Source organism: Peromyscus eremicus, chromosome 5, assembly GCF_949786415.1.
Source record: "Peromyscus eremicus chromosome 5, PerEre_H2_v1, whole genome shotgun sequence".
NCBI lineage: Eukaryota > Metazoa > Chordata > Mammalia > Rodentia > Cricetidae > Peromyscus > Peromyscus eremicus.
In genome coordinates this window covers 123,982,621-124,126,799 of record NC_081420.1, presented here as the reverse complement: position 1 = coordinate 124,126,799, position 144,179 = coordinate 123,982,621, and the positions used below count along the sequence as shown (strand labels likewise).

At 43.9% G+C, this 144,179-nt stretch overlaps 1 protein-coding gene, 2 long non-coding RNA genes and 1 other non-coding gene across 4 annotated transcripts; 2 read left to right on the top strand and 2 right to left on the bottom strand.

Annotated features, from left to right (window-relative positions):
• The first annotated feature begins 23,508 nt into the window (after nt 1-23,508).
• Nucleotides 23,509-25,341, top strand: LOC131911933 (uncharacterized). Its single transcript, XR_009379480.1, has 3 exons — nt 23,509-23,825; nt 23,988-24,050; nt 24,287-25,341. It is a non-coding gene; the product is annotated as an uncharacterized LOC131911933 (long non-coding RNA).
• Nucleotides 25,342-33,543: 8,202 nt separating this feature from the next.
• Nucleotides 33,544-35,740, top strand: LOC131911934 (uncharacterized). The gene is made up of 3 exons (XR_009379481.1): nt 33,544-34,223; nt 34,386-34,448; nt 34,686-35,740. It is a non-coding gene; the product is annotated as an uncharacterized LOC131911934 (long non-coding RNA).
• A 9,051-nt stretch (nt 35,741-44,791) lies between these two features.
• Nucleotides 44,792-106,538, bottom strand: LOC131911149 (rho GTPase-activating protein 10-like; the record flags this gene model as incomplete). The annotated part of the gene is made up of 13 exons (XM_059263087.1): nt 44,792-44,875; nt 46,712-46,748; nt 46,837-46,967; nt 47,213-47,294; nt 64,805-64,850; nt 67,937-68,018; nt 79,483-79,577; nt 81,216-81,322; nt 83,484-83,613; nt 88,897-89,001; nt 90,681-90,791; nt 98,442-98,543; nt 106,446-106,538. Coding segments are annotated over 10 exons (951 nt in total), but the record flags the coding sequence as incomplete, so codon positions are not given.
• LOC131912195 (U6 spliceosomal RNA) lies at nt 56,192-56,298 on the bottom strand. Its single transcript, XR_009379591.1, has one exon. It is a non-coding gene; the product is annotated as a U6 spliceosomal RNA (small nuclear RNA).
• Nucleotides 106,539-144,179: the final 37,641 nt, after the last annotated feature.

Sequence of the window (144,179 nt, the reverse complement as noted above, 5' to 3'; positions counted from 1 at the left end):
TATTTTCTTCCAAAAAAGGGGGAAATGTGTGATATTTTGATTGTGTTCTGATAATAAAGTTGCTTGGAGTCAGAGGGTGGAACTAGCCACTAGCTGACCAAAATTAACCACAGATGTTTGGAGGACTTTGAACAGATAGGAGACAGGAAGTAGTAAGGTGGGACTGAGAGAGGATCTCGGTCCCTTTTGGAGGAAGGAATGGAGCTGGTAGGAGGTGACTGGTGGCTTCTCCATTCTTTGATCTTTCAGGTTCTTACCCTGATATCTGACTCCTGGTTTTTTATTGATAAAGAATAATTATACTAAATCTTCAAGCTAGGGGAAACTAACACAAAGAAGGAGTCACCAGGGAGTGGAATTGTGGTGGGAGAAGAGGCTCCTGCAAGAGGGATGCAGTAGGACAAAGAGTAAGTCTAGAGAGACAGGGAGGAGAGGACTAGGAACCCCGGGTCCTCACCAAAAAGTGGAGTCCCCAGTAGACAGAGTTAGGTGGGGATGAGGAGCTCCTGCAAGCAGGCTGTTATAGAACTGTGAGTCTGAACAGAGCATCTGGAGGACAGGAAGGATAAGGAAAATCTCAGACTGTGAGTCTGTGAGTCTGCAGAGCATCTGGAGGACAGGAAGGATAATGAGAATCTCTTACTAGAATACCAGCCCAGTGTGGCCTCTGGGGTCCCTGGTAGAAAGTGTTTCTGGGGATTGGCACCTGACACAGGGAACAGAAATGGCTTAGAAGGGAAGGCTGAGAGGATCTGCTGGAAAGTGCTAAGCTGGGTCTGCACCAAGAGGCAGAGCCCTCAGGGAAGCTAAGTATTCGTTATTGCTAAATTTTAGAGTGTTACAGGATTGAGGTTCATGCTTTTCATGCCTATTATTGTTGTCCTTGTTCAGCTTATGTTTAGGCAGTCAAGTTGGTGAGACTTTATCGGGGTAGCTTCTGACATTACTAGGAGACAGTTTCCCAGAAAACTCCCTGATCCTCTGGCTCTGCCCCCCTGCCCCTCCTCTGCAGTGTTCACTGAGCAGTAGGTACAGGAGTTATTTTGTAGGTGTATCTGTTGGGACTGGCCCCACGACTCTGCATTTTGATTGGTTGTGGTTTTTTGCAAAGAGAAGTTTGAGTACTGAAGACTACACTTATCTGTGGGTATTAGAACAAGTATTTAGATTGTAGTTAGTGTTAAGGTCCTGGAAAAGTCCCACAAAAGACCACCATCCACATATGCAATCAGCAAGAGTATTTTTTATTCCAGCATGCTGGGGCCAAGCATTCTACATAAAGGCAAAATGGTGATAACCCTGAGAGGAGCCTGCAGGCTCCTTTTAAGCACAGCCCAGGGGAGTTCCTAGGGTAGGTAGTTAGGTCACTTTAGATACGATTGGCTTAAGCAAGTGGCAATCATATTAGTACATTCTAATTGGCCAGGGATAGTCAGGGGCTGGTCAGGGCTACAGTTTTCCATTTTGGGGCAGGCCTGGCTGGCCTAGTATACACTGACTGTGGGGGCTGGCTCAGGCCTGGTACGTCCTGTCTTCCTTGTCCCCACTGTCAGGGGCATTAAAGATTGGTTGTCCTTTTGTTTCTGGCTCCCTCAGAAACTGCTTGTTCAGTCTCAGAAAACTGAAATTGAGGCCTGATCTCTGAGGGAAGACTGAGCAGCCTGTTATGGCGGCTGCTCGGTCCTCTCAGGAATTATGCTGGTTTAGTAAAGTGGTGGTTGTAGATTTTTTTTCCAAGATCCATGGCTTCCCTAGACCTGGGTAGTTGGCTAGGTTTCCAGTACCAGGAGTGATTTTCCACTTGTTGAGTGGGCTTGTGAGACCAAAATGAGCCATCTTAGAAATAAGACCAAAATGCTTTCACCCTAAAATTAAAGCCTAAGATTTCTCCTTTTGGGAATAGGCCATTAGTTATTGAAACCAGTCAGTTCAGATTCCAGAAACCAGGAAGTGTAAAAGTACAGAGTCACAAGATAGTCACGAGGTAATGCCTGCCGGACTATGGAATGTCCGCTCCCTGGTTTCCAGGGTAACTGACCATAAAAATGGCCCCCACCTGAGGGCAGCCAATGAGAAATGGTGGCGGGCAACCACTCCCTTAGAAGTAATTTCTAGAAGTCCCTAGAAGCGAGCCAATCAGAATTGTACCCATACTAGCACCCCTAAACGATGTAACCTTGTGATTTTTCCCTTTAAAAACTGAGCTTGCAGACAGGTGGGCACTTCCTCCAGCCTCCACTGTGTTGGATGTATTGGACAAAGTCCCTGCCTAGGCTTGTACTGCTTTTGGATATCCCAGAATTAAACCTTGCTTTTGCATTCCGGCATGCTCGTCTTTGGTGGTCTCTCTGGGGGTCACGATCTGGGCACAACAGGCTTTAAGTCCTATTAGAGAGCTATTGGTTACCACCAAGGTGTATGTACCACTACTGCAGCCTGAGGGTTGACATGCCATGCTGGTATTTGTTTACCTCCTTTGGAAGCTCTCATGGTGCTTTTTGGTGTCAGGAAAGGTAGTCCTAAGGGAGGAGGCTTTTGGGTCAGTTCCAGCTAAGGGACCCCTGAGCCCTGTGTCTGAAGTGCATGGTGTCTTCAGCAATAGGGACTTCTACCTCTGAGAGGCAATAGCAATAGCCTGCAATGTTTGGGAGTCATTTGGACATCCTTGACCAGTAACTCAAGAGAGAGTTTCTTATTCTTGGTGTTGAAGTTTTTGTTAGGTGGTCTTTGTTCTTGGAGAATCGTCAGCATAGATGACAAATTTTTACTTAGACTATATATGTAAATTTGTAATCACACATATATTACAGTATTTTTTAAGGTCACTAGTTAATAGTACGATTCCTTATGACTTTTTCAGATTTTATTCTTATTGTTATTTTGTCCTCTTCCTTCCTTCCTTCTGGATTTTTTGTTTTCCCTCATCCTAGTAAGAATCCACTTTTTGTTTCCCATTTTACCCATGGATCACTTGTACTCTGTTATTTCCCTCTCTATTGATAACCCTCCAGCCCACTTATTCTGGAAGGTTTGTGTTTACTCTCCTTGTATCTGCATTTGCTGAAGAATATGTACTCACATTTGAAGATTTGGTGCTAGGAGCCTCTGATAAGTGAGAACATGCAATGTTTGTCTTTCTGGGTCTGGGTTACCTCACGCAGTTTGATCTTTTCTAGGTCCATTTACTTACCTAAAAGTTTCATGATTTCATTATTCTTTATAGCTCAGTAGTATTCCATAGTGAATAAGTAACATATTTTCAATATTCACTCATTAGTTGAAGGGCAGTTAGGTTTTTTCCATTTCCTAGCTATTGAAAATAGAGTATGAATATGTCTGGGCAAGTATCTGTGGAGTGGGATGTTGAATGTTTCGGGCATATTACAAGAAGTGTTTTGGTTGGGTTATAAGGTAGACTTATTTATAGATTTTTGATAATTTTCCACACTGATCTCCAGAGTGACTAGATCAGTTTGCAATTCCACTAACAATGAATGAGGGTTTCCTTTCCACCACACTCCATCCAGCATCTGTTGTCAGAGGTTTTGTTGATCTCTGGTATTCTGAATGGGGTAATATGAAATGTCAAAATGGTTTTGATTTGTATTTTGCTAATTGCTAGGGAAAGTGAACATGTTTTTGAGATATTTCTCAGCCATTTTTTTCTTCTTTTGAGACCTCTCTGTTCAGGTTACAGGCTCATTTATTTCTTTCATTTTTGAGACTATACTATAATTACATTTCTCCCTTCCATTTCCTCCCTCCAAAACCCTCTTGTACATGTCCTTGCTCTCTTCTAAATCTGTGGCCCCTTTTTTTCATTAATTATACTTACATGTGTATATATACATACATACATATATATGTATTCCAAAATACAAACAACTCAGTCTGTAAAATGTTTTTTGTATGTATGTTTTCAGGCCTGGTCATTTGGTATTGGATACTAACTGGTGTGCTCTTCTTGGGGGAGGACTGTTTCTTCCACTGAGCATTCCTTAGTTGCTTATATTTCTTTGTGTAGGGTATGGGTCACCAGGGCTTCCTTCCATTTTCTTTAACATGCCTGCTGTCATTGTTCAGCTCATGTTTAGGCTGTAATGTTGAGGAGACTTTGTGGGTGTAGCTTCTGGCATTATTAGGGGACACAGTTTCACAGCAAACTCTGATCCTCTGCCTTTTATAGTCTTTTTGTCCCTCTTCTGCCATGTTCTCTGAGCCCTAGATGTGGGAGTAATTTTGTAGCTGTATCCGTTGGGACTGGGCTCCACAACTCTGCATTTTGATTGGTTGTGGTTTTCTGTAGTGGTCTCTGTCTGTTGCAGAGAAGTTTGCTTGATAAGGAGTGAGGACTTCACTTATCTGAGAGTATAAAGATAAATGTTTAGATTGTTGTTAGGGACTCTGCTGGTTTAGTAAAATGGTGGCTGTGTGTTCTCTGGCAAGATCCATGACTTCATTAGCCCTGGGTAGTTGGCTGGGTTTCCAGGACCAGGCACATTTTCCCTTTTGTTGAGTGGATTTTTTGTTATTATTTATTTTTTGTTTTTTTCAAGACAGGGTTTTTTTGTGTAGCCCTGGCTCTCCTGGAACTCACTTTTGTAGACTAGTCTAGCCTCGAACTCACAGAGGGGTGCCTGCCTCTCCTTCCCAAGTGCTGGAACTAAAGGTGTGCACCACCACTACCCAGCTGAGCAGATCTTAAATCCAATTAGAGACCTGTTTGTTTTTTAAGTTCTTTCAATGTTCTGGATATTTTCTGTCAAATGTGTAGTTGGCAAAGATTCTCTGAAATTCTGTGGGTTTTCTCTTTGCCTGGTTGATTTTTTTTTTTTAAGCTGTATAGAAGACTTTTAGTTTTATGAAGTCTCGCTGGTCAATTGTTGGCCTAAATTTGTAGGCAAGTGAAGTCTTCTTCAGAAAGTCCTTTCCTATACTTAGATCATGTAGGGTACTGAAATGGGATATCTTTCCATTTTCTAGTGTCTTTCTCAGTCTTTTTCTTCAGAGGTTTACAGTTTTCTTTTAGAGTTACTTCACTTCTTCGGTTTACTTGTCAATATTTTATTTTCTTTCAGGCTATTGTGAACAGAGAGTATCCATGATTCCCTTCTCTGTACATGTGTTGTTGCCATATAGAAAAGCTAGTGATTTGTGCAAATCAATTCTGTATCCTGCCACATTGATGAATTTTTAAAAAAATCATTTATAGAAATTTCCTGGAGAATTTTTGGGCTCTCTAATGTATAGTATTATGTCATCTGCAAATGACAGTCATTCTCCTCTTCCCTGTTGGTTTCCCTTGCATTTCTTCTCCTGCCCCACTGCTCCAGCTTGTACTCCAGGCACAATATGAAAAGGAGCAGGGATGGTGCAGAGCACTGCTGTGTTTCTGACTCCAAAAGTTTTCTCTGTTTAGGGTGATGTTGCCTGTTTGTTCTCATACTTCACTTTTTTACACTGAAGTATAGTCCTTCTAGCCCTACATTCTTCTAGGACTTTTATCATGAAGGCATGTTGGATTTTGTCAAAGGCTTTCTCTGCATCTATTGAGATGACCATGTGTTTTTGTCTTTATGTCCGTTTATGCGCTCTATTACATTTATTGGATTGTGTATGCTGAACCATCCTTGTATTTCAGGGATAAAGCCAACTTTGTCACAGTTTATAATCTTGATGTATGTCTGTATTCTGTATGTAAGTATTTTTTGAGCAGTTTTGAGTCTATGTTCATCAACTACAGGAAATTGGCCTGTAGTTTTCTTTCTGTGTTGTGTCTTTACCTGGTTTTGGTGTTAGAGTAATGCTAGCATCTTGGAAGGAGTTTGGGTGTGCTCCCTCCGGTTCTTGTGAAACCTCAGTAACCCCCCCCCATCCCCTACAGACAAAGAGAAGCTTAAACCAGGATTCCTAAGTGTAGATAAGAACTTAGACCCCTTTTTCCCAGGTGGCGGTATCAGCTACAGGGACTTTAAAAAACACAGAGTCAGAATATTCGACCAAAAGACTAAAAAAGGGAGGTGGGTTGTGGAAAATGAATTATATGGTCTGTGCCTTTAAGAACTAGCCTCACAAAGAAAGGGGAGCGCTCCTTCCAACTTCACTGCTGAGGCTTGTAAACTTAGAATACACCTTGCTTTTGCACTCTGTACCTAAAGTCTCCGGTGGCTTCTTTGGGGATGCGATCTGGGCATAACACAGGCCAGTTTGGGCTATAGAGATCCTGTCTCAAAACCAAATGGGATGGGAATATGGTGGCACACACCTTTAATCTCAGCACTGGAGATAAAAGACCCAGACACAGTTTCCCCAGAAACTCAAAAGAGCTGAGGAAAGAGATCTTAAAAATGAGTCAGTTCCCCCTTCCTGGAGAGGGTAAAGACAGGTGTTTTCAAAAGAACAAAGTTAGGATGTCTGGTGGTAACCAATTAACCACGAGATAACATGACCAGACCCCAGAGATGAGTTGTAAAACTCCTGACAGGGCAAACAGATAAGGTAAAATAAGACAAAGTCCAGGCCCGGGAAAAACTGGACCAATCAAGGATGGACCCGTACTAACCCCCTCCCCTCTAAGAAATTTTATGGGTTTTGCCTATAAAAACTAACTTCCCCAAGAAAGAGTAACTTCTCCCTGCCTCACTGTGCTGAGGCCAGTGAATGCTTGAGATGAGTTCCCTGTCGCACAACTTGTAACAAAGATAAACCTTGCTTTTGCATTCTGGTATGCTTGTCCTTGGTGGCCTCTCTGGGGGTCACGATCCGGGCACAACAGTTCTGTTTTTGAATAGTTTAAGAAGGGTTTGCTGCATGTCTTCTCTGAGTGTCTGGTAGAGTTCTGCTGTGAATTCATGTGGCCTTGGACCTCCTACAGTTGGGAGGCTTTTATAACTGCTTCGATCTCCTCATCCATCATCACTCTGATTAGGTTGCTGGCTTCTTCTTGGTTTCACTTTGGTGGTTTGGCTGAATCTGGAAACTCCTTCATTTCCTTTAGGATTTCCAGAATAGTGGAGCCCAGGATTGTAAATATCCCCTATAACACCCTGAGTGTCTTTGGTGTCTCTTGTGATGTTTCCCTGTTCCTTTCTGAGTCTGTTAACTTGAGTCCTCTCCTTCTTTCTTTTGGTTACTTGGATCAAGTGTCTTTCCATTTCTTTTATCTTCTCCAAGAACAAGCTCTTAGGTTTGTTGATTCTTTGTATTATTTTCTTTGTTTCTATTCTGTTGATTTCTACTCTGATTTTCATGATTTCTTGCCATCAACTGTGTTTGAATTTGGTTTGTTCTTGTTTTTCCAATTCTTGTATTGCATCATTAAGCCATTTATTTGTGCTCTTTCTGAATTCTAAATTTCTGATTTAGGCACTTAGAGTTATAACTTCCCTGGTAGGGCTTCTTTCTATGTGTCTCAGGGCTTTTATTGGGTTGTGTTTTGATTTTCGTTTAGTTCCAGGAAGTTTTTTTTTGTTTCTTGATTTCTTCTTTGACCTGTTCATTCAATTATGAGCTGTTTAATCTCTATGAGTTTGTATCTTTACTAGAGATTTGTTGCTGTTAGTTTTAAGTTTTATTGCATTGTGGTCAGATAAAATATGAGTGATTTTAATTTTTTTGAATTTGTAGGTATTTATTTTGGGGCCCAGGATGTTCTCTACATCAGAGAAGGTCCTTGCTGAGTAGATGTGTTTTCTTTGGGGTTAGGATATAATACTCTGCAGATATATATTAAGTACATTTGAAGTATGATGCCAATTAATTTTGATGTTTTTCTGTTTGTTTTTTTTTTGGTGGGGGCAGATGACCTGTCCATTGGAGAAAGTACGTATTGAAACCATCTATTATTAATGATTTAATGTTGATTTGTGTCTTAAAATCCAGGAGTAGATTTTTTTTTTTTTTTTTTTTTTTTTTTTTTTATGAAATTGGAGCCCGGTGGTGGTGGTGGTGCATGCCTTTAATCCCAGCACTTGGGAGGTAGAGGCAGGTGGATCTCTGTGGGTTCAAAGCTAGCTTGGTCTACAGAGTGAGTTCCAGGACAGGCTCCAAAGCTACACAGAGAAACCCTGTCTCAAAAAAAACCCCAAACTCAGCCGGGTGGTGGTGGCGGCGCACGCCTTTAATCCCAGCACTCAGGAGGCAGAGCCAGGCGGATCTCTGTGAGTTTGAGGCCAGCCTGGGCTACCAAGTGAGTCCCAGGAAAGGCTCAAAGCTACACAGAGAAACCCTGTCTCGAAAAACCAAAAAAAAAAAAAAAAAAAAACCCAAACCCAAACCCAAACCAAAAAAAAAAAAAAAGAAATTGAGTTCATCAGAGTTCTGTGCACATGAAATTGAGTTCCCCTGAGCTCTGTGCATGTGTTTAGGGAGTAATGTCTTCTTGTCTAACTGCTTCCCTGATTAGAATGTAATGCCCTTCTTTATCTCTCCAGATTAGTTTTAGTTCAAAGTCTATTTTTTCAAATATCAAATTAATGATGCCTGTTTGCTTCATGGTCCCATTTGATTGGAGTGCTTTGGTTCCTCCACAGGTGCTGCTGCTGTGGGACGTCATTCTGGATGCTGTGAATATGTGTTGCTCTGATTGACTGATAAATAAAATGTTGATTGGCCAGTAGCCAGGCAGGAAGTATAGGTGGGATAAGCAGACAAGGAGAATTCTGTGATGAGGAAGGCTGAGTTAGGAGTGGCTAGCCAGACATAGAGGAAGCAAGATGTGAAGGCAGAACTGAGAAAAGGTACCAAGCCACATGGCTAAGCATAGGTAAGACTTAAGGGTTAATTTAAGTGTAAGAGTTAATCAGTAATAAGCCTGAGAAAATGGCCATACAATTCCTAATTAATATAAGCTTCTGAATGATTGTTCTATAAGTGGGACACCAGACTGCCAGGGCTTGGCAGCACCGGAGAAACATTCCAACTTACAAGGTGCCTATTTGTAAAGATAAGATGTGTGTTGTAGACAACAGATAGATGGATTTTGCTTCTTGATCCATTCAGTGAACATGAGTCTTTTGATTGGAGAATTGAAGCCATTGATATTTAAAGTTATTGAAAAATATGTGCTGATTATGGCCATTGTATCATTGATTTTGGTGTTGTTTGTGTTCTCAGTGTTACTTTGTGTTTCAATAATTATGACTTTGTCTTTTTTCCCACAGTCTCACTGCTTCCTTCCTTCCTCTCTTCAGCTTGAAATATTGCTTCCTATTTTCCTACAGGTTTTATTTTTTCGGAAATTTTTTTTTTTTTTTTTTTTTTTTTTTTTTGTAGACAGGGTTTCTCTGTGTGTAGTTCTGGCTGTCCTGGAACTCACTCTCTAGAACAGGCAGGCCTCAAACTCACAGAGATCTGCCTTCCCCTGTCTCCCGAGTGCTGGGATTAAAGGTGTGTGCCACCACTGCCTGTGGCATATGATTTTCTATAGATTGTTATATAGTAGAAATATTTTCCTTCTCTCTCAGTTATGGTGTGTGGTTTTTGGGGTGTGTTGTACTAGGCTGATCTTGAACTCAGAAAGTGTATACTATGAAGTACCTGTGTTTTCCAAGTCTTGATGGTGGCCTATATCAGGAGGTTCCTGCTCTTCTGGGAAATCATTCACAGTGTCTTCACATAGCTTGGAAGCAGCAGCTGCATTCTGTGAAGTAATTATGTATTCAAAGCCCTGATATTGGCCATGGGGAGAGGATGGCATTGAACCTGTAGAAACTGCATCTTGTGTCAATGAAGAAAGCAGATTTCTGTGTTCATAATACCATGAGTCTTCAGTAAAACATTCTTTTTTTCAGAGACCTTCTTATCCCTTTAAGACAATATAAATTTATTAGCCAGGGAGCATATTCTGCTCTTCTGGGATATCAATCATGACATTTTCACAAAGTTGGCCTCATAAAGTGTATCATGTGAAGTAACTGTGTCTTCCAAGTCTTGATATTGTGAGGTTCCTGCTCTCAAGAACATCATTCAAAATGTACTGACATAGCTTGGATGCAGCAGCTGCATTCTGTGAAGTAATTGAGTTTCAAAGCCCAGATATTGGCTCTGGTGCCAGGATGGCTTTGAACCTGCAGAAACTGCATCTTGTGACGATGAGGAAAGCAGACCTGTGTGTTTGTGTGCTCTGGGTCTTCAGGAAAAAGTTGACTTTTTTTTTTTTTTTTTAAATCTTGATATCCTCGCATTGTTCTCCCTTTAAGACAATATAAATTTATTAGACAAAATTTATTTTTACCATTCTAAAAACAGTTTCCCTCTTTGTCCTCCCCAAATTTGTAGAGCCTGTATCATGATACTGCTTTAAATATGTTCTTATTTTTTAAATTACTAGAGTAAATCTTATGTATTTGGATTGGGGTGATACCTCTGTAAAGTGCTTGCCACACAAGAATGAAACCTGAGTTCCATCCTCAGCACAGGTCCCAAGTGGGCATGCTTGCAGTCCTGTGCTAGCGAGACAGAGTTGGATCCTGGGCCCTCTGGCCAGTGATCCTAGCTCAATCTGTGAGCCTCAGGACAGTGAGAGACCCTGTTCCAAAGCCCAAACTGAACAGCTCCTGAGGGACCACACCTGAGTTTCAACTCTGACCCTGTGCACACACACACACACACACACACACACACACACACACACACACACACCCTGCCCACTATACACACACTCACATTAACAAAAGTTAAACAGCTGTTACTTACCCAGGCGTCTTACTTTTCAGAAATATCATCTCTGACATCTGACACATCCCACATAGCCAGGAAAGAGCCAAAGCGTGAGACTTCCTCTGCCTCTTGCAGGTAGGGTTTATAGAAGAATGAATAATGATGCTCAATGGCTACAAGGAACATTTCAATGCAGACTATGAAATCCTACAACAGCCATGAAAATATCCAACATCTTTGTGCTTAAATGTAGTTTTTCAAACTGCTAACTTTTTCAAAGTTACTTTGGGTGTCAATAACTTAAAAATATAATCCAGATTATATTCATTTTTCAACATGCTTTTTTTTTTTTCCACTTCAAAACATGACAAGATGCCGGGTGGCAGTGGCACACACTTTGATCCCAGCACTCTGGAGACAGAGCCAGGTGGATCTCTGTGAGTTCGAGGCCAGCCTGGTCTACAGAGTGAGATCCAGGGCAGGAACCAAAACTACAGGAAGAAACCCTGTCTCGAAAAACAAAACAAAACAAAAAAACTAAAACATGACAAGCCAAGATTTACATCTTTCTGCTTTCCCTCAGTCAAGTATTTGTTAATTCATCACCTAAGTAGTGTAATGAAGATCTTCACACCCAAAACTCTTTTGAGAAAGAGACTTATTTGGGAAGGAGGAGTCCAGGAAAGTGACTGCCTCTGCCAGGGTGGAAAGAACAGCCACCAACTGACCAGGCAGGCTGGTTTGTATAGGATCTCTTGGGGGTGGAATCAATCAGGCAATGGTTAGTTTTTCTGCCCAGGGATTGATCAGTTTTGTGGGCTAGGGGCAGAGATGTCCCTGATTTCTTTAAAAGGCCCAAACTGTGTTTCTTTCACTGGCCTTTTTTTTCAAACACTAATTCTAAGGCCAGGGCACATTTCTTTCACTGACTCTGATTCTAGGGACCAAGAGTGTTTCTTTGGTACTGGTTTCAGAGTCAGGGCATATTTTCTTGTTTCTGGGTTTGGGGATAAAGTGTTCATTTCTCTGGTTCAGTTCCCAGACCCAGGCTGTGTTTCTTTTCCTGGTTCTGGGCTCTAGGGCCAGGGTTCTGCTGTCCTGCTCTGTGATTGGTTGGTTTCACAAGTCAGTTGGCCAGGGCCAGAGATGGCTCCGATCTGAGCCAAACTGTGTTTCTTTCACTGGCCTTACTTAGCTTTTTTTTTTTTTTTGGTTTTTCGAGACAGGGTTTCTCTGTGTAGCTTTGCGCCTTTCCTGGGACTCACTTGGTAGCCCAGGCTGGCCTCGAACTCACAGAGATCCGCCTGGCTCTGCCTCCCGAGTGCTGGGATTAAAGGCGTGCGCCACCACCGCCCGGCTTTACTTAGCTTTTTGACTCTCATTCTAAGGCCAGGGCACATTTCTTTCACTGGCTCTGATTCTAGGGACCAGCAGTGTTTCTTTGGTCCTGGTTTCAGAGTCAGGGCATGTTTCCTTGGTTCTGGGTTTGAGGATAAATTGTTCCTTTCTCTGGCTCAGGTCCCAGATTCAGGTTGTGCTCCTTTCCCTGGTTCTGGGCTCCAGAGCCAGGGTGGGTTTCTTTAGCCAGCCCTTTTTCTCTACACAGATATATGTGGACCAGGAATAAAACCATTACCAATCAGTACCTACGGGCCATTTCTCTAGGGTTCCCGCTCTTCACCGCGGAGTAAGCTAACAGTCTTGCCCATGGTTTGCACGATGGCAGGTTTAGGGCAACAGCAGGTCAAACAGCTTAAACAGTAAAAACCCCCGATTCACTGACAGCACTACTTACCTGCAGGCCCATGGCCACAGCTTCCACGCTCTGCCATTCCCATAAAGGCTTTTCAGAAATCACTCCTGCCTTCACCAACAGTGCTATAAGGCCTGCTTGCCTGTAAGTCAAGAAAAGGTAAATGTCAAATCTAGATCATGAAATGACCAACTGTTTATGGAATTAGGGGCTCGGGAGGGGGCTCGGTGTGTAAAGCACTTGCTGCACAAGTGTGAGGATCTGAGTTAGTCACAAGAAGCCAGGGAAGGCTGGCATGGTGGTGCACATCTGTAAACCCTGTGCTCCTGCAGTGAGCTGAGAGGTGGGGAAAGAGAATCCTGGGAAGACTGCAGGTCGGCGATCCTGTTGTGTGCAGAGTAACAGTTAAGAGACCCCATCTCAAATGAAAGTCGAGGACCGATACCCAAAGCTGTCCTCATTTCCACATGCACACATGGCGTGGACATGTCGCCACTCACACAATAAACACATACATATCATATACACAAAGAGATTAAAATGTGTACCTAAAAACAGTGAAGTCCTCAATGTACCCCAGGACTCCCCACTGTTCTGCCTTCAGGGCATATTTCCAAACAAGTTCTGCTTATATTAAATATACTCACCTTGCCTTGCAAATTTATTCTACTACCTTCATAAGATGAATTTCATTATGAATTCTCAGAACCTCATCATTTGGTTCGTACCTTTTTTTGCTTTGAAATCATGTACAGTTAATTAGATTCTAACAGCTTGTAAGTAAAGGCCTGATACTCAAGTGTGTTTACATGTGTATTCACTACTAGGATTTTATTTTATCATTCATTCATTTAGATACAGGGTCTACTAATGTAATAATCCTGATTGTTCTGGGACTTGCTGTGCTGACCACCTATCCTTGAACTCAGAGATCTGGCCGCCTCTGCCTCCCAAGTGCTGAGATTAAAGGTATGTGCCACCATGCCTGGATAATGACTAGGATAAAAAAATAATATTTATTGCTGGCTGTGTGTGTGTGCACACATGTAACATGTTGTGTGTGTGGAGGTCAGATGACAGCCTGCAGGAGTCATTTCTTTCCATCTACCTCGTGGGCTCTTTGATGGAACTCCAACTGTCAGGTTGGTGATGGCAAGCATCTTTTCCTGCTGATCCATTTCACTGGCCCTATTAATTTTGTTTTTTCTCCCTTTTAAGGCTTACTTCTTATGATTTGTGTGTCAGGGTGCCAGAGTTGGTTGTGGAGTTGGTTCTCTACTTCCACCTATACAGGGGTCCTGGGGATTAAACTCAGTTCATTAGGCATGCATAGCAAGTGCCTTTCCCCAGGGAGCTAGTCTGCCAGCCACAGCATATCTGCATTATAATACCATCGAGTCCCAGAAGTCTCTATAGCATATGATGTACGCCTTCAACTGCTAATGATTACTTCTGGCAGTGCAATTTCATGAATTCCTTCTCCTTTGCCCTACTGAATGGCTAAACTGGATCTGACTGTTTCTATAACTCTTAGCACCCATCCTGTCCTAACACATGCAGACGCTCCCCCCCCACCCCGCCCAATATACACACTCCCACTAACAGAAGTTAAACAGCTGTTACTTACCCAGGCGTCTTACTTGTTGAGAAATAATCATCTCTGACATCTGACACATGCCACATGGCCAGGAAACAGCCAAAGCAAGAGCCTTCCTCTGCCTCTTGCACGTAGGGTTTGTAGGAGAATACATGGCAATGTACATGGGCAATGGCCACAAGGAACATTTCGATGCAGATTATGAAATCCTACAACAGCCACAAAAATATTTATCATCTTTGGCTTTAAATCTAGTTTTTCAAAATGCTAACATTTTCAAAGTTATATAGCGTGTCAACTTTTAAAATATAATCCAGATTATATTCATATTTCAACATTTTTTCCACTTGAAAACATGACAAACCAAGGTTTACTGCTGTGGGATGTTCTGTATGGCAAATGTGTTGCTAATTAGTCAATAAATAAAACACTGATTGGCCATTGGCTAGGCAGGAAGTATAGGTGGGACAAGGAGGAGAATAAAGCTGGGAAGTGGAAGGCTGAGTCAGAGAGACACTGCCAGCTGCCACCATGACAAACAGCATGTGAAGATGCTAGTAAGCCACAAGCCACGTGGTAAGGTATAGATTTATAGAAATGGATTAATAAGCTGTAAGAACAGTTAGCAAGAAGCCTGCCACGGCCATACAGTTTGTAAGCAATATAAGTCTCTGTGTTTACTTGGTTGGGTCTGAACGGCTGTGGGACTGGCAGGTGAGAGAGATTTGTCCTGACTGTGGGCCAGGCAGGAAAACTCAAGCTACAGTTTACATCTCTTTTGCCCTCCCTCAGTCAAGTATTTCTTAATCTGTTCCCCAAGGACTGAAAGGAAACATGCAGATATATGTAGATCAGGAATAAAACCATTACCAATCAGTACCTATGGGCCATTTCTCTAGGGCTCCTGTTCCTCACCATAGAGCAAGCTAACAGTCTTGCTCACTGTTTGGATATTTGGGGCACCACTGTGTCAAACAGCTTAAACAGTAAAACCTCTTGAGTTCATTGACAGCACTACTTACCTGCAGGCCCATGGCCACAGCTTCCGCACTCTGCCATTCCCACGTATTCTTATCTGAAATCACTCCCACCTTAACCAACACAGCTATAAAGACTGATTGCCTATATGTCAAGAAAAAGGTAAATGTCAAATCTAGATCATGAAATGACCAACTGTTTATGCAATTAGGGGCTCGGGAGGGGGCTCGGTGTGTAAAGCACTTGCTGCACAAGTGTGAGGACCTGAGTTAGAGTCACAGAAGCCAGGGAAGGCTGGCATGGTGGTGCACATCTGTAAACCCCCGTGCTCCTGCAGTGAGCTGAGAGGTGGGTTAACAGAACCCTGGGAAGACTGCAGGCTGGTGATCCTGATGTGTGCAGAGTAACAGTTAAGAGACCCCATCTCAAATGAAAGGCGAGGACCGATACCCAAAGCTGTCCTCATTTCCACATGCACACATGGCATGGACATGTCGCCACTCACACAATAAACACATGCATATCATATACACAAAGAGATTAAAATGTGCACCTAAAAACAGTGAAGTCCTCAATGTACCCCAGGGCTTCCCACAGTTCTGCCTTCAGGGCATATTTCCAAACAAGTTCTGCTTATATTAAATATACTCACCCAGCATTACAAATTTATTCTACTAGTTTCATAAGATGAATTTCATTCATGAACTTCATCATTTGGCTTATATATCACTTTTGCTTTGAAACTATGTACAAACAATTAGATTCTAAGTTCTAACAGCTTGTAAGTAAAGGCTGATACTCAAGTGTATTTACATGTGTATTCATGACTAGAATTTGATTGTAGTATTCATTCATTCATTTAGATACAGGGTCTACCAATGGAACCCTCGTTGTCCTAGGACTTGTTACGCTGACCAACCTGTGCTTGAACTCAGAGATCTGGCAGCCTCTGCCTCCCAAATGCTGAGATTAAAGGTATGTGCCACCATGCCTGGATAATGACTAGGATAAAAAAATAATATTTATTGCTGTCTGTGTGTGTGTGTGTGTGCACACATGTAACATGTTGTGTGTGTGTGGAGGTCAGAGGACAGCCTGCAGGAGTCATTTCTTTCCATCTACCTCGTGGGCTATTTTATTGATGGAACTCCAACTGTCAGGTTGGTGATGGCGAGCATCTTCTCCTGCTGATCCATTTCACTGGCCCTATTAATTTCAGTTTTGTTTTAATCTTCCTTTTTAAGGCTTACTTCTTATGATTGGTGTGGCAGGGTGCCAGAGGACAGGTTTGTGGAGTTGGTTCTCTACTTCTACCTATATAGGGGTCCTGGGGATTAAACTAAGTTCATTAGGCATGCATAGCAAGTGCCTTTCCCCAGAGAGCTAGCCTGCAGGCCCACAGCATATCTGCATTATAATACCATCGAGTCCCAGAAGTCTCTATAGCATATGATGTATGCCTTCAACTGCTAATGATTACTTCTGGCAGTGCAATTTCATGAATTCCTTCTCCTTTGCCCTACTGAATTGCTAAACTGGATCTGACTGTTTCTATAACTCTTAGCACCTATCCTGTCCTAACACCATGACTAGTTTGCTGTTTGCTTTGTGACACTGAGGACAGACAGTAGGGCAGTGGATACATCAGGCAGACACTCTGATGGATGCTGTGGGATGTTCTGTATGGCAAATGTGTTGCTAATTAGTCAATAATTAAAACACTGATTGGCCATTGGCTAGGCAGGAAGTGTAGGCTGGACAAGGAGGAGAATAAAGCTGGGAAGTGGAAGGCTGAGTCAGAGAGACACTGCCAGCCACCACAATGAGAAACAGCATGTGAAGATGCCGGTAAGCCAAGAGCCATGTGGCAAGGTATAGGTTAATGGAAATGGATTAATTTAAGCTATAAGAACAATTAGCAAGAAGCCTGCCACGGCCATACAGTTTGAAAGCAATATAAGTCTCTGTGTTTACTTGGTTGGGTCTGAACGGCTGTGGGACTGGCAGGTGAGAGAGATTTGCCCTGACTGTGGGCCAGGCATGAAAACTTAAGCTACAAATGGCGTCCAACGTGGTGGCAAGAGTTTCCACCTAAAAACTGAGAAAAAAGATTCTAAAACGGAGCTAAAAACAGCTTCCTAATTGTCTCTCTCAAATGAGCGGCAGCTGCTGGTTTCAGCTACTGGTGGGTTCCTGGCGTGCGTGCTCAACCTGCAGTATGGCGGGAATCAGGCCTCTGCAAGTGGCACATTAAGCTGCATGGTGGATTTAGACTTGGACAGTACAAAACAAAAAAAGAGGTTTCTGGACTACATGCTGCTTGGATAAAAGCATAGACCCACGATAGCTCCCAGAGCTGGCGGTAAACATAGCCATGTTGGGAAGATGAGGTGGGCGGAGCCAGCAGCCACAGCTGCTGCAGTTTAAGGCAAGAGATTCACAATAAGACAGATTCAGATGTAATAGTTTACAATGTGTGTAGAAGATACATAGGCTTGAAAGAGACAAAAAAGGTGATATATAGAGTTATAGAAACAAATACATAGTTTTAAAAAATAAAGTCATTAAAGAGACAGGTAGTATAAAAAATAAGCCATGTAAAAATGGATATTACACAGAGAATCTGGATTGTGTTGTCTTTGGGATTTTTAACTGCAGAAAAACATTTGATTGTAAAAGCTGTTGAGTTATGCCAAAATGTATATTTTAAAGGTACCTTGACTTCAAAATTTGGATAAAAGGATATGTTACTTTGGAAAGGAGTCTCTGCTTTTGTTCCCACAGAAAGCCAAAGGCTATGGATTTGTTCCAGGTTAAGATACGTCAGGTTTGACCAGCCAAGACCCCCTGAAAGGTCTCCGATGACACCATGGCCCAGATGATCCAACATCCAGAACAGTTTGAAGGCATCTGGCTCAGACGATACAGCCTCACGGACTATTCCATAATCCTAAAATTTTCTTTGTATCCCCATAAGATACAGCGCCCCCCTCCAGCAGGAAGTAGTAAGAGATGCTACGCCCAAATTCCCAAATTACATGTAATTTTACTTTGTTAAGGTTAAAAACCTTCCTTTTTGAAAAAAAAAAGGGGGAAGTGCTGTGGGATGTTCTGTATGGCAAATGTGTTGCTAATTAGTCAATAATTAAAACACTGATTGGCCATTGGCTAGGCAGGAAGTGTAGGCGGGACAAGGAGGAGAATAAAGCTGGGAAGTGGAAGGCTGAGTCAGAGAGACACTGCCAGCCCCCACAATGAGAAACAGCATGTGAAGATGCCGGTAAGCCACGAGCCACATGGCAAGGTATAGATGAATGGAAATGGATTAATTTAAGCTATAAGAACAATTAGCAAGAAGCCTGCCACGGCCATACAGTTTGAAAGCAATATAAGTCTCTGTGTTTACTTGGTTGGGTCTGAGGCTGTGGGACTGGCAGGTGAGAGAGATTTGTCCTGACTCTGGGCCAGGCATGAAAACTTAAGCTACAGATGGATCTCCAGCCCTACCTTGTGTTTTAAAGGACACTCACTGATAAACATTCCCTGTCATTAAATATTTTCTCCCCAATTGATATTGTTTTATTTATGACAGATTTTAGGTAATTTATTCATTTTGAGACAGGGTCTCACTATGTAGCTGACTGGCCTCAAACTTGCTATGTAGACCCTGCTAGCCTTGAACTCATAGAGAGTCACCTGCTTCTGCCTCCCCGGGGAGTGCTGGGATTAAAGGTACACACCACCACACCCAGCATCAAGATATTTAGGCTATCTCAAATTATCTTCATCTTTTAAATGTCACAGTGGCCATCTGACTACTTCTTTGATTGTTCAGATACAAGATAACACAATGTGGCACAATAGGCTGGTCTACAACTTGCTTTATAGAACAGGCTGTCCTCAAACTCACAATGTGAGATTCTCTTGCCTCGCCCTGAATACTGGGATTACAGGTATGTACCACCACACATGACTAAGATTATTTGTTTTTTTTTATCTTTTAAAAACTATTTAATATTTATTTTAATGTGCATGCATTTTGCCTGCATGTATGTATATGATGCATGTGCAGTATCTGCAGATACTAGAAGAGGGCATTAGAACCACCTGGATCTGAAGTTACAGAAGGTTGTGAGCCACTAATCTTGTTAGTGTTGGGTCCTGAGCAAGAGCAGCAAAGCGCTCTTGTCTGCTGAGCCATCTCACCATCCCTGTTTTTGTAAATCTTACAATACCTGAAGGGATGGCTTTTTAAAAAAGACGTTCTTGTGTGTGTCTGACTGCAGGTATGTGCATATGCTCACAGAGGCCAGAAGAGGACTTCAGACCCCTTGGAGCTAGAGTTACATGAGGTTGTGAGCCGCCAGACATGGGTGCTGGGGACCAAACTGTGGTCCTCTGGATATGCAGCACACTCTCTTAACTGCCAAAGGCATCTTCCTAGTTCAGGTTGGCCTTGAATGGTAGTCCTGCCTCAGTCTTCCAAGAGCTGGGATTACAGACAGGCACCACTGAGCCTGGCATTGTATTCACATTATTTAAAAAACTCCTTAACCAACAGTTTTATTGGCATTTATAAAATGAGAATATTTAAGAGCAAGCAGTACTTACCAAAACAAGACAAAGGCTACCAGTTTGACACAAAGAAATTTGCCATCGGTTTTATAGGGCTAAGCTCTTCCTTCAGCACGTTGTAAAACAGCACGAGGCAGCACATGGCAATCTAGAAACAAAAGCAACATTCAACGTTCTGCATACATGCATTTTGCTTGTATGTGTGTATATGATACATGTGCAATATCTGCAGATACTAGAAGAGGCCATTAGAACCACTTGGATGTGAAGTTACAGAAGGTTGTGAGGAAGACAGTGACAGAACCTTTCCTTAAGGCCGAAATCAGATTCTACTGACGTTTTAGTGCTTTTTTTTTTTTTTTTTTTTGGTTTTTCGAGACAGGCTTTCTCTGTGTAGCTTTGCGCCTTTCCTGGAACTCACTTGGTAGGCCAGCCTCGAACTCACAAAGATCTGCCTGGCTCTGCCTCCTGAGTGCTGGGATTAAAGGCGTGCACCACCACCGCCCGGCTAGTGCTTTTAATATGTTGCTGAAGATGCATATATGTGAGATTTCTCAAGAGAGGTATGTAACATTTTTCCTGAATATGTTTCTAAGTGTTCACATACTGGAACTCAAAGCAATAAACAAATGATATGAATGAAAGTTTCCTTCAGTCAAAAAAAAAAAAAGGCAACACAAATTACCACCACTTTTATAAAAACTTGATTATTATTATTAGCTAGTCTCTCGTGTAACATTTACACAACACACACAGTTTATAAGGCAACACGTTAAATAAGTAGAGTTTCAGCAAAACTGTGATCATGAAATCTGCATCACACAAACCAATTTCCTTGAGAGCAGTGTGTAAGTCCAACTGGCCTTACTTCTTAAAATAAGTGCCCACGTCTTTAGAGTCAGTTATAATAACCAACCAGCATTTCAACAGCAAGAAGCATTTCTGGAAGCTTACTTTCCCCATTAAGACCAGGAGATACTTTATGCTCATTTAAAATACTTCAGGATATGAGAGCAGTAAAGCAAGAACCAAGTTCAGACCCTTGCACTGGAGCAGGACCACCCAGGGTGCATGTCACACACTCCCGGGCCCTGGGTTCTAGCTCTAGTACCATTAAAAACAGACTCTTAACACTGAGCCCTTTCTCTGTACATAGGAACTGTGACCCTCATGCTGGGATCTGACCCAGGGCTGTGTGATAGGCAAACACTCCAGGCACATTCCACAGTCATAACCCAATTTTCTAATATCTGTCATGAACTAAAATGAAATTTTGTTCCCCAATATCTTTTTCAACTGAAAGTAGCTAACTTTTGTGTATGTTTCATAAGGTTTACTTTTAGTATCTGTCTAAATGCCAATGGGAAGACCAAACTATGTCCACCGGGTTTAGAGTGTTTCCAGTCCTTTCTTATAATGGGCATTACATCCCAGAAGGCAAAAACACTTCTACCATTTCTTTAGAGTACATTCCCAGAAAAAAGACTGCTGGTCATGGAGATGAACATGAGAGAAAGCTCTGGAGACAGACCTCATTTATTTCCGTTATAAACTTCCTTCCTTCCTTCCCTCTCTCCCTCTTTCTCTTTTTTCTTTCTCCTCTCTCTCTTTCTCTCTCTCTCTCTGTCTCTCTCTCCCTCCTTCTTCCCTTCCTCCCTTCCTCCCTCCCTTCCTCTCCCTCTCTCTCTCTCCTCTCTCTCTCTCTCTCTCTCTCTCTCTCTCTCTCTCTCTCTCTCTCTCTCTGTCTCACTCTTTCTTTCGTGTTTTGAGACAAGGTTTCTCTGTATAGCCCTGGCTGTCCTGGAACTCACTTTGTAGACCAGGCTGGCCTCAAACTCAGAGATCTGCCTGCCTCTGCCTCCCATGCTGCGATTAAAGGTGTGTGCCACCACTGCCTGGTGAACTCTTCTGTTTTTATTTAAACTCTATTCTCTCATGCCAATTAGACTTTTTCCTCTCACTGAATAGGCCGATTGCATTATGTTTTGTTTGTTTAGAAGGCACACCATGCTTATCCCCACAAGGCTGTGTGGTCACAAGAGCAAACAGCTCTGCATGTAAGTCACCAAATCATTCATGAACATATTACTGTACTTCTATATTGTATAAAGGTATACATTAAAGCTGTTTCAAGTTCCATGTACAAAGTAAAAGGTAATTTTTTCTCAAGAAATAGTGTCTGATAATATTTAGCAACAGAAACAAATTTAGTACAATTAAGAAGAATGAAGATTTACTTACTAGTTGTGACAAATAATTTCTTATAACCAAGTAAGTCCTTGCACTGGAGAAACCAAATTTCCCTGTAGACACCAACCGTCTCACATACCCTTAAAAATGGCAAAAATCAACTTTATGACTGACCAAGTAAACCCGTATCTTAATACGTACCCTTTAGAGACTTATTTTATGCATATGAATGTTTTACCTGCATGTATACTGTGCACAATGTGCATGCAATGCCCTTGGTGACCAGAAAAGGGCACTGGATACTCTGGAACTAGATTTCACTAAACCTCTGCAAGAGTACCAAGTGCTGTTAACACTGAATGCTCTACTGAGTGTTCTCCAGCCCTGAACACGTTCTTAAGGTGTAGTGGTAGCAACACTTAAAATTTAGAGTCCGTTTACTTCAGCAAATCTATGGAAAATTACTTGACTTTGGTCACTAACAGAGAAACGTTTTTCTAGATATGTATGATATGATTATTCTTTTTTTTTTTTTTAAATGTATACAGTGTTCTGGCTGGATATATGCCTGCATTCCAGAAGAGGGCACCAGATCTCATTACAGATGGTTGTGAGCCACCAATGTGGGTGCTGAGAATTGAACTCAGAGCCTTTGGAAGAGCAGCCAGTGAGTGCTCTTAACCTCTGAGCCATCTCTCCAGCCCATGATTATTCCTTTTAACCTAAAGAAATTATAAACTGAGAACCATTAAGCTAGAGAATAATCATCAAGTTAAAAAAAAACAAGGCCTAATTTTGGAAAACTTGACTGATAATTATTCACTAAAGGTCATCTTTTCCTATAAATTGCAGGTAGGTATCTGAAGACCCAGACACCCCCACTCCGCATGTAAATTTTACCATAAGTATTAAGTTGTATGCTAACCCAGTTTCTAAGCAGCAAGGAAATAAAGCATAATTTCATAAATAATGAATTTATAAATTCTAGCTCAAAGGCTAGTAAAAAGTTAAACTCTTTTTTTTTTTTTTTTTTTAAACATGGCTTTCTTTTATAAATTGATTTATTTTGGATTTTTTAGGGGGCAGTTTCCCAGGTAGTTTATGTTTCATATTTTGACATCAAATGTTTTTTGTGTGTGTTTATTTGTTTTTTGTGTGTGTTTATTTTGAGTCTTGGTCTCTCTATGTAGACCAGGCTAGCCTCAAACTCACAGAGATCTGCTTCCCTCTACCTCTTCAGTGCTGAGATTAAAGGTGGCACCAGTTAAAGACAGGGTTCCTAATAAACTCTTAACAAGGTAGAAAATAAATCTGTGTGGTTAACTCAACTGAAGGAGTTTTTTGTTTTTCTGATATGTTGTACAGTCTGCTCTCAAAAGGATGTGAATCTCGTGGCAATCCTGTAGGGAAAAGGGGCTGGCTAAAGAAACCCACCATGACCCTAGAGCTCAGAACCAGGGAAAGAAACACAGCCTGGGTCTGGGAACTGAACCAGAGAAATGAACACTTTATCCCCAAACCCAGAAACAAGGAAATATGCCCTGACTCTGAAACCAGTACCAAAGAAACACTCTTGGTCCCTAGAATCAGAGTCAGTGAAAGAAATGTGCCCTGGCCTTAGAATTAGTGTTTGAAAAAAAAGGCCAGTGAAAGAAACACAGTTTGGCTCTGAAATCTGGGCCATGTCTGATCCTAGCCCACAAAACTGACCAATCCCTGGGTGACTCCCCCCTCCCCCAAGAGATCCTATATAAACTGTCCTGCCTGGTCAGTTGGTGGCCGTTATCTCCACTCTGGCGGAGGCAGTCACTCTCCTGGACTCCTCCTTCCCAAATCTCTTTCTCAAAAGAGCTTTGGGTGTGAAGATCTATTTTTCTCCACCCGGTCCCACCTCCACTTGTAGCGGCAAAGTGTTCAGAGATGAAATGTTTTTCTGACCCCCAAGCATTAAAGGCTAAGGGACTCTGTCAAACAGACTAAGAAAGGGTAGAGGTGCTGGACTCTCTTACCTTTTTCTTTTTGGTCAAACTTCCAAACACACAAGGTAACAAAGATCAGCAAGCTACTACATAAGTAAGTATGACCAGGGGTCGGATCCATCGCCTCCAGTTGCTCAGATTACACACGCTGGGCATTTTCATAAACAAATTAGCTTACGAAAGCCAAGAAAACAAACCAAACCGAGATTTTGGCACTTTCTCTTCTTTGATTGTTTTCTCTTCTGGCTCTCTACAGAGAAAAATGACCGGCTGCTGGCGCTGCGTCCTCGGGTCGCGCTGTGGTTGAGGCTCCTCGCAGGTATGGGCTGCATCCTAGTCCTGGGGCAAGTGAGGATGGCTTTGAACCTGCAGATACTACATCTTGTGATGATCAGGAAAGCCAACTTGTGTGTTCAGAATGTTCCGAGTCTTCAGGAAAACTTTTTTTTTTTTTTCTGGATAACATTTCATTGTTCTCCCTTTAAGATAATATATAAATTTATTAGGGGGCTCCTTCTGCTCTTCTGGGATATTAATCATTACATCTTCACACAGCTTGGCCTCAGAAAGTGCATCCTGTGAAGTATCTGTGTCTTCTAAGTCTCGATGTTGGCCTGTATCAGGAGGTTCCTGTTCTTCTGGGATATCAGTGACAATGTCTTCACATGACTTGGATTACAATAAAGTAATTGAGTGTCCAAAGGCCTGATGCCCCGGCCAGCGGGGTGTCAACGGGGGCGACCCACCTGCGGGAGAGAATGAGAGGGACGGGTGAGACACGAAAGGACGACAGCAAGACAGTGTGTTCTGATCAAGCTGCAAATTTTATTCTCCTCAGCAAGGGGTATATAGCAGGAGAGGGGGCAGGAAGGAGGGAAGGGGTGCATGACGTGCCACACGCGCAGGTGAAGGGGGACGTGCAGGTGAAGGGCTACGTGCAAGAAGTCGTGAGGCTGCAGGTGGTAAGGTCACTGGTCAGGGCTCATTTTTTTGTTGCTATGCCCTCTCATTGTTTTCCCTTTAAGACAATATACATTTATTAGCCAAAAGTTAATTTTACCATTCTAAAAATAGTAGTTTTGCTCTTTGTCCTCCCCAAATTTGAAGAGCCTGTATCATGGTACTGCTTTAAGTATGTTCTTATTTCTTAAATTACTAGAGTAAATCTTATGTATTTGGGTTGGGGTGATACCTCAATCTGCAAAGTGCTTGCCACACAAAATTGAGGACCTGAGTTCAGTCCTCAGCAGAGGTCCAAAGCTGGGCATGCTTGCAGTCCCTGTGCTAGCTAGACAGAGTTGGATCCCTGGGGCCCTCTGGACAGAGATCCTAGCTCAATCTGTGAGCCTCAAGACAGTGAGAGACCCTGTTCCAAAACCCAAACTGAACAGCTCCTGAGGGGCCACACCCGAGGTTCACCTCTGACCTTTCCTGCACATGCAGACGCTCCCCCTCCCCCAATATACACACTCACACTAACAGAAGTTACACAGCTGTTACCCAGGCATCTTACTTGTTGAGAAATAATCATCTCTTGACATCTGACACATGCCACATGGCCAGGAAACAGCCAAAGCAAGAGCCTTCCTCTGCCTCTTGCACGTAGGGTTTGTAGGATAATACATAGCAATGGCAATGTACGTGGGCAATGGCCACAAGGAACATTTCGATGCAGATGATGAAATCCTACAACAGCCACAAAAATATTTATCATCTTTGGCTTTAAATCTAGTTTTTCAAAATGCTAACATTTTCAAAGTTATATAGGGTGTCAACTTTGAAAATATAATCCAGATTATATTCATATTTCAACATTTTTTCTACTTCAAAACATGACAAACCAAGGTTTATATCTCTTTTGCCCTGCCTCAGTCAAGTATTTCTTAATCTGTTTCCCAAGGACTGAAAGGAAACATGCAGATATATGTAGACCAGGAATAAAACCATTACCAATCAGTACCTATGGGCCATTTCTCTAGGGCTCCTGTTCCTCACCATAGAGCAAGCTAACAGTCTTGCTTACTGTTTGAATATTTGGGGCACCACTGTGTCAAACAGTTTAAACAGTAAAACCTCTTGAGTTCATTGACAGCACTACTTACCTGCAGGCCCATGGCCACAGCTTCCGCACTCTGCCATTCCCACGTATTCTTATCTGAAATCACTCCCACCTTAACCAACACAGCCTCTGCCTCCCAAATGCTGAGATTAAAGGTATGTGCCACCATGCCTGGATAATGACTAGGATAAAAAAATAATATTTATTGCTGTCTCTGTGTGTGTGCACACATGTAATATGTTGTGTGTGTGTGGAGGTCAGAGGACAGCCTGCAGGAGTCATTTCTTTCCATCTACCTCGTGGGCTCTTTGATGGAACTCCAACTGTCTGTCAGGTTGGTGATGGCAAGCATCTTCTCCTGCTGATCCATTTCACTGGCCCTATTAATTTCAGTTTTGTTTTATCTTCCTTTTTAAGGCTTACTTCTTATGATTGGTGTGGCAGGGTGCCAGAGGACAGGTTTGTGGAGTTGGTTCTCTACTTCTACCTATACAGGGGTCCTGGGGATTAAACTAAGTTCATTAGGCATGCATAGCAAGTGCCTTTCCCCAGAGAGCTAGCCTGCAGGCCCACAGCATATCTGCATTATAATACCATCGAGTCCCAGAAGTCTCTATAGCATATGATGTATGCCTTCAACTGCTAATGATTACTTCTGGCAGTGCAATTTCATGAATTCCTTCTCCTTTGCCCTACTGAATTGCTAAACTGGATCTGACTGTTTCTATAACTCTTAGTACCCATCCTGTCCTAACACATGCAGACACTCCCCCACCCCCCCCACCCCGCCCAATATACACACTCACACTAACAGAAGTTAAACAGCTGTTACTTACCCAGGCATCTTACTTGTTGAGAAATAATCATCTCTGACATCTGACACATGCCACATGGCCAGGAAACAGCCAAAGCAAGAGCCTTCCTCTGCCTCTTGCATGTAGGGTTTGTAGGAGAATACATGGCAATGTACATGGGCAATGGCCACAAGGAACATTTCGATGCAGATGATGAAATCCTACAACAGCCACAAAAATATTTATCATCTTTGGCTTTAAATCTAGTTTTTCAAAATGCTAACATTTTCAAAGTTATATAGGGTGTCAACTTTGAAAATATAATCCAGATTATATTCATATTTCAACATTTTTTCCACTTCAAAACATGACAAACCAAGGTTTACTGCTGTGGGATGTTCTGTATGGCAAATGTGTTGCTAATTAGTCAATAAATAAAACACTGATTGGCCATTGGCTAGGCAGGAAGTATAGGTGGGACAAGGAGGAGAATAAAGCTGGGAAGTGGAAGGCTGAGTCAGAGAGACACTGCCAGCCGCCACCATGACAAACAGCATGTGAAGATGCTAGTAAGCCACAAGCCACATGGCAAGGTATAGATTTATAGAAATGGATTAATTTAAGCTGTAAGAACAGTTAGCAAGAAGCCTGCCACGGCCATACAGTTTGTAAGCAATATAAGTCTCTGTGTTTACTTGGTTGGGTCTGAGGCTGTGGGACTGGCAGGTGAGAGAGATTTGTCCTGACTGTGGGCCAGGCTGGAAAACTTAAGCTACAAATGGCGTCCAACATGGTGGCAAGAGTTTCCACCTAAAAACTGAGAAAAAAGATTCTAAAACGGAGCTAAAAACAGCTTCCTAATTGTCTCTCTCAAATGAGCGGCAGCTGCTGGTTTCAGCTACTGGTGGGTTCCTGGCGTGCGTGCTCAACCTGCAGTATGGCGGGAATCAGGCCTCTGCAAGTGGCACATTAAGCTGCATGGTGGATTTAGACTTGGACAGTACAAAACAAAAAAAGAGGTTTCTGGACTACATGCTGCTTGGATAAAAGCATAGACCCACGATAGCTCCCAGAGCTGGCGGTAAACATAGCCATGTTGGGAAGATGAGGTGGGCGGAGCCAGCAGCCACAGCTGCTGCAGTTTAAGGCAAGAGATTCACAATAAGACAGATTCAGATGTAATAGTTTACAATGTGTGTAAAAGATACGTAGGCTTGAAAGAGACAAAAAAGGTGATATATACAGTTATAGAAACAAATACATAGTTTTAAAAAATAAAGTCATTAAAGAGACAGTAAAGGTAGTATAAAAAATAAGCCATGTAAAAATGGATATTACACAGAGAATCTGGATTGTGTTGTCTTTGGGATTTTTAACTGCAGAAAAACATTTGATTGTAAAAGCTGTTGAGTTATGCCAAAATGTATATTTTAAAGGTACCTTGACTTCAAAATTTGGATAAAAGGATATGTTAGTTTGGAAAGGAGTCTCTGCTTTTGTTCCCACAGAAAGCCAAAGGCTATGGATTTGTTCCAGATTAAGATACGTCAGGTTTGACCAGCCAAGACCCCCTGAAAGGTCTCCGATGACACCATGGCCCAGATGATCCAACATCCAGAACAGTTTGAAGGCATCTGGCTCAGACGATACAGCCTCACGGACTATTCCATAATCCTAAAATTTTCTTTGTATCCCCATAAGATACAGCGCCCCCCTCCAGCAGGAAGTAGTAAGAGATGCTACGCCCAAATTCCCAAATTATATGTAATTTTACTTTGTTAAGGTTAAAACCTTCCTTTTTGAAAAAAAAAAAAAGGGGAAGTGCTGTGGGATGTTCTGTATGGCAAATGTGTTGCTAATTAGTCAATAAATAAAACACTGATTGGCCATTGGCTAGGCAGGAAGTGTAGGCGGGACAAGGAGGAGAATAAAGCTGGGAAGTGGAAGGCTGAGTCAGAGAGACACTGCCAGCCCCCACAATGAGAAACAGCATGTGAAGATGCCGGTAAGCCACGAGCCACATGGCAAGGTATAGATGAATGGAAATGGATTAATTTAAGCTATAAGAACAATTAGCAAGAAGCCTGCCACGGCCATACAGTTTGAAAGCAATATAAGTCTCTGTGTTTACTTGGTTGGGTCTGAGGCTGTGGGACTGGCAGGTGAGAGAGATTTGTCCTGACTCTGGGCCAGGCATGAAAACTTAAGCTACAGATGGATCTCCAGCCCTACCTTGTGTTTTAAAGGACACTCACTGATAAACATTCCCTGTCATTAAATATTTTCTCCCCAATTGATATTGTTTTATTTATGACAGATTTTAGGTAATTTATTCATTTTGAGACAGGGTCTCACTATGTAGCTGACTGGCCTCAAACTTGCTATGTAGACCCTGCTAGCCTTGAACTCATAGAGAGTCACCTGCTTCTGCCTCCCCGGGGAGTGCTGGGATTAAAGGTACACACCACCACACCCAGCATCAAGATATTTAGGCTATCTCAAATTATCTTCATCTTTTAAATGTCACAGTGGCCATCTGACTACTTCTTTGATTGTTCAGATACAAGATAACACAATGTGGCACAATAGGCTGGTCTACAACTTGCTTTATAGAACAGGCTGTCCTCAAACTCAAAATGTGAGATTCTCTTGCCTCGCCCTGAATACTGGGATTACAGGTATGTACCACCACACATGACTAAGATTATTTTTTTTTATCTTTTTAAAACTATTTAATATTTATTTTAATGTGCATGCATTTTGCCTGCATGTATGTATATGATGCATGTGCAGTATCTGCAGATACTAGAAGAGGGCATTAGAACCACCTGGATCTGAAGTTACAGAAGGTTGTGAGCCACTAATCTTGTTAGTGTTGGGTCCTGAGCAAGAGCAGCAAAGCGCTCTTGTCTGCTGAGCCATCTCACCATCCCTGTTTTTGTAAATCTTACAATACCTGAAGGGATGGCTTTTTAAAAAAGACGTTCTTGTGTGTGTCTGACTGCAGGTATGTGCATATGCTCACAGAGGCCAGAGGAGGACTTCAGACCCCTTGGAGCTAGAGTTACATGAGGTTGTGAGCCGCCAGACATGGGTGCTGGGGACCAAACTGCGGTCCTCTGGATATGCAGCACACTCTCTTAACTGCTGAGCCTCTCTCCAGCCCCAAAGGCATCTTCCTAGTTCAGGTTGGCCTTGAATGGTAGTCCTGCCTCAGTCTTCCAAGAGCTGGGATTACAGACAGGCACCACTGAGCCTGGCATTGTATTCACATTATTTAAAAAACTCCCTTAACCAACAGTTTTACTGGCATTTATAAAATGAGAATATTTAAGAGCAAGCAGTACTTACCAAAACAAGACAAAGGCTACCAGTTTGACACAAAGAAATTTGCCAATGGGTTTTATAGGGCTGAGCTCTTCCTTCAGCATGTTGTAAAACAGCAGGAGGCAGCACATGGCAATCTAGAAACAAAAGCAACATTCAACATTCTGCATACATGCATTTTGCCTGCATGTATGTATATGATACATGTGCAGTATCTGCAGATACTAGAAGAGGCCATTAGAACCACTTGGATGTGAAGTTACAGAAGGTTGTGAGGAAGACAGTGACAGAACCTTTCCTTAAGGCCGAAATCAGAGTCTACTGACGTTTTAGTGCTTTTTTTTTTTTTTTTTTTTTGGTTTTTCGAGACAGGCTTTCTCTGTGTAGCTTTGCGCCTTTCCTGGAACTCACTTGGTAGGCCAGCCTCGAACTCACAAAGATCTGCCTGGCTCTGCCTCCTGAGTGCTGGGATTAAAGGCGTGCACCACCACCACCACCACCACCACCACCACCACCACCACCGCCCGGCTAGTGCTTTTAATATGTTGCTGAAGATGCATATATGTGAGATTTCTCAAGAGAGGTATGTAACATTTTTCCTGAATATGTTTCTAAGTGTTCACATACTGGAACTCAAAGCAATAAACAAATGATATGAATGAAAGTTTCCTTCAGTCAAAAAAAAAAAAGGCAACACAAATTACCACCACTTTTATAAAAACTTGATTATTATTATTAGCTAGTCTCTCGTGTAACATTTACACAACACACACAGTTTATAAGGCAACACGTTAAATAAGTAGAGTTTCAGCAAAACTGTGATCATGAAATCTGCATCACACAAACCAATTTCCTTGAGAGCAGTGTGTAAGTCCAACTGGCCTTACTTCTTAAAATAAGTGCCCACGTCTTTAGAGTCAGTTATAATAACCAACCAGCATTTCAACAGCAAGAAGCATTTCTGGAAGCTTACTTTCCCCATTAAGACCAGGAGATACTTTATGCTCATTTAAAATACTTCAGGATATGAGAGCAGTAAAGCAAGAACCAAGTTCAGACCCTTGCACTGGAGCAGGACCACCCAGGGTGCATGTCACACACTCCCGGGCCCTGGGTTCTAGCTCTAGTACCATTAAAAACAGACTCTTAACACTGAGCCCTTTCTCTGTACATAGGAACTGTGACCCTCATGCTGGGATCTGACCCAGGGCTGTGTGATAGGCAAACACTCCAGGCACATTCCACAGTCATAACCCAATTTTCTAATATCTGTCATGAACTAAAATGAAATTTTGTTCCCCAATATCTTTTTCAACTGAAAGTAGCTAACTTTTGTGTATGTTTCATAAGGTTTACTTTTAGTATCTGTCTAAATGCCAATGGGAAGACCAAACTATGTCCACCGGGTTTAGAGTGTTTCCAGTCCTTTCTTATAATGGGCATTACATCCCAGAAGGCAAAACCACTTCTACCATTTCTTTAGAGTACATTCCCAGAAAAAAGACTGCTGGTCATGGAGATGAACATGAGAGAAAGCTCTGGAGACAGACCTCATTTATTTCCGTTATAAACTTCCTTCCTTCCTTCCTTCCTTCCTTCCTTCCTTCCTTCCTTCCTTCCTTCCTTCCTTCCTTCCCTCTCTCCCTCTTTCTCTTTTTTCTTTCTCCTCTCTCTCTTTCTCTCTCTCTCTCTGTCTCTCTCTCCCTCCTTCCTCCCTTCCTTCCTCCCTTCCTCCCTCCCTTCCTCTCTCTCTCTCTCTCTCTCTCTCTCTCTCTCTCTCTCTCTCTCTCTCTTCTTTCTTTCTTTCTTTCGTGTTTTGAGACAAGGTTTCTCTGTATAGCCCTGGCTGTCCTGGAACTCACTTTGTAGACCAGGCTGGCCTCAAACTCAGAGATCTGCCTGCCTCTGCCTCCCATGCTGCGATTAAAGGTGTGCACCACCACTGCCTGGTGAACTCTTGTGTTTTTATTTAAACTCTATTCTCTCATGCCAATTAGACTTTTTCCTCTCACTGAATCGGCCGATTGCATTATGTTTTGTTTGTTTAGAAGGCACACCATGCTTATCCCCACAAGGCTGTGTGGTCACAAGAGCAAACAGCTCTGCATGTAAGTCACCAAATCATTCATGAACATATTACTGTACTTCTATATTGTATAAAGGTATACATTAAAGCTGTTTCAAGTTCCATGTACAAAGTAAAAGGTAATTTTTTTCTCAAGAAATAGTGTCTGATAATATTTAGCAACAGAAACAAATTTAGTACAATTAAGAAGAATGAAGATTTACTTACCAGTTGTGACAAATAATTTCTTATAACCAAGTAAGTCCTTGCACTGGAGAAACCAAATTTCCCTTCATTGTAGACACCAACCGTCTCACATACCCTTAAAAATGGCAAAAATCAACTTTATGACTGACCAAGTAAACCCGTATCTTAATACGTACCCTTTAGAGACTTATTTTATGCATATGAATGTTTTACCTGCATGTATACTGTGCACAATGTGCATGCAATGCCCTTGGTGACCAGAAAAGGGCACTGGATACTCTGGAACTAGATTTCACTAAACCTCTGCAAGAGTACCAAGTGCTGTTAACACTGAATGCTCCACTGAGTGTTCTCCAGCCCTGAACACGTTCTTAAGGTGTAGTGGTAGCAACACTTAAAATTTAGAGTCCGTTTACTTCAGCAAATCTATGGAAAATTACTTGACTTTGGTCACTAACAGAGAAACGTTTTTCTAGATATGTATGATATGATTATTCTTTTTTTTTTTTTTAAATGTATACAGTGTTCTGGCTGGATATATGCCTGCATTCCAGAAGAGGGCACCAGATCTCATTACAGATGGTTGTGAGCCACCAATGTGGGTGCTGAGAATTGAACTCAGAGCCTTTGGAAGAGCAGCCAGTGAGTGCTCTTAACCTCTGAGCCATCTCTCCAGCCCATGATTATTCCTTTTAACTTAAAGAAATTATAAACTGAGAACCATTAAGCTAGAGAATAATCATCAAGTTAAAAAAAAAAACAAGGCCTAATTTTGGAAAACTTGACTGATAATTATTCACTAAAGGTCATCTTTTCCTATAAATTGCAGGTAGGTATCTGAAGACCCAGACACCCCCACTCCGCATGTAAATTTTACCATAAGTATTAAGTTGTATGCTAACCCAGTTTCTAAGCAGCAAGGAAATAAAGCATAATTTCATAAATAATGAATTTATAAATTCTAGCTCAAAGGCTAGTAAAAAGTTAAACTCTTTTTTTTTTTTTTTTTTAAACATGGCTTTCTTTTATAAATTGATTTATTTTGGATTTTTTAGGGGGCAGTTTCCCAGGTAGTTTATGTTTTATATTTTGACATCAAATTTGTGTGTGTTTGTTTTTTGTGTGTGTTTATATTGAGTCTTGGTCTCTCTATGTAGACCAGGCTAGCCTCAAACTCACAGAGATCTGCTTCCCTCTACCTCTTCAGTGCTGAGATTAAAGGTGGCACCAGTTAAAGACAGGGTTCCTAATAAACTCTTAACAAGGTAGAAAATAAATCTGTGTGGTTAACTCAACTGAAGGAGTTTTTTGTTTTTCTGATATGTTGTACAGTCTGCTCTCAAAAGGATGTGAATCTCATGGCAATCCTGTAGGGAAAAGGGGCTGGCTAAAGAAACCCACCCTGACCCTGGAGCTCAGAACCAGGGAAAGAAACACAGCCTGGGTCTGGGAACTGAACCAGAGAAATGAACACTTTATCCCCAAACCCAGAAACAAGGAAATATGCCCTGACTCTGAAACCAGTACCAAAGAAACACTCTTGGTCCCTAGAATCAGAGTCAGTGAAAGAAATGTGCCCTGGCCTTAGAATTAGTGTTTGAAAAAAAAGGCCAGTGAAAGAAACACAGTTTGGCTCTGAAATCTGGGCCATGTCTGATCCTAGCCCACAAAACTGACCAATCCCTGGGTGACTCCCCCCTCCCCCAAGAGATTCTATATAAACTGTCCTGCCTGGTCAGTTGGTGGCCGTTATCTCCACTCTGGCGGAGGCAGTCACTCTCCTGGACTCCTCCTTCCCAAATCTCTTTCTCAAAAGAGCTTTGGGTGTGAAGATCTATTTTTCTCCACCCGGTCCCACCTCCACTTGTAGCGGCAAAGTGTTCAGAGATGAAATGTTTTTCTGACCCCCAAGCATTAAAGGCTAAGGGACTCTGTCAAACAGACTAAGAAAGGGTAGAGGTGCTGGACTCTCTTACCTTTTTCTTTTTGGTCAAACTTCCAAACACACAAGGTAACAAAGATCAGCAAGCTACTACATAAGTAAGTATGACCAGGGGTCGGATCCATCGCCTCCAGTTGCTCAGATTACACACGCTGGGCATTTTCATAAACAAATTAGCTTACGAAAGCCAAGAAAACAAACCAAACCGAGATTTTGGCACTTTCTCTTCTTTGATTGTTTTCTCTTCTGGCTCTCTACAGAGAAAAATGACCGGCTGCTGGCGCTGCGTCCTCGGGTCGCGCTGTGGTTGAGGCTCCTCGCAGGTATGGGCTGCATCCTAGTCCTGGGGCAAGTGAGGATGGCTTTGAACCTGCAGATACTACATCTTGTGATGATCAGGAAAGCCAACTTGTGTGTTCAGAATGTTCCGAGTCTTCAGGAAAACTTTTTTTTTTTTTTTCTGGATAACATTTCATTGTTCTCCCTTTAAGATAATATATAAATTTATTAGGAGGCTCCTTCTGCTCTTCTGGGATATTAATCATTACATCTTCACACAGCTTGGCCTCAGAAAGTGCATCCTGTGAAGTATCTGTGTCTTCTAAGTCTCGATGTTGGCCTGTATCAGGAGGTTCCTGTTCTTCTGGGATATCAGTGACAATGTCTTCACATGACTTGGATTACAATAAAGTAATTGAGTGTCCAAAGGCCTGATGCCCCGGCCAGCGGGGTGTCAACGGGGGCGACCCACCTGCGGGAGAGAATGAGAGGGACGGGTGAGACACGAAAGGACGACAGCAAGACAGTGTGTTCTGATCAAGCTGCAAATTTTATTCTCCTCAGCAAGGCTTATATAGCAGGAGAGGGGGCAGGAAGGAGGGAAGGGGTGCATGATGTGCCATACGCGCAGGTGAAGGGGGACGTGCAGGTGAAGGGCTACGTGCAAGAAGTCGTGAGGCTGCAGGTGGTAAGGTCACTGGTCAGGGCTCATTTTTTTGTTGCTATGCCCTCTCATTGTTTTCCCTTTAAGACAATATACATTTATTAGCCAAAAGTTAATTTTACCATTCTAAAAATAGTAGTTTTGCTCTTTGTCCTCCCCAAATTTGAAGAGCCTGTATCATGGTACTGCTTTAAGTATGTTCTTATTTCTTAAATTACTAGAGTAAATCTTATGTATTTGGGTTGGGGTGATACCTCAATCTGCAAAGTGCTTGCCACACAAAATTGAGGACCTGAGTTCAGTCCTCAGCAGAGGTCCAAAGCTGGGCATGCTTGCAGTCCCTGTGCTAGCTAGACAGAGTTGGATCCCTGGGGCCCTCTGGACAGAGATCCTAGCTCAATCTGTGAGCCTCAAGACAGTGAGAGACCCTGTTCCAAAACCCAAACTGAACAGCTCCTGAGGGGCCACACCCGAGGTTCACCTCTGACCTTTCCTGCACATGCAGACGCTCCCCCTCCCCCAATATACACACTCACACTAACAGAAGTTACACAGCTGTTACCCAGGCATCTTACTTGTTGAGAAATAATCATCTCTTGACATCTGACACATGCCACATGGCCAGGAAACAGCCAAAGCAAGAGCCTTCCTCTGCCTCTTGCACGTAGGGTTTGTAGGATAATACATAGCAATGGCAATGTACGTGGGCAATGGCCACAAGGAACATTTCGATGCAGATGATGAAATCCTACAACAGCCACAAAAATATTTATCATCTTTGGCTTTAAATCTAGTTTTTCAAAATGCTAACATTTTCAAAGTTATATAGGGTGTCAACTTTGAAAATATAATCCAGATTATATTCATATTTCAACATTTTTTCTACTTCAAAACATGACAAACCAAGGTTTATATCTCTTTTGCCCTGCCTCAGTCAAGTATTTCTTAATCTGTTTCCCAAGGACTGAAAGGAAACATGCAGATATATGTAGACCAGGAATAAAACCATTACCAATCAGTACCTATGGGCCATTTCTCTAGGGCTCCTGTTCCTCACCATAGAGCAAGCTAACAGTCTTGCTTACTGTTTGAATATTTGGGGCACCACTGTGTCAAACAGTTTAAACAGTAAAACCTCTTGAGTTCATTGACAGCACTACTTACCTGCAGGCCCATGGCCACAGCTTCCGCACTCTGCCATTCCCACGTATTCTTATCTGAAATCACTCCCACCTTAACCAACACAGCCTCTGCCTCCCAAATGCTGAGATTAAAGGTATGTGCCACCATGCCTGGATAATGACTAGGATAAAAAAATAATATTTATTGCTGTCTCTGTGTGTGTGCACACATGTAATATGTTGTGTGTGTGTGGAGGTCAGAGGACAGCCTGCAGGAGTCATTTCTTTCCATCTACCTCGTGGGCTCTTTGATGGAACTCCAACTGTCTGTCAGGTTGGTGATGGCAAGCATCTTCTCCTGCTGATCCATTTCACTGGCCCTATTAATTTCAGTTTTGTTTTATCTTCCTTTTTAAGGCTTACTTCTTATGATTGGTGTGGCAGGGTGCCAGAGGACAGGTTTGTGGAGTTGGTTCTCTACTTCTACCTATACAGGGGTCCTGGGGATTAAACTAAGTTCATTAGGCATGCATAGCAAGTGCCTTTCCCCAGAGAGCTAGCCTGCAGGCCCACAGCATATCTGCATTATAATACCATCGAGTCCCAGAAGTCTCTATAGCATATGATGTATGCCTTCAACTGCTAATGATTACTTCTGGCAGTGCAATTTCATGAATTCCTTCTCCTTTGCCCTACTGAATTGCTAAACTGGATCTGACTGTTTCTATAACTCTTAGTACCCATCCTGTCCTAACACATGCAGACACTCCCCCCCCCCCACCCCGCCCAATATACACACTCACACTAACAGAAGTTAAACAGCTGTTACTTACCCAGGCATCTTACTTGTTGAGAAATAATCATCTCTGACATCTGACACATGCCACATGGCAGGAAACAGCCAAAGCAAGAGCCTTCCTCTGCCTCTTGCACGTAGGGTTTGTAGGAGAATACATGGCAATGTACATGGGCAATGGCCACAAGGAACATTTCGATGCAGATGATGAAATCCTACAACAGCCACAAAAATATTTATCATCTTTGGCTTTAAATCTAGTTTTTCAAAATGCTAACATTTTCAAAGTTATATAGGGTGTCAACTTTTAAAATATAATCCAGATTATATTCATATTTCAACATTTTTTCCACTTCAAAACATGACAAACCAAGGTTTACTGCTGTGGGATGTTCTGTATGGCAAATGTGTTGCTAATTAGTCAATAAATAAAACACTGATTGGCCATTGGCTAGGCAGGAAGTGTAGGTGGGACAAGGAGGAGAATAAAGCTGGGAAGTGGAAGGCTGGGTCAGAGAGACACTGCCAGCCGCCACCATGACAAACAGCATGTGAAGATGCTAGTAAGCCACAAGCCACATGGCAAGGTATAGATTTATAGAAATGGGTTAATTTAAGCTGTAAGAACAGTTAGCAAGAAGCCTGCCACGGCCATACAGTTTGTAAGCAATATAAGTCTCTGTGTTTACTTGGTTGGGTCTGAGGCTGTGGGACTGGCAGGTGAGAGAGATTTGTCCTGACTGTGGGCCAGGCCGGAAAACTTAAGCTACAAATGGCGTCCAACGTGGTGGCAAGAGTTTCCACCTAAAAACTGAGAAAAAAGATTCTAAAACGGAGCTAAAAACAGCTTCCTAATTGTCTTTCTCAAATGAGCGGCAGCTGCTGGTTTCAGCTACTGGTGGGTTCCTGGCGTGCGTGCTCAACCTGCAGTATGGCGGGAATCAGGCCTCTGCAAGTGGCACATTAAGCTGCATGGTGGATTTAGACTTGGACAGTACAAAACAAAAAAAAGAGGTTTCTGGACTACATGCTGCTTGGATAAAAGCATAGACCCACGATAGCTCCCAGAGCTGGCGGTAAACATAGCCATGTTTGGAAGCTGGGGTGGGCGGACCCAGCAGCCACAGCTGCTGCAGTTTAAGGCAAGAGATTCACAATAAGACAGATTCAGATGTAATAGTTTACAATGTGTGTAAAAGATACGTAGGCTTGAAAGAGACAAAAAAGGTGATATATAGAGTTATAGAAACAAATACATAGTTTTAAAAAATAAAGTCATTAAAGAGACAGAAAAGGTAGTATAAAAAATAAGCCATGTAAAAATGGATATTACACAGAGAATCTGGATTGTGTTGTCTTTGGGATTTTTAACTGCAGAAAAACATTTGATTGTAAAAGCTGTTGAGTTATGCCAAAATGTATATTTTAAAGGTACCTTGACTTCAAAATTTGGATAAAAGGATATGTTAGTTTGGAAAGGAGTCTCTGCTTTTGTTCCCACAGAAAGCCAAAGGCTATGGATTTGTTCCAGATTAAGATACGTCAGGTTTGACCAGCCAAGAGCCCCTGAAAGGTCTCCGATGACACCATGGCCCAGATGATCCAACATCCAGAACAGTTTGAAGGCATCTGGCTCAGACGATACAGCCTCACGGACTATTCCATAATCCTAAAATTTTCTTTGTATCCCCATAAGATACAGTGCCCCCCTCCAGCAGGAAGTAGTAAGAGATGCTACGCCCAAATTCCCAAATTATATGTAATTTTACTTTGTTAAGGTTAAAACCTTCCTTTTTGAAAAAAAAAAAAGGGGGAAGTGCTGTGGGATGTTCTGTATGGCAAATGTGTTGCTAATTAGTCAATAAATAAAACACTGATTGGCCATTGGCTAGGCAGGAAGTGTAGGCGGGACAAGGAGGAGAATAAAGCTGGGAAGTGGAAGGCTGAGTCAGAGAGACACTGCCAGCCCCCACAATGAGAAACAGCATGTGAAGATGCCGGTAAGCCACGAGCCACGTGGCAAGGTATAGATGAATGGAAATGGATTAATTTAAGCTATAAGAACAATTAGCAAGAAGCCTGCCACGGCCATACAGTTTGAAAGCAATATAAGTCTCTGTGTTTACTTGGTTGGGTCTGAGGCTGTGGGACTGGCAGGTGAGAGAGATTTGTCCTGACTCTGGGCCAGGCATGAAAACTTAAGCTACAGATGGATCTCCAGCCCTACCTTGTGTTTTAAAGGACACTCACTGATAAACATTCCCTGTCATTAAATATTTTCTCCCCAATTGATATTGTTTTATTTATGACAGATTTTAGGTAATTTATTCATTTTGAGACAGGGTCTCACTATGTAGCTGACTGGCCTCAAACTTGCTATGTAGACCCTGCTAGCCTTGAACTCATAGAGAGTCACCTGCTTCTGCCTCCCCGGGGAGTGCTGGGATTAAAGGTACACACCACCACACCCAGCATCAAGATATTTAGGCTATCTCAAATTATCTTCATCTTTTAAATGTCACAGTGGCCATCTGACTACTTCTTTGATTGTTCAGATACAAGATAACACAATGTGGCACAATAGGCTGGTCTACAACTTGCTTTATAGAACAGGCTGTCCTCAAACTCAAAATGTGAGATTCTCTTGCCTCTCCCTGAATACTGGGATTACAGGTATGTACCACCACACATGACTAAGATTATTTGTTTTTTTATCTTTTTAAAACTATTTAATATTTATTTTAATGTGCATGCATTTTGCCTGCATGTATGTATATGATGCATGTGCAGTATCTGCAGATACTAGAAGAGGGCATTAGAACCACCTGGATCTGAAGTTACAGAAGGTTGTGAGCCACTAATCTTGTTAGTGTTGGGTCCTGAGCAAGAGCAGCAAAGCGCTCTTGTCTGCTGAGCCATCTCACCATCCCTGTTTTTGTAAATCTTACAATACCTGAAGGGATGGCTTTTTTAAAAAGACGTTCTTGTGTGTGTCTGACTGCAGGTATGTGCATATGCTCACAGAGGCCAGAAGAGGACTTCAGACCCCTTGGAGCTAGAGTTACATGAGGTTGTGAGCCGCCAGACATGGGTGCTGGGGACCAAACTGCAGTCCTCTGGATATGCAGCACACTCTCTTAACTGCTGAGCCTCTCTCCAGCCCCAAAGACATCTTCCTAGTTCAGGTTGGCCTTGAATGGTAGTCCTGCCTCAGTCTTCCAAGAGCTGGGATTACAGACAGGCACCACTGAGCCTGGCATTGTATTCACATTATTTAAAAAACTCCCTTAACCAACAGTTTTACTGGCATTTATAAAATGAGAATATTTAAGAGCAAGCAGTACTTACCAAAACAAGACAAAGGCTACCAGTTTGACACAAAGAAATTTGCCAACGGGTTTTATAGGGCTGAGCTCTTCCTTCAGCATGTTGTAAAACAGCAGGAGGCAGCACATGGCAATCTAGAAACAAAAGCAACATTCAACATTCTGCATACATGCATTTTGCCTGCATGTATGTATATGATACATGTGCAGTATCTGCAGATACTAGAAGAGGCCATTAGAACCACTTGGATGTGAAGTTACAGAAGGTTGTGAGGAAGACAGTGACAGAACCTTTCCTTAAGGCCGAAATCAGAGTCTACTGACGTTTTAGTGCTTTTTTTTTTTTTTGGTTTTTCGAGACAGGCTTTCTCTGTGTAGCTTTGCGCCTTTCCTGGAACTCACTTGGTAGGCCAGCCTCGAACTCACAAAGATCTGCCTGGCTCTGCCTCCTGAGTGCTGGGATTAAAGGCGTGCACCACCACCACCACCACCACCACCACCACCACCACCACCACCACCACCACCACCGCCCGGCTAGTGCTTTTAATATGTTGCTGAAGATGCATATATGTGAGATTTCTCAAGAGAGGTATGTAACATTTTTCCTGAATATGTTTCTAAGTGTTCACATACTGGAACTCAAAGCAATAAACAAATGATATGAATGAAAGGTTTCCTTCAGTCAAAAAAAAAAAAGGCAACACAAATTACCACCACTTTTATAAAAACTTGATTATTATTATTAGCTAGTCTCTCGTGTAACATTTACACAACACACACAGTTTATAAGGCAACACGTTAAATAAGTAGAGTTTCAGCAAAACTGTGATCATGAAATCTGCATCACACAAACCAATTTCCTTGAGAGCAGTGTGTAAGTCCAACTGGCCTTACTTCTTAAAATAAGTGCCCACGTCTTTAGAGTCAGTTATAATAACCAACCAGCATTTCAACAGCAAGAAGCATTTCTGGAAGCTTACTTTCCCCATTAAGACCAGGAGATACTTTATGCTCATTTAAAATACTTCAGGATATGAGAGCAGTAAAGCAAGAACCAAGTTCAGACCCTTGCACTGGAGCAGGACCACCCAGGGTGCATGTCACACACTCCCGGGCCCTGGGTTCTAGCTCTAGTACCATTAAAAACAGACTCTTAACACTGAGCCCTTTCTCTGTACATAGGAACTGTGACCCTCATGCTGGGATCTGACCCAGGGCTGTGTGATAGGCAAACACTCCAGGCACATTCCACAGTCATAACCCAATTTTCTAATATCTGTCATGAACTAAAATGAAATTTTGTTCCCCAATATCTTTTTCAACTGAAAGTAGCTAACTTTTGTGTATGTTTCATAAGGTTTACTTTTAGTATCTGTCTAAATGCCAATGGGAAGACCAAACTATGTCCACCGGGTTTAGAGTGTTTCCAGTCCTTTCTTATAATGGGCATTACATCCCAGAAGGCAAAAACACTTCTACCATTTCTTTAGAGTACATTCCCAGAAAAAAGACTGCTGGTCATGGAGATGAACATGAGAGAAAGCTCTGGAGACAGACCTCATTTATTTCCGTTATAAACTTCCTTCCTTCCTTCCTTCCTTCCTTCCTTCCTTCCTTCCTTCCTTCCCTCTTTCCCTCTTTCTCTTTTTTCTTTCTCCTCTCTCTCTCTCTCTCTCTCTCTCTCTCTCTCTCTCTCTCTCTCTCTCTCTGTCTCTCCCTCCTTCCTCCCTTCCTTCCTCCCTTCCTTCCTCCCTCCCTCCCTGCCTCTCTCTCTCTCTCTCTCTTTCTTTCTTTCTTTCTTTCTTTTTTCTTTCTTTCTTTCTTTCTTTCTTTCTTTCTTTCTTTCTTTCTTTCTTTCTTTCTTTCTTTCTTGTTTTGAGACAAGGTTTCTCTGTATAGCCCTGGCTGTCCTGGAACTCACTTTGTAGACCAGGCTGGCCTCAAACTCAGAGATCTACCTGCCTCTGCCTCCCAAGTGCTGCGATTAAAGGTGTGCACCACCACTGCCTGGTGAACTCTTGTGTTTTTATTTAAACTCTATTCTCTCATGCCAATTAGACTTTTTCCTCTCACTGAATCGGCCGATTGCATTATGTTTTGTTTGTTTAGAAGGCACACCATGCTTATCCCCACAAGGCTGTGTGGTCACAAGAGCAAACAGCTCTGCATGTAAGTCACCAAATCATTCATGAACATATTACTGTACTTCTATATTGTATAAAGGTATACATTAAAGCTGTTTCAAGTTCCATGTACAAAGTAAAAGGTAATTTTTTTCTCAAGAAATAGTATCTGATAATATTTAGCAACAGAAACAAATTTAGTACAATTAAGAAGAATGAAGATTTACTTACTAGTTGTGACAAATAATTTCTTATAACCAAGTAAGTCCTTGCACTGGAGAAACCAAATTTCCCTTCATCGTAGACACCAACCGTCTCACATACCCTTAAAAATGGCAAAAATCAACTTTATGACTGACCAAGTAAACCCGTATCTTAATACGTACCCTTTAGAGACTTATTTTATGCATATGAATGTTTTACCTGCATGTATACTGTGCACAATGTGCATGCAATGCCCTTGGTGACCAGAAAAGGGCACTGGATACTCTGGAACTAGATTTCACTAAACCTCTGCTAGAGTACCAAGTGCTGTTAACACTGAGTGCTCCACTGAGTGTTCTCCAGCCCTGAACACATTCTTAAGGTGTAGTGGTAGCAACACTTAAAATTTAGAGTCTGTTTACTTTAGTAAAGTCTGTTTACTTCAGTAAGTCTGTTTACTTTAGTAAGCCTAATCTTGGTTTTCTGATGTGTTGTACAGTCTGCTCTCAAAGAATGTGAAAATCGTGGCAATCCTTTGCATTGTTCATTGTAATGGAATCCAGCTTTTATATACGTATTTACACTATTAATCAACATTGTTTTTCTATTTGTTTTTTCCATTTAAGAATAGAGATTAGTTTTTAAGATAGGGCCTAGTCTGGCATTAAACTCTCAATTCTTCTGCCTCTACCTTCAAGTGCTAGGATTATTTGCCATGAATCACTACACTTGTTTTCTGTCTTGTTGAGAATTAAACCCAGGGTTTTGTGCATACAAGGCAAACACTCTTATCAACTGAGCTATATTCCCAGTCATGTATCATGAAGATAAAAGAAAAAAAGCTAAGGGAAGGCCATACTTACAATGCTGTAAGAGTGGTAATTGGTCTGATCACAGTGTACTGCAGGACTCCCAGTTTGCATCAAAAGAGCAGCGTTCTGCAGAAGAAAGAGAACATAACATCTCAACTATTCAGTGGCATCAGAACATGGCAAAGCCTCCAAATTAAAATCACGCTGACAGCTGACACTAATTATATTGAATCCTGCCAATTTCGTCCTCCTAAATGATAGTAGGGTAAGAATGTGGTGGCAACATGGAAATCTGAAGACCATTTTGAAAATATTTAATAACTTTATCTCCTAAAGCCTCCCTTCAGCTCCACTATAGCGTAACCCAGAACAGAAGGAACAGAAGAAGGTGCTGGGACCTTGGTCTTTTCCTGTTTCCCACTCTTGCCATGATACACTGCAAACCAACAGGACCAAATGAACTGAGTCTGTGAGTCAAATAAAACTGATTATCTCAGGAACTTTGCTGATAGAATTGATAGTGATGGCTCTAACTAACACAGGAGAAAAACAGAGGCACAAATGAACTGTGAGCTTGTGCACATGCATGTGTATAAAGCATTGACATTTAGGATGCAGCTTCCTGGTGAATATGTTTACAGAAAGATTTCCTGGGACAAGGCAAACCACCCTGAGGGTGGGTGGCCATCCACAGGCTGGGGCCCTGGACTGAACACGAGGCAGTGAGCTGAGTTCCGGCTTTCCTCTCTGCTTCCTGACAGCAGATGCAGTATGACGTCATGCACCTGCCACGTGCCTTTCCCACCATAAGGGACTGCACCCTCAACTGTGTTCCTAAGTTGCTTTTGTCAGTGACTTTGTCTCAGCAGGGAGACAAGTACAAGACAATTAGCTGCGTGATCACGTGCACCATCATTTAGACTCCAATTCCCAACTGTAAAAAAGATGCTGATTAAACATTTTCTAAGGTTTTCTCCCTCATTACATTGATGAACTTTTCTATTGGGGTAAGCAATGTAAAAATAAAAACAAAAACAAAAAAACAAAAAACAAAAAAAAACCTCTCAACATGTACATTGTAAAAATGTATTTTATTATCTTTCAAACTGTATTACGTGCTACATAGTGTAAGGGCTCTGCCTACTGTCCCCACCCCTTGCAGAGAGCTGACTGATATTTAAGACCCACACAGAGGCCCATCAAAACCAAACACACTTACTCTCCCATCGCCCATGGTGGACAGCAGCAGAGTGGAATGGGATGCTGTTGCTGATCTTTTGCTTCCAGGTGTAACATTATATTCGGGATCCGAATTTTGTTAAATTATTGGTAAGGAAGGTCATAAAGTTATAAATGGTAAGCTTCATAGCAGTCTCTACAGGTATCGGCATATATTCCAACTTTGGGGAATTTTAAGGCCAACCACTATGGAAAAGCACAGATGTTAAAGAGAAATGCTACTGATTCAGAAAATGCTACTGAAGGCATTTTTTTTCTTTTTTCTTTTCTTTTTTTTTTTTTTTTCCCCTGATAGGGTCTATGTAACCTGGGGGTTCTGCAACTCACTATGTAGACCAGGCTGGCCTCCAACTTAAGAGTTCCACCTGAGTGATGGGATTAAAGGGATGCAACACCACATCTGGCTAAAGCCATTTTCTTTAGTTGTGTCTACTGTGGAAAGTGTTTTTTCCTTTTATTTTCTTTTTTGGAGTGGAGTGGGGTACAAATAAAAGACTTAGTAACTAAAAAGCATGATAGTGAACAATCAGCATCCTTATGAGAGTCTGCATCTATGGGTTCAGCCAACCCTGGAGCAGAAATATTTGTAACAGCCCCTGACCCCAGGTCTGCACTCTGGCCTCGAACTCATGGAGGTCCTCTTACCTACCTATGGCACTGATATTTTATCAGGTGTCATCAACCATCTAGAGCTGACCATAAGGACAGGGGACACACTATGCTGATGCTAACCATTTTATATAAGGGAACTGAGCATCAGCACATTTTGATGCCTGGGGTGGAAAGTATTCTCTTGTGGCTACGTATGGATGAGGGTAATTACAATATTTCATTCTTTAAAAGATTAAGAGCCTAATCTTAAATTTAAGCAAGCGAGCAAGGAAAACAGTTACATATTAAAAATATTTGAAATATCTGCATTTTTCATTATAATATCTTCCTTACCAACACTAAAATAAGTGAACTTGGCCAGTTGCAGTGGTGCATGGCTTTAATCCCAGCACTTGGGAAACAGAGGCAGGGGGCTCTCTGTGAGTTTGGGGCCCAACCTGCTCTACATAGTGAGTTCCAGGACAGCCAGAACTACATAGTGAGACCCTGTCTCAAAAATATAAAAACAAATAACAAGTAAAAACAGAAAGAAAGAAAAATCTGGGTTGTGGTGGTGCATACCTTTGATCCCAGCACTCAGGTGGCAGAGGCAGGAGGATCTCTGAGTTTGAGTCCAGCCTGGTCTCCAGGGTTAGTTCCAGGACAGCCAGGGCTACACAGAGAAACCCTGTCTCAAAAAAAAAAAAAACTAAAACAAAAACAAAAACACAAAAAAACATGAAAAATTTCACTATCAATCTCTTTTTAAAAGTCAATATTTTGTGTTTATTACTTTATTAAGCATTTTTTTTTTTGGTTTTTTGAGACAGGCTTTCTCTGTATAGTTTTGGTGCCTGTTCTGGATCTTGCTCTGTAGACCAGGCTGGCCTCGAACTCACAGAGATCTGCCTGGCTCTGCCTCCCGAGTGCTGGGATTAAAGGCATGTGCCACTGCTGCCTGGCTATTAAGCATTCTTTAGTAAGCATAGTTAAGTGTCAGAAGAGAAGCAAGGTGGTGGTGGCGCTCGCCTTTGATCCCAGCACTCACTGGGGAGACAGAGGCACGTGGGTCTCTGAGTATGAGGCCAGCCTGGTCTACAGTATGAGTTCCAGGACAGCCAGGGCTACATGGAAAAACCCTGTTTCAGAAAACCAGAAAAAAAGGTGTCATAAAAGATTTTTTAAAAATATTTACTTTATTATTTTATGTGCATGAGTGTTTTGCCTACATGTATGCATATGTGCTATGTTCATGCCTAGTGCCTACAGAGATCAGAAATTGGGTTCCCTGGGACTGGAATTATAGTTGTGAGCTGCCATGTGGGTGCTGGGAATTGAACCTGGGTCCTCTAGAAGAGCAAAGTACTCTTTACCAATGAGCCATCTCTCCAGCCCAAGAATTCTTAATGCAATACAATGAAACATACTTACACTATCTAAACTGTATATTGGGACCATCCAAAGAATCCTACAGAAAGTAAAACATAAAAAACACTTAATATGTTTATGATTTAAGTCAGTCAATAGTAGTAATAGCAAATACATTAAGATTTGACCTCATAATAGGTTTTTGAAGTTCAGGTTGTGTGAAATGCACCAAGTGTTGCAGAATCCCCCAGAAGGATACTTGTACCGTCACCAGCATGAACATACCAGCAATAAACCATACTTTAGTGTGTATTCCAACCTTGAAAAACAAAAGAACACATTGGTTTAGATTCTGACATTAAAACTATAAAGATCAATATTTTTGTCTTAAATTTTCATTAGATTACTAATACTGCTTTGTATTTCCCAAATAATTAGTAGCAATTAAAAAAAGATTTACTTTTTAGTAAATTCTATGTATGTGTCTGTGTGAATATGTGCATGTGTAAGTGTGGGTACCTGCTGAGGTCAGAAGAGGGTGTTACAGAGTGTGGTAGCACACACCTTTAGTCCCAGTAACTTGGGAGGCAGAAGGTCTCTGTGAGCTCCAGGACAGCCTGACAAAAGAACCCTCCTCCTCCTCTTCCTAAAAAAAAAAAATTTTACATAATATTTTGCCCATTCCTAGTGTGTTATTTGCTTTCTGAATCTGATTCTTGTTTGCTGTTTATGAGCTATCTTGAGGAAATGCTCCAGTTAAGCCTCTAACCTTGAACACAAAAACAAAACCTTCCTTTAAACTTCTCAGTCCCCTCCACCTATTGTGCTATCATTTCTCAGGCTCCTTCGGAGTCAAAATCTTCAAAACTCATATATTCCCCGGATTCTAAGTTTCCACCACACATTCGTACTTCAACAATTCTGTTCTGGGTTTGGTCCTCCAGCTTCAGTGATCACTAAGCTCCCACTGACCTTTCTACTTGTGAAGAGTGACAGGCAGGTTGGCAAGAGTGGACAGTATTCAGAATGTCCCCTTGAAACCCTCCTCCCAGGCATTCACTTCATTGGTTCCTTGTGAATTCCTGGGAAATGCTGGTGCCAGGTCTTTGCTGTTCCTTCTCTGTGTCCTTGATCTCAAGCATTCTTTAACTGCAGACAGTCTACAGTCTGACCATTAGTACCTAGGTGTGCTCCCCTTTCAGAGGTCGGAACTTAACCCCTAATGCAAACGGCCATATTTGGAGATAAAGCTGATGGGGACTTAGGTGAAATGAGGTCATAGTCTCATAGGGCTGGCAATCTCAAAATGAGATTGTTCAACCACCTGAGGATTCAGCAAGAGTATGGCCATCTGCAACCTGAGAGTACCCTCCCTAGACAGCAACCTTCTGGCCCCCAGGATATCTGACTCCAAAATCATTTTCAAGACTGTGACAAAACAAATTCCTCTTGAAGGCACTCAGTTCATGGTATACACATGTGCTTCTGTGTGTGTGAGTGCAGGTGTGCATGTGTGGAGGTCAGAGGTCAGCTCTGGAAAGTCAGCTCTCCTTCCAGCTTAGGAACCAGGGTCTCTTGTTTCTGCTGCTGTGCTGCACAGTGGAGGCTAGCTGGCTGGCAAGCTTCCAGGCAATTCTGTGTCCACCTCCCATCTTGCCATAGGTGCCATTCAGGTGGGTTACAGAGAGGGAACTCAGGTGGTCGGGTTTCCTGGTTATTGCTCCACCTGCTGAGCCATCTTCCACAGCCCAGTTTACGGCCTTTATTATGGCAGAGAGTAGATTAAACAAGACGTGTACCTGCAGTTGAAACTGTTCTGAGGTCCAGACTTGCATATCCAAGTGCATTATTTGACAGGCTCACCCGCACGTCCTCCATTAAACATCCCTGTCAGAACTTGAGGGACTCAACTTGGGGTGTTAGCAGTTTACACCGCAGATTAGAATTGGTCTTAAAGGTTCATGGCACTTTCAAACTACGCTTGAAGCTCACAGCTAAGAGAATACTAAGTGAATTAAGTACTCCAAGGAACACTAAGTGAGGAAATTATATTTATATTATGATTGCTATACCTAAATTTAGGTGGACATATTTTAAATAACAAAAAACTGAACAAATGAGAAATACTTAATGTCATATCGTAAGAGTCTTAAATAACTATATGGACTATAATAAGAAAGCCAACAAAAGTTTAGTGAACAAAATAACCCTCCAGACACGTTTGGACACATTATTTAACTAAAATACTTTCCACACTCAAAAGCGGGGGGTCATGTGCATGGTATGTCATAACTTTTCTAAAATAATAAAGTACTTTCTGGTTATTATTAATAATTCTAAGTTCATTTTATACATATATTACGGATATGTTAGTTATTCTGCTTGTAATACTTTAGTAATGTCACAACATGATGTCATGTTGTGACATCAACAAGTAACAAAAGGCTGCCGGAGAGATGAGTCAGGTAAGGGGCTTGCCTCCAACACTGCACTGATCTCTTGAGCTCAGTCCTCACTCAGCACTCATGATGGAAGGAAAGAACAACTCCCCCAACTGGTCCGTCCTCTGACCTCCACAAGTGGGCCATCCCACGAATACACCAACAACAAATACATAAAAAAAAAAAAAATACACGAGGAACTTTTGTAAAACTTTTGCTTTGACTGAGGAGTAACTTCAAGTCGCCAGCATAACTCAGTTGGTAGAATGCTTGCTTGCCTCAAATGAAGAAAGCCCTGGGTTCCATCCCCAGCGTTGAATAAACAGAAGCACTGAGAATGTGGATGTTGGAGGACCATCCTAGGCTACAAAGCAAGTCCCAAAACAGCCGGTCTACATGAGACTTTATCTCATTAAAGAAAGAAACAAACAAAAGACGGAACTTCAAACGTAAAAACAATTAGCAAAGTCCAACTAACGGGAATCCTTTCGTTCCAGGAAGCAGGCTAAAAGCTTATAAAATCCAGAACGTAGCTTTCAAGGTAGTTTATCTGATCTGGTCAAGCCCAATATCTGCACAGCAGATATGATTTCAAGAATAGTTTTCTGGGAACTGATGGGTACTGGCGAAGCATTCTAAGCAGCAACATTAACTATTTTTCTCCACCCGGTTCCACCTCCACTTGTAGCGGCAAAGTGAGATCAGACGGGTCTGTTTAATGTTCAGAGATGAAATGTTTTTCTGACCCCCAAGCATTAAAGGCTGACAAAGGGACTCTGTCAAACAGACTAAGAAAGGGTAGAGGTGCTGGACTCTCTTACCTTTTCTGCTGTATGCAATTTCCAAATACACAACGTAACAAATATTAAAATTATAACTATATAAATAAGTGTGACCAGGGGTCGGATCCATCGCCTCCAGTTTTTCCTATTGCACGCACAGGCCATTTTCATCAGTGAAAAAGCACTGAACAGCCAAGAAAATGAACCAAATCAAGATTTTGGCACTTTCACTTCTTTAGCTGTTTTCTGTGAAGTCAGACCTCAGACCTTTATGATTGGGCAGCTACGGAGGAGGGCGTGACTGTAACCAAGGTTACCGAAGGGCGTGGTGGGAGGGATGCAGGGGAGGGTAGTGGAGGACTGTTGGCTTCCCTAACTTGGCTGGTCTTAGTGGATCCTGAGGAGGATTCCGGAAGCTGTAGGGACTGGGGACGTTTCAGAAACACGTGCTGTATTACTCAGACTTTGTTCCATCTAAAGGAAAGCCTTAGTGTGGGACAGAGCGGAACTTGACACAGGCTTGTTTTCTGAGACGGCTCCCTGGTTGTCTTTAGCGATGGAATTAGAAACTGGCTGGAAAAACACAGAATAGGAAACCTTTGCTTAGATTTCAGTCAGTTGCTAGAGTTTAGAGCCCTAAGGAGGGATTTCTCAGCACAATTTCTGAACCCAGTATAAGAATCATTCTAAAAAATAGCTTATTTGGAAGTAACTGCCAATATGAAATGTTCACATTTGGAACGTGTGTTAAAAAGTCCTACTCATTTAGAATTCAAAAAGTTGGAATTCTGACACCACATTCTGTGCACTCAAAGCTTTTAGCTGTATAGGTTTGCAGAGCAAACAAATGGCAAATGGGATCGTACGGTCTCTCTAAATCAAGGGAGCAAGCAAACATCTGTGTCTCAATTAGACATGTGAATATATGGCCTATATCGTCATCAACACTATCCTACATTCTTTACCTACAAGTGTTAGTTTTATGTGGTGCTGTATTATTCATTAAGCGGCACTGTTTGCTGTGAGAGAAAAGCCAGGAGGTATGACAAAACCCACTGTAGGAGTTTATTAGAAGGAACAGAGGGGAATGTGCTTTAGGCCTATGGAAGGTTATGCATGGAGAGAGAGGAAGAAGGAGAAGAGGAGGGGAGGAGTCTGTGACCTGCTTTTTATGGATGCCCCCGCACATGAACATTTGGCCTTAGGAGCTCTGCCATGCGTGCACATAGACTGCGTGATCACACTGTGTAAATTACACCACCATGCAGCTCAGGGATTATATAGGACATAAGGGATGACTAAGCCTCTTGCTTGGTTACTGAACATGTGTGGTCATGTAGCAACAATATGAGTTGATCTGCACAAAAGTACTGAGAGACAGGCAGTTTTCTGTTTCACAGATGAGAAGTTTCAAGTGATTGATTTGCCCAAACATTAGCTGTTTTCTCTGACCTTGGAGTCTGCTTGATGTTTAAATATTTGGTTTGTCATCATCTGCAACCAGGGAAATTCTGCCTTTTGGCCACGTGGGCAAAATGCTGTGGTCCCGAGTCTCCCAGAGATACAGATGGAATAGTGTATTCTTGTCACACGGTGACCCAGAGCCTGGAGACTGACTTCCACAGTCTTTTTCCCTATTCCTCCATGATCTCTCAACTTTTCCTTAAAGGGGCACTACAAATTTTGTGTGGTCGAAACTAAAACAGCTGGTTAGGAGGAATTCCTAATCTTTAGTGAATACCTTGTGTATTGTTAAAGTTCAGAAAATAAGAGAAACTCTTGCTCTGTAACCAAATGTCATTACTATTTACTTCTTGGAAATGACAGTCTAGCAGGGGCTGTTTCTGTATGTTCAGCCACACACACTCATTGCTGCCTGCAGTCATCTTCCCCGTTCTTTCTCATGGAAGACCATTTTTAACATAATTTCTGAAAGCTGTCTCAAATGCTCTAGCACCATCCTTCATGTTTTGTTACCGCCATTAAATGTTTGTCTGTTTTTCTTAGACTGTGAGTTTCTCAGAAAAAGCTAAAATTCTTGAATTATTAAGAGCCATTATTAAAAACCAAGGCAATGAAGAGACAAAGGTGTCAGATGCAGACGTGACTCTGCATGTGTTTTTGAGCTGGAATTCATTTTTGATGAAACATCTAGACAGCAACAGAGAAATCAGAAATAGTGAGTTTTTCATTTAAATATGTTCACTCATAAAGGCTCTGCTTTATTTTGAAGATGTCCTTCCTTCCTTCCTTCCTTCTTCTCTTCCTTCCTTCCTTTTCTTTATTTTTCCCTTTCATTCTTGACAGTCTCTCTGTGTAGTCCAGACTGTCCTGGAACTCACAGACACCCACCTGTTTCTGCTTCCTCAGGGCTAGGATTAAAAGTGTGTGCCACCACAGCTGATAGTCACTGATTTTAAAGCAAGATCTGCTGACTTTACAGGGCTCTGTGATGAATTCAGAGAGAGAGAGAGAGAACAAGGGCCTGTAAAGCCAGGGCTGAGAATAAAGGCCTCAGCTGTGTCACTCGGTACATAGAGGCTGGAGGCCCTGGTCCCTTGCTTTTGTTCTACTCTGGTTTCCCATGAAATCTTCTAATTCTCACCTGAGTAGCTGCATCTTTGCCCTTGCCTAGCATGTTTCTAATGTAGAAGTTCTGATCCCCCCATATCCTCAGCAAAGAAATATTATATATATATATATATATTATATATATATATGTAAAATTACATATATATAATATAATATTATACTAGAGAGAGAGAGAAATAGACACACACACACACAGGAGTTCAAACCCCATCTGAATCTGGAATTCCCCTACCCCCACAATCCTTTACTCTTTAAAAACCCTGCCATAACTGAGCTCAGGGCTCTCCCTGATCCAACTGCTGTGTCAGAACAGACAGAGAGCCCAAGCTCAAGCTTGCAATAAAGGCTCTTTGCTTTTGTATATGAACTCAGACTCCTGGTGGTCTCTGAGGGGCTCATGATGTGGGCAGAACACTTGCTATTGATCTGTCTCCTCCAACTTTAAAGCCAGCAACAGGAGATACTTATTCCTCCATCTTACACTTTTGTTTTTATTTTTGAGACAGGTTCTCATTATGTGGGTCCTAGATATACTGGAACTCACCACATAGACCAGACTGCCCTTGAGCTCATGGAGATCTGCCTGCCTCCGCCTCCCGAGTGCTGAGATTAAAAGTGTGTGCCACCACGTCTGGCATTTTATTTATTTATTTGTTTGTTTTATTTGTATGTATTATGTCCATGTACCACAGTGCATTGGTGGAAGCCAGAGGACAACTTGGGGGGGGATTGGGTCTCTCCTTCTGCTATGTGGGTCCCAAGGATCAGACTGAAGCTTGGTGGCAAGTGTCTTTATCCTGGGAACCATGTCCTGGCTTCATATCTTGAGGTTCCTAATCAACCTGCAAAATCCTTTTTGTCCTGAAAGATAACATAGTCACGTGTGCAGAAATCTTTGGAGATTCATTGTTCAGTCTAACACACCTAGTGACATTCAAAATGATGTCACTTGGAAACAGTCTTCAACTTCCACCCCTCTGTCAGCACTCAGCTGTATATGTAATGCATCATTATCCAGGCTTTGTGCCTTGTGCATTCACTGGGAAGTGTCTGGGGCTGGAGAGATGGCTCAGCCATTAAAGGCTAGGCTCACAGCCAAGAAGAGAAGTGTCTAAAGACAACTCTTTTATAGCATACAGGATAAGAGGAGGGACACAGTTAAAGGGAAGGGGATGAGTAGAGTTTTCTTTCTTCTCCCTAGATGGAAGAATATAGCAACTCATGTGGTACAGAGAAAGAATGGTAACATCTCATTGGCTATGAAGTACAATCAATGGCTGGCCCAATGAGTATCCACCTTTCATAGGAGAAGGAATAGCTTGAGATCTGCCTTGTAGTAGCTAAGAACTAAGCACATGTACAGACAGGTGAAGGCCAGATATACTGCTGAGGAGCCCTGCACACATACACATGTGCACACACTTCAGACACACATGTATGTATACACATGTGTGTATACATAAATGTACCTGCAGCTAACCAGTAGTATATCAGTCTGATTTCCTGCTTGTGGAGAGAGGGTTATTATGAAAGGAATAACCATGTCCTGTGGCCTTTAAAACTCATTCCAGAGGGCTAGAGAGATGGCTCAGAGGTTAAGAGCACTGGGTGCTCTTCCAGAGGTCCTGAATTCAATCCCAGAACCCTCATGATGGCTTACAACCATCTATAATGAGATATGATGCCCTCTACTGGTGTGCAGGCATACATGCAGGCCGATTACTGTGTACATAATAAATAAATCTTAAAAAAAAAAAAAACAGGGTTGGGGATTTAGCTCAGTGGTAGAGCCCTTGCCTAGCAAGCTCAAGGCCCTGGGTTCGGTCTTCAGCTCCGAGGTGGGGGGAACCCTCCTTCCACATGACATATTATGCTAGTAAATCATAAGCAACATAACCCATAAGAGGCTGTGGGGAAGGGCTCCTTCCCTCTGTTTGGTGGTGGCTATGAGGTAAGCCAACATGGGTACAAACAAGAAAATCCAGGAACTATGGAGAAGGAAGCAGTCTGATGAGATGTGCTTTCTTCTTAGAGTCCTCTGCTGATGCCTCTCTGTACTCTTCAGGGCTCTCACTCCACCCAGGCAGATAAAGTGTGAGACTGGAAAAGATGGCCACACCAAGACAAGTCCCATAAGGAAGTGCACCATGTGACTGTAAATTGCTAATCCTAAAGGTGGGCATACAGCAAGCCTGAGTGGCTGGAATTCTCGCTGGGTTGAAGATTCCTGGTAGAGACTCAGAGCTTCTCCTCATTGATAGAGACCATAAAGGTAGAACTCTTGATCCCAATTGCACCAGCAGCCTAGACCACCAGCACAGGAAGATGCACGGGTTTGACATCGGCCAGCCCAAAGGCCACAAAACCCACCATGCATCCTTGCTGAGAGTAGCTTGGGGAAGGAGTAGAATGCCCACTTTCACTGTTACTGCTAATATAAGCAGTGCCTATGAATCACACCTTGAGCAGTTTAGTTTGGACAGCAAACAGGTAGGGTAGTAATGTCTGTATCTGCTTGGAACATCCTGTTTGGCCAGTAAAAGACTGACGGGCCTGGCAGATGACTCAATGGCTAAGAGTGAATGCTAGAGAGATGGCTCAGTGGTTAAAAGCACTGACCGTTCTTCCAGAGGTCCCAGGTTCAATTCCCAGCACCCACATGGCAGCTCACACAACTGTCTGTAGCTCCAGTTCCAGGGGACCCGACACCCTCACACAGACATACATGCAGACAAGACACCAGTGCACATAAATTTAAAAAAAAAAAAGAGTGCATACTTTTGCAGAGGATGAATTTCAGCTTTCAGCACTGATGTCAGGTAGCTCACAACTGCCTGTAATTCCAGCTATGGAGAATCCAACTCTCACTTCTGGACTCTGTGAGCAACTGCCCTCGTTTGCACACACAAACAAAATTAGAATAATAATAATAAAATTAAAAAGGATAGGAAATAAATCCTATGAAAGTTCAGAGCCCTACCTCTTTGATGTTTCAAGGAGTCCAGGGGCCTGAGGCACAGTCAGAAATCCTTTCTTTTCTTTCTTTTTTTTTTTTTTTTAAGATTTTTTTTTTTATTTATTATGTACACAGAGGAGGGCGCCAGATCTCATTACAGATGGCTGTGAGCCACCATGTGGTTGCTAGGAATTGAACTCAGGACCTCTGGAAGAGCAGTTGGTGCTCTTAACCTCTGAGCCATCTCTCTAGCCCCGGAAATCCTTTCTATGGAGAGCAGGTAGTAGCATCTCCCACAATACTCCACAGAGAAATACAGCATATGACAAGCCTCCTTGGGTTGTGATGAGAACATAGACCACATTTGGGCACATTTCACCAAGCTATGACAACCCATAATATTCCTGCTTGAAGTGAACCCCTGGATGAGGACAAACCGCGTGTCTGGGCCAGCCCGTCCAACATCACTGGATGTGCATAAGCAGCAAAGGTGTCGCTTGGAGACCGCCAAACTGCAGAGAAAGCACTGTTGGCTGTGGAAGAAGCCCACACTGTCGCTATTCCTCATTTGAAAAGCTGCTCTTAGCTCACTGCTGGGTCCTGATAGAAGTGAAACGTCACACCTGGGGACAGTAAGTGACCAGGCAGCCTGAACCACCAAAACCCAGCTATTGTCACTAAACTGTAAAACTGGGCACACTCACCAACATTCCATTATAAAACAAGCAGCAATTAGACAATCCCGGCAGGACCAGGAAGCATTCTTTTTTATTTTAATATGGAACGCTTCATGAATTTGTGTGTTATCCTTGTCGAGGGGCCATGCTAATTTTCTCTGTATCATTCCAGTTGTAGTATATGTGTTGCTAAAGCGTACACCAGAACGTGCTCTTAAAAACACAAGCAAGAAGAGTTAGTGAAAACAAGCTCTTAATCAAGAGCTTGGAACAGGGACACCTTTAATCCCAACACCTGAGGAAGGAGCCGGCTTTGTGGGACGAGACCAGAACGAGACCAGAACAGATCTGAACACTGTCTGAGGCCAACCCAGGGCCCAGCTGCTGATCCTGCAAAACCCAACAACTTGGAGGTGTTGGTGAGACTACCCTGCTCAGCTGAAATCCATCTGGGAGAGGATTCAGAATCCTACAGTTTGAAGTCTGAGGAAACAAGATCAGCTGGGGAGTTGATGAATGAGCACACAAAAGAAGGCCCCGCCCAGCCACCCAACCAGATCACCGGAATCGTATGTATGCACTTCACCAACTGAGAACAGGTAAGCTCCCATCTCCAGACCTACAGATCAGGTCTCTAGCCCCTAGGCCCTACCCATCGGAGTCCCAGCGACCAGACAGTTACCTTTCCCTGCTCTTCCACCAACCCCCCCCTCAAAAAAAAAAGTAACACCTCCAAACCTAACAACCACTGAAACCATAAGAACACCCTACACCAACTGGGAACAAGTGCTCCCAGAAACAGAACCCACTAACACTGCTAAGCTGCTCCTGAAGAAACAGCCCAACAGCACCAATTTAACCAAGAACTCCTAGTGAACCAAGACTAACAATTAGAACAAGAGAGGCACCTTCAGACACAGACACTGCCTGAGAGATGAGTAGACGCCAGTGCAAAACTACAGGCAACAACATAAAGACCTATATGACACCATCAGAACCTAGTGATTCTACACCTGCAAGACCTGAACATACCAAGGCAGAAGAAACAGAAGAAATCTCTCCTAAAAATGACTTTAAGATGATAGAGGCCCTTAAAGAAGAAATAAAAAATTCCCTTAAAGAGGAAATGAAAAACTCCCTTAAAGAGGAAATGAAAAACTCCCTTAAAGAGGAAATAAAAATTCCCTTAAAGAAATGGAAGAAAAAAACAAACAAAAAATTGGAAGAAATCAAAGAGAGCCAAGAAAAAGTAATTAAACAGATGAAGGAAACAATCCAAGATTTGAAAAATGAAATTGAGACAATAAAGAAAACACAAACTGAGGGAATGCTGGAAATAGAAATCCTGACTAAATGAACAGGAACTACAGAAACAAGCATAACCAACTGAATGCAAGAGATGGAACAGAGAATCTCTGACACTGAAGACACAATAGAGAAAACAGATGTGTCAGTCAAAGAAAACACTAAAACCAAAAAAGTCGTAACACAAAACGTCCAAGAAATTTGGGACACCATGAAAAGACCAAACCTAAGAATAATAGGGATAGAAGAAGTAGAAGAATACCAACTCAAAGGCACAGAAAATATATTCAACAAAATCATAGAAGAAAATTTTCCTAACCTAAAGAAAGAAATACCTATGAAGATACAAGAAGCTTACAGAACACCAAATAGGTTAGATGCAAAAAAAATTCCCCTCACCACATAATAATCAAAACACTAAACATACAGAACAAAGAAAAAATATTAAGAGCAGCAAAGGAAAAAGACCAAGTAACATATAAAGGCAAACCCATCAGAATAACACCAGACTTCTCAATAGAGACTATGAAAGCTAGAAGGTCCTGGACAAGTGTTATGCAGACAGTAAGAGACCACGCATGCCAACCCAGACTATTATACCCAGCAAAACTCTCAATCACCATAGACGGAGTAAAGAAAATATTCCATGATAAAACCAGATTTAATAAATACCTGTCCACAAATCCAGCCCTACAGAAAGCAATAGAAGGATAAATCCAACCGAAAGAAGCTAAACACTCCCATAAAAACTCAGGCAATAGATAATCCCACACCAACAAACACCAAAGAAGGACAACACAACATGACCACAAAAAAACAAACAAACCAGGAATTAACAATCACTGGTCATTAATATCCATCAATATCAATGGTCTCAACTCACCTATAAAAAGACACAGACTAGCAGAATGGGTAAGAAAACAGGATCCATCCATCTGCTGCATACAAGAAACACACCTTAACTTCAAAGACAGACACTACCTCAGAGTAAAGGGCTGGGAAAAGGCTTTCCAAGCAAATGGACCTAAGAAACAAGCTGGTATAGCTATCCTAATATCTAATAAAATAGACTTCAAACTAAAATCAATCAAAAGAATTCAGGAAGGACATTACATATTTATCACAGGGCAAATCTGCCAAGATGAAGTCTCAATTCTGAACATTTATGCCCCAAATACAAGGCACCCACATTTATAAAAGAAACATTACTAAAGCTTAAAATGCACATCAAACCCCACACATTAGTAGTGGGAGATTTCAACACACCACTCTCATCAAAAGACAGATCTACCAGACTGAAATTTAACAAAGAAATAAAAGACCTATGATGCAAATGGACTTAATAGATATCTACAGAACATTTCATCCTAACACAAAAGATGAACCTTCTTTTCAGCACCCCAGAGAACCTTCTCAAAAATTGACCACATGCTTGGTCACAAAACAAATCTCAACAGATACAAAAAACATTGGAATAACCTCCTGTATCTTATAGGACCACCATGCCTTAAAGTTAGACTTCAACAACAAAAATTATAGAAAGCCTACAATCTCATGGAAACTGAATAATGCCCACCTGAAACATCAATGGGTCAAGGAAGAAATAAAGAAAGAAATTAAAGATTTCCTAGAATTCAATGAAAATGAAAGTACAACATACCCAAACTTATGGGACACTATGAAAGCAGTGCTAAGAGGAAAATACATGGCTCTAAATGCACATATAAAGAAGATGGAGAAATCTCGTACGAATGGATTAACAGCACACCTGAATGCTCTAGAACAAAAAGAAACAAACTCACCCAGGAGGAATAGACACCAGGAAATAATAAAACTGAGGGCTGAAATCAATAAAATAGAAACCAAGAGAACAATACAAAAATAATCAATGAAACAAAGAGTTGGTTCTTTGAAAAAATCAACAAGATAGACAAACCCCTATCCAAATTAAACAAAAGGCAAAGAGAGAGAGAGAGCATCCAAATTAACAAAATCAGAAAAGAAAAGGGAGACATAACAACAGACAGCAAGGAAATCCAGAGAATCATACTTCAAAAACCTGTGCTCTACAAAAATGGAAAATCTAAAAGAAATGGATAATTTTCTGGACAGATACTACATCCCAAAATTAAATCAAGACCAGATAAACCATTTAAATAGAACAATAACCTTTAAAGAAATAGAAACAGTCATCAAAAGTCTCCCAACCAAAAAAAAAAAGCCCAGGACCAGATGGTTTCAGTGAAGAATTCTACCAGACTTTCAAAGAAGAACTAATAACAATACTCTTCAAATTGTTCCACACAGCCGGGTGGTGGTGGTGCACACCTGCAATCCTAGCACTCAGGAGGCAGAGGCAGGCAGATCTCTGTGAGTTCGAGGCCAGCCTGGTCTACAGAGCTAGTCCAGGACAGGCTCCAAAGCTACAGAGAAACCCTGTCTCGAAAAACCAAAAAAAATTGTTCGACACAATAGAAACAGAAGGAACACTACCAAACTCTTTTTATGAGGCTACAATTACCCTGATACCCAAACTACACAAAGATGCAACAAAGAAAGAGAATTACAGACCAATCTCCCTCATGAACATTGATGCAAAAATACTCAACAAAATATTGGCAAACAGAATACATCAAAAAAAAATTATCCATCATGACCAAGTAAGTTTCATCCCAGGGATGAAAGGATGGTTCAACATACGAAAATCTATCAATATAATACATCATATAAACAAATTGAAAGAAAAAACCCACATGATCATTTCATTAGATGCTGAAAAAGCCTTTGACAAAATCCAACACCCCTTCATGATAAAGGTCTTAGAGAGATCAGGAATACAAGCAACATTCCTAAACATAATAAAGGCAATTTACAGCAAGCCAACAGCCAATATCAAATTAAACGGAGAGAAACTCAAAGCGATACCACTAAAATCAGGAACAAGACAAGGCTCTCCACTCTCCCCATATTTATTCAATATAGTACTAGAAGTTCTAGCTAGAGCAATAAGACAACAAAAGGAGATCAAGGGGATACAAATTGGAAAGGAAGAAGTCAAACTTTCACTATTTGTAGATGATGTGATAGTATACATTAGTGACCCCAAAAATTCTACCAGGGAACTCCTACAGCTGATAAACTCCTTCAGTAATGTGGCAGGATACAAGATCAACTCAAAAAAATCAATAGCCCTCCTATACACAAATGATAAAAGGGCTGAGAAAGAAGTCAGAGAAACATCACCCTTTACAATAGCCACAAAAAATATAAAATACTTTGGGATAACACTAACTAAACAAGTGAAGGACCTTTTTGATAAGAACTTTAAATCTCTAAAGAAAGAAATTGAAGAAGATATCAGAAAATGGAAGGATCTCCCATGCTCATGGATAGGTAGGATTAACATAGTAAAAATGACAATCTTATCAAAAACAATCTACAGATTCAATGCAATCCCCATCAAAATCCTAACACAATTCTTCACAAACTTGGAAAGAAAAATACTCAACTTCATATGGAAAAACAAAAGACCCAGGATAGCTAAAAGAATCCTGTATGATAAAGCAACCTCTGGAGGAATCACCATCCCTGACTCAAGCTCTACTATAGAGCTATAGTAATAAAAACAGCTTGGTACTGGCATAAAAACTGACATACAGACCAATGGAATCCAATTGAAGACCCTGACATTAATCCACGCACATACAAACACCTGATTTTTGACAGAGAAGCCAAAACTATACAATGGAAAAAAGAAAGTATCTTCAACAAATGGTGCTGGCATAACTGGATGTCAATATGTAAAAGATTACAAATAGATCCATAACTGTCACCATGCACAAAATTCAAGTACCATTTGCTTTTGGGATACCATCTTCCAAGGAGTCCAATTTGCAGTAAGGCTCGTTAAGGAAGGGAATGGTTCAGTTGCCTTTAGCCTACTGACTATGGGTGGGTTAGGACTTCTGTTGGTCTTTTCTGTGTTGAACACACAGATTGCAAGCCCAGTGCCACTTTGAGATCTTTGGCAGCAGTTAACTCTGCAGCTCACCCACGATTGAGCCTGTATGATAATGAGTATTCAGAGATGGGTAATACCGGAGGGGGGGGGCGCTCACCAACCTAAGACAGAGCACCTGTATAGCCTGGGCAGGCATCTCCATGATGGGTAAGGTGACCTGCTGACATCCCACGCAACCTAAGTCAGAAGCTCATTTATTAGTAAAGGGGAGGACCTGTAGGACCCTGGCCCCCCGTTTTGGGTAACTTGCCTTGCTTGCTGACCTTGACCTTGATATCCTCCCTATGGTAATTCCCTGCTGGGTTCCACCCTCCTGAATGCTTAAGGGAAGTTCCTTGTCTGCATAATGGGCGTTAACACCTTAGATGCAAGATTGTAAAACATAGGTATCGAGCTTCTGCCCTCCGGGGTTCTCCCATGGTGCTGTAAGCCTGTATTTAAGACCTCCTCCCTCCTTCAATAAATGGCATTGGGCATTAAAAAAGAAAGAAAGAAAGAAAGAAAGCCGAGCAAGCCATAGGAACAAGACAAAAAAATCAAACAAACAAACAAACAAATGTAGCACGAATCTTAGAGAGTCTTATTAATAAAATCAAACCCGAGGCCAGTTATTGGGGTCAATGCTGGTAGATCAGAGAAACAGAACAAGCCACAGCTATCTCACCTTGCCAATTCCTCAGCTGGTCCTGTTTCCTCAGACTGGAAGCCTGAGTCTTCATCCAGAATGAATCTCAGCTGAACTGTGTTGCTCCAAAGCCTGAAAGTTTAACCAGCCAAATACTTCTAGTTCCTGGTCCTCACGCCTTATATATCTTTCTGCCTTCTACCACCACTCCCTGGGATTAAAGGCTCATTCCCTGGGATTACAGGTGTGAGTCACCATGCCTGGCTCTTTCCAATGTGGCCTTGAACTCACAGAGATCCCAGATGGATTTCTGCCTCTGGAATGCTAGGATAAAAGGTGTGTGCTACCACTGCCTAACTTCTATGTTTAATATTGTGGCTGCTTTGTCTCTGACCCCAGATAAGTTTATTAGCATGCACAATATTTGGGGGAATACAATACCACAAACAAACAAACAAACAAAAAACCCTGATGGATCCTCCCAGCATTCTCTTCCTGGACTCCAGGAAGCCATGCTAACAGAACAGGTGGTTCCACACTGAAAGTAGCCAAGCCCTGACATTTCCTTCACATAATATACAGGAAAGAATTTTTATTTTATTTTTTATATGTGTGGGTGCGTTGTCTGCAGGAATGTATGTGCCTGCTGCCCATGGAGGACAGAAGAGGGCATCAGATTCCCTGAAACTGGAGTTAGGAATGGATGTGAGCTGCCATGTGGTTACTGGGAGCAAACCCAGGTCCTCTGGAAAAACAGTCAGTGTTAACTACCATCTCCCCAGCCCTGGAGGAAAGAACTTAAAAACCAGGAAGAGAGGGGCACGGGAGTGGATTTTTCATGTGTTGCTAACCTAGGCGTCAAGTTCTGCCTTTATTTCTCCAAATGGGGCCTGAGAAAAGCATTGGTAAAAGAAGTGCTGTGGCCTTCACACTGCTTTAGAGGCCATTTCCTGTGATTGTGGCTGCTACTGGAGAGCAGTGTAATGAGTTTAGGCTCTCTAATCAATGAAGGCGGGAGGACAGAGACAGAAAAAACCAACGAGCGACACTTCATGGCCCAGAGTATCTCCAGGGAAAGTGGTTACAGTTGTAAAAGGCAGCAGGCCTGGTACAAAATGACCCAACTTCAGGATGGAAACTAATCAAAGGATGCCATTGGCTGGCAAGGGCTGTGAAGGGCATGAGATATGATTCTGTGTGTGTTGTGCCCAGATGGCAACCCCTAGAGAGACCACCAAGGACGAGCAGGCCGGAATGCAAAAGCAAGGTTTAATTTCGGGATATCCAAATGCAATACAAGCCTAGGCAGGGACTTTGTCCAACAGATCCAATGCAGTGGAGGCTGGAGGAAGTGCCCACCTATCTGAAAGCCCAGTTTTTAAAGGGAAAAACCACAAGGTTACATCATTTAGGGGTGCTAGTACGGGTCCAATTCTGATTGGCTTGTGTCTAGGAATTCCAGAAATCACAATTCAATTTTCCTTCTAAGGAGGTAGTTGCCCGCCACCATTTCTCATTGGCTGCCCCCAGATGGGGGCATCTGGTGATTACACAGTCACTCTGGAAACTAGGATTGGGACATTCTATGGTCAAGTAGTTGCCTAGGGGGCCAGGGAGAGGACATTCCATAGTCCGGCAACCATTACCTCCTGACTATCTTGTGACTCTGTACTTTTACACTTCCTGGTTTCTGGAATCTGAACTGACTGGTTTCAGTAACTTCTGGTCTGTTCCAGGGGCAAGCACACATCCTGACATACCTCCAGCCTGTGAGCCTCCTGCCCACATGTGATCAAGCATATCCAGTGCAGATGGGTCAGATAAACTTGTTTAGGGGAGTGAAAACATGTGACTTGTTATCGCCCATAAACAATAGCCTCTAGCCTTTCAGGAACTATCTGTCCTTGACTAGGGGCTTGCATATCAGAGGCATTTTTGTTTCATGGATCTCTTAGGCATGGTAATTGTTACTGCACATGCACAGTTCAGGAGTTAAGCAAAGGGTCTTGCGTCTTACATCATCAGTGTACGCTGGTGACTACGTGCTTGCGGAGTGGTCACGCAGTGATCACGGAGTCAGCACATGCGTGGTGTAGCTCTGTAGGCCCACTGTAGGTCCACTTGTGCCTTAAAGAGCCGTGACTCAGACCCCACCCTCTCTCTTTCTATTCTGTCTCTTCCCCCCACCATCTTTCCCTCTCTCTGCACGTGCTCCTTTCCCAGGCTTCCTCCTAATAAAGCTCTGCTACTAAATAGTCGTGGCCATTGCAACTAGGGGTTCACTGTCAGGTTGGGGCCACTCTTGTTATTTATTACTCACTATGGCCAAGGATTATTTTTTCAAAATATCTGAAGTAATTCTTCTCACATTTGCCTTAAGAATGTTCTCCTTTTCTCACGCTTACTGAACAGGCCCATAGTTTGCTACAGCGTGTAGGACCTTTGCAGCATCCAGCTATTCTCAACCAAACATTATTATGTTCTAGAGAATCCACTTCTCTCTATCTAGAATGACAAGTGACGGGATGAGGAAGCCTGAAAGTAGAGAGCCAAAGAGTGCCCCTTCCAAAGGCTCCTGGAAACATTCCCATCATCCTTCATGTCTGTAGACATAAACAGTGAAATGACTGTGGAGGAGAACTCACAGTAAAGCTCAGAGGGGGCAATGAGGGCTACCCTAGGAGTGTTAAAGAGGGTGCAGACGGAGCCCCAGGCACAGCTTTGGGTTGGTGATCAACAGGATAAATGGACACTTACCTCCTTCTGGTCTCGGGAGGATCGCTCTATTCAAAGTATGGAACAGCTGGTAAAAGAAAGAGGGAGAAAACAGCACTTTCAGCAAATCAGTAAGAGTCAGTCAAGTAAGAACATGCAAACTCTCCATGTTATAAACAATATTAGATAATGTAGCACAGGGAATCTACATTTAGTCTTGCCCCTGCTTTACAGAACAGAGTTCCCACACACCTGGAACTTCCTAATAGAAATGTTTTGCTATTCAAGAGCCCTTTGGGACAGCTCTGAATTTATGCTCAACAAGCAGCTTAGCAAACAAAACCTATGTAGCATAAAGATGAAAAGAATTAGCACTGGCCTCATCCCCTGACCACGTGAGGAATGAGTTTCAACTCCGTAAGATCAACCAACAGGCTTTGATGAGCTTCCCCCAGAGGGCATCAAACACTGGGGTGGCGGCACTCCCACAGGCCCATGGGAGCTCTTCAACACTGACCCTCACTACACCCAGCCCTATGCCCTGCTTCAGCGCGCCTGCTCCATAAGACACCGCCAAGTGTACCTTCACTCCAAGCGCTGTGAGCCCATTACTACACCCAAGGAAGGGAGGCGCGGCAATCCCCAATTCACACCACACTGCTACAAAGACCAGGACTTGTCACTAGCAGAACTGAAGCAGGGGCAGTTACCTAGATGCAAATGCCCAGCTTGTAAGATCTGCCACCAACACTCCAGACAACAGTGTCAGAGTTGAAATGAACTGTTAGGACGATCCAGCTGGTGTCAAAACTAGTCAGTGTGGGAAAACCCCCGTGTGGAGTCTGCAGGAGAAGGCAGGAGAGATGCGCTGTCCGTGGTTAATGATATGCTATTATATGTAAAAGTAAGTAAGGCAAACAGGACTTCTCTGGCAAAATGAGATGAAAGAGTGTGCAGTCTTTAAGGAACTTGTTACAAGTCTGTGTATACGGAATGCTCCACCTTACAGACAGGCTGACAAACTGCTGCAATCCAACCAATAATGTCTAGCTCCCTGTCCCCTGACTGTTCCTGATATTCATGACAGTAGGAGATGATCCTTGCCCATAGTTTGAGCCAGCACGACAATGATCCGGCTTCTCAAAATCCTAGCACTGACTCACTATTTGCAAGGCTCACAGTACCTGTAAGAAGTGTGCTACACCTTACAGTCCCCATCAAACGTATCACTGAACAGTCTTTCCACATTCTTGCTGTTGTCTGTTAATGGCCTGGTTCTATACAGGGGAAGACAAACTGATCATGAGTTCAAGACTAAACCAAACTGGAAACCCACTTTTCTCAAAGATTCAACTGTGTGGTATCTTTGCTATGGAAGTTCACTTTCTAAAGTACTACTTAAAGCTCTGAGAGATTATCACGGTTAAGGAAATGTCTTTACTAAAAAGGACTAAAGGATTAGCATAACTATATCTCCATACTATCAAAACTCTTTTATTGGTGGAGAGAGGATCTTTCTCGGTAACCCTGACTGTCCTGAAACTCTATATAAGCCAGGTTGGCCTTGAACTCACAGATCTGCCTGCCTCTGCCTCCCAAGTGCTGGGATTAAAAGGCGTGCACCACCACTGGCCAGCCTCAAAACTCTTTAGAAAATTTTCTAATTATGTATCTGTGTGTAGGGGTGTGTGTGTGTGTGTGTGTGTGTGTGTGTGTGTGTGTGTGTGTGTGTAGGTGTGTGTGTGAGAGTTTACGTGTCTGCAGAAGCCAGAGGCATTCGACCCTCTGGAGCTGGAGTTACAGGTGGTGAGCGGACCAACGTGGGTGCTGGGATCTGTGCTGGGATCTGTGTCGGGATCTGTGCTGGGATCTGTGTCGGCCTCTGCAAGGGCAGTGTGCACGCTTAACCCCTGGAGCACCTCTCCAGGCCACTATCAAAACTCCCAGCTAACACTTCTAAGAACTAATGAAGCATGAACAGAATGAAAGCCATGTACATCCCAGTGAAAGAGGTCATGCTCACCACAGTGAGACCCTGGATTCCATCCTTACCACAAAAAGACAACAAACAAACAAAAAAAAACGGAAACAACAACAAAAAAGAGTCTGAATCCAGCTCAGATACGGTAAGACAACACACAAATCTAATTCTGGGTCATTCTTCCAGGGTGATACATTCTCTTAAACAGCATCAAGCTTTAGAACACAGTAGCTAGGCTTTCATTTTCAGACACGTCAGGACCACCACACCCACACCACCCGCCAGCCTCTCATTCCCTACACTTATGACAACGCGTTTGCAGTTGGGCTCACCGTAGTCCAACTGGCCTAAAGTAGCACCGCGTTACTCCCTATAAAGCTGTATTCTGAGGCCTCCGTCCCTACTGTATAGAACCCCTCTTCCAAAATCATCCTTTCTCCTAAATCTTCAAAATCGCTTGGTACGCCAGGTGGTGCCTGCTCCAGCAGCTTCCTAAGACTCCTACCTAACACTTTACATGGTGGCATACCGCATGTGCATCTGTGATTTTTTTTTCCTGAAGTTGTCTTTACTAAACCCCCAACTCAGTACATGATCTGCCTGATTCTGAGCCCCAAACTCCAGCAGCACACAGCAAAGAAAGCAGTGCTGGAACTGAGTGCCACCAGACAGAATTCAGGTGCCTCGGAAGCCATGCCACAACCTTTAGTCTATTCTTTGAAACAATATCAATACAGAGGCCCAGTCTCTAAGGCTACTCTACACTGCAAAGTAGGAACTGTTATACTATTATACACCATCAAACATCAGGCACACGTGGGCAGTGGTTCTCAGCTGCCACGTACTTACCGCCCCATCTCCAGAAGCTACACTACGCGACAGTCCCTCAATGTACTTGCCACCCAAAACTGTCGGGCAGAACTGAAGTTGAGAGTTTTGCTGACTCCTTCAAAGCAAAGTCAATCAGAAGGACACAGTCTAGGAGGACCAGAACTGAAAATGAGCAGTGCCCCAGCCGTGGGTACACTATTGCCACCCAAGACAATCGACTAGAGTGCTGCATGGCTCCCAGATGAGTTTAAGCACCAGTCCAGCAAGGAACTGTTCTCAAACATTAGTTATCAAAACAAAGGTAACTTGGAAATGGACCAAGTCGGCTGTACGGATTGGAAATAAAGCTCTGATATTCTTACAGCTTCTGTTCCACCCAGAGCTTCCAGCCACTGCTTCCTCTCCTCTTCTGAAAACGCCTGCACAGTCAAGGGGACGCCAGGTCTGCAAGACAACAGGAAAACATCAGGTCACCAGTGCCAACGCAAAACCTCCTCTTCTGTTTCCAGACGCTTGATCACAGGGACTAAATGTTTTCATTAATTTCAACTACAATAAAAAACATATAATGTAAAATTTGCTATCTAGGCAGTTTTTACACATAAATACATTATTGTACAACCATCCCTATGATTCACCTCCAGAATACTGGGTGAGAGGGGTGTGTTACTAAAACATTAAAGCTCAGGAGTTCCCTTCAATCAAGAAATGGACTTCATAGTACAAGGGTAACTCCTATTCACAAGTGTCTCGATAATGACAACCTTATTTTGCTGTTTGCTTTACCATTTTTCTGATCCCATTGACACACTCAATGACTCACACTGTTTCCTTTCAATTTATTCCACCACTGGATTCCTTCTTAAAATCATTCTTTTATGTTTTGTCACGGCATCAGTATGTAACTATTAGTATGTTCTTTTTACAGACCATGAAGTCACACTCCCCAACTATCTTACAAGACCTGGTGGCTTTCGAGGCATGCTCTCGGGCAAGTGCTCAGACATGGTGTCCTCAGTCCTCTGATCTACACCCAAATTAAATGAATTCCTGATTCTGCATTGAATTCTGGCTGCTTGCTAGCATTGTGGCTGCAAGGTACCTCAAGGAAAGGTGCAGAGGTCCTGCTGTTCTGGGTCCACTCTCCATTATAACAAACTACTCTATGCTTTACTGTGTGTTCAGTTTGATGTATTAGGTGACGACATCTTCTTCTCCAGATCCTCTGTCCTCAACAATCCCTAAGATCAAAGACTGAAAGCTCAGAAGGGGAAACTGAGGCAGGAGAGGAATTTAATTGAAGCATCCCACTAGCTGAGAAACAAGCATTCTAGCACAATTACCAGCTTGGTGAAGCCTTTCTCCCTTTGCAGCTGACAACCTGTCCATTTGTGCATCCTGAGTGGCTCCTGGTTTTGTTATCAGACTTTAATTCCATCCAAGTTAACCCTGGAGCCACCCTATAATTTCACATCTGGGGTGGGGGTGTCCTTAGCAATCTTATGGGATGTAACTTGAGAGTCAGCAAAATGGTACAGATAGCTAATGCGAGGACGTTGAACTGGGACTCTCCTTCCAGAGCCCATCCTGGGTATACCTGGGTACATCTTACACTTTTCCTATGCATCTATTTCTCTGACCCATACATTTAAATTTTTCCTTTTTTATTGTTATGTTTGCCTATTCGTATGTATGTGCACCACATGCATGCCAGGTGCTCTCAGAAGCTGGCAGAGAACATGAGACTCCCTAGGGCTGGAACTACAGATGTTGTGACATGTAGGTGCTGGGAACTGAACCCAGTCTTCTCTACTCTAAACCACTGAGCCATCTGTTCAGCCCCAGAAAATGTCTTTGAATAAACTGAGACTCTTCTTTCAGAAGCCTGCACCCATGGTCCTTGGGCGTGTTTTTGTTCCTTGTGCACATTTCTATTTTTAATGGAATGATTCCGCTTCATGTTGGCTAGTCCTGAGATTCCTTTCTGTGTCAAAGCCACGAATCCTTGGCTTGGCTGAGCTGAGGTCCCTGAGAGACTTGGGGAGCTCCTCAGACTGCTAAGGGTGACAGCATGGATCTGTGTCCCTGTCCCTCACTACTGACCCACAACTAGCCAAAGCATTACTGAAAACAGAATCAAGAGAGTTAAATCCAATTGAAGTCTACGCCAACATTTGGTGCTAGAAATACTAGTTATCTGTATGAGAAAAATAAATAGGACTCTTATCATCCATAGCACTGCCAAATCCTTGCAAGTTGTACATGAATTACAGCGGTTTCCACTTGTTAAAACAGAAAGCTCCTTTTGAACTTGGTGTACACAAAGATCTCATAGAGTAGAACGTTCTACCAGTGATTTTTTTTTTATATTTGATAAAGGAGTCATAGCCACAGTATGTAAAGCCCCTCCCATTGTGGATGTTTACCTCACAAACGGAAAATGAAAGCTTGTCCCCATAAAACCCTGGTGCTAAATGCTTTCTTCACAAAGCCAATCATTTCTTCATCCCCTATGGCACTGCCCTTCAGCACACATTTCAAGACTAGCCCCATACTAATGAAAACTTTTTAAGTACCAGAATCAAAAATATGGCTATCGATGCCCCACTATCAATAACATCACTTTCAGTAGAAAACTGTATACCCTGAAAAGCACAGAAGCCTCAGCACGGGAAATGTTCCTAGTTCTACCTGGTCCGTGCTCTACCTTCTGCAAAGAATTTTTTTAAAAAAAATAACTAGCTTTCTTAGTCTCTCTAAACAGGAACTTAAACGTTTTGTAAGACTCGCCATTTGCCTTTAAGTCATTATTTGTACTGTAGCCAAATTAAAGTGAAGCTGCACTGTTAATGAAATACATACTGCATACATATATTGACATGAAACAATATAATCCTGCAAACATTGTTGGCATCTGTCTCAGCAAACGCAGCAACTTCTCAACTGTAATGCCACTGTGTACTGAACAGATGGCAGTGTGCATCTGGATGCGGTTCAAGCCTCTGCCCACGAGATGTCTGCAGCAATGGTCTACCTTCTCCCCCACCATCCACTAACCCCCAACCACCACCTACTGTTGCCCCCAACCCTCCTCGCAACCCTACCTCACCCTCAAACACAAACTGATCAGTTTGAAGGTATCTCTAGACGCAGCCAAATGTACAACACTGCACGTTGAGAACTGCTGACCGGCAGGGCTCAGCTCGGCACCTCCCGTGACTCATTTGGCCTTGGACTTCTATTTCTGAGTTTCCCAACTATTACCTACTCTGCAAAAGGCAGTTTAGGACTTAAGAGTGCCATTCACTGATAGACCATATGTATAGCATGCCCAAAGCTAGTCTCCAACACAGAAAGAATGTATTTAGACATCATTTCTCAGCAGGATGCAACAGTATCCACCTGTAATTCCAGGAGTACATAGAAAGAGCAGTTTGAGGACAACCCGGGCAACTCAGCAAGGTCCTGTCTCAGAAAAGGTCGGGGGAACACCAGGGTTGTAGCATAGAGGCTCAGTGGCAAAGCACTTGTATAGCATTTGCAACGCTGTGAATGCAAACCTCACTTCAACAAGAATAAAAAAAAAGAAAATAATTGAGTCAGGTGTGGCAGCATGCGTCTTTAGTCCCAGCACTCAGGAGACAGAGGCAGGTAGCTCTCTGATTCAAGGCCAGCCTGATCTACAGAGGTCTACAGAGTTCCAGGACAGGCAGGGCTACATAGAGAAATCCTGTCTCAAAAGACCAAAAAAAAAAAAAAAAAAAAAATCCTCTAGTAAGACTGGTCCGCTAGCCTAAGCCACTAAAGTGTCTCCATTCCCATGCAAAGTTTTAGAAGCCCTCCTACCCTGCACATTTGCTAAAAGTCTGGCCTTTCATCAATTTATTCTTTTACTCTTAGCTCGTCCCCACCCTCAGAATCAACTAACGGTTGTGCAAGAGCCTGGGTGAGATGATGCTAACAGTTACTACTCCACGGGATGTGTAACACAAGCATTCTCACTACTGTTCAAGCCAATTGTATGAACGTCTAGAAGAAACACGCTCTAACTCTCTCAATCGGAGGACGACTCAGTCGCTGGTGAACAAGCATTCCACACCACCTAATGCTTCAGAGTCGCAGGAAACCACCACACTGATCAGAGGAACTAAAACCTGAACAGGTAATCACACAGGTAAGAAGCACCTCACCCTACTTTCAGGGGTGACACACGAGGACTCCGTAAAACCACAACAAGTACCAAAGTCTACAGCAATGGGTTAGCAAAGCAGAAGCATCCCGAAGCACATCCTGAATGTGATGTGCCAGAGAAAGGTCAGAAGAGTAATTACTTATCAGGCTGACGTGAGGGGACAGGGAGGGCCCCAGTACACCACAGCACATGGGAGACATGCCAACAAGCTACAGAATCAAAGCGCTGAGGTGGGGGTGGGGGGTAAGTGTCTTCCATAGAAGAAAGTTACATCTTCTGATAGACTGCGGCCTGCGCTGAACCAAACAACTATTAAAGTCTATTTCCAGAACCAAGAGTGGCCTCACCATTCACAGTCCGTGGTGTGTGAAATGCGGCTGGCATAAGGAAGGCCGTGTTTAGAGTCACTTTAAAACGGTCCTTTACTTGCGGCTGTGCCCCTTGTTTGTGTTTGAAGCTTTTCTGTGACATAATTCACAGCATAAACCTCATTCACTGTGAGTATCTCAGACTTGTGTAAACATCACCAAAGTCAATTTTAAAACATGTTAATCATGCATGAGGAACAGTTCTGTCCCCAGCGGGCATCCATTTCTGTGCAGCCCCCAGACCTAGGCGGCCCCTACTCTGCTCTTATCCAAACAGACGGCTCTGCTCCGGACATGTGCACACGTGGAATTATATGATGCGTGTTAGTTTATGACAGGCTTCTTTTACTCGAGCGCCTTCAAGGTTAGTTCCAAACACTCCAGCATACACTCACTCTTCCTTCTAGTTGGATGCCACTGTCCTCTGTAGGAATGCACCATGTTTATTTGCCCACTCACCAACATAGAAACATTCAATTCCTATTTTGGTGATCCTATGATCCATGAATATGCTTCCATGAATAATCATTTGAATGTTTTGCACAGACATATGTTTTACTACATTCAAATATATGTATATACACCTATAAACTACATGGACATATATGCATACAAATGTAAAATTTCTGAGTCAGATGGCAATGTAATGCTTTACGTTTGGAAGAGCTACCAAACTGTTTCCCAAAGCAGCTACACCATTCATAATCCCATCTTAACATATGAGGCTCCCATGGTTCCACACCTTTGGCAACACTTGCTATATACCTCATTAATACAGCTGTCCCAGTGGACATCAAGTATTACCTCAGTGTGGTTTTGACTTGCATTTCCCGAGTAACTAATCATGTTCAAGATCTTTTTGTGTGCTTATATGCACATGGCACATGTGTATTTTCCTAGAAAAACAACTTTTACCCACTTTTGAATGTTATATCTTTTAATTATTAGTTCTAAGAATCCTACAAAAATCCATTCAACTTTCTACTTCTTTTGGTATATTTAATGGTCTTTTAGCACATGCTCTTAAATGTTTCTCTCTATCAAAGAAAATATTTAAAGCTGCCTTTTTGTGAATTGGGGGGAGGGGGAGACAGTGTATATATCTGCCTAGAAAAGGAAACAGTAAGAACGGCCTGTTGATCTCCACCTAGCTCCCTGCTGCTCCCTGACCCCTTAGTTCTCAGTAGTGAGCCACCTAAGCATCAACACATGGATTCAAGATGTGAATGTGCCCTATGAGACCAGCTGTAACTGTGAACACTGATGCGCCAGTGTGAGCAACCTCTGGAAATGTTTGTAACTATCAGGAAAATGGGAGCAGGCACCGTGAGCCTGAGACACCTGAGAAACTAAGCCAGGCCCAAGAAAGCAGGATCCGACACACAATGTTAGCATCAACCCTGACCTGGCTGCCTGTGGAATCCCCAACAAGAAAAAGATAAACTAACACTATTTACAGCCTTGCTGACTCTTTTCAAAATTAACCAATCTAACCAACCTGATCTCAACTAAAGACCACAACTGTAGAGAAGCTCTTGACTCGTGTGCAAGAAGAGCAAATATCTTCCCAGCTCAGGAGTCTCACCACAATGGCACTTCTTCTAACATTCAAAAACACAAACCAGATACTTGGAAAGAAGGCAAAATTTAGATTAAAGGAATGCAATCAGCTATGAAATTGCTATTCAAAAGATTCCAACAGGAACTGTGCAGAATCTTATTTACAATGCCCACACACTCCAAAATGGGCTAAATTTATTTTTCTCTAAGCAGAATGCAAGCCTGGGCTCAGGCTGCCCGAGTGCAGTGCAGAAGAGAGCTGCTGCTGACTGAATCTGACCCAGTCTTGTCTCCTCTGAGCAGCAAGTGTACAGTACAAAGCGGTGAATGTCCACCACACACACAGCACTCCATCTGGAACTGCTAAGTGAAACAGGACCCCACTCTTATGGAATGCATAGTCTAACAGAGGGAGAACAAGTTACCTGTAACTCCTAGCAGTCTTCTGGGACAGAAATCGGGAGAATAAACAAAAGCAGGGTCCATCACATTTGAACTTCTAAGTACTACCTTAGGGCTTCAGAATTACAGAGATTTCAACATACATTCGCCCCTCATATCCAGCCCACTAGTTTTTTTCCTAAGATTTTTTTTTTAATTATGTGTTTATGTTGGGGTGGAGATATGTACACCAAAGTACACTACCTATGGAGGCCAGAAGAGGGCGCCAGATCCCCAGAACAGAAGTTACAGACAGTTGTAAACTGCCTTATTTGGGTGCTGGGAATCAAACTCCAATCCTCTGACAAACTACTGAGCCATCCCTCCAGCCCCAACCCACTAGTGTTTGCTCCACTTTTTGGGGTGAGAGGATCTTGCACCCTAAACCACTACTGGTAAAAACAAATACAAATAGATATTTCTGTAATGAGAAATGAAGAAATAAGCCAAAAGCAATTAAGACTCTAATCCAAAAATAAAAATGGGATTCATTCTGAAAACCTAAGGAAATCATAAAGAAAATATATTATGATTACAAGTAATTTTCCAAATTAACCAGAGAGTTGGGGAAAGGTAAGACTTAAGCAAATAATACTTTTAAGACTGAATTCATATGCATATGTAAAATGTTGGATCTCATCAACAAAGGATACTTTCCCCTCAAAACAAAAAAGTTTGGAATGAGGCGAATGGCTTAGTGGTTCGGTACTTCCCACTGCATATAAAATCCTAGGCTGCAGCACCAGCAGCAGCACCCAAACAACGAGAATTTAAAAGATCCTTGGAAAAATTGTAAAAGAAGCAGCAACACATGACCTCCAACTGTGAATGCCTCCGAGCCATCCCAGCAGGAATACAGAAAGGTGGCCAGAGAGAAGACCCTGAAGTTTAGGAGGGGAAACGCATCCAGCCATCACCAATATATCTATGGAGCTAGACAAGGTCGTAAGGGAATGCTACAGGAAGAAAGGAGTTCAAAGATTAACCCAGAAAACTCCAGTGCCACAGGATCTGGGACAAGAGCTGGAGAACCAGGTAAAACAAAAAGGGCAGCGGCAGGAGGAGAGTCAGAAGCACAGTGTCCCTGAAGCAACCAAGCCAACTGCGCCATGGGGAGAGGGGCCCTGAGCAGACAGCACCGCACAGAAGACCTCCAGGACGAACCCGCAGGGGAGGAGGCCCCAAAAGCCTGTCCCGCAGCCTGACAGGATAGGAGAGAGTCATCTGAGACATCAACACGACAGCTTTCTGAAGAATGTTGCTGATTATGGAACAAAATAAATAGGCAGTAGAAGAAGGAAAGCGCTCATTGATAGCATGGTAACAACGTTTTTTAAAGACATGAGATAATACGGAGGCAGTATCAGTCTGAATGAAGACTGGTTACAAAATTGAAAATTTCTGTTAGGAAATTTAAAGGCAAGTGGGTGGAGGCAAGGAATGGTGGTACCAATGACTACAGATAGTATACAAATTCTCTTTACACACAGTCTTTAAAAATCTCTATGGCATTTAATAAAAAAACATAGGTGGGGCTGGAAGGATGGGTTAGCAGTTAAAAGCACTGGCTGCTTTTGCAGAGGACCTGGTTTTGGTTCCCAACACTCACATGGCAGCTAACAACCATCTTTAATGCCAGTTCCAGGGGATCTGACGCCCTCTTCTGGCCCCTTCCGGCACAGCATGCATATGGTGCACATACATCCATCCAAACACTCTAACACATAACATAAAAATAAATAGAGGCTATAAAGATGGCTCATAGTTGAAAGCACTTGTTGCTCTTGCAGAAGACCCAGGTTCAATTCCCAGCATCCACTTGGCAGCTCACAACCATCTGTAACTCCAGTTCCAGAGGATCCGATGCCCTCTTCTGGCCTCCATTTATTTAAACAAACATTAAAGGGAGCAGGGAAGTATGCAACAGACATCGCCAAGGGAGTATGATGACTATCACTGGTGGTCAACTTGACTACATCTGGAATGAACTACAATCCAGGAATGGAGGGCACATCTGTGAGGCCTTTTCTGCTTGGTTTGAATTGGGTGAATCCACTTCTAGTCCAGACCTTTGAGGTAGGAAGACAGACATGTTTGATCCAGATCTTGAGGTGGGAAGGCCACACCTTTAATCTGGGCCACCCCTTCTGCCGGAAGTCTGCACAAGGACATGAAGAAGGAAGCTCTTGCTCTTGGCTCGCCCTCACCTTGCCAGCACATCCATTCCTTCACTGGCATTGGGGCCTACTTCTTTGGGATCCCAGCACATACTGAAGACCAGCTGAGACATCCAGCCTTGTGGACTGAGCGAATAGCCATGACTACCTTATCTTACCACCACACAGTAGCTTCCACGGAGAGAGTTTCTTCCTGTCTGACCTCCGCTTTTATTGCTTTCCTGTTCGGCCTTCTCATTGGCTCTAAGCCCAGCCACATGATTGCCTCATCACTGCCTGTCTATACAGACCTCCAGGTCTCTATGGTTGGTACTGGGATTAAAGGCTCGTGTCACCACGCTTGGCTGTGTCCTTGACCACACAGTGACTCTGCCTGCCATGTGATCAGATTAAGGGCATGGGCTACCACAGCCTGATTCTGCTTATGGCTCACTGACCTCTGATGTCCAGGCAAACTTTATTTATTAACATACAAATAAAATATCACATTTCAGCACAAATAAAGTATCACCACATTTTCTGTTCACAGAAAACATTGTTGGATGAGCTAGGACTGCATCCTGTAAGTCCCCTATATGTAGAGAGATTCATTCTATAAGTTCTGTTTCCCTAGAGAACCCTGACTAACGCAGGGAGGGACCACAGTCCCACTAACAACCAGAATTAGGAAGGATGGGAGCAATGGCTGGCATCAGTAAAGAATGGGTCACAGCCAGGCACAGTAACACACGCCTGGAACCCACAAGCACTTAGGAAGTAGAGCCAGGGGAAAGGGGGAGCTAAACACCAGACTTGGTTACCTGAGATTCTATTTAGAAAGGGAGGGAAGAAGGGGAGAGGGAGGCAGGCAGACAGGAGCTCTGGTTGTAACCGACCTTACAGACTGATGTGGACACCGGCAAGAATAGCAGCTCGAAGAATGGGGCATCTTCTCTTCAATAAGAAAATCTCTTTAAAGCTGATTTACATACGTGTAAATGTCAATTTTATTTCAAAAGGAGATCTTATAAAGAAATTTAAAACCACTAGAAGAGGTTTCCTGTAAGTTCAGTTCCAGTTATTATCCTAGTCAGAGATGGGGTATACGTCTGTTATCTCAGCACTGGAGAGACAGAGAAAGAGAGACTATGGGCTAGCCTACTCCACCTCACAAGATCTTATCTCAAAAAGTTACCCTGTATTCGACTTGCTAGACCGTCTTATTAAATAAAAACCCAGAGCCAGATATAGGGGTGAAGACCTGAGAGATCAGAGGAATAGGAAAAGCAACAAGATAACCTCACCTCACAGACACCTCAGTCTCCAAAGAGAGATACTTCCTGTATATCCACACCTATATGTCTTTCTGTTCTGCTATCTCATTTGCTCTGTCTGTCCAACTACATCACTTCCTCTTCCAGCCCAGCTCTGTCACTTCCTATCTGTCTGTACAGACCTCTATGGTTAGTAATGAGATTAAAGGGTGTGTGCCACCACACTTGGCTCTGTTCCCAGTGTGGCCTTGAACTCACAGAGATCCAGACAGATCCCTGCCTCCAAGTGATAGGATTAAATGTATGTGCTACCATTGACTGACCTCTATGTTTACTATAGTGGCTGGCTTTTTCCTCTGATCCTCAGATAAACTTTATTGGAGTGCACAAATAAAGTATCACCACATTACTCTTTCTGTATAAAGGTGACGTAGTAGTAATCCCTCAGCTATCTTTTTGAGTAGCAGAAAAGGTTATAATTTACAATCACATAAAGATCACGGCCAACAAAGCTCATTCAGCATCATCAATGTCACCAAAAATAGGAGCTTCAGCAATGATCGTGAAAACTGCATTGAAATGGTCATGGAAGTACTAGAGATCCCTGCTCTCAAAGCAGTGGGTTACTCCAGCTAAGCTCCATCTAGCAAACTAGACTTCTGATTCGTCTGTGTCGATTATTTCAGAAGCAGCCTGACCTCACAGTAGTTACACTGGCCTTTCTAGGTTAAAAGTACAAGTTCAGATCTCAGCCCTTCCACTTGGTATCTACAAGACCTCCAGGGCCTCACTCAAGCACTGGAGCTTCACTTTCTCATCTGGGGGGGGGGGTGGATTACATGACAGAAAATACCCCGGAACCAGGAAGGACTGGGTAGAGGGCAGCTGTGGGCATATGCTCTTCTTGAGAACACACAAGGGGTCTTACAGGTTACTGACCAGTTCATAAGTGACTTAAATTTTAGCCTCTTTTCAAGCAATACTCTTTGTTACTATCTCAGCAAAACCTCCTTCTACGTCCTCGTCACAGTACTGACAGATTTGTCAGGGTGCTCAAGGGCACACTGTCATGCAGCTGGTCTTCAGTGAACTCACTCACAGGCCTTTCCCTCTGCAGCAGCTCCACAGCATCCGCTAGATCAGATGAAGAAAGCAGCAACAGTTAGGGTGACCTGGAACAGTTTCGTTCTTAGTCCTCTCCTTTGGAAAACTTGTATTACACATACATCAAACAGCCTTATCTACAAACTACCGCAACCACACCACGGGTGGCATGGAGTCACCGTCCAGGCAGCAGAGTGCTCCCAGAGGACACGAACATCAGCACCAGGAACCATCTCTTTTCTTTCTGCCTTCCTGCCAAAGACTCTTGTAAAACTGAATGCCTGTAAGTTATTTAGTAAGAAAAGCCTTTGACGACAGGGAAAGGGTTTGTCTAGACCTCTGCCACACACCGAGAACATACACTCAACACACATGCACAGAAAGGAATACTGTCCCCACACTACTACGACACGCACTGTAACTCGACCACACACCAAGAACATACACTCAACACACACGCACAGGAAGGAATACTGTCCCCACACTACTACGACACGCACTGTAACTCGACCACACACCACCCACACTCTCTCATTCTTTTCTTCCCTCTGTCAATCAAAAGCGCATCAACAAGGAAATGCTCAACATGTCTTGTTAGGTGACAGGACCAGTTAGAATGATTCCAGCCTCTGGCCAAGATAAAGAACTATGACCTCACCACTACACAGTGACCAACAACAGTTTATAAGGAAGACAGCCTGGAAACACAAAAAGATGACATTTTTTTCTAGCTCACAGAAATCACTCCTACAACTTGTTTAAAAAAAATCAAATGAGTTTTAATGTCATATCTAATTACTTCCAATAACTTACCTGTCAGCAGCTTCAATGTCAAAGCAAAACCTTCTGTCAATGGAGTCGGTATACCTTCTGGTGCATTCTTTCAAAAAGAACACCTCTCCATCCCCCTGCAAACAAGCACAATACTCAGCAGCTGCTTGGTCCTGCCCTCTGGTTCTTCCTGATGATGGCACCTACCGTTAAGCAGACTTCACAAATGCTAACTGCAGGACGGATTACCAGCAGTGTCCAGGCACTCAAGGACGGCCTGCCTGTCGACACACTCTTTTGTAGAGTCAAAATCTGCTTTGGTATCACACTATATTACACCCTGTGTCCATATCGGTGTGACCACTACGGTGTGACCACTAGTAGCCTATAAACACTGACGTGAAAGCACACCAAGGGCTGAGATCACACGTGTTTATCCACCAACACGGAGGTACTCCTGCTTCCTAAGGGAGCCACCCTGTTTCCTCACATTTTCCCTTCTACTACAACGGCACTTCGTCTCTTGCCACTGGCCTCCTAAAAGCATCAGAACTGGGCAGAGACAGAGGTAACACAGGCTCAGCAAAGAGCAACATCTTTAATCCAGCCGGGCGGTGGGGGCGCACGCCTTTAATCCCAGCACTGGGAGGCAGAGCCAGGGGGATCTCTGTGAGTTCAAGGCCAGCCTGGGCTACAGAGTGAGATCCAGGACTGGCATCAAAACTACACTGAGAAACCCTGTTTCGAAAAACCAAATAATAATAATAATAATAATAATAATAATAATAATAATAATGAAGAAGAAGTCTGAGTCCATACTTAGGATTTTCCAGAAATTGAGGATCTGTAAATAATATTTTAAAAGACCCACGGTGTGCATTCAGAACATCACAGCTATTTCTATGACACACTGGGTCATCATTTGGAGCCTAGCATAGAAAGCAATCGCGAGGTAGGAACGCCTGAGAACCTGCAAACTCAGGCTCAAAGCGAATGCTTCAAGCCCTGCCTTCCACAAGTGACAGGCAGCCTGCTTCAGCCTCTTCTCCACGGCATTACAGAGGCTCCTTCTTACTGCCTGCTTTAACGTTTGTTTGTCTGTTTGCCTGTCTGCCTGCCGTCTGTCTGTCTCTGGAAGAAGCAAAGCGTACATAGATAGAAGTCAGTTTAGATTAATTCTGAATTCACCTAAGCAAAACGTCATCCAACCACCCAGCAAGCAACAAACTGCCCTGCGTTCTTAGACTGTGTGGCCAGTTATGCTCACTGCTAGTGGGAAGAGCTTCACGCTCAGGGACCGACGCTCGCTATGAGCCGCCTCCTGTGACTATTCACTGGCCAGGCAGGTCGCCTTCCTTGCACAGCCCGTTCCCAAGGTCTTACTACCAGGCTTGGCTCTGTTATTCATCTCTTTGGGATGAGCAGCTAGCTAAACAGGGAACAACCATGTGAAAACTATGTGCCTAACTGAATGATCACCTCCCCTTCCAGTTTCTGAAGACTGTGAATAATAATATGTGAACAAGCTGGATCTCCTGCATAAATATGGGTGATCAATGAGTCACGACAGCTTAGTGCAGGAATTACCTTCCCCCTCTAAAACAATGATTTCTGTTTTAAAATCTAACTGTAAAGACCCAGGAGTACGATTTAGAAACAAGACAAAGATTTTAATCCTAAAACCAGATTTCTCAATAGTCAATATGAAACTACTGAAATGACAGACCCAAGAAGGACCTCTCATAAAAATGCAAAAACTAACGTCAAATACTTACCAGTTTTCCCCCAGACCTGTGCTCAAATGGGATCATGTTGAATTTCTTGGCTGTTTTCCGATACATGCAATAGTGTTTGACCCAGCTGGACGCAAATGGAGCCGGCCCTAAAATAAAGCACAGATCTCTGTGGTTTTCCTCACGAGGAGGCAGACATGCACAGTGGTAGCACATTACTGCACAGCTCAGCCAGGCAAAGCATAAAATGCAGGAGCCAACAGAATGGAGGGACCCCCTCAGAACACTCGAGACCTGACTTGAAGACATGTTCAGTGGATAAATGTGAGTTAAAGTCACTCGGGTGTGTGTGTGTGTGTGTGTGTGTGTGTGTGTGTGTGTGTGTGTGTGTGTCTCAGAACACTCGAGACCTGACTTGAAGACATGTTCAGTGGATAAATGTGAGTTAAAAGTCACTCGGGTGTGTGTGTGTGTGTGTGTGTGTGTGTGTGTGTGTGTGTGTGTGTGTCTCAGAATACTCGAGACCTGACTTGAAGACATGTTCAGTGGATAAATGTGAGTTAAAGTCACTCGGTGTGTGTGTGTGTGTGTGTGTGTGTGTGTGTGTGTGTGTGTGTGTGTGTGTATAAAGTACTGACAGCCCAAACCCGCCAACCTAAGCTCAGTCCCAGAATCCCACAGTGGAAAAAGAGGGCCAACTCCTCCACACATGCCCCACTGCATGGAGCATCCACACTCACACTCAATAACTAAATCCTAAGAAACGCACGCTTTTCACGTGCTAGAAAACCCAGGAGTTACTCAGGCGTTCCAGATTCAACAGAGGAAGCACAGCAATGTGTAGCGAGCACTGCCGCTCCCTCAAGCCTCTATTCCAGCTGGTCAGTGTGCACATCAGAAAGCTGACACACGTAACCAAAGAAAGAAAACAGCTGTGAGCCACAAAGTATGGGTGCCAGGCAGTGCACCCTGGTCCTCAGGAAGAGCAAGAAGTGCTCTTAACTGCTGAGCCATCTCTCTAACCCCTTTCCTAATAACTTTAATAAAAACAACCTATCTCAGAATGATCTGAAGGAACAAGATGCCCCGTAGACTTATATGAGTGGCACAGTTACGAGGAGGTGGGAGAGGATGTGGCGATGTGGACACAGGAAGACAATGGCAGAGAAACAGTCACAGCACTGATAAGCCGGAACTGATAAGGAGTGAGAAGAGGAGATAGGAGAAAGGTGCCGGTAACAAGGTCTCTCCTGGATGTTGTACTTCCAACCTTGGCTCCCTTAGAAACAGACTCCTGGAACACAGCATGCGACAGCATGGCAGCATGGTCTGAGAACACCAAAGCAGAAATGCGCGCACCAAGGGGCTGGAGAGACGGCTCAGCGGTTAAGAGCACTTGCTGCTCTTGCAGAGTTCCTGGGTTTGGTTTACAACCATCCAAAACTCCAGATCCAGGGGACCCAACACCCTCTTTGGGCTCTGGAACATGTAGTTCACACACTCAACACACACATCCATCCATTAAAAAAAATAAATAAATGTATGGATTTTTATTTAAATATGCCTTCAAGATCACAGCAGACAGAAACAGTACTGGGGTAATTCCCAACCATCACAGTATTGCAATGGTTCAAATAGACTTTTCCCAGGTGTCAGTGGGGATATGATTCACAGACACCGGAATCTTTGGCCTCTCTTTTTTTTTTTTTTTTTTTTTTTTTGAGACAGGGACAGGGTTTCTCTGTAGCTTTGGAGCCTGTCCTGGACTAGCTCTTTAGACCAGGCTGGCCTTGAACTCACAGAGATCCACCTGCCGCTGCCTCCCGAGTGCTGGGATTACAGGCGTGCGCCGCCGCCACCACCACCACCCGGCAGCCTCTCCTGTCTTAATCACAGTATCATAGGGCCTGCACACACCCTCTCCAACTACTAACAGGACATAATTAACATAACAATAATGCACATGCTACAGAAACCGCTAAACTGTGTTGGTCCGGAAATGAAAAGAAAAAGAAAACTCTGGAGCTAGGTGTAGTAGCACATAGCAGGACTCCAAGATGTAGGTTGAGGCCAGCCTGGGCTATCCAGGGAATTCAAGGCCACTTCAGTTATGCAGTAAGATGTCTCAAACATGAGTCACTGTCTGTGTGTGTATACCCCACAGATGCAGTGGCGTGGTTTGGTTTTTACCGTTCTGCTCAAATCTTTTCACTCTCTGTTGGTTGCACTCATGGGAAGCCCTTGAAAGCACAGAGCTCAGACTGTAACATGGATTTTAACCAGCCACTCACCCTGTGTTAAAACACTTACTTTTCTCCTGGACATACAGGTAGCCTTCTGCTGTGAACTGGCTTGCTCGCTTGTGGTCCTTGGGGTTTTGTCTGATTTTATTCATAAGTTCTTCCACTTCTGACCTGGTTCCCTCAAATCGATTCCGTGTCTGAAACAAACAAAAAAAAGAGATAAATTCCAACTTCTATGATTTTTTTGTGTGCGTATATTTTAATGACTCTGTGTAACTAAAATTAAATCAGCAGAACTCAAAAAAATCCTATTCTTTCCAGTGTGTCTCCTTATTGAGATTTATATTCAAAGACAACAAAATCGGATGGTAAAGTAGCCAGTACAGAGGACGGGCCATGAAAAAGATCTGGCTGCTTCAGTGCAGACTGCAGGAGCAGGTCTCCCCACCATAAAATTCCTGTTGGTGTGACATCTTAGATTTTAGGAGCAGATAAGCCATCAAGTATCCATCCACCTGGAAAATAAAAGGTGTTGGCAACAGTCAACCTGACCCGTGCTGTTTCTATCACAGCAGCAACGTGAGCACTGTGAACCTGAAAAGAATTATTCTTTGCAAGCTAACAAAAAGTCAGTGCCCATTCCTCCAGACTGGTAACTACAGTAGACAAGGACATTTCTTCCCTGAGGAAGAGGAGGAGGGAGGAGGAGGAGGAGGAGGAAGAGCTCACCAGCAAATAATGTCCACGCATCTAAAGAGGCTAATCACATTTCAGAAACCCGGGAAACATGCTGCCAATATCTGTCAAGCGGGCTCTGACCCATCGTGTGAGCTGAAGCGACAGAGTTGTTATAGTCGTCCAGAGTCATCACAACCCAGTTTATGGACATTTCTTCCAGCCAGAGTTAAAAATAACTACATTAAAACCAAAAACCTGCTGGTGTGAAACTGCAACAGGGCCCAGACAGAAAATTATTGAAATTTCTCCTCTCTCCTCCCTACCATGAAAATGGTTGTCAAAGCCCATAAGGGTGAAAAAATAGAAAAGCTGGCAGAATGGTACCTTTCTCCTATGGACATGGGGAGGCTGTAAAAAGGAAGACTATTTCCAGAAACTAAGAGCCAATATAGGAAAAAACAAACAAACAAACAAACAAACTTTGTATGCCCTTTAATGAGGGGTTGGGGGTGTTGAGTGAGTTCTAGGACAGCTAGGGCTACAGAGAAACCCTGTCTCAAAACAAATGTTCCCTTTCTGTCGGGGATCTCCAGCTCAGGGCCCCATTCCAGACGCGCCCCGAGAAGAAGGCCGCAGGAGTCGGTCCCCGGGGCTTTGACTGTCATTCCTAGTTTGCACTCTGTTTGTACTTCTGGTCCACAGTGTAAACCCTCAGTGCCCGCCACCTCTGCTCCACCATCTCGGACTCCAAATAAACCCTTCTTCTGCAAGTTGTCGAGGCCACTGTGTCTTACCGCAGCAACTAAGACATCCTCAAATAAGCCTTTGAAGGTGGGGGCAAGAGAGTAGACTACCATCTTCTAGTCATGTTTTTCCACCTCAGCCCCATGACATCATTCACGGAGCAAAAGAAGGCAGAGGGTGATTAACAGCTTGAAGAAGGTTTCAGCTTACCAAAAAAAGCAAAGTAGAGTCCCCTGACAGACAGACAGACAGACACACTTCACTAACACCTCACCTCTTCTCAAGAATTCTATACATATGGAGGTGGATACAAAAGAAAGAGTGAGCTGGCAGATCGTAGGGAACAGCCCATCAGGTCTTAATACACAAAAACACAGAGCAAAGCACATTGGGGACCTCTGGACCCCGAGCATCAGAGGCAAGGTCTGCCAGCAGTGCCCAAATCTCAGCCCTTACCCTTAGTGAGAGTCCCGTGTTCCCCACCAGTTTTAAAGTCTAGAGAGGGCAGCTAGCCTTGTCAGGATGCTCCCTCAAATCCTGCACTTACTGACCCCAGATATACCAGGTGTGGCCCATTTTCTAGCCCCACATTAAATCTGAAGCTGACCAGAGCAGGCCTAGAACTCGGTCAACTCTCAAGCCCCTTGACGGCATTGCCCTCCAAGGAGAGGGTCTGAAAGAAGAGAATGTCTCTTCCTGTGCATCCCTGTGTCTCAGGAAGTTATGCCCTCTGTACACAGTGGAGTAAGTCACTTAGCACAACAGCAGCAGAGGGAAATAATTTTTATTATTTTATAGCTACGCTAGTCAAAACCCATAATTATTTCCTACCAAAGGGAAACTATCTGCCCACATTCTTAACTACTTCCTAGTCATGCTTATTACCGTCCAGAGGTTCTTCCTACTCAGCTTGACATCCTTAATCTGTTCCTTCTGCCAGGACTTCCAGCCCAGTCTCTCTCACCCCAGTCTTCTGGGGACAGGATCACGAAAGTGCAAAGTTAGTGATTTCATGTATCCTTTAATTTTGATAGTTTCCTCTCTTCCGAAGAAAAGAAAACGACTTCCTGAAAGCCACCCCGCTCCTCTCCTGCTTTCTGGTTAGTACTCCAGACTACAGAAGACGGGTAAAGAGTGAGTCAGGCCATTGTTACAATATGAAGGCATGGCTCGTGGGCAGGAAATAGGTTGCTTTCGACTTTAAATAAAATTTATCTCGTCCTGATTATAAAAGTCATCTTAAATTTAAACTATTTTATTACTATACTAAAATTCTGAACAGTTGACAAAATTAACTATACTATTAAAATGTAAAGATACCTAACACTAAAATTCGGTTTTATCATTTCAGTGATCACATTAAAAAATAAATAACTTGGGTTGGGGATTTAGCTCAGTGGTAGAGTGCTTGCCTAGCAAGCACAAGGCCCTGGGTTCGATCCTCAGCTCAAAAAATAGATAGATAGATAGATAGATAGATAGACAGACAGATAACTAGGGCTTTCTTTCAGAAATGTGTAGCTTTACATAGTCAGTATTCTGCTATTATATTAAATCACCAGGGAATAAGATGAATGGCCAAAAAGACAAACGTAAGTGGCCGCACTTCGGAAGTACAGCGAGGGAAGGGATGGACAATGTGTGACCTGAAGGGGCCTGACTTCAGAGGGGGAAAGTGGCTGAAAGCCAGACAGGGCAGGGCAGGGCAGACGGTCCACGCCTGCACTCTTCGGCACCGGCTGGGAGGATAAAGCCGGGTACTGACTCAACCCAAGAGGGCGAGACCAGCCAAGAATATAGTTGAGAGGACTGGTTGAGCTCCTGGCTAGCTTGTGCCCTCGGTTCTATCCTTGGGGAGGAAGGAGGGCTGGAGCACACAGAATAAGTACCCTTGGTACTGCCAATGAGGCAGAAGAAAGAGAGTCTGAAACAGCAGCACCCACGTAGCCTCAGGAACAACCAGAATAAAACTGAGAGGGATATTTACAGAGGCAGCTGGAATCAGGAATATGCTGAAGATTGAGGATTGAGGGCAATTCCCTGATGAATGAATATCATTGGGTTCCTAAATATCTAGAAAAAAATCTCCCCTTTCAGAAAGTTACGTGCCCATTTGTCCATAACAAAGAATGAGTGTTGTTGGCAAATGTGTAGGCTCTTAGTTCATCAACATATTTCAAGGTCACTGTGGGACATTTGTAGATTAAGCCTATCTTTGGGCTTTGCTCATCATCATCTCATGACTCAATATGACTCAGTCCCCCTTGCACGCTGAGTGTTTCTGGACTGATTTTGGTATATATAAGCTCGTCTCCCTCGTCCCGGCAGATACGTTATAAAAGTACTTCTCTCCATAGCCAGGGATGTGAGGATAGTTTGGTCAAAGCCCAGGAGACTGATGTGTTCCTCTGTCACTCGAGAGCCTGAGATACATCTAGATGGCTTCATGGGCAGGTGGCTTATACAGTCACATACTGCCTGTGCTACATCTTCTGATAGGCTGGATGTTCTACTATATGATGGGGTTGGGAGTGCTGCCTAAGACAGGACTTCACGTGAGTCAAGATGGCCTCAAACTCACTACAGAGTTGAGGTTGGCCCTGAATTCCTGACCCTCCTGCTGCCACCTCCCAAGTGCTGGGATGACAAGGGAGAACCACCACACTGAGCTTAACAATCTACCATCTTAGGTGATCCACCAGCTTAGGTGATCCACCAGCTTAGGTGATCCACCAGCTTGAAAGTCTTCATTGTTTTTAAGTGGGATCCTATGCTTTCATTTTACATTAGTCCCACAAAGCACACACCAGACCTAACGGGATTCTCATCTGATCAGCCCTGAAGTTGATGATGAAGTCTAGAAAGAAAAGGTTAATTCTACAATTATACACCCAGTTGGGAGTGAAGGTCATTATATAATCTAATCTCATCAATTGATGCTGTTTTCACCGTGTTTTACAGCCTGCAAGGTACTCTGAAAAACAAATCATTTCATTAAAAGTGGGCTGGAGACAAGGCTCCGTCAGTGAGGTGACTGCTGCACCAACAAAGATGGAATTTGAATCCCTAGCACCCACATAAAGGTCTGTCTCATGTCTGTAACACTGCAGGGGTAGGGGTCGTGGTAGGATAGGAGGGAGGTGAGGTAAGTGGACCTCCGCAGCTCTGATCAACCACCCTAGACGATCAGTGAGCTCCAGACTCAAGGAGAGACCCTGTCTCAAAATACGGTGGGGAGCAACTGAGGAGGACATAAGATGTTAGCCTGTGGCCTGCATGTGCACCCACACACACTAACTCACTCTGGTATCGACACCAACAAGCTGAGGTCACCAGAACACACTTGTACACACAAATTTGCAGGTCTGTTTGGCTCTACGTGGGTTCTGGGGATTCAAACTCAGGTTCTTGGGGTTACACAGCAAGAGCTTTACCCACGGAGCCATCTTCTCAGCGTCAAAGAACTTTAGTGAGAATCTCTAAATCTCATTTTCCAAGATCAGGCTGAAAGCACACATTATACAAAGGACAGCGATGAAAGTAAATGGCACATCGGTGAACACCAACAACACATCGGTGAACACCAACAACACATCGGTGAACACCAACAACACATCGGTGAACACCAACAACACATCGGTGAACACCAACAACACATCGGTGAACACCAACACATCGGTGAACACCAACAACACATCGGTGAACACCAACACATCGGTGAACACCAACACATCGGTGAACATGCCTGAGGTGTAGGGACCGTAACCAACCGTTAACATCCAAGCCTAGGTGGGATGCTAGGACTGCAGTTTCTCACACAAACGATTCAGAGTTAACACAGCAAAGTTTACCTGAGACCTGCCCACAGAAAGGTCAGGACAAGCCTCCAAAGGGTAGAATTTCTTGAGCCTCCCTTAGCTGAAGAGAAGTTTGTTCCACCAGGAGCTGACCACTAGGTGGCAACACATCCCCACTTTCCCAGTACCGGCCTAGTCTTAAGGCCTTGCAGACAGTGAGCAGGAGGAACAACCCAAACGTCCTCGCTCTCCGTTCCTTACATTCTGGATGTTGATCTGTAGTTCCATTTTGTAGTGATTGAAGTCTTTGGAAAGTTCATGCCCCTGATGGTAGAAAGTAAACATTCCCTGAAAAAAGGACAGCATCTACGATAAAGGAGAAAGGGAGCATTAATGCACACCAAGAAACCGATAATAGAGGAAATAAGAACCACAGGTGACACCAACCACCTCCCGGGCCCATTCCACTGACAGAAAGGAGCCTCAAAGAAGTCACAGGAACTTAAAAACTTGTAAGGCCATTCATTACCTACTCATTGGTCTGTGCTGAAAATGAAGAATGCTATTGTTCACAAATACCAGCATCATTAAACAATATTTATGTACTGTTCTCCAAGAAAAATCCAACTCTAAGTCATCCACTTGCACCTCATCAGTCAAGAGAATCCTGACCGTCACTTATAACTGAAACCTGAGCACTGTAGGCCAAGCCAACACACAGGAAGGTCGGGTCAGAGAAAGCATGAGGGTCTAACAGCTTCCAGGAACCTTCACAAAGGTGCCCAGGGATGGGAGGTCGGGGCAGTCAGTAACTAAGACCTTAGCTTTCTACCACCCCCAACCGACCCCTTCTTAGAAGGGAGCTGCTTCTACCCACAGGTAAGTATATCTCTAAAGTGAGTAAAAGTGACTGGGGAAAAGAAATTTAAAATCCTGAATTTATATTCTTCAGAATGCTGCAGGTATAAGCAATAAAAGGCCCTGGTGCGGAACGGCCAGTCTGGATCAACACCCTTCAGTCGCTTGTTTGGTGAATCACTGAACTCCCCCTCCATTCCTTTACCGGCTGCACTGGGCGGCATGGGTGTCTGACTGAGTACTGTGTAGAGTGAGGGGGAACAATGACGTCACCAATCACGCACTCTACAGTTATTTCAACATGAAAGAACGTTGTCAGGTTAAATTTCCTCTGATTATTTGATTCAGGTTGATTCTGTTATTCCTGAATATTCTTTTAAGTATTATTTGATTATTCCTTTGTTTCTCACCTTGAAGATAACGAACTAAATGGATAAAGCAAGGGCAAATGCAAACTATATTAAAATTATCAGGTGATATTTTGCTAAAACCCATTGTATGAAATGCCATCTACACTTAAGATGTTTACATCCACACCCGATATATGCATATTAATATGTAAGTAACTGAACTTATTAGAAGACATCTATATAATCACAAAACGGGTGTTTCCAGGGTCTGGAGAGATGGCTCAGTGAACACATTCTACTCTTCTAGAGGAATCCAACTAAATTCCCAGCACCCACGTTGAGTGGCAAGCCACCTATCACCCCAGCTCTAGGGAGACCCGATACCTCTAGGCTCCACTGACACCTGCACTCACACACATACACCCACACACAAGTACACACAGGAGATGAAGTAGAGCTAAAATAAATTTAAAAGCTAGCGTTAGCTACTCACATGCTGCAGCATGACTTAGAAATATAAATGTTTGAAACAAAAGCCCGTTTAAACACATAAACTTACTCTAAGAAACTGAAAACTATTATGTCATAAAGATTAGCACTGTCACTCACCTTCCCTGCAGTGGCAGAGGGTGACCGAATCTGTGCTGACTGCAGCGTGGGAGACCACGGTAGGAAGTGCACCCTTCGCATGGGGCTGTGCGGACAAGGCTCCCCTCATCTAGATGTTTTCCTAGACTCTGACTAGCTGTGTCCACCTGTTCCAATGGAGGAGGCCTCGCTTTGCCTTTCCCAACACTATTCCCGAGGATCCACAGCAAAGCTTGCTCTGCTACTCACCAGTTCCACAAACTCAAACTTCTTTCTTTCCTGGATTTCCTGCAGCTTGCACACATACTCAAGAGAGAGTTCGTAGAAGTGCTGGCGCGTCTGCTCCACTTGGAGATCTGCCTGTGTTAAAACAACCACTGTCAGCTGACCCCAAGACAGGGACTATCAAACTCAACCCACAGGTCAGTGAACTCCAATCCATGGGGCACTGCTTTTATAAACCTGTATTAGAACATGTGACTGTTCTCTCCAGCCACAGGAGCACACACAAAAGTCTGAACTGACTCTCCCCAGACTCTAAAGAAAAGCTGCATGACCCCCAAAGACTGAAGATTAAGGGGTACACTTCTTCATGGAACTGGGTCAAAAGTCCCAACAACAACACTCTAAGCACGAGCAAGCCCTCTAAGAATGGAGTCAGCCTGCCACTGGAAGACGGGGGAAGCTCCAGTTCCCTCCACACTGGATGAGGGACCACACTTGAGGCGTGACAGCCAGGGCTTCAGGCCCATGTGGAGGTGGGCATTTTCCTAAACCCACATAATGCCAGATCCCCAGGGCCTAGGGGCTGCCAGCTGGTCAGGAGACTATTCAAACACTATTCCAACTTATCCTGCCTCGATGGGAAGGACAGAGGGAACACAGTGCCAGAGAGGACTGTGGGAAACCTCATCCCGGAAGACATCCTGAGAGGCATCAAGCAATGCAATTTTAGAACTTGGCTAATTTTCTTTTGAAGCATTCATCCGGGCCTGTCTCCAACAGAGCTGCACGGATGGAAAAGCGTATGCAATGAGGACCAGCCATGAGGGAAGTACAATGAGCCGCCACCTCACATCCACCCGGCGGCTGCCAGGAGGGAGGCAGAAGTGCTGCTGAGGCCAAACCGGGACCCTTGAATACTAGTGAGGGCAATAAATATGCCGTGTGTGCTCACCGCAGAAAACAGCACGGCAGGTCCAAACACCACAAAAAGGGGATGATGCTGTTATCCACCAAACACACTTTGGAGTACATATGCAAAATACCTGAAAACACGGACTCAAAAAGACATGGTACAGCCAGGAGCACAGCGGTGTACAGCCTCGAGCACAGCGGTGTCACATGGTACAGCCAGCGGTGTCACATGGTACAGCTGCGAGCACAGCGGTGTCACATGGGACAGCCAGGAGCACAGCCCTGTACAGCCGCGAGCACAGCAGTGTACAGCCGCGAGCACAGCGGTGTTATTCACAACAGCTCCAAAGTAGAAACAACTGAAGATTCTATGGACAGGAAAAATGTGCACAGAGATATAATCCGCCCTTTAAAATGAAATGGGCCAGAGGCTAGTTCAGTGGTTAAAAATGGCTGCTGAACAAACACGAGGACCCCAGCACCTACATAAAATGTCAGGTGTGGCCATACACATGCCTCTAACACAAACTTTGTGTATGGGGGGGGGGCGTCGCAATGAGGGCGTCCCCCTACTAGACCACAATGGCTGTGGGCACTAAAGGATGCAGAGATAAACCACTCCAGGGCAGGTTTTCAGGGAACAGCATCTGTTTGATCGCACATGAGCAACCACTCAGACAGCGGAAGCCTATGGACTGTGACAGGTTAGCCCTTTACCGTGGATTGGACAGTGAGCGCTCACACCACCAGGGTCTCTACACAGAAGCAGCACATAAAGGAGATGGAGAGTGCAGGCTCGTCCACAGGCCAGCTACCGGCTACTCACGCCACTCAGAGTTCTGACTTCGGGGGCATGGTGGGCCGTGCTTCTTATCTAGAGGCGCAGTGTGCCAACAGGTCATGCCTACATTTTCTCCTTCAGGGGGTGGAGGCAGGAGGATTGCTGGGGTTTGCTGGCCTTCAGCATAGCCCCAGGTTCAAGGCAACAGGGCAGCCAGAATTAGAGCAGGACACCCGATGTCCTGCCCCTTGCTTTGGCCTCTGCACACAGGTGTGCACACTCCCCACACACCACACAGTGAACTATAACAAAAGGAGGCAAACCATAGTGGTGACATGAACTCCTGTAACCACAGCTAAGGCAGCAGGGCAAGTGAGAGGCTAGCCTGGGCTACACAGCAAGACTGTGGCTTTAAAAAGAAAAGAAAGCAGCCGGGCAGTGGTGACACACGACTTTAATCCCAGCACTCAGGAGGCAGAGGCAGGCAGATCTCTGAGAGTTGGAGGCCAGCCTGGTCTACAGAGCGAGTAGACCAGCTCAGCCAGGGCTACACCGAGAAATTCTGTCTAAAAAGGAAAGGAAAGGGAGGGGAGGGAAGGGGAGGGTGAACAGTTAGCCTCTCATACTAAATACATCAGACATAAAAACAGAAACTCCAAATACATGAACTACCTAAAACCGACAGACAGAGTGACCGTCTGAACAACGGTGCTGCTGGAAGCCTTGGGGGAGTCTTCACAGGCAAAGGGTTCCTGTAAGCCCTGGAGACAAGGGTGGGAATGGGCTGCACAGCCAAGTAAGGCATTAAGAAGCCAACGACCTTGTACAGTTCCAGCTAAAACAAACTGGAAGATAAAGAGTGTACAACAAAATTTCAGGAGTTTCTACAAACAATTAAAATGCTTTAAGTAAAATAAAGTTTAAATGTAAAGTTACCAAATGAGAGTTTCTACCTAAAAATCATGACTTTACACCCCAATAATCAGTCTGATTATTCACCTACCAACAGAGGAACCCACAGCTAAAACCCTGCAATCATGCTGAGCAGCTAAGAAACGCTCCTGTGTTCCTTCGTTTATCACCACTGGGGATTATGTGTGAGACGGGACGACTCCAGCTGCTCTTGCTGTGGCACTCGCCTCACACTGCTGGTCATCTTCCATCGCCACCCCTAATGTTCTGGACATCCAGAAGGACTGGGCCATGTGCTTTACGATTCAATCACCACAGTCCCCAGGTCACAGTTCGTTCATAACTTACAACAATACCACAATATTCCAGCTGTACTTGTGGGTACAGAATGATTACTCTCACCCTGCCCAAGTCTAAAATGCTCTCACTAAGTTTCTCCCACATATTATGATTTGGATGTAGCTTACCTGTGCCAGACAAACTTTAATGTACTGGAAAGCCTGGCCTCTGATATGTCATTCTTGGGGTGATAGAGTCAAGAAATGAGGCCTTGCTACAGGGTTATCAGGTCATGGAGGCACTATTTTTGGAAGGGATTAATGAAGACCTCATGGAATTCCCAAGTAACTAGGCTGCTTTAAGGAGCGCGGCACCTCCCGAGTCTCTTAAACACACATCATCACATGAAGCACATAGCTATGGTGAGGCCCTTCACATCAAAGCCAAGCAGATGCCAATGTCATGCTCTCAGATCTCCACAACTATGAGCTAAACAAATCTGTTTTGTGTATAAACCACACATCCATGTGTTTTGTAACAGCAACACAAAATGGAGTAACACATATACTAAGCCAAAGTTGTTTGCTTTTGATAAACAACTGCATTTTATTACCCAATTGGAGCTCTACACAAGTAGAAGACAGAAGATGAGTCCCACATAAAATTATTATTAAAGTGTTACTTCTCCAGTGATATTTAAACTGAAATAGTACCCTTGGTCTACTGGAGGGAAACAAACATTAAAAAATAAGAAAAATGGAAATCTTCCCCCCGCCCTGGAATTTAGGGAAGGTGAGAGTTCCTGTGCATGGTACCCATAGAGTGGGAGCAGCAGCTCCTAGGAGAAGAACAAAGTGGTCAGCAGGGAACACTACAGGACCCTGCTCTTCTCTTTCAACAAGAATTGAGAATGACGCCCACACCTTTCTGCACCTCTGCTCAGGGTCATCCCCAGCAACCTTAATTAATCTCCTGAACTAAAGTCAATTCGATGAAGATCAGCCACACATTAGCAGCTCGAAAAAGCAATGAGCATCCAGAACCAAGCCTTCTCCTCTTTAAATGCCTCTTCCCTTCTAATGTCTACATGCTTGCAAGAAGGCTGTTTCGAATAGAAGTCTATGTTTATGAAGAATAAACAGAACAAGAGAGAAAAGACGGTCAGTTGAAATGGAAACTGAAACCATTCATCTTTGGGGCCTCTTCAAATTCATGACTTGCAGCTTAACTGTCTTTGGGATTGGAGACATGGCCAAAGCCATAGCTCACTGTGCACACATCCTGTTTGTATGCTCATACAAACTATTAGGCAGACAGGGGACCAAATTAAAGCAAGACTGTAGCCTTCACAGGGCTTATAGCCATTGAAAGAAGCCATGCAACAGTACATAATAAGAGGAAGAAAAACAGTAAGCCAGAGGAAGAAGGTCATCCTTACAGACAGCAGGAAGAAGTTTTCCTAACACATGGCCTGAGTAAAGGGTATCTGGGACAGTATCTGAAGGAGGCAGACTGGTGGGTCTGGGCTGGAACACACTGGACAGGGGTTAGGGTGTGCTCAGTAGTGAAGTGTATTCCTGGAATGTACGTGGCCCTGACTTCAATTACCAATGCACCAGATTAAAACAAAAAAATACCATATTCTAAGCAGCAAGAAGAAGAAATGCAAAGCGCCCCAGCAAGAAACCTGTCTGCCCTGAGTGAGCAATGCATAGCACATAGGGTCCTGGGTCCCACAGCTTCTGGATGCGCCATCAGCAGAGCTTTCAAAAGAAAACGGAGCATGAGAAGGGGCCACATGCTGATGGATGAGAGTGGAGTGTGGGAGCTGAAGATGCCTCCTACATTACACACAAGGAACATTCAGGAGTAGATGGCTAATTAGAGTGATGTGGAGGTAGAAAGTGACTTGAGGCATAAAAATTGTCTTTGAAATAATTGAAAGTAGAGATAACGGAGAAGAGAGGTAACAAAGAGCAGCAGGCATAAAATTCAGCCACTGTCCTTGCAAAACAGACTTGGGGGACAGTGAGAACCCACCATATGGCTTCCTACATAGAATGCAATAACTAAGAAGAGAACAGAGCCCTATACCTCGAGCATTGTTGTGAGGATTAAGTGGTATAAAGGCTATTTTTCTCTTTATAAAGTAGTAAATGTCATCCAAATGTCAAAGGTATAAGAAACCCAAAAGAAACTGTTGAAGCCACACACACAAGCCAAGAAGAATGGACAGCTGAATTCAAAAACCATCAACAATTTCCAGAATTTAAAATCCTGAATCATGACATGACACTAGTGGAATTCAGGTGTTTCTGGTACATAGACTGCTCTCACCCAATGTGAGGTTGAACTGTTGACCTTGTGTACATCCTACTTCACAAATGAGTCTGTCAGATACGCTAAGCCTATAGGCTGAAGATGATGCCCCAGTATTGTGGAGAAACCTCAGGTGACTGTCCAGGCAGCTGGCTGTTTCTGTCAACTCATGTTTTTTGGAAGTTGCTTGTTTGCACTTCCTGGTTTTTTTTTGTTTTGTTTTTTTGTTTTGTTTTGTTTTTTTAGGTAATATTATTTCCTTCTTGGGTCTCTGGAGGGGTTGAAGATTAGATAGTTATAGTTTTCCTTATTAAGAATTTTAGAAAAGAAACTCACTAATGAGGTGTAAGTGTATAGATTTGAAAGACATTATAAGATAGTTCTGTTAGTAATATAAGTTAGGATAGAAAGTGAATCAGGCACATTTTGGACTTACCAAAATAGGATACATAATGGAATTATTTTCTCTGAGTTTGTCAAATGCAAATGGACTAGACATTGTTTAGGTATTTATTGCTTGTATATATGGTATATAGTTATTGTACTTATTGTATATAGTTTTTCTTATATTAGTTATAACTTTTTTCCTTTTTTCTTTTTATTAGAATCGAAAGGGGAAATATGGTGATATTTTATTTGTGCTGAAATGTGATTTTATTTGTATGTTAATAAAGTTACCTGGGGGTCAGAGCTAATAGCAAGCCATTTAGCAGAAGTCTGGCAGTGGTAGCACATGCCCTTAATCCCAATCACATGACAGGCAGAATCTCTGTGTGTTCAAGGACACAGCCAGCATGGAGACACACACCTCTAATCTCAATACCAACCATAGAGACCTGGAGGTCTGTGGACGAGGAGGTCATGTGGTTGGGTTTACAACCAATGAGAAGGCAGAACAGAAAATCGATAAAAAGACAGACACACAGGAAGTAGGTCTCTTTCTGAGGGGCAGGATGACAGCAGACAGTGAGGGGTAAGAAGTCGGTCTTGGTCTTAGCTCTTGGCTGCTGCTCTGACCTCTTGGGCTTTCAACTCTGCATTTGGCTCTGTGTTTCTTATTTAATAAAACCGTTCAGAATTACATCTACAAACTGTCACTTGTAGATGTCAAGCCAATGATGTATGCACACATGCAGTCTGTATATAAAGCTGGTTTCATACTATTATCATCCGGATGATATGTCAACAAGTACATATGTAACAGAGCATTATGTACGGATTCATGTGTGCTCAAAAGCCAACAAAGGGAGGAAGGCAGTGTTCTGTTCTAAGTTACAACCTCAACTACGTGCCACATTATTGCTAATCAACTCCATGATCTGGGGCTGAGGAGACGGCTGGGTGTTTAAGGGAAGGTACTGAGGTCCTTGGTAGCTGGGGGAAAATAGGGAGTATTATGGCCCTACAGTGTATGTGTGCGCGTGTGTGTGTGTGTGTGTGTGTGTGTGTGTGTGTGTGTGGCGTCAGAGTGAGGGGGGAGTCTGTGTGTGCATGTATGCACATGTGTTTATCTCAAGGATAAAGAACCATTTTTTTCTGAACAAAGGAGTGCATACTGTTCTTGCACAGGTTCAGTTCCCAGCACTTCTAGGAAGTAGCTCCCAGCCAGCTGTACCTCCAGCTCCGGAGGACCCGTCACTCTCTTCTGGCCTGTGTGGGCCCCTACACTCATGTGCACATATATCCCCCATATACATACATGTATTATTTTTAAAAATTCAAAGAAATCTTTTAAAAGTCTATGTTCCATATTGTGAATAAATGAAGTTTCTATTCAAGCCTATGAGAGAGAGGAAAATAGTCTAGAAATTTACAAAGAAATGGAGAAAATGAGAGGTAAGATATAAATTCCTTTCTGCTTACATACTGCTTTCCAAAAAAAAAAAAAAAACCACCTGTCTATTAGCACAAGTAGAACAGATTCACTCTTTCCAACAAGACCCCCCAGCTCAGCGCTCAGTTAGATTAATGCTGCTGTCACATACATAAAACAGTGTGTGAGCTCATTCAGTTCAGTTCATCAAGGAGACCCGAAAGCCAAGAAGAGGCCTGTCCCTGCAAAGAAGAATGGGGTGGGGGCGGGGGGGGGGTTGTTTGTTTGTTTAGTTTTTCAAGACAGGGTTTCATAGCCCTGGAACTTACTCTATAGACTATGCTGGTCTCAAACTCACAGAGATTCTGCATCCTAAGTGCTGGGATTAAAGGCGTTTGTGTTGCCATCACGCCTGGCTGTGTAAGTTCTTTATAATACTAACATTGCTCCTGTGAAAAACTCAGAGCCTAAAAGTTACTGCTATAACTCCATACTTGATCAATACTGTAAGACATTCATGGGGTTGGGGATTTAGCTCAGTGGTAGAGCACTTGCTAGCAAGCGCAAGGCCCTGGGTTCGGTCCTCAGCTCCAGAAAAAAAAAAAAAAAAGACATTCATTGTTGCCTCATTCACAGAACTCTGCTCTTAATTCATTGCAGTATCTGTTTTCCCCATGTCTATACAATCTCAGGTGAAGTTTTCACAAGGAAAGAAATTTTTTAAAAAAAGAGGTCACTACATATATCAAGAGCAACATGAAAAGAATACCTCTTGCAAATGTGAGTCTTTCTTCTTGGCAGAGAGAGTCAAGTGTTTATCAATTAGACTGTAATTCTTTTCTGTCTCTTTGTCAAACTTCTTCTTTTCTTCCTACAAAGAAAAACCAGGCAATGTTGATTATACATAACACACATAAATCACATGCACAGTTACATCTACTGGAGGCTAAAAATACGAAAAATGTTTAAAAAAAAAAAAGCGAAGAAGCACTACTGTGAAGGCACTGCTGAGGCAAGGCCCCTGTCCCCAAGCCCCCTGTCCCCAAGCCTCTTGTCCCCAAGCTCCCTGTCCCCAAGCTCCCTGTCCCCAAGCCTCCTGTCCCCAAGCCTCCTGTCCCCAAGCCTCCTGTCCCCAAGCTTCCTGTCCCCAAGCCTCTTGTCCCCAAGCTCCCTGTCCCCAAGCCTCCTGTCCCCAAGCTCCCTGTCCCCAAGCCTCCTGTCCCCAAGCCTCCTGTCCCCAAGCCTCCTGTCCCCAAGCTCCCTGTCCCTAAGCCTCCTGTCCCCAAGCCACTGCTACGGATCAGAGTCGGCACCAGGGCCACGGGGCCACGGAGACACTCTCCTGCATCCCTCCTCTCAGGAGTTTCTTCCCAACCCTTTCCTTATGTTCAACTCTTCACCGGAGTTAAATCACCTCACTCTTCTCTCACAAAAAAGAAAGACACATAAGGGGCTAAGCTCAAGGAACAAGCTTTCTCGGGACTTTGCGCAGAGATGAAATTCACGTTAGACTCAGTCAGTTTAGCCACACAGATTTTTACTCGTAATAATTCTAGAACATCTCAGGGAAGAAAGTCATCAATAGTCCAATATGAATATAAGGACACTCTACCCAGAACTGCTACTGAGTTTCCTGACCTTACAAGGATTCATACACCACCTAGCACAGCATCAGTGGTCAACGGACCCCAACACAATGCTGACGGACTACGGAGAGCGGTTTGGTTGATTCCACACACGGGCACGGCCTTGAGCTAGGATTTGCTTTGCTTTGCTACAAAGGCCTTTTGAGAGAACAAGTCACCAGCTCCTGCGGGTGAAGATGGCAGAGCAGCCCTCGCTCGGCTCCCACACTTCTAACGAACATTTTGAAGCCTGTCTTGGGGATGTTAGAAATAAGTCCATCTGCACCAAACCCCCCTACTCTCAGCACGCCCAGGCACATCTCCTTCCTTATTTTCTATTTTTTTCTAAGTCAAAGATAGTGAACTACCCTAGTCTTTTCTAGCCAGTTTTCTCTTTTAGTGGAAGATGAAACAAAGGATGTGGTTTCTGCATCCTGGCATTCACGTCCCCACTGCACAGGGCTACAGGTTGAGTTCTGGGAGCCTAGGACATCACAGCCTCTGCGTCATCACTTAAGACCATAAGTTAGTCCCCATTCTGATGAAGGAGAGACTCAGGAATTGGTGTTTCTTCCCAGTTCTAACTACCAACTTGAAAAGCCTGAAAACAAAAATTTCAGGACCAGAGAGATGGTCCTTTTCCAGAGGACCCAGGTTCCTTTCCTAGAACCCAAACAGAGGCTCACAAGTGTGACTCAGTCCAAGGGGTCCTGGTGTCCTCTTCTGTTGTCTGTGAGTGCTATACGCACATGATTCACAGACACACATGTAAGCCCAACACTCAGATATATAAAGTAAAATAATAAGTAATCTCCCAAAAGGTCTGACAAGGAGAACCTAAGTTTTCTTCAGAATGATCTGGGAGTATTTTGTGCTGACTCATCTGTGGAGAGCCCATGGTCCTTGGGTGTGTGAGGGACAAAGCAGGAGTCAGGCAGGCAGCTTTCCTCTCACATTTCCAAGTTGTCACGCTTCCGCCGAAACGGAAGCACTTTCTTTGTCTTAGGTCCTGGGTAGGCTTCTCTCTCAGTGTACAGCATTTCTGTAAGTGTACGGTACTGATTACAGTTACAGTTGGTTACTATCTTTTCTGTTTCTCCTTACGCTTGTCAACTATTTTAACAGCAGGAAATAAAGTACAATCCACATCGCTGCCTTCACATCACCACGCATTTAGAAAGCCGACAGCATGGAGAGCGTACTATGGCATGGATACGCCCTGCCCACTCAGTGTGCTGTACACCTGCAGGACAGCCACACACCACTCTCTCGGGACCTGCCTCTGCACTTAGTCAGGAAGGGCAAGCCATGCCTCTGCATTTACCACAGCGTGTCCACAATGCATAACTCCATCCTAAGGAGTACAGTCTTTACAGGCGAGGACTAGGCCAAGTTTTACTTGCTTCTCTGACTCCATCCAAATCACAGAACTGGATTCAACAGCCAAAACCCCCAGCACACTCAGCAACATGAGTATGTGAATTAATGTGTGGGTAAAGTTGGGGATGAAAGAAAACAGCAGCACAAAGGCTTTCTTTTCTGTTTGTTTGTTTGTTGTTGTTGTTGTTGTTGTTTGTTTTCCGAGACAGGGTTTCTCTGTGTAGTTTTGGTGCCTGTCCTGGAACTCTCTCTGTAGACCAGGCTGGCCTCAAACTCAGAGATCCACCTGCCTCTGCCTCCCGAATGCTGGGATTAAAGGTGTGCGACACCGCCGCCAGCTTAGGCTTTCTTAACTAAGAGTTTTATCTAGGAACCAGTCACACCCACCTACTGAAAAGAAACTCAGGCTGGCCACGTTCCACAGCACTGCACAGGTGCTGCAGCCTCTGCTCCAGGAACCTCAACCCAGACAATTATTTCCCCTGCGTTTATTCTGAGTGTGGCTGCAGCACATCTGTTCTTTGTGTTCATGTCTTGTGCTAAAGTGATATCAATCTTAAGGACTGTGGCCGGGAGCAACCAGTGAGAATGGAACACGTTCTTTCCAACGCTGCACACAGGAGACGGATAGAATACACATGGCAGCAGAATCCTGGAGTTCAACTTCGCTGCGAGAAGCAAACGTTTCTTAGGAAGCAGACATTATAAACTCGGGAGAGTCTGAGCCAGTCGGTCCTCCAGTGAGGTGTGACTGGCTGGAAAAGAGGTTAAAGTACCGCACCGGCAAGCCAGACAACTTTGTTTACAGATTAAATACGGCTCATAGGAAGTTATCTATAAGTTATCTGTTATAAAATTGCACACGTAAAAAAAGTAGAGATGTAACTTAAAATAGTAGTGTGGGATAAAACAGGACCAATATAAATGTATAATAGGAAGAGGAAATTCATGAACCTAAGGCCCACAACTCAAATTAGCGGAACTCTTAAATATCATTAAAAAATAAAATATAGCCGGGCGGCAGTGACACACACCTTTAATCCCAGCACTCAGGAGGCAGAGGCAGATGGATCTCTGTGAGTTTGAGGCCAGCCTGGTCTTCAGAGTGAGTTCCAGGAGAGCCAGGGCTAAAAAGAGAAACCCTGTCTCGAAAAAGAAAAGAAATAAAATATATACAAAGGTCCCCGCAGAAAGCACACCATTTTAAAATATATTATTTAACTAGTGGGATTGCTGTAACTATTTAACTGGGAAACAGAAACAGAGCCCCACCCATATCAAAATTAATTCCAGATGGGCTGAAAAAGTCACGAGTTAAAAATGAAGCTATAATAAAGAGATTGTCATCAGATCTTAAAATAAAACACACATCACCTAAGCAAACAACAGGCAAAAGCCCAAAGAGACACTCCAGAGTTCCAAAACGTGGACAGCACTCCAGTTAAAGGGGTAAACATCACATTAGGGGAACTGCAGCCAGTGTTAGCATGGATCAGGCATTCTCAACGCTTCCATGAAAACAGGAAATAATAATAAAAATATGCACATATCTGTAAATCACACCAGAGTTTTTGGTGTCTTTTGGAAGAGGAAGGTGTTTTTATTATGTTCACTTCAATATGACTATCTTTGTGTAGTTGTCTACATTTTATAACTTTTCTTGGGAAACAGGTTTTCCTTTCCAGCTGTACACATTAAATAACATTCAATGTTTGAGTAGTCTAGATGATTTCAACACCTCCTTAGGGGATTTCAGTTCTTCTCTTTTTACTTAATAAGGAGGGGAACTATACTCCACACAGGACACAAGGCCGCAAAGACAGGCAGCAATCACCAAGGGACCGCTTTAAACAGTCCCCTGCCCCTCCCTACATACTCCCCCTACGCAGGATCCTGCTGGCTCTGACCCCATGCTCCAGCTCCAAGCTGCAACAACATCTTACTGCTGGGTCAGACTCACTTCTAGGAAGCAACTCCTTTTCCCACTCTGAGTGTGTGTGTGTGTGTGTGTGTGTGTGTGTGTGTGTGTACACAAGTGCGTGCACCTCCCTTAACTCCTCCTTTCCTCTCTTCACACTTGGCATCCCAATGAGCTACCCAGCCCCATTTACAATCCTCCTTCAACTGCCTTTAGCCTTTCTAAAGAGAGAAGTCACCCCCCTCCCGTCCCCTACCCCAATCCAATGCCCGGCCCCTCATCCAGCGCTGTCAGAGGACAAATGAGTAGCCAGCACAGTATCCCAGGCCCGACACTGACCAGAGCCACACAGCACCTGAATACCTGCTGTAGGTTCACCTAACCAGTGTCTGCAGACAAATCGCTGGCACTCCAGAATGAAGAGTGGATTAAAAACCTGAGCGATTCTTTTTTGGCAAGCCATGGGGAGTAAACCACAAGTAGGAAGGCAGCAACTGCAACCATAAGCATCCGGCCCCAAACCTGACACGCAGTGGGTATTTCAAGGTCCTTTTAATTCTGGAAATCCCCTTCTGAGACAGACCGGGAAACTGAGGAACAGCGCCTGAAGTAGCTGGTCCCAAATCACAGATCACTCGGGGTGGTCTCCCTGCAGGGGCCGAGTGTGTGCCACAGCCATCTGGGGTAGATCCCAGACCTCAGCTCAGACCTCAGCTCAGCGTATCCCACCACTTTCCAGTCTCTTACTCTCCCACAGCCTTGCTGAAGGCCAGGCAGTGTGTTAATTTGCTGTGTGACAGACACGGATATGTGCTTTATAAGCAAAAGAAAAGTAACAGGATTAAATTGAAGCGACACTCCGCTTTTTCCAAACCACCTGACATGATAAGGTACTAGGGGAGGTTTGGTTCTACTCATGCTCTGCAATTATTTACAAAATCTGGGCCAGTTTTTATTAAGTATGCTCATTAGACATATTCTTAGAAAGAAATGTTTTCTAAATGTGACTGCAAGCTTGGTCCTGGGGTGAAGTGTAAAGTCACAATAATATGAAGCAAACATTTGTTTCATATCTTGTGTTAAAAGTTTGGGTCTACTGGGTAAAATCAAACTCTGCTCTCTCCGAGGTTGTCTTATAATCCGTCAGGACAGTTTAGTGGCTTCTATTTGACACTTAACACACTGCTGCTACTGTTCTAGACCCAGTTTGCACTATGACCCGACTGGTGAGGTGTCTGGGAAAACAATTTTCGATTCTCCCACTAGTCCTTGCACATTTTACTCACTGTACTTTGCCTCCAGTAAGCGATGGCTTTTAAGGTGCTGGGCGCACTGCAGATAAAAGCCAACTCTGTACAGAAAAGGGAAAAGCAGGAACGAGTTCAGAAGCGCAGCAACCCCGAGTAAACTCCCACGGGCACTGCAGCACAGCCCAAAGCGCCAGGACCCAGGGTCTGACTCCAGCAGACACACAGGAAAACACAGAAGAGTCTTCAAAACAGAAACAAGCCCAAACCCAGCAGACATGACTCAAGGCAGGCACATCAAAACACAACAGAATCGTCAGGAGCACCTCGGAGGTTTTTAAAAATCCAATTTACAAAAACCACCTAGCAACTTAGATTACACTTACACCACAGTTCAACGTGTAATTAAGGCTTCTAGAAACTAGAGAAGGCAGGCATGGAGGGAACCAAGAGCTCCACAGAAAAGCAAACAGGGTGAAATCAGCACACGGGAAAAGGAGGAGAGGAGAGGAGCTAAACGCTGACAACGACGTCTAAAAACCCTGATGTGGTCAACTTCTTAATGTGCTGTTTTCATCTCCACACGAAAACTGCTCCATGATGGTTGTCAAAACGGCCACAAACTAAGAGTTGAAAGTTTTTTTAAAGCACATTGCAACGGAACACAAGTGTGTGCTTGTCAAAACAGGACTGGGTGTCCAGGAAGCAGACACGCAGACAGGGAGGGACACACGCATACGCACGTACAGACGCACACGAGCGCACGCGCGCACAGAGGCATGTGAGCAGGTACCTAAACTGCAAGTTCCTCTTTGGTTCTCACAGAATTATTATAAACCAAACAAGCTCTTTTCTAGACATCTTCTACAAAAAGGCAAGGTGGAGAATTCTGGAAGTTAAAGAAAAATGATGCACGGTCTTGAAAGATTTAACAGTGTGATGCAAGAGATCGCCATTTCTGTGTTACTACATTATAGAGGGAACCACCTCTATTTATTATGTTAAAAGGGGGGAGTTCTCCCAGGGTCCCATCTGGTTTCTCCGGGGATATCAACAGACAAGACAGCAACAATACTGTACTCACCAAGAATGGAGCTAAATCCTTCAAAACCTACTGCCAAAAACACACTGAAACTGTAAATCAATGGCCTTCCGGTCAGCATTTGGTCACTACCCAGCCTGAGTCATATGCTACATCACTGCAGGAATCTCTCCCTTTAAGGGGCTGCTTATTTTACAAGTCGCTTCACTGAACAAACAAGAGGGAACATGAGGGAAACCTGGAGCCAGGAAAGGCACTGACAGAAGGAAGAAATGTACAAAACCTAGCGGGGTAAAGGGACAATAAAACATAAGCCATGTACTGGTTAAGTCACTTGCTTAGGGCAATACAGCCCCTGCCCTCCCTCACCCACTAACTAATGAAAGCATGAACTGAATGCTGTAAGCATATAGTGCCTGCCAATGACACAGAAGCATGTTCAAGCTTCAAACTAGAAGACTCCAGAGGAGAGCAAGACACCAGGTCCTTCACTGGACAGGAAAGGCGAGGATTTGTCCAAGAGTGGGAAGGTGCATCCGATCAGCTGCTGCAGTCAGGAAGCTAAAGCTCATTTACTGTCAGGAGAAGGGGTGGGGCACCCCAGACACCCACTATCCTCAATTTACAGTCTTTCTGTACATTATCAGACCAAATAAAAATACCAATACGACACAGCACTTAAAGGAGGAAGGAGTCTATAAATAGTAAACAAAAATACTGGAGTGTGTTGGGCCTACCTGTGCAGTCACAGCTACTGAGGTACAAGGTTTACTCGTTCTAAAGGATTTTGATTTTTTTTTCTACCTATGAAAAGTGGCAAACAAGACAGTTCTCTTCCCTACTTAAAATGAGTTATTCTCTTCTCTTTGGTCTAGGTCAAGAATGGCCAACAAGACACAAAGGGTACTTCTTCTCCCTCACATTAAAAAAGACAAAGAAAAAGACTGGTGGAAATTATTTTGCTAGGTTAACTTCAAGGCTGAGATCACAAACTCTAGAAGTTGCTAAATACATTCAGACTCTGCTGTGGCAAAGCTGCTTGCTATATTATTCCGGGAAATCCTGGCTACGTCCCAGATCCTTCCCTGTGAAGCTGTAGGTCACTGTTACAATAAACACTTGCACATAGTAGAAGCTCAATACACTTTTGCTAGAGTCAAGGAAATCACATCCCAACAACAGTAACCTCTTCCTAGTTTCCACGACATCCTGTGGGAGCAGAGTCCCTAATCAAAGCCTGGCATGGTCAGTTCTCCTACAACAGAGAGGCGTGCACACAGCTGTGACTACAGCACAGCGAGCGCCTTCTATCCAGAGAGGGAAACTTAAGCTCCCTGGAAAGGTTAGCCAAAGGAGATGACAGTTGTTTTACTCCGCATCCAGGTGTTTTTATTTTGTTTTCAATTTCACCTCCCCCAGGGGGAAAAGTGCATTTAAAACATCAAACAACAGATGGTCTCCCCTGCAAGCCCGCCACGCTGCCAAACGTGAATAAAGACTACAGCAGCAGCTACGGCGCCAGCGTGGTCTGTTTACAAGTGTGCTCAAGTTAGACACCAACCTTTACAGCTCCGAGTTGTTCCTTTCTGAATTTTTCCAAGGGTTTAATCAGGGTCTCAGTAACACTTAATGCCTGGAGAAGAAGAAAGAACAAAAGAACACAGCATTAGGAAGACACAGTACTTCATTTCCCTCCTGCACTCCACCAGAAGTAAAGTGAACAACATATTTAGCTGTTTGATCTCATTCTGCCAATATAACAACTAAGGCGCTGTATAACGTATTAAAGAGCTCCATATCTGTAAATGTTTTCAGGGAAGAGAGTTGAAGCAGCTGGCAGAGAACACGCAACTCAGCCCACAGCTCTCCACGACCAGCTATGAGTGAACAAAGGGCTCTATGACACCCACTACAGAAAGAACACTCGTGTTTGAGATCACCTCCTCCTCAGAAATCTAAAGTTCAATGACGTTCCTTCACTGGTAACCAGACCGCACTAAGGAAAGACTCAGAACTGTGCGTATTCTTCTTATACAAGTAGTCTGACGTCACCACTGACAATTCCTGTCCTGGTGAGGGTGGAAGGTACATTAGCAGAAGTCAGACCAAGTGCTCAGGCCTGCTGGCAAATGTCACATCAGGGAGAGTGACAGGCCACGTGCACTCCGACCACAATCTCACTCATGTCTTACCCTGACTCACTTAGGCTTTTTATTCAAAGCCACAAAATGCTGAAAACGCAAATAAAAGGATTATTTACCTAAGGAAAGCATACTTGGTAACAGTATGCTACTGAACAGTGGCTTTCTCAGCCTCCAACTCCAAGATGCAGAAATATCCAGAATGATGGAAAGACCTTAAAACACTATGCAAGAATGTGTCATCTACCTTTTACAAAGCCTCCTCCAAAACGGAGGGAAGGAAGGAAGGAAGGAAGGAAGGAAGGAAGGAAGGAAGGAAGAAGGGAGGGAGGGAGGGAGGGAGGGAGGGAGGGAGGGAGGAAGGAAGGAAGGAAGGAAGGAAGGAAGGAAGGAAGGAAGGAAGAGAAAAAGAACTGAAGCTTAAAATACAGGAAAAAATGGTAAATGCTTTTAAGAGGAACATGTCAGAAATCAAATCCAGTGCCCTGCCCTACCCTTAGCAGTTTAGGCAAGTGCTCTTCCAGGGGCTATACTCCCTGGCCTTGGGATTCTTAATTTAACCACAGGCTCCTTTGCACTCATTTATTTCATAAGGATTTCTTTTAAAGTAAACACTCCTAATACAATGTAAATACAAAATATGTAAATGCCCCTTCAAACACAAGGGCTCCTCCTGAGTACTACTCACCCACTTGGAAAATTTGCTACTTTGCTACACAAGAGCTAGGTAATAGACCCAAAGGAAAAGAATAGTCCAGAGACAGAATGGGTTCATCTTCCAAACGCATTCATTTTAAGTATTCTGAATGTTAAATTCAAATGTTCCACACTTAGGACCATGTGACTGGAAATAGTGACAATCCAGAGAGCATCCTGTACTGAAGACAACAGACACAGAGTGACATGGAGCAGGGGTCCTGGCCAGCCAAGTAAGGTCTGGGATGGCCCATGCTGTATCTCAGAAAGCAGTCACCAGAGGATCTGCCAACAGTTTTCAAGGTGATCCAATCCACAGACCATTTCCAGAAATTAAGATACTTGGGCCTGCAAAGGCACATGCCACCAAGCCAGACAACCGGAGTTCAATCCTGAAGATCCATATGGTTGGAGAGAACTGACTCCCCAAATTGTTCTCTGATCTCTACATATGCACAGTGGTATGTGTGCGCCCCTCCATCACACATACAAATTGAATAAGTAAGTATAATTTTTAAGGAAATATATATGACACCTGTGTCATTTTAAAAGCTTCTCTCTCCAGATCTAGCCTATTACTGTTGCAGAATAAACCCATACATAATAAATACATCTTCTACAGAGGCTGACATGCTCAGGAAAGAAGGATGCCTGGCAAAGCACGCCAGTGTAACAGAGGCTGACAAATCTTATGGTCACAAATGAGAGATACAGGGATCAACAACCCCAGAGAACAGTGCAGTCAAAGTCCCAAGTGGGGACTCCCCATCCAAGAGAGCCATCTTACCAGAGCCTGGTGTGAGTGAGCACCGGGGCTGTGAGATGGACACAAGAATGAGAAGCCCCCTAGCCCTCACGAAATCTGCTGATTAGTGGGGAAGGAACACGTGCAAATTTCCAGTGGAAAGTGTGGACCAAGGGTGGCAAGGGCTTCATCGAGGCAATAGGAGGAATGTGCTCAGTATGAGCTTCATCAGAGCAGTGGCACAGAAGCTATGAGCTGAAAGAGGAGAAGAAATCGGGAACAGGAGGATCAAGAGGAGCAGATTCCAGCCTGGAGCCAGCAGAGGCACAGGATTAAAGCAAAAGGAAGTACTGCCTCTGACAGCCCATGTCAAAGGGGAGGTGTGGCTGGGCATACAACACTGGAGGGACAGGGGAGCTGAGTGCCAGCAGAGGCCAGAATACCTGCAGGGAGAACCCCAGGGGATGGAAGGCGCTGGATGGTTTTAAACAGAGAACTGATAGACTGATTGTTGTAGGTTTTAAAGATCCCCTGCTCTGAGCAAAGGACTTAGGCGGGGAGACTGGAAGAAGAAACTCTTCCCAGGAGGTTTCCCCAGGAGACAAGACACAATGGTGGCTCACACAGATGTAGACACAAAAAGAAGCAAGTAGATTTGAGACACAGCTGAGTGTGGGGAAAAAAGGAAGTATCTGTAATTGCTTCCAGATTTCGTATGAGCAAACAGCTACCTGAGAGCACTGTTACTGTTTTGATCCTTAACGGCCTCAAAGGTCCATCCGCTGAAGGGTCCACCAGCAGCAGAGGCACTAGCAGAACCTTAACAAGAGGAGGTGTGGATGAAGTCGGCAGGTCATTGGGAAGGGGAGACTGGAATTCCAGCCCCTTCTCTTTTGGGCTTCCTGCTCAACATAAATTGAACAGCTCTGCTCCACCTGACCATCCTGCCATGATGCGCTGCTCAGCATCAGCACGAAAGCAAAGGAGCCAAGCAGTCATGAACCAAAACGTGTGAAAATGTGAGGCAGAGTATGCTGCTAAAGCATGGTGTTGGATAAATGAAGGAGGAGGTGTGGCTGTGTGAGCATATGTATCTGTTAAATGTTACACCAGCATATAATGGGAGCTGACTTCTCTCCTGAGATGCCAGCCTCTGCAGAAAACATATAATCTATAGGGTCGTTCAGACACAGTAGTAGGATAGATCCAGACACAAAAGCTGGAACAGATGTCATATAACTGTGTCTATAGGACACTGTGTAAACTCAGTCATGTTAGCAATATCTATGGGAAAGGCCAGACAGCAGGTGATCGTAACGGAAAGGTGGGAGTATCTTGGGAACAGCCATTCTTCAGAGGGACAACCATGATGACTATGAGCACACAGGAAGAGGTAGGACTTCTCCTGGGGTGTTTTGTTTCATCTTTAAAGACGGAAATCAGTACATAAGAGACGAGAGCATGTGCAAATGTCCTGTGAAGAGCCCACAAAAGAGGCTGAAGGGCTACACAGGACATGGGAAGACCCCCGAATGCTGACACTGCATGGGGAGCTACCCTGTCCTGAGATCTTTCCTTTCCTTCTAACGAGAGCCAGTATCCCTATGTCTGCAGACGTCATGAAGGAGCTGTGGGAAGGACTACAGATGGTTATTTCTCTGTGAGGTACAAGACAACAACGTTTACAGAGAGTTCAGGCCTGAGAATAATGTGAAGATGGGGGGTGGGGGGGGGGCGCAGGCAGGCTTCAAATGAGGATCACTGCCTATGGAACCAGGAACATCCCTGGGCAGGGCTCAAGTCCTGCTGGAGAAGTGAGCTTGAGTTTTCACCTGCCTTATTGTAGGATTTTTCTCTCACAATGAAGAGACAAGATGAGAGATAAGGTTCATCCCAGATGGAAGCATTTCCTAGAGATACAAATGCATCAGCATCCCAAGCCGGGGTACCTGGGATGCTACTGAGCTGAGCTGAGCTGAGCTGAGCTGAGCTGCAGGCATCTCCAAGTCACAAAGAAGGAAATCCCCAGTGAGAGAGCATGAGCAGGGACCAAGCTTAGAGCGGACAACAGGTGCTTTCCAGGCAAAGGTAAAACTCAGAAAGCTCCTCCGAGTGGAAAGAAAAACAGCAGCTTGAGGATGGAGCTCCTAGCAGTTCAGTGTTAATGCAGGAGGCCACAGGAGGCTAGAGACATCAGATGTCATCTGTCACCATCAAAACAGTGCCAAGGAAATGCTCCAGGAATGACAGACATCGGTAACACGGGTGTGTGACAGTCTCCTCAAACCCTGGACTCCACAGCAAACACCCCTCAAAAAAGGAGACCCAGAAGCTAGCTCAAGAGTCATTTTAGGTCATGGAATTTTCCTTCCTTTAGAGAACTGGTCTGATACACAGACATCTGCCTGGCCACCAGGAGCTAAAAAGGAAGATGGAAGGCGTCTGGGGGCCTCTTCCTGCTGAAGTCAACAGCAAGCTCCCAAAGCAGAGGAGGAGCGGGCACAGCCAACAGTACACACGGGTCTCGGCTTTGTTTTGTTCATTAACTGAAAGCATTCTGTAAAGCTTAAAATCCATCATTAGGTTGTCGACCCCTGGAAAGTCTAGTCGGTAACTCTAGAACACAGCCTAAAATACTTTCTTTAAGAACAAAGTAAGCCAACAGTCATTTTTGTAAGTACTGCTGGTCGCAGAACAAGGGCTGTTTTGTTTTCTTCTTTCTCTCAAAAGAGACTGGGGGCCCCATGGAATCTCACGTTACCTTCATTATTTCACAGAAATATAGCATTGTCACTGTAGAGTATTACTCGTATTTCCTAATACCAAACACTGCTCCTCCCCAGACACAGATGAGTACTCCTAATACCAAGCACTATACCTCCCCAGACAAATGAGTACTCCTAATACCAAACACTACACCTCCCCAGACAAATGAGTACTCCTAATACCAAACACTACACCTCTCCAGACAAATGAGTACTCCTAATACCAAACACTGCTCCTCCCCAGACACAGATGAGTACTCCTAATACCAAACACTACACCTCCCCACAGACAAATGAGGACTCCTAATACCAAACACTGCTCCTCCCAAGAGACAGATGAGTACTTCTAATGCCAAACATGCTCCTCCCCAGACAAATGAGTACTCCTAATACCAAACACTGCTCCTCCCCAGACTCAGATGAGTACTCCTAATACCAAACACTATACCTCCCCAGAGACAAATGAGTACTCCTAATACCAAACACTACACCTCCCCAGACAAATGAGTACTCCTAATACCAAACACTGCTCCTCCCCAGAGACAGATGAGTACTCCTAATACCAAACACTGCTCCTCCCCAGAGACAGATGAGTACTAAATCTTCAACAGACTACCCTCCGGCTCCCAAGGCCATCTGTGATGACACCTTCTGCATTAAAGACAACTGAATTAATGATAATGAGAAAGACTTCCATGTGTCAAAAATGAGATGAAAAGCACAAATACAGAATGTGATTTTACAAGCACATAAAGGATGTTGTAATCAATCATTCTGGTAGAAAGAAATCGCAGAATCCCTTCATTCCTGAGCCTTGGGAAGGGCTTTAGATGGTCTTACAAACAAAAGGCAACCCCAGGAACACAAAACATGCTAACGACTCAGCCCTTGTAGGATAGCAGCAACCAGCCAACCTTTTCAATGCAAGGCCAGGCAACAATCTGCAGCTCTGAGGCCCCGGGCACCAGAGCACAAAATCAGCCCCGGGCAGAAAGTGATGCGCAGAAGCAGCTGTGTTCCCAGCCAACCGTGCACACACACAGGAGGCAAGATGGACCTGCCCCTGGGCCAGGCTGCCAACCCAGCCTGGAGAGCCACCCCATCAGCCTGTACTCTCCACAGACGCCTCCCACGTTTGCTGCTGACAGAGGCTGGTGAAGGGTCCGGGAATATAGAATACAAAATTATAAGCTTGAGAGATGAAAGCTGACAGTCATCACTCTAAAGGTTAACTGCTAACAATGGCTGTCTGCTTACAGCCAGCTCCTCTGCAACAGCCAGGGGTTAACTTTTAACCCCCTTGGCCTTATAGCCAACAACTGCCTGGACCAAAGTTAACTTTTAATAGTTGTTTCTATGTGACTCATAGCATGCACCCCATGCCTGATACTATAAGAGGGGGCCAGTACCCGCCTCCACGGCCACAGCCCCAGAATTCCAACATTGGCTGCAGTCTCAGCTAGCTGATAAGCTTTTGTGCCCCACGGTGTTTTTTTTTTTAATTTTAATTTTAATTTTCTGGAATAAAGTTTGCTTCTGGTTTAATAGACTTTGGTGGTCTGTCCCCCATTATTATGAGACCCTGGACCCAACACTGGGGCCAGCAGAATGCCTGCTGAAGCACTACCGTTCAGTAGCTCTCACACTTGAAAAGGGGATTCCAACGTGACCCACGAAGTCTGAGAAAGCTGCTGGACTCGAGTGCTGAAAGGCAGTTGCTCAAGTGTACGGGACATCTTGAGAGTTTGTGTGAATTCAGTAATGAGTTTTGAGTCCTAAAATGTTCACTTAACCAAACATGTCCCATCAGACGATGAAGGAACAAACCTTGTTCCTTGCTACACATGGGGCTCAACTCTGCAGTTACGTCTAAAAAGAACCCATCTCAACAGGACAGCAAAATACTTCACAGAGATGTTCCTAGTTAGGATGCTAAAGAGGATCCAGCCAGTGAGATGGTTCAGCAGGGAAAGGCACCTGCTGCGCAAGTCAAGGTGGGTGGAGAGAACTAACTACAGGCAGCAGCGTTTAATGGAAACAGGGAAGAGAGAACATTTAGAAGAACACAAAGACTGTCTTCGAGTATTTAAATGATAGGAAGAAAACAGATTTTGATTTGCTCAAAGTGCAAAACAAGATGTAATGGGTAGAGTCACGGAGCTTCCGTGTTTGGTCTCTCCATTACAAGAATTGATTAAGAGCCTAGTGACCCAGCTGCCTTCCAAGGAGATGTGACTAACTACCTCTATATAAACATGAAGAAGCTAGCATCCAATGTCCAGCCAATGTCTGCCATGGCCTTCTCCACAGAAAGTTAGCCCAAGAAACCTGAGGTCCTAATTTATCCTCAATCCTGGGATTCTAGATGAGCTGGGGAAAGGCAAGACACAAACCGTATTTCCATGTTACTTCGCAAGACAGCAAACTCCAGACTCAGAGATTCACAGCACAATGTGAAGATTAAAATGACTATAGACTTTTCAGTGGTGTTTCCAATGAGGACTCTGGTTTTGGAGCTCTTCTCATTAGATATTTGGCTCTAAAAATCTTGAATAGTTTCAAAGAACTGAAAGATGAGCTGGGCAGTGGTGCAGCACACCTTTAATCCCAGCACTCAGGAAGCAGAGGCATATGGATCTGGGTTCAAGGCAAGCCTGGTCTATAGAACAAGTTCCAGGACAGCCAGAGCTACACGAAGAAACCTTGTCTCAAAAAAACAAATAATAATAATAATAATAATAATAATAATAATAATAATAGTAATATAAAAAGATGGCTGTGGACGTAGTTCCATGGCGGAGTACCTGGTAGGCAGTATCAAATCACCAGTACTGTGTCAAAAACAGAAAAGGAAAAGGAAACTTATCTTGGGCAACCTTCCAGCTCAAGAGGAGCTAAGAAACCTGCTAATAATAACAGAGCACAGGACCGGGTTCTAGCACGGTAACAGAGCACAGGGCCGGGTTCTAGCACGGTGACAGAGCACAGGGCCGGGTTCAAGCACGGTGACAGAGCACAGGGCCGGGTTCTAGCACGGTGACAGAGCACAGGGCCGGGTTCTAGCACGGTGACAGAGCACAGGGCCGGGTTCTAGCACGGGAGCCTCCGTAGCAGCTGGCAATTCCTCCCACCTTGGCGATCAAAGGCGAGATGTGAGGCTGTAGAGTCGAAGAGAATAAGACTTCTGGCCAAAGACCCCCGCACAGTAAAATGGCGTGATTAGGAAGCACATACCCTGGTAATATTAGTAACAATTTTCTAAAGCAAGGCCCAGGTGAAACAGAGAACCAGTTGGGATAGACACCAAACCATGTCTTTCTAATAAGGAGCTACCTTATTAGCCAGCCTGCGCATAAAAGAACCAGAAGGAATTATCTTCACTCCCCACAGCCCTCATTATTTAAGGCCTGGATTCCAAGCGCTTGTGACCACTAAAGGAATGCATAATCTGAGGGCATAAGAGACTTTCTACTGTTTTCTCCCACGACCTTCCAGACACTTTGTTTTATTGCACTAAAGGGAAAACTCCACTTTTCTACTTCAATGTCACAGACAGCAGCAAAGGAACCACTGAGCTGAGACAGTGTTTACTTTTCTGGAAACAGAACCTCAAGAAAGGGGGCCAAGGATTTATCTATCTGAACAAAACAACTTTCCCAAAATGAGAAATACTTTTCCAAAAAAGGATTGCTACATCTAAAGACTTTATTCTGTAAATCTCCCCAGGGAATGTGCTTTTTATTACTGAATTTTCTTTTTTCATGTATTATTGGGGAGGTGGGTGTATGTGTGCAGGTCAGAGGACTTGCAGGAGTCTCCACGTGGGTCCCCAGGATCAAACCCAAATTTCAAGTGCCCATCCCACTTTTCATTATTTGGATCACCAAACAACTGTTTGAAGAACCCTAGCCCAAAACAGTGCCTATCAAATCTACTTTCAGATACTTTGAGATCACAAATTGGATTGGGTTACAAAACAAGAGCAATATAACAATCCCCAGAACAAGGCCAGGTGTGGTGGCACACGTTTATAATCCTGGGACTGTGAAGGCGGAGACTGGAGGGACCCTGAAGCACGCCAGCCAGACTGGCCAAATCCACAGCTCTGAGCCAGCGAGAGACCCTGCCACCAAATAAAGCAAGATGGATGGTTCCTTGAGAACAGTGTTATCCTCTGCCCTCCACCAGCACCTACCTATGTATCCACACAAAATGCATGCGCTACTTGCTTGTGAAATCTCTCTCTCTCTCCCTCTCCCTCTCCCTCTCCCTCTCCCTCTCCCTCTCCCTCTCTCCCTCTCCCTCTCCCTCTCTCTCTCTCTCTCTGACACACACACACACACACACACACACACACACACACACACACACAGAAACAGAGACAAAGAGAATATGAGATTGAAACACAGGGAACAAGACTAGCAGGTACACTGAGACAACCATGGAAATGCACCTTGGGGCTCAGTTTTAACAACCTGTTCACCTGTGCTGTCAATAGGCCCTTGGGGCTTCAGAGGATATTCCCTCTGAAAGCATCAGAAAGATTTAAGAAAGTGGAGTGCCTTAAAACAAAAAGGAGGCACACCCTCAGATGTGGCCACCACAGCGATCTCAGAAGCTGTGCTGCCAGACTACGTGTGCCAGTGGCACACTCGTGTGCTGCTGCCTAAGCATCAGAGCTTAGACAACTCTTTATGAAACACGTGTAAAATAGTTCTAAAGTCGACATTGCTCTTACGTGTTATCGTCACTCAGCACACAGGATACTAGGTTTCATTATGACATCCTTCATACACAAGGCATCATCGCACTTGGTCATTTCCACCCCTCCCTTATCTCCACTGCCCCATGTATCAGTCCCCCTCTTCCCACAAAGAGTGTTGTCGTGTGTAACCATACAAGGAAATACATAGTGCCATACAAATATTCCCCAGCTGAACCAAGTCGTTATTAAACAGTTCAATCCTCTCCATCCACACTCGTGCTGTGATCCTTTTCTCCATTTAGCTGGCTGCTCTCCTATATTATAGCTTTCCCTATCAAGGTACATCCAAGTTTCCATGAGAATATCAAAATAGTTGAACTAATAAAAGAACAGAGTCACAGACTGGCATTGAGAGGGTACGAAAGTCTTCATGTCAGCAGTGCTCAAAGTGCCCTGCCACCTTGGGGACAGAGGGTGCCCTTGGCTCATTTTGGCTCTGCCCTAACTAGTTCTATCTTTTCACCGCAGAGAAAACAATTCCCTTTGTTATCCAAATACCGTCAACCATAAGGAAGGAAGGGCACTCCATACCTTGCACCTGTGAGGAAAGAGAGTGCTGCCCAGGAAGGAATTCAGCTGCCAAATAAATCCCAGGACAGCATTTTGTTTTTAAGGTCAGCTTAAACTGGTCTCTTAGGCCTGGTAGGGAAACAAACTAAAAACAATATTAAGTTGTACAGTAAAAGCTCGAAACCACTAGCCTAAAATCATTAGAGCCAGTGAGAATTTTTCCCTGAGACTGGGGCTTCCTGTGTGGCCCTGGCTGTCCTGGAACTCACTCTGTAGACCAAGCTAACCTCAAACTCAGAGATCCGCCCGCCTCTACCTGGGATTAAAGGTGCATACCACCACCAAGGGCGAAACGGTGCGAATTTTAATTAGCTCACAGGAAGAATTAGGACCTAAGGACAGGGGTGCTGCACACTCAACAGGGTATCAACCTGGAAATCAGGAAGGAGCTAGAACACAACGTTCCTGAAAGCCCAAGGCTTCAGTCCACGGCCACCTTGGTGCAGGGTGCATCCCTACAATGAACGGTCCCAATTAATGAGTTCAATTACCACATCTCTGCTTGCATTCCACAAAGAACAAAAAGTATCCAGTGAGAATGTTTGTCAGTTTCCAATCCTAAATCCCAATTAGCTTGAGACCAACAAAACAAGAGGGTTAGCACTGGCGTTCTGAGAGCCTCGGTTCCAGACCAACTTCCCGGACACTGGCTGTGGCCTAGGCTCAGGTTAAAACAGCAAAAGAGAAAACGGAAGACAAGTCTGCATTACCGAGGTTTAAGATTCCTTTAGAGTCTGTGCTCTCCAGTCTTTAGGTTCACACACACACACACACACACACACACACACACACACACGCCTGGCGAATGTTGGCTAACAGGGAAAGGAACAGAGCAAATCAATAATGGACTCTGAAGGAAAAAACTGGTCCTTTGACTGTAATTTTAAAAATCTAATGCCCTTTGTTGGTAATAATGTTTTAACTTAGGTTTAGTAAATAATAAAACCGGAACTCAAAAGCTGCTGTGCCTTCAAGAGGGCCTGAGCCTAATAAGGACACTTGGGACGGTTAACCTTGTTTAACCTTGGCCCTCTTTCCTCTCTGCGTGTGGGACAGTAAGGACCCTGCTTCTATTTTTTTAAGAAAATAAATACTTGGGCAGAACACTATGAGAAGGAATTTAAAACCATGGAAATAAGTGAGGGAATAGTCTGTCAGGCTACAGGCTACAAAAGCATCATCAGACAGAATTTGAAAGTTGAGCTTTCCTGTTTTAAGTCAAAAAAAGAAAATTATAGTTTCTTAAATCAGGGATAATATGGACAAAGCTAGAAGCATATTCAATAAGGCAACAAACTGCTAAATTTAAAGAGATGAGAGAGAGAAAGGGAGGGGGAGGGGGAGGGGGGAGAGAGGGAGGGAGGGAGGGAGGGAGGGAGAGAGAGAGAGAGAGAGAGAGAGAGAGAGAGAGAGAGAGAGAGAGAGAGAGAGAGCGCTTTTCAAAGAAAGCATCTAGTCAATGACAAACAGGATCCTGATCTCCAACCTCTTGGGATGCTTGGGTCACCCCTGACTGGGAAGAGGCCACCACCTGGGCTGAAAGGCCAGCCTGGTATTCAGCCTCCTGGGTGGCCACCAGCTAAGCACCTGTCTGGAACAAGAAGCCAATTCCCCACTGCATCCTCAGGTGCTAGAACACGGCCAAGCACAGAGCAGGCTTTTAAACTATCTGCTTTAGGAATGAAGCTTTAGCAACTTAGACAATTAAAAGAACACATACAAAATGTCCTACTGATGTTGATAACAACAAACACAACTGTGCCCATGAACAAATCTCTGCTACAAAATTTGTTTTTCCTAGTCAGAATCCTCTAATACAAAGACACAGAAAACAAAAGCTTAGAAATCCAAGAACTGTATTAGGGGAAGGGTTTGAGAAGGAGAGAAGAGGGAGCCCAGAAAGCTGGAGGAAGACCTTTGGGTTGTGGATACAGATCTGACCCCAAGAAAGACAGGGAGAGAGGAAGGCTGAACTGTGCTTATCAGGCTGCAAGGTATCTCCAGGAGAAGCTGAACGAGGCTGTCCATCAGGACCCAGTCCCCTTCCCTGGCGATGCAGTGGGTGGTCACAAGCTGTGGGCAGTTGGAGGAAGCCTGGCCTTCACACTAACGCGATGAAGTCCACAACCTTCTCCCTTTCCCTGCATCACCAGTGACTGGCAAAATTCCCAGAGTCCTCCACCGTATCATGGCCACTGGGAATCCCTCTGACCTCAAACAAACCCCACCATCAATATAAAACCATTTCTATCAACTACAGATACCACAACGTGGAAAACACTCCAGCATCTCATATACTACAATGAAAAAAAAATGTTTAATAAGTCTAATTATATGTGAACTCAGCATTTATATTTTAGTTTATTGAAAGAGTTCCTTGAGAGTTGGCTTATTTTCATCACTGTGTATACACATGAAAAAGGAAATAAACTACTTGTATTAAGATATTTCTAAAACTTCTTCAGAGCCCAAACACTTCTAAATCACTTTCCATCTTAGTCATGAAAATCTGGTTTCCCTCACAAATATTTTTATCTTTGTGCCTCCAAGAATACTGGAGGCATATCACTTCTTTAAAGTGTACCCCGCTTCAATATCCTGGACTTACTCCCAAGGTGGTAGCACCCACGTTTGAGACAGAAGTTATGGAACCTCCTTGACTTAACAAGTTCTCTAAACAAGGTTTCCAAGCAGCTACAGAGACTCGTCATCCCTCTGTAAGCAGCCCTTATTTAATGACTGAGCTGGAATACTGACAGCTTGCAGTTGTTCACACAGGCAAGAAGCAGATACCCAAACTCACATCTCCTCAGGCTGCTGCCTGGTGCACGGCAGCCACATGATGAGATTATACACATTTCACTCGGGTTCAAAGTTGGAGGAAAGGAACTGACAATGTAGACCACTCAGAGGACGTGTCCTTAGTGAGCACAAGGCCCAGGATTCACTCTCCAGTCTATGCGCCCCCAAAAGAGGTGGAGAAAAAGACAAAAGTTACAAACAGCTGAAGAGAAAGAAGAAACAAGGTTTCTCTTGTCTGAGGGTCCTAAAGAGAGCAGTGGTTCCTAACTCAGTGATGCATAACAAACCACTCACTTCAGTGGGCTCCAATTTCCTATTTTCCCAACTCATGCATGATCCAAATGCCCTAGCGCATCAAAAAGTACGTGCCATGAAATAGTAGATCCAGCTGATTCACAAAAATAGCCAAGTTTAGGCAATTATAGGAATGAACTGAAAATATTCTGGTGTCCCTTTGGGTGAGTGGGTGAATGAGTAGGAGAGTGGGAGAGAGAGAGAGAGAGAGAGAGAGAGAGAGAGAGAGAGAGAGAGAGAGAGAGAGAGAGAGAGGAGAGTATGCATGTAGAATCCAAAGTAAAACAATTCCTTAGAAACCCCAAGGATATGAAATAGAGGAAACGTGAGCTCCAAAAGGGAAGTAGAATCTCAGGAGGACAGGCTGGAGGGTCACAGACAACGATGAGTCGTCAACAGAGAGGATTCTGACTCATGGCACAAGGCTTCTCCCAAATTCTTAAATTCCTCAAGTATTCTAGATATGTAAAAATAAATCCTCACCTGGGACGTTCCTGCAGCAGGATTTACAGCGTAGCATGCATATCTAGCTAGACTGTAATGGGCTTACAGGATAAAATGATAAAATATATCAAATGGTAAAGATCATCTCCAAAGACAGGAAGCAAGTCTTTGTGAAATTAAGTCACGAGTAAGTTCTAGGCTTTTTATTTTTGTTTTTGTTTTGTCTTTTAGGTTTTCTGAAACAGGGTTTCTCTGTGTAACCCTGGCTGTCCTGGAACTCGCTCTATAGACCAAGCTGGCCTCAAACTCAGATCTGCACCTGCCTCTGCCTCCTGAGTGCTGAGATTAAAGGTGTGTTCCACTATGCCTGGCACTGTCATGGGCAGCTCTTAAAGCAAACTAAGAAATGTCTTCATGAAGGACGGCTACGATTTCTCCCATTGTAAACATCCTTGCCAATAGAATCACAGACAAATGTGTCATTTTTATCTGCAGAATGGACTACACATTTGTTATTATAAATATGACTTGTAAGAGTAAACAGAAGGCACAGACTGCCCGATAATGCCTGATGTTTATGCCACTTATCTCATACATTCACATGCATAAACAACACTAACCATTATCACGCAACACTAAAACTACTAGCAAGTAGAAGCCTGCTGCATTAAGACAAATCAGACATGGGTATAGTTTCCAGCCTCTGAAAACGACAGATAAAAACTTCACCTGTTGAGTCTTTTAATCCCCCGGGTGGCATAAAGCCAGCAAAAACCATGGTTTAACTTTTACAGAGAACTAACTCTAAGGCAAAGGAGATTTCATGGGCTAGTGGTTCAGATTTCAGAATTCATCAGGTCTGGGGTGCAGCCTGAGAATGGGCATTTCTAACATATCCCCGAAGATTTCAGAATTCATCAGGTCTGGGGTGCAGCCTGAGAATGGGCATTTCTAACATATCCCCGAAGATTTAAGAATTCATCAGGTCTGGGGTGCAGCCTGAGAATGGGCATTTCTAACATACCCCCGAAGATTTTGGAATTCATCAGGTCTGGGGTGCAGCCTGAGAACGGGCACTTCTAGCATATCCCCCAGGATATTAATCACTTCCTTGATACTGTGACAAAGTATCTTACAGAAGATACAGAAGACTTTGTGGGGAAATAGGTTCATTGTGGCTCGAGGTGTAAGAGTGCACAGGCAGCGTGGAGAAGCACGGAGGCAAATGAAACAGTGGTCTCACACACATACACACACACACACACACACACACACCTCCCCCATTCATTGTGGCTCGAGGTGTAAGAGTGCACAGGCAGCGTGGAGAAGCACGGAGGCAAATGAAACAGTGGTCACACACACACACACACACACACACACACACACACACACACACACCCCTCCCCCAGGACTGAGCACTGGCTCTCAGCTAGCCTCTTCTTTCTCCCCCCACTCCAGTCGGTCAAGGGCCCACAGACAGTGCGCCCCACATTCAGGGTGGACACTGCCCCCTCAGTCAATCCTTTCTAGAAACACACCCATGGTCAAGCCGCTGGGTCTCCTAGATGATTCCAAATCCTGTCCAGTTGTCATGGAAACCAGCCCTTACTACAGGAAGGTGATGCTGGCCCAGTCCCCATGTGTAGAGAACACCTGCTGGGAGACACACTAAGAAGGAATGCGAACAAGTTTTCTCCCAAAGAGTAAAAACATTCATTTACTTTAATGAACATTATTTCAGTGACATCATGAAACACTCTTATAGAAAAACAGTAATAGTTTAGAACAAAAACGAGAGTAGCAGAGCTGAGAATATATTTTTTAGGTAGACAAGTTGCCCTGCCTGTCCCGCACTTCCAGTATAAAAACGAGGTACTGAACACTGATGTCTAAGGACCTCTGGACACCACTGGAAAGCTCTGCCTTCCATCTCCCAAAGGCACTGTTCCTCAAAGCTTTTCTAACCCTCTGGTCCACACCCTTACTCTGATTTGCCCAAATCCTCAGAAACTGAGCCCTTGCAAGCTGGCAAGAAAACCAAGATCAGTCTGTTCAAAGGATTTACTCAGAGAAGTAAACACAGTGTGAAGGGCCGTTCGGAGATGCTCATAAATGCCGCAGCACTATTTTAAAAGTCCCTAGACTCCTGGACAGCTGCCCACCTCAGATAAGTACACCGTGTGCTGTCAGGCCACACGGAGGAGCAGCGCAGGAATGCTGGCCGCGCTTCCCTCACAGCATGCACAGACACAAGCCTGCCAGTGCTGGCCTCTGGCTGGGTCAGGCCCAGCTCTAGTTTAGGTTCCTCACGTCCACAGTCAGGTTAGAAACACTAGGAGAAAAACTACTCACTTAGAAGCCCTTTCCTGACACCACTGTGATATCTGTCTAGAGGGTGGGGCATGTCCACTCGTGGAGACCAAACTCTGGGTGTGGAGGCAAATAGTGACTTATTTTCCTAAACCGGTATTCTGTCTACTTCCCTTTCCAGTGAGTCACTGGATTTCAGTTCCTAGTTTTGCTTGACCAGGGACTGAAATTTCATACTGAGCATACTCCACCGCTAAGCCACACCCACAATCTCAGGAATGTATTTAGTAGCAACGGAAGAGGACATAGCAGACTCAAACAGCCTTCCCTCTTTCCCAAGTGGAACTGGTTTTCCCTCAAGGAGGCCCCGGCATTCCAGCTCATCTGGGCTTAACTGGCTAAGGGCTCATCACCCGCTCTCCAGGAGACCTCCCTGAATTCCCATGCCTCTGTTACTGCAAAGTGAATGAGTACACACGCTCTCGCCCATCTCCCGGGGATATCCACTACTCAAGGAAGAGCTGTCATTGCTGTCACAACCGGCCCCTGGATGTAGTAAGCACACAGAGGTACTGGCTGAACTAAACACAGCCCCGCTTAGGCATACACAAGGCACAAGAGCATATGGCCGTCAGCTTCATCGGATGGGGTTCTTGGCCGATGGCTGTACTTCTAAACATGTGTATTTACCCTTTAAAGCCCAAAGTCCTACAGAATACTTGTTCAGTAAAAAAACTTTCTACAACATTTGGCTTTGGTCTTAGCCTTCTACAGATTTTAACTTTTTTTCCCTTTACTGATTTAGCCTTAACTATGAATATGATCATGCTTATTTTCCAATGATCATGCTTCACTGTTAATTAATGTCAGACAATGGAAAATACTGATTATTTTTGAAGATTTAATAATCACTAAAATTACACTAACCTTCTCAGAAAGGATCTCACAGCTGGCTCATTCTGCTTTCTTTTCCCACCCGTGGCCTTTAGCTGCCAGCTTACACTAACTGTAAGAGGCGTGGAGACTGAATTTTGTTCTGAGTTCCCAGAATGCACCTGCATTCAGTCTAGCTGCTCAGGCCCCTCCTTGCTGCCCCAAGAGCACCAAGGACCTCCTTGTGCCTCAGGCCACTGCTCCCAGCTTCAGGACAGCTCCTGTCCCCAACAGCCACAGGATTAGCTGACCGCCTCTCCCTGATGACCACACTTCATACCTTTGTCTATTTTAATTAACTTGCTAATTACCAGCTCTTCTCCAGGGCCACATTGAACGTTTCTTGCATATCTGTTCTCATTCTAAGTTTACAGCTGCCTTGGTCTCCAAATGCTAATTACCAGCTCTTCTCCAGGGCCACATTGAACGTTTCTTGCATATCTGTTCTCATTCTAAGTTTACAGCTGCCTTGGTCTCCAAATGTCACAACCATTTCTTCAAAAGCTTTCAAAAGATCTCAAAGACACATGATGATTTTATCCAGTTTTCCTGCTTCAAAAGAGGTGATCTCAGAAGATCACAGAAAATCACTCAATGTCAGTTGGATAAATGGCACACGCCTTTCAACTTTTATTAACTTCACTGCCAACTCTATGGTGCCTTGGGAGACTTCTACTTCTAAAGATGCCAGTAGAGAGTATTGGCTCGCTGCATGTGACGGTGCATGCCTATCCTCCAGCACTCAGGAGGTTGCATGTGATGGTGCACATCTACGCCCAGCACTGGAGAGGCTGCATGTGACGGTGCATGCCTATCCTCCAGCATTAAGGAGGCTGCATGTGGTGATGCATGCCTATCCTCCAGCATTAAGGAGGCTGCATGTGACGGTGCATGCCTATCCTCCAGCATTAAGGAGGCTGCATGTGGTGGTGCATGCCTATCCTCCAGCATTCAGAAGGCTGCGTGTGTTGATGCATTGCTATCTCCCAGCACTCAGAGGGAAAGCAGGGTGACTACAAGCTTGAGAACAACCTAGGCTACAAGGAAGCCTTGTCCCCCCCAAAAACACATAAATTATAAATTCTGCTTAGGGGAAAAGATGAAAACCCTACAAGTTTGCAGTGACTTGGAAATTTACCATCAAATGTCATCTATTTGAATGATGCTGCAGAGGGACCAACTGCTACTGAGAGAGACACAGAAGGGATGACTCTGACCCTGAACTGTTTCCTGGAATAAAGGCGTTTTGTCCATGTTGTTGTTAAAGTGACACCTCGCCCACACATCCTGAGGTATTCGTACTTGAAATGTGTATGTTCGTACATGAGATGACCCGATGCTGGGCTTTGAGTCAAAATGGCAGCAGGGGGATTAGGAATACGGGATAAACAGGATCAGATGTGACGCTGAGTGCTGAGAACAAGTAATTTAACACTATATTCTAGTAATGCTTTCCATTTCCCAAACTAAACTGGAGTATCCTGGTCACATCGTCGGGTGCCTGTGCTTCCCACTGCTTCCTCTCCGGCAGGTATTTCGGTCCCACGTCTCAGTTTTGTAGGTTTGGGTGGGTTTGGTTTCATTTTTCAAGACAGGATTTCTCTGTGTCCTGGAACTCACTCTGTAGACCAGGCTGGCCTCCAAATCACAGAGATCCACCAGCCTCTGCCTCCCAAGTGCTGGGATTAAAGGTGCGCGCCACCACACCTGGCCCACATGTCAGTTTTAACATGCTGTACCATTCTTCTGGGGTTCAAGGCCTTCCACAGACACAATCCTACTCTCACATCTGCCCTGCCCCAGGAACCCAACCTTCCTACACTCCTCTTACCTCAGACAGAGACACGGTCAGCTGCCACCACAGCCAAGATTAAATCATCAGTCAGCTAGCAGCATCTCTATGAACCACGCTATCTACATCAGAATCTAAGACCACATTCCAGTTTCTTGACCTCATCGATTTACTCCAAGAAACTGAATACAAAACTCGACCATCAAGGCAGAGAGTGGTCATATGGTACTTCTGTAAAAGTCTAAACTCCAGCCCCATTCTACCTAGAACCCCGTTCCTGCACACACCAGGATATCTAACAGTCCTTTACCAAAAAGGCCCTCAACACTTAACCACTACCTCTCTGCCCAGCTCACCCACAGCTCCTTACCCATCTCTGTTCTGAACTATAGCACTCTTCACTGCCTGATGGCACATGTCTACTCATTACCTCCCTCGCTAGCAAATAAAACTGTGGATGCAGGTACTTCACAAAGTTTGCTACCTAGCCCTCAGATTCCAACCAATAAAAAGAACATAAAATGTCAATAAATGCTGGCCACATGCTCGAGATCCCAGAAAAGAATGTCTAAACATCAAAGAAAGTACATGCACACAGCTCTTATGTAACATAAACCAAGACATTCCAGCCGGGCGGTGGTGGTGGTGGTGGTGGTGCACGCCTTTAATCCCAGCACTTGGAGGCAGAGGCAGGCGGATCTCTGTGAGTTCGAGGCCAGCCTGGTCTACAAAGCGAGTTCCAGGAAAGGTGCAAAGCTACACAGAGAAACCCTGTTTCAAAAAAACCAAAAGGAAAAAAAAAAGACATTCCATTACCACCCCACATGCCTCCACTTCACAGTGTGGAAAGGTGGTCTCGTGGCACTATTTGGATCGAATGTCATATTTAGTTTTTACTGAACAGCTGAGAAATGAGTGACTATAACATTATACAAACACTAATTGAACTTACCAGTGTGTGCCAGGAAAAGCCCATGTGATAACACTACCTTCACATGCACACCATGAAATTCTGAGTATGTTTGTGTACATGTTCTTAGGTGTACACACCTGTTTGCAGATCCATGTGTTTACACAGATGTGTACATGGGCCCAAGGTTGACGGCAGGCGTTACCTCCTCCCCTTCATTTTTGAGGGCGGGTCTCACTGAACCTGCAGCTCACTACCAATTCAGTCCCTCGCTAGCAAGCAAGCCCCAGGATCCTCCCGTCTCCAACCCTCAGGCACTAGGATGGCATGTGCACACTGATGCACCCTTGGCCTTCCTGCATGTGTGCTGGGAATCCTAACCTGAATCACGACATGTGTGTGGCAAGCACTTTACCAAATGAGACATCGTCCCAGCTCCGTGCAAGGATTTTGTTTGTTTTTGTTTTTGCATTTTTGAGACAGGGTTTCTCTGTGTAACCCTGGCTGTCCTGGAACTCACTCTGTAGACCAGGCTGGCCTCAAACTCACAGAGATCCACCTGCCTCTGCCTCCTGAGTGCTGGGATAAAAGTGCTGGGATAAAATGCCACCTCTGCCCACCCTCTGTGGAATTTTTAACATCCAGAAAATATCTCAGAATGTAGGGCATAGTGCAAATTATGAGATTTTAGAAAACGTGTTTGTGCTACTCCTAAAATCAAAATGAATTCCATCCTTTGGTTTTGCCCCTAATGCACATGCTCCTGACAGAAACTCCACTAGCCACCACCTGGGAAACTAAAGCATGTGGGTGGGCAGATGGCTACAGGGTAATCGGGGAAGCTCAGGGTTCTAGCTCCTACTTCATCATGAGACCTTGGACATGTAGCTAGAGTTTTCCTGCCTGGCCCACAGTCAGGGCAAATCTCTTTCACCTGCCAGTCCCACAGCTGCTCAGACCCGACCAAGTAAACACAGAGACTTATGTTGGTTTCAAACTGTATGGCCGTGGCAGGCTTCTTGCTAACTACAGCTCAAATTAATCCATTTCCATTAATCTATACCTTGCCACATGGCTCGTGGCTTACCGGTATCTTCCCATGCTGTTTGTCATCGTGGCGGCTGGCAGTGTCTCTCTCTCAGCCTTCCACTTCCCAGAATTCTTCTCCTTGTCCCGCCTATACTTCCTGCCTAGCCAATGGCCAATCAGTGATTTATTTACTGACCAATCAGCAACACACTTGACATACAGACCATCCCACAGCATGGGCAGACCATGTGCCTCAGTTTATAAAACAGAGTGGAGGGATTATCTTCTTTACAGACTTGGCATGATAACCAAAAGACTTAAAGTGAGGTAAATAGCTGAGAGCAATGCCAGCATACAGTCATGGCTAACTGTTCCAGTTACCGTGCTCATGACCAGTAGCGTTATCACCTCGGAACCCACTCACACATCAGCGTAATTCTAGGCAGTGTTTATTCTGGAGAACCAAGAACGGTATTTTATTATATTGTTTCTGTGGGACACTGAACTCAGTGTCTTCTGCAAGTTCTAATTATTTTAAAATGGTAGGTGGGGGGCAGTGAGAACAGTATGTGGAAACCCGGTGGTAATCACACTGTGAGCCTTTGTTTAACTGGGGAAGACACACAAACTTACAAGAAAGGCAAATATCATCTAATCCCCCCTGAAATGTCATTGCTGAGTTCACAGGTATTCACAAAGCATCAGGCACTCAGAGTATGCTGCATGGAGAAGCAGCCCTCATTAGAATCAGGATCACATTATGTCACTGCAGAGGAACTTCAGAGACAGCCAGGTCTCAGCTCTGTCCACCCAAAGGCTCTGCTAACAAAAGGCAAACCAGCACCCACCTTTACTTTACAAGTGAAAAAAGACTGCCTGAGGTCCAGAACCTTGCCCAAGAACTGATCACTACCAGAACCACCATGGACCCAGACACCAGAGCTTTGAAACCCCATCCAAAGCTCCCCCCTTATAAGCACTAAGTTCATCAAAACTTCTGTCCAGCTTCACAGCCCAGACTGTCCCCTCCTAGAAATCTGCTCATCAGTACATTCACATTCCTGATACTCACCATGATCTCTCTCTGTTCTTCAAGATTCTTCAAAAAGTTGGAAAATTCCCGTAAGGAAGCATCTGTAAGGAGAAAGGCATGTTGAGTTTGTGTTGGGCATGGCAGAGGAAAGCAAACCAGACCTCATGCCTTTTTTACCTATGCATCGCTCATCATCAGTCTCGGCGTCCCCAATAAACTCGAACTTAAAGTCTCTGAGCGAATGAGCAAACTTCCGCTGGGCTGCAGAAAGACCTAGAAAGAAAGGCACAGAGATGAACAGGGCCCTTGCTTTAAAGCCAAGGACTACCACAAAATCCATTTCTGTTGGGATTGGTAGACTGTTAGGATTGCACCACTCAGCATGTGAAAAGGCATGATCCAACCCATCGCTCTCCATCTGGCACATGCCCGGGTCACCTGTCTCCCTCCCACACTAGAAAACCCACCGTAACCCCACCCCTGCCCGCTTTCCCCAGCTGATCACTGCACATCTCTCAGCACTTTCCTCAGTCAGGGCAGAATTTATTCTGAAGTTCACAAGGTAATTAGCATCCATCTGATAGCACTCCTCAGGACTATGGAAGATCTAGACAGCTAACCACATCCTCTGAACTGATACTGCCATCACCAAAACCCCCCACTACCAACACCCCAACAAGGTTTTGGCATAATTCCTCACATAGAAAAAGCTGACTAATACAGGACTAATGATGCTGATTAAGCCGAAACTCTAAAGAGGACTGAAAATAAGCATACAACCGCAAAATATAAATAACTGCTTTAAAAACTGAACTTTTTCTTAATTTGGCAAAGCATGCACATCACAAGAGGAAGTGAAAGAAATTAAAGTGGCCTGTAGCCACATGAAAAGGTGCTCCGTCTTCAGTGGTCAGAAATCTAAAACAAAGACCTCAGACAGCTGAGTCTCCTAACTGCCAAAGTCTATGAAGAAACTAACCTCTCGCTGGTAAAATTGGCATAATTGCTTTGGTAGTTTAGCAATTTCAGGTAAATTTGATGAAGTCCTATGACCCAGAAAGTTAGGCAGATTTCTAAGATAAAACTCTTGCACATGGATATTTGCCATGTGCAACAGAGAACTCTCAGAAAGACTCATCCCTGGAAACTGAGTCGGGACTATCTGCGAACAGCACCAAATACAAGAACAACGAACATCCTACCTAGCCGCACGAGTGAAGCACAGAAGACTAACATGGAGGTAACTCTCACAACTGGGAGAGGAAGAAGAACGCTCTCACTGTAGAGAAGACATGATGGAGGCTTCCTCTTCTACTTCATGCCACGCACTTCTTTTAAGTACTGGTGGACTGCAGCCTCACTTTTGACACCTCTGTTATTCACTTAGCAGTCAGAACACACTGCGCCAGATATGGCGGCCCGTGGCTATGATTCCAGACTTGGGAGATAGGGACAAGAGAACTGCAATGAGCTCATGGACACTGGACGACAGAGAAACTATCTCATAACCCCATCCAACCCCAACAGAGAAGAGCATCACGCAAGTCAGTCATATCTGTATGCATGCATTTAAGCTGTTAAAAATGTTCCTTTGAATCTGAGCGTGTATACATATAATCTGAAGCTGTTTCCTCAATATCCAGATTACCACTGAAAGAGCGAAGGTCTTCCATTTAAAGACAGTATGTTGTAAGGACAGAATTAAATGTTATAGAATGATACTTTTTAAATAACAGTTTTGCAACATTAATGTTCTAATTCCAGCTGGGCGTGATGGCCCATGCCTTTAAGCACTCTGGAGGCAAAGGCAGACAGACCTCTGTGAGTTCGAGGCCAGCCTGATCTTCAAAGTGAGTTTCAGGATAGCTAGGGCTGTAACACAGAGAAACTCTGTCTCAAAAAAAAAAACAAAAAAAAAAAATTTTTTTTCTAATTCCTCATGTTATTTGCATAGCTAATCTAACATTGCTCCTCCCAAACGTAATACTTTCCTTGTGTTAAACATTTAGGCTTTTCTTTTTCTTTTAACTAATTTATTTTCAGTTTTGTTTGATCTTCTAGTGACGGAGCTCATGTTTGTACCATTTAAACATCTGACCACATCAAAATCTGCTCCTTTTAACAATTACAAATGTAACTACTTTTCCACTGCTTAGAATAGTTTAGCTTTCCTTTTTCTGTCTGAGGTGAAGAAGGAAGCCAGGGCTTGTGCATACTACACCCCACCTCTACTGAGAACATTTTAAATTCATGTGTTTTTCCAATTTCAGATCTATGCTGCTTTTCCAAACAACAGAAGGCGTGGTTTCAGTTTAGTAAATTTAATGTAGCCCATCAAAAGCTTTTTCTCTCTAGCAGCAGCACATGTGAAACCCAACCAGTTTCTGATGACTAGTTACAAAGGCCAGCTCCAGTCCTCTACTAGGGAAGGACACTGGAGGAGGAGGCCACTGGAGGAAAGTTTCCTTTACTGACACGGACTTCCACTATTATTTCACGGATTTCTCATGAGCTGGCAGGCTGGTACTGATGTGTGTGGCTTATTAAGATTTACAGATAGATCAAGAACCTAACCAGGGCAGCTGACATCTTTGGACTGCTCAGAGTGTCTCAGACCTCCACACAAGTCCCTTCCTGACGCCATTTCAACTTCCAAGGCATTTCACATTATTCCCAGGTCCTCTGCTCAGATTCCATTTCTGCAGGTTCACTACTGACACTGTGGCACCACCGTTCACCCTGGCACTGTGGCGCCAGTGTCATGTCCTGCAATGTTGCTGAATTTGTGTATCTGGTCTAAGAAGGCCGAGAGTGCTTTTAAGGTTCTCCATACCGAAGGTCCTGTGGCAAGTGTGACAATGCGACTTCCTCTTTTGTAACTTGAATATCTCACTGCTTTTGCTTCTCTGATGACTCCAAGACTTCCAGCAATGAAAGTGGTGAGAGCAGAGGCCTGTGACTTGTTACAGACCTTAGAAAGCTGTCAGCATTTCCCGAGTGCAGTGACAGCTGCGGCCTGTCTTCTGGATCGCGTTCAGGTACATTGCTTCTGTATCTAATACCTAACGCTGTTTTCACCATGAGAGACAATGACAGCTGCGGCCTGTCTTCTGGATCGCGTTCAGGTACATTCCTTCTGTATCTAATACCTAACGCTGTTTTCACCATGAGAGACAATGACAGCTGCGGCCTGTCTTCTGGATCGCGTTCAGGTACATTGCTTCTGTATCTAATATCTAACGCTGTTTTCACCATGAGAGACAATGACAGCTGCGGCCTGTCTTCTGGATCGCGTTCAGGTACATTCCTTCTGTATCTAATATCTAACGCTGTTTTCACCATGAGAGACAATGACAGCTGCGGCCTGTCTTCTGGATCGCGTTCAGGTACATTCCTTCTGTATCTAATACCTAACGCTGTTTTCACCATGAGAGACAATGACAGCTGCGGCCTGTCTTCTGGATCGCGTTCAGGTACATTGCTTCTGTATCTAATATCTAACGCTGTTTTCACCATGAGAGACAATGACAGCTGCGGCCTGTCTTCTGGATCGCGTTCAGGTACATTGCTTCTGTATCTAATATCTAACGCTGTTTTCACCATGAGAGACAATGACAGCTGCGGCCTGTCTTCTGGATCGCGTTCAGGTACATTGCTTCTGTATCTAATACCTAACGCTGTTTTCACCACGAAAGAATGCTGACTTTTACCAAGCTCTTCCTCTATATAAAGAACTATAGAGTTTTGTTCTTCACTGGTTGATTTCATATACATATTAATTTGCAGATGCCGAATCATGCCTGTGATAAATTCTACTTGATCACAGTGCATATCTTTGTAATACTCTGTAGACTGGAATTGGTAGTGTTTTGTTGAAATCTGCGCATCTAGGTTCAAAGATAATATCCTACAGTTTTATTCTTTCTTGAATCGATTCAATCGTTTTGGTTTTAAAGTATACATGTGTGAGTGCAGGTGCGCATGTGGGATTAGAACATTGGTGTCAGCTCTCTCCTGCTACCTTTCAGGATCCAAGGGTCACACTCAGGTTGTCAGGACTGTGCACAGCACCTCCCCCCACTGAGCCATCTCACTGCCCATTTCATCCCTGTGCCCTGGCCTGGCTTTGATGTTAAAGGAATGCAATCCTGTGGAACACACTGAGAAGAATTCCTTCCTCTTCAACTTCCTGGAATAACTAAAGAAGTGGTCTTCACTGTTTTTATGATGTTCAACAATAAAACTGCCTGGCCCTAAGGCTTAACATTTATTCATTTCATTTTAGAAACAGATCTCTCTTTCACAGCCCAAGTCAGCCTAAAACTCACAGTGATTCCTCCTGCCTCAACTTCCTGACAGTAGGTTCGCAGGACTGAGTCACCCACCACACCATGCTCTTGGTATTCACTCCGATGGGTGGTTTCTAATTGCTGACTCAACCTTCCGCTGCGTACTGATCTGCTCACGGGTTTTCTATTTCCTGATGGTTAAATTGGGAAGCATGCAAGTGTCCAGGCTGTTTGCTGTGTCTGCTCAGGTTTCCTCCTTCAGGATTTCATCTTGGTAGAAGTACATGTCCAGCAATGCTTATGGTTTTCTCTCCTTTATCACACTTGTTGATATACATTCGTTGTTAACAACTGCTAAGAAATCCTTTCACAGCCTCAGCTCACAATCTGGTTTGGGAAGCCCCCGGACCCCCACACGATGGCCTCTGTGTGCCAATGGTAACTTTCTACATGAGAAAAGTGATTCTTTATGGCAGATCCATCTACTTATTAATAACGTTTAGTTAAAACCATGAAACAACAGACAAAGTCAGAGCCTGGCCTCCCTGATTAGGCTCCTGTAGGCAACCCTGAAGTTGCAAGTGTGACATTGGCCATGAAAGACTCACTACCTAGTGAGGGTTTCTGTTGCTGTGAGAGAACACTAACTAAAATCAACTTGGGGGAAGAAAGGCTTTTCAGCTCATCATGAAGAAAAGCCGAGGCAGGAACGCAGAGAAGAACCTGGAGGCAGAACTGAAGCATAGGCTGGGGAGGATGGCGGTTATTGACTTGCTTGTTCTCCATGGTTGTGCAGCTGCCTTTCACATACAACAGAGGACCGCCCACCCAGGGCCAGGCACCCCCTTGTCATGAAGAATCAAGGAATGACTCACAGACACACCCACAGGCCAAAATGATGGAGAAACTAAGGTTATCTCTTGCCAACTTGACACAACCTAGACCTGACTAGCACATACCCCTAAATCTCCCACAGCTTCTACTCCTAACATCTGAAGTACCAGTGGGATGCTTGAAGAACTATGGCATACTCCATCATCCTAAACTTGAAAAGAAAATGAACAATGAGTATAGCGTGCTTTTCTCAGTGTGCTGGTTAGTTTTATGTCAACTTGACACAGGTACAGTCATCTAGGAGGAAACTTCAATTAAGAAAATGTCACAAAAAAAGGAGGGGCGCTGGAGAGATGGCTCAGGGGTTAAGATCATTGGCTATTCTTCCAGAAGTCCTGAGTTCAATTCCCAGTAACCACATGGTGGCTCACAACCATCTATAATGAGATCTGGCGCCCTCTTCTGGTCTGCAGGCAATCATGCAGACAGAACACTGCATACATAAGAGAGAGAGAGAGAGAGAGAGAGAGAGAGAGAGAGAGAGAGAGAGAGAGAGAGAGAGAGAGAGTGTGAGAGAGAAGAAATGTCTCCACAAGATCATGCTGCAGGAGAGCCTGCAGGGCATTTGTGTAATTAGTGGAGGGAAGGACCGTCCCCCAGCCCATGGTGGGTGGTGCCACCCCTGGTCTGGTGGTCCTGGGTTCTATAAGAAAGCAGGCGGAGAAAGCCAGGGAAAGCAAGTCAATAAGCAGGACTCCTCCATGACCTCTGCACCAGCTCCTGCCTCCAGGTTCCTGCCCTGCTTGAGTTCCTGTCCTGACTTCTTCCAGTGATGAACAGTGATATGGAAGTATAAGCCAAACAAGCCCTTTCCTCCCCAAGATGCCTTGGATGTGGTGTTTCATCACAAAAACAGCAACCCTGACTACGATACTCAGTAAAGTGCAGGCATTTTACAAATCATATCGGGCTCCACCACCCTTGTTAAATAGAGAAACTGCACCTAGAAGTAGCTTGTATTCCTTGGCATATAGAAACCTAAACAATCAGACTGTCAATTGCATAAGAGTCCACCAAGGAAGCTGATGCCTATCATGCACATTCAAGCCAGAACCCAAATCCACCGATGTATGATTTATAGAACAGGGTGCAAATTCTAAGAACTTGGTAGTTTCGTGTCAGATTCTTGCCAAGGAAATAATGCTGATGTTAACCCATGAAACTTGGAAGTAAAACAAAACCCCTCCAGGACTGTGAGCTGCCTTCAAACTTCCATGTCTTCTGACAACAGCAGCAGCACCATACATTAAGAGCACTGTGGCTTCTTTCTACAAGTCAAAAAAGGAAAGTAAATAACTCATTTTGCAAGCTTTAAAAAAAAAATAGTGCAAACATCCTCGTGAGCCCACAATGCATTCTTGAGCTAGTCTAGGCCTGAAGGCCATACTGGAGACTGTGCTAAGAGCACTCAAGGGCCAACAGGATCTGGTAACATCGAGTTAAGTGTTCATGGCCTTAACTTCCGAAGTCTGAGTGGTGTGAGTGGTCTATGAACTAATTTCTTATTCACAGAATAAATAGTATCTGAAGTCACTGGAATGACTGGAAATGACACACTGCTGGAGTAAAGGGACATCAGATTGAACCTACAAAGGAACATATGTCCCAAAACAAATACATACACCTGAAGGAGGACACTTAAAACCTAGCATACCACTTAACAACCAAATACAAAATAATCTGCTAGTTATAAAACTCTTTGGACGTCCCCCTATAAAAATAGCACCATCAATCTTCCCTAAACCATGTGCAATTCAGATGCAGTGTACACATTCCTCAGAAGGAGCAACTATGGCTGGGTGCAGAATGGAGCCTCTGCCACAACCAACTACCGAACGGGAAAGGGATGTTGGCAACGTCCAGGCCACTGGCTTTCCAACTGTCAGAGGACAGGTTCTTTTGTTAAAGAAAACCTTACTTATAATAAAAGCAGGCACACGCACATGCCCATACACACGCACGCACGCACGCACGCACGCACGCGCGCGCGCGCACGCGCGCGTGCACACACACACACACACACACCTGCAAGCACGCGCGCACACACACACACACGCACGCACGCACGCACGCACACACCACGCAAAGATCAAACAGGTAACATGTGTTTCCTATCAGTGATACTACAAAAGTGACCACAGTACAGTGGCTTTATTATCACTAAGTTCATGGAGGTCAAGAACCTGTGCTCTAACAACTGAAAAAGCAGTGAGTCATGCAATGGTTTAGAGGGCTAAAAATCAAAGTACACACAGGGCTTCACTCCCTCTGAAGGGTCTAGGGTCCCACCTTCTAGAGGATGCCCACATTCCTTAGCTCACGGGTCGCAGCACCAATGGCCTCACTCTGAATTCTGTCCTCACATGCCCTTCTGCGACTTTTTAGGACCCACCAGAACTGTATTTGGCCCAAGGACAATCCAGGATCCATAATTTAGTGGCATCTTCAAGGTTTTCCTTCAGTTTTCAAGTGCAGGCCCTCACAATGGAAGGAGCTCCAAGGACCACCCTGCATTCACAGCTTGTGCGGCATGCGCTATCACATCAACTCAGCTAACAGCTCGTGCAGCATGCACTATCACATCAACTCAGCTAACAGCTCGTGCGGCATGCGCTATCACATCAACTCAGCTAACAGCTCGTGCGGCATGCACTATCACATCAACTCAGCTAACAGCTCGTGCGGCATGCACTATCACATCAACTCAGCTAACAGCTCGTGCAGCATGCACTATCACATCAACTCAGCTAACAGCTCGTGCAGCATGCGCTATCACATCAACTCAGCTAACAGCTCGTGCAGCATGCACTATCACATCAACTCAGCTAACAGCTCGTGTGGCATGCGCTATTACATCAACTCAGCTAACAGCTCGTGCATTGTGCACACACAACCGTGAAGACGCAGTTTCGGTCACTTGCTCAAATTCCTATAACCCGAGAAGTGTCAGAGATCAGAAAGGCTGCTCAGGTGGAGGGAGGGTGACAGACTGGCTCCACGAGTAGCCGCCTCCCAGAGGACCCTGATGAGGTCAGAGGCTTGCCCAATCTGAAAACACCTGACACATCTTCACCTGACTGTCCAAGGAACAAAGGCATCACACTGAGTGACCAACTCCATGTCACACACCCATTCTAGGGGAACTCTACCAGGGATCAGGCCTGTTCTCGCTCAGGCATGTCAGAACTGTTTGCGGTATTAGGCATAATCTCTGGAGGTACAGAGTGGCAAGAGCAGGCACTCCTGTGTGCAAAGGATACACAGTCCAACAAAGAGCACACCCCAAAGACAGGCAGCTAGGAACATGCACTAAGGTGTTTGCATGCATGCCTGAAGAATCAACATGTGTTTGGGAGTAAAGAGTCACGGCCAGGTTTTGGGGGCAAATGCATGGGCCAGTTCAATCCCAGTCTCCAGTTCAATTGCACATCATAAACAAGGATGGCAAGACTGCTTGATGAAAATTAACTTGGCAATTCTAGGGTAGTAACTAAATACAGGCTTAAAAAACTGGGTCCTACAGAATTATTTATTTGGCTCTTACTTTCATTTAAATTTCCTTCTGACTCTCTCAGATGCTCTGGTTGTTGTATTTTAAAAATGGCGGAAAGGAGTCACACCATACAACAGGGCCCATGTAGGAGGTTTACTGAGGGGAAGAGGAGAGAGAAGGGGCAGGGAAGGGGGCAGGGATCAGTCCCTGCGGATGGACGAGAAAGGAGAGAGAGATGGGAGTGTACAAGCCCACCTTTTCTAAGGAAACATAGTGAATGCACACAGGGGGTGCTCTTAGTAGCTGCAGCTGAGGTGTAGCCTGTCAGGACCCTAAGGACAGGCCAGTGCAGATGCCTAAATGCTAACATTGGTTATACTTCCACAACAACAGCCTCACAAATGCCTAACAGCATTCGGATTCTCAAGTCCAGGCCTAATTTAAAGGATTTGGGGTGGGAACCTGATCTTAGAGGCAATATAATGTAATGAAACTACTTCACCATAGGAGAGAAATCAGCAGATGGGCGATGTGGCTCATGAAGAGGAGAAAGGCATTCGATCACTCCAGATAGACTGGTCTAACATCGACTGTGCATCAGAGGGCAGGAGATCTGGGCCAAGACACAAGCTTTGCCATTTACAGATTTACCTCTTTTGGAGGGTTGAGACAAGCCTGCTGGCCTTGAACTCACAGAGATCCTCCTACCTCTGCCTCCTGGGTGCTGAATTAAAGGTGTGTGCCACCACACTCAACTTAGATTTACCTTTTACAAATTGAGAATAACCAGAACGCCACAAGTGACAAAGCAGCTCATGTAACACACCCTGGTGGCCAAGAAGCACAACCAAAAAGAAAGCGTGGCTAGTGGATTTTCTCCTTTGCCCCTCCCTCCAACTACAGGGTCGGTGCTGCCCACTTTGAAAGCGGGCTTCCTTCCCTGGGTCAGGCCCCTCTGAAAACAGTCTATAACCATTGGTGCACTTCACTGATCTCCTGAGCACATCTCAATCCTGTCAAATTGATAATTAGGATTAACCATCACAATGAAGCCATTTTAACACTTACAACTAGCTAGAAATTTATTTCAAACAGTGCTCCCAAATGCCCAGGGAGTATAATAACCACCTGATATTTTGCATTCCCTCAGGAAAGGAGGGGAGGGGAGGGGAGAGGAGGGGAGGGGAGAGGGGAGGGGAGGGGAGGGGAGGAGAGGACAGGAGAAGGAGGAGTTTCCTCAGGAGGACACTGAAGAAGGCCTGGGCCCAGCACTTCTCAGCCAGACTTAATTAAGGCAGGATAAATGGTTAGAGTTAGGAAATGTTGAAACCAACAACAAGAGATAATGCGGACTGCAAAAAGCGATTGTACTTTACAGATCACTGGTCAGGAAGACAAATCCAGAGCTGACTAAGAATCACATGAAAGAGTAGATGGAGAGAGCAAACCAAGAAGCAAAAGGAGGTGACAGAACACAGTGCCCCGGAGTCGACCAGCTGCCCCTCTAATGCAAATCTGAAAAGTCTGGAACTAGCCTATTAAATGTGGTCACTTCTTCTATCCTCAGGTCTAGAATGAAACGCTGAACACAGAGTAGGTGCTCACTGTTGTTGTTAATGAAGTGACAGAGGGACTGGAGAGATGGCTCAGTGGTTAAGAGAACTGCTGCTCTTCCAAAGGATCCAGGTTCAATTCCCACCACCCACTGGCTGCTCAGAACCATCTGTAACTCTAGTCCATGGTTATCACCTGCTCTCTTCTGACCTGGAAGGACTCCAGGCTCATAGGTGGTGCACATACCTATATGCAGGCAAACTACCCATACACATAAAATAATAATTTTTAAACTTTTTAAAATAAATAATTAAAAATAAAAGACAGAATTTGTCATGCAAGATGGCCCCAGGAAGTCTCCAGAGATTAATGTCCAGAAAACCAAAACCCTGAGCTCTTTCCTCAAAAGAGCAAGTCCTTGAAGATTGGGGCCTAAGTTCAGGGCTATAACTATCACCGGCAGCCTCTTAGGAGCAATGGCACAATTGCACGTGAGTTTGCGTTCGCACAAGCACACTCACCGTGCACCATCACCTCAGGCCCAGGACAGATTCTGACTAAGCTGCTCTCTCCTCTACCTGGGGACTGCTCCCGGCCACCTGCACACAAGTACCACACAAGTCCTTTACAAGACACAAAGGTGAGGCAATCGATTGTACCTTTTAGTTCATTCTTTACCAGGTTCTAGATCTGGAGATCAATGATGACTGAGAATGGGGAGAACGACTGAAACAGCTGGACTAGTAACTTGCGGGGCCTTTCTATGTCCATAAGAAAGTGTGTAACACAGTCTTTACAGAGCAGACACATGGCAGCTGACCATCAGCAGCGGGAGTCTAACCCTGACGATCTCAAGCAGGTTTTACAAAAGTAAGGCTACTTGTTTTGGAAAGACCTTGTCGCAAAGTAACTTGGCCTAGAACACAGCACAGAGGTCCTGGGTCAGCCTATGCCCCCTCACCAGTATCAGCAGCACCTAGCCATGCACCTTTGAGTGCATAATGTCCTTTTCATCTTACATTTCTTCCTTGTTAACTTGAGGATAAAGATGAAGTTTCTACAACAACTTGTAGGAAAGTAAAACAATGGATCAAGAATTACTAAATTATCCTGTCCGGCTAACAGAATGACAAGAGGGAGAAAAGAAAACAGGAAGTAAAGACAAGAAACCAATGTAAGGTGCAGAAAAAGAACTGCATGCTAGCCATTTCATAACGGCAGAATGGAGCAATTCTGCAAGAAGCTGCAGATGAAGCCATGGCCTGAGAGTTTAACTGTCAGTTACCTGCAGAAGGGAGATCAAAGTGAAATGTCAAACAACATTTTAAGGAGAACAAAGAGAGAAGTCAGTCGTGAAGGGCATAAACGGTGGCAGAGGCAGCAGCCGGCGGCAACAACGGGCATGGAGTTCCAGACAGCTCATGATGCTTTAACGAAATAATAATTAAGCCAGGGTGGTGGCACACGCCTTTAATCCCAGCACTTGGGAGGCAGAAGCAAGCAGATCTCTGAGTTCAAGGTCAGCCTGGTCTACAGAGCGAGTTTCAGGACAGCCAGGGCTACAGAGGGAAACCTGTCTTGAAAAAAAAACCTGTCTTACAAACAGTAATAATAACAAATAATAATAGCAAAACACTGCTTTAGGCTGTCAGGCTTGGTAAGGAAGTGTTCTCTGGTAAATCAGCAAGTCGTGTTTGATTCTCCCCACTTCCTGCACTCCCTGTGAGATTGACTCACGTCAGTATCTCAGGCATCGGTACAGCGCCAATCCTGCTGTCCCCTGATTGGAGAGGGACGTGATGAGGCATGTGTTTTTAAGTGTAAAAATGACAGAAAGCTGTCATCTTTAAAATAAGGAAAACAACTTCATTACCTAAAAGTACACAGAATTCAAGGGTACGACCCAAAAGAGAGCATCAGAGGAAAAAGTACTTAAAGTTACCTCACAGCAAACCCACAAGTAGAGAGAGTGCACTACAAATCATTCACACCGAAACATTCCAGTATAAATTCCGGGTCTTGTAACTATTCCAACTGTTTTTCTGTCCAAAATTTGATTTTAAAAAGTATTTGATTTTTGAACTATCATTTCTTTATGTAACACATTTTCTTTTTTTTTTAATTTATTTATTTGTTATGTATACAGAAGAGGGCATCAGATCTCATTACAGATGGTTGTGAGCCACCATGTGGGTGCTGGGAATTGAACTCAGGACCTCTGGAAGAGCAGTCGGTGCTCTTAACCTCTGAGCCATCTCTCCAGCCCTATGTAACACATTTTCAACCATTCTAATCATCACAATTGTGTTACCTAATATAATCAACCATACTTATTATTTTTCTTTTCTATGACTTTCTTTGGTTATCAATTCACAATTCTTACTTATGAGAAACTATTATACTGGGTTTTTTATTTGAAAAAAAAAACAAAAAACAAAAAGCAAAAAACAAAAAACTTTATCCAGCCGCGGGGGAGGGGGTGTGGGGGTGTGGGTGGGGTGCTGTGGGATAATGCTCTTGTACACTGGTTTAATAAAATGCTGATTGGCCAGTAGCTAGGCAGGAAGTATAGGCGGGATAGGCAGACTAGGAGAATTCTGGAAAGAGGAAGGCTGAGTCAGGAGTCTCCAGCCAGACACAGAGGAAGCAAGATGACAAGGCAGAACTGAGAAAAGGTACCAAGCCACATGGCTAAGCATAGATAAGAATTATGGGTTAATTTAAGTGTAAGAGCTAGTCAGTAACAAGTCTGAGCTAATGGCCGAGGAGTTACAATTAATATAAGCCTCTGTGTGGTTTTATAGGTGGCTGAGGGTCCACCGGGCCAGGCACAACTGGAGGAACACAGACCGTGGGGCCTGGTGGAACCACAGAAAACTTATACAGCTGGGGGCGGGGGGTTGAGGAGGAGTGCACATCTTTAATCCCAGCACTTGGAAGAGAAGCGGGCAGATCTCTGTGCATATAGCCTGGTCTACTCAGGAAGTTCCAGGCCAGCCAGGGCTACATAGTTTAGACAGTCTCTCAAAAGGGGGGGGGGAGGGAGAGACTTCTTAAAGTCTACCAGCTCTCCTCAATCTTCACGTCAGAAATGAGGGGGGCTCCCATGACAAGCAAAGTTAGTCACACAGTAATGCTAGCCATCAAACCCAGGCGTCTACAAGTCCCAACTCATCGTATTTCAATCTCCAAGCCATGTGGCAAAGACGTGTCTTCCCTCCTTAGTGTGGCATCGGCTCACACAGTCTTCAGTGTGTAAGAGGCTTGGGAATTTGATGGCTTTGCTGGACAGAACCAGGTGGTAAGGGGTAAGTGCTGTGGTGCCCACAGGCAACACTACTGGAAGTATTATTCCCTGTACTGAGTGTCAAAGGGACCCTTTGAGACAAGAAATTAGGACAGAGGGTTATCTTTCATTACTTTGATTTTTTTATTGGCATAAAGAATACTGGCTTCCATTGTGGAACCCTTCCCCATGTCTCCTCACCCCAGCCCTACCCTCTGTACCCGTCCACCACCACTCACAGCCTCCTTCCTACCTTCAGGTTACACAGGGAATCCCGGCAGAATGTAAGTTAACTGAGCCCCTAAGCTGTTTGGGGACCTGGCTTTTATTTTTCCCCCAAACAAGAAAACAAAACTTCCTTGTTGAAAAGCAAACTCTCTATCACATGGCAAGCATGTGCTCTGAGAAGATTGCCAAGGGTCTAACAACCACACTTGGAAGAGCACTAACAAGAGCAGCAGCTCAAGGTGGCCCAGGGCATGTCAGAACCACAACAGACATCAGCATATTGTCAATGGAAGATAGAACACAGAAGATAGGTGAGCTGAAGATGCTTAGGGTTCTACTGTAACAGAATACTGAAATACAAGTGAACAAGCTAACAAAGTCGAAACGAGACTAACAGCTTAGAAACTGCGACAATATATTTAAAAAAATATAGAAATGCATGCAACCTGGGAAACCAGCTGGGCACTAAGCAAGCACCTGGTAAGACTAATGAACAGAGCTGCTCAATCTGTCCAATGAGTTGGCTTCATGTGTGATCTTGGGAGTTCTTCGGAGCCAAACAAAAATAAGGACTAATCATACATTTTACAAAGCTCTACAACAATTTGTATTATTTTATGTGTATGAGTGTTTTGCCTCCAGGAATGTATATACACCAGGAGCCTGCCTAGTGCCCATGGAATCAGAAGAGGATAATAAACACCCTGGGACTGGAGTTACAAATGGTTGTGAGCTACCATGTTGGTGCTGGGAATTAAACCTGGGTCCTCTTCAAGAGCAGCAAGTGCTCTTAACTTTCCAGTCCTATAAATAACATCTTCAGAGAAAACTTATGGGGTAGAAAACACTGTGTATGTATAAACTCCATGCCTTAGCTTTACGGGCACAGAGCTGGAGAGCAGGTAATGCTGGACCGGTACTCTGCGAGCATGAACTTTCTTGGGCCTATTAGGAGACCAATAAGCAACAAAGGCTGAACAGGGTCTTTAATTTTAACTTTTCTGGTTCAGATCAGCAAAGGAGCCTCACTCACAGCAGTCAACAGAGCTGGGAGATGAGTGAGTTGTGAGTACTATAAAGAACCATCCAGTTCAACCAAAGAGTTCAGAAAAGGTAAGGTTTATAATAAATACGTATTAGCTTTGGAAAAATTACATAAATACTGATATAAAATTGATTTTGTATGCCAACATAAGAAGCTGAATCCCATAGAAAATCTTACAAACTAAAAGAACGTTGGGGGCAGCACAACACTCAGTTACAGGGCATGGGGCCTTGGGTCTGTCTGATCCTCAGCATCTAAGAAAAAGTAGATCCATTTTTAAAAGAATGAATAACAACTAACTGCTTCACTTCTGCCCTTCTCCAACTGTGTGGCACACACAAGGTGTCGTGGGGAAGTGTTCTGAGAAGCAGCTGGTGTCTATGGCGTGCACAAATGCTGTCCTGGGAAGCCCCATACGAAGCTCCTCCAAGAGTCACTTTGTTTGGGCGATGTCACCACCTTCATCACAGTGTTGACTTTCTTTGAAGCAGAATAAGAACAGCGATGACAGCCAGTGATAGAACTTACTTTTGCAAGAAGGAATATTTTATAAGGTCTTTCAGAAACTATGTTATTTTTAGATTTTATCAAAAGTGACTAAAGTTGCATCAAATATACATTAGGCATTCCATCTCAGTCCATACAAGACTGGATCCTTTCCTTGTTTGAACAGTTCTCCACTGGTGTGAATTCTCTGCTATGTTAAATGTTCTAAAGCCCAGAACATAGCTTCAGGGTCTCTACTTTTCACCAAAACATACATACATAATGCATACACACACACACACACACACACACACACACACACACACACACACTAACTCCAGATTCTGCTTAACTACCAACAAAACCGTGAGTCTAATCACTTAGCCTGACTAACTGCCAAGATTCCTTACCTAGAAGACAGGTAAGATTTCGTAAATACAGGAAAATAAGTTCTAAATGTTCCTGGTGATTTTGTAATTGCTTTTAAAAATCCAGTATTACTAATGGAGCTGGAAAGATGGCTCCGCAGTTAAGAATGCTTGTTCTGCAATCATGAGAAACTGAGTTCAGACCCACATAACAAGCTGAGCATCACCACAAATGCCTGTAGCACCAGATTCAAGGGCTCCAGTGAGACACAGGCATTCTCTGCTTTGAAGGACTAGGAGGAAAGTGACATAGAGCAGCACACCCTGTGCATTCTTCTGGTCTTACAAGCACTCTCTCTCTCTCTCTCTCTTTCTCTCTCTCTCTCTCTCTCTCTCTCTCTCTCTCTCTCTCTCTCTCTCATT